Raw genomic sequence first — 142,271 nt, forward strand, 5'->3', positions numbered from 1 at the left:
TGCGCCCCCAGGGCCTCCTGGAGTCGTGGTACCAAATGATGGACAGCCACTTCCACAGGAAATGAAGAGTGGGGACTCCACAAGCCTACAAAGTTTGGGAGGCTGCGAACCAACTGATCCGTTTCGGCCGTCCTCAGGGCAGGAGGCTCACCAGACCAAGTAAAGACAGACAGACAGACACACAAGCCCAAGATACACGCAAGATGGACTTCTTCAAGAGCAAAAGATGAAGAGAACCCACTAATCACTACGCAAGCATAGTCTTGCTGACTCTTTGGAATGAAGGCATCTCAACTTGTAGTGGAGTTGGGGAGGCCTGGGTCACACTTGCAATACCAGAGCTCTCCCCTCCTCTGTTTAATTCAAGGCATAAGAAAGCATGCCTAGGAAAGGAGGTACAGCGCATCTTCTCTCCCTGCCTGAAGTTCAGCATACGAGTTGGGATTGCAATGGCTCCTGGCCCCACAGTGCTGCAGGGAGGCTGGAAGGAGAGACAGGCAGCTCACAAGTCCAAGGAAGCTCTGTTTCTTCAAGGAAGTTTGTCCAGTCCCACCAGTCAAGGGGTCTCCGAAACCGACCGCCGTATTTCAGTACAATAAAAAATGGCTTTGTCATGAGGCAGACAGTCTTCTCTGCAGTCCTGACACCTGTCCACAGCTGAAAGCTCCAGGTTTTGTGCCTTTGTCGAGCTGCTGAGCACCCGAGAGTTCACAGTGGTGGAGGGCACTGGTAAAGCAAAAGCAGTTAGATGCCTGCAAGAGTTTGGCTGTGGTGTAGAGTTTGCTGACACCACACAAACAGCCAGGATTTGGGGCCCTCTTTCAAATTCAGTAACCCTTAAGTTATTAAGGCCACAAGGGGGGGGGGAGGAAGGGAGAACATGTCAGCTGCAGGTCCATGGGCCTAACAAGCCTTTAAAATTTCTTTTACTTGGGGTTATGTCTACAAATGTCCGGATGATTCAGCTCCAGACTCAATACAGGCATATTCTTTGGCTGAGCAAGGACAGACAGTACTTCAGCAAGACTTTCAGGGGCTACTTCTTCAGCGGCACTGAAACTGCCCATGTCAGCTGGGGTCTTGACACACAAGGTACATCATTCGAGGTGCATCTTCGAGTTTGTGATGGGGGCATTTCTCCGCAAGGCAGCTCATCTTCCTCCTGCAAAGGCTGCCAACGATGGCTGGTAGGTTGTGACATGCTTGTCCTGCTGGGAAATCTCTCAGATTTAGCTTGGAGATAGAAGCCCCAAGGGCAGCGTTTTTAGAAAATGTGGCCTGCTCTGCACCTGGGGCTAGGGCAGAGGTGCGGGATTTCAATTGGGAAAGTCAACAGTGTTGCCAGGAAGGAAAGGGTTTTGGAGAAGCCAGGCCCCAGAATATTTCCCAAGCAAAAAGAGAGTCTGCGTGGAAATGAGCAGCACCCGTTCCCCCTAAGAAGACACTGGGGGTGAGGAGAAATGAGCCATGGGGGAGGTTTGTATCCTGCCTCTCAGCTTTAAGCAGAATGCCCTTAACCTAGAATTGCACACACACGCAATAAATATACCAGTCCATTCAACTCAATACATTTTCCCTGAACTTTCCAGTGTTCTGCAAGATTAAAAAAAAAAATTCCGCAGAAATATCTTACAAGTTTTACCATGTGTATGTGAGCGCACAAAACGTATACATATGTATGGATGTGTATGTCTGTCTACAGAGAGGGTTGGCGCTTGTTAGATGTGACCAAAATGGGTTCTCTTTTAAAATTTGGGTGGTTCCCCCTTTTGGGGGGGGGAAATGGCGCAAAAACTTCCAAGCCTATGGTGGCGAAGAGCCAGTCCCGCCCCCCACTGCATATGGGGGAGGGGAGACAGCACAACCTTATCCCCACCCCAAAGTCAGTGCATCTGAAACACAGACATGCGTGCAGACTTCTGCACTTTTAGCAAAATGAGAGGGGACACCGATGCAATTGTTTCCGGAGTAGAGGACATCTTCACAGTGGGTCAAATGGGGTGGTGCTTTGGGGTGAGGGCTGGGGACCCCTCCCAGCCATCGCAGAGCGCTGAGCTAGTCCCAAGGTCACGGGGCACCTCTTAGGTGTGGAGGAAGGCTGAGGGCACTCCCTCCTGCTGTGTTTCCCCCGGGCTACCCTCCAGTTCATCCCATTCCTTTTCTCTCTCCTCGGCTTTGGGGAACTTCACCAGACCTCGCACTTCCGCTGCGGGTTCATGGGGGAGCCCAGCGGGCACCCAAAGTGCTCCGAGAACTCTGGGGAATTGGAGATGGTTCCGATGACTCGGAAGCGGGAAGGGCTGTGAGAGTCGGTGACCAGTCCTTCGTGGGAGCTCTCTGGGGTGCGGACGGAGCACCAGACCTGGAAGGAGAGAGGAATCACAAGAGGAATTGCACATCCAGCTAAGTCTTATGCCCCCAGCTCAGTTGCAGAGATCACCCACAGAAGTGTCGTGGGTTGTTCCCCAAGTTGGTGAAGCTCGCTTAACAATGATGAGAAACTGAGCCTTTAAGTTTTGTTGGCACAGCCCAGTGGAACTCTCAGCCACTGGGATTTTAGCAGGCGCCTTCCGCGCCAATTTTTTTTAATGCCTGCTGAAAACCTTTCTATTCTGCCAGGCCTTTGCAGGCAATTAGGAAGACGTCCTTCCACAATGGTTAATTTATGGCCTGCTTTTTTAAACTTTTAAAATATGGTTTTGGTTATATGTTTTTATTATTGTCAACCATACAGCAGTAGACCTATTGAAATTAATGGGACTGAGTTTGCCATGAGCATTCATTTAAGTGGTTCTACTCTCGAGTAACATCAGCTACCACCCAAGGCATTGTAAGGAGAGAGAACAGCATCTTGGAAATCCTCGAGAATCCCATTATTATCATGGAGAGATGAGCTATTGAAAGGAGGGCAAATTTATGGGAAAGTGTTTATTTGTAAATCGCTGGGATGTGAAGTATCACCATAATATTCAACAGGATGTATTATTTCATGCAAATCAGAGTTACTTTTCTGCTCCTGTAAATCTTGAGTTTTAATCCACGCTAAGGGTTGTCTCCAACTACAGTGGTACCTCGGGTTAAGAACTTAATTCGTTCCGGAGGTCCGTTCTTAACCTGAAGCACCACTTTAGCTAATGGGGCCTCCCGCTGCCACTGCACCACCGCCGCACGATTTCTGTTCTCATCCTGAAGCAAAGTTCTTAACCTGAGGTACTATTTCTGGGTTAGTGGAGTCTGTAACCTGAAGCGTCTGCAACCTGAGGTACCACTGTATTAATTCAAAGCAGACCCACTGCAAAAAATGATCCTGGGTTATATCCAACTTTAGTCCTACTCAGACAAGACCCAGTGAAGCCAAAGGATATTACTAACGGTGGAGGCGGGGTATTATTTAGGCCAGACCCACTGAGATTAATAGGCCTAAATTGGTCGTGCTCCCCAACTTTGGATACAACCAAGGTCATGAAGCAGGGTACAACAGGTTTGCTAACTAGGTAATGATTTATTTGCATTTTTCTTCTAATGACCAAGAATGATCTTGAGGTCTTCGAGGGCACAGAAGACCGCTTCCAACTAATTACAGGCTTGGGTTACAACAATATAAAATACAGCATGAATAAACTGTTCAACATGCACAAAAATAGGATGGGTCCGAAAAATATACATGTTCTTTTTTTCTTGGAAATCAATAAAAAAATAAAAAATAAATATATATCTCTATACCCATACATCTCAGGTGTCAAAAGGCCTGCATATAGTTAGTCACAGCCTTCTCTGCCTGTAGCATCAAACCCAGAGACGAAACATAGCCCAGGCATGCCATCATCCACCCACCTCCAAAATGGGACACTCAGACCTACCTGGGCAAACCCCACAAAGAAGAGCTGGTAGTTGGTGAGGCCCAGCGTGGGCAAAGTCTCCTCTTCTCCATTTTTCCTCAACCAGTTCTGATAAGCCTGGAAGATGAGGAGGGAAAAGCGAATCAAAACAGGATGCCATAGAGCTGGAGAAGGCTCAGGTAAGCACAGCCAAAACGATCAAGGGGTTGGAGCAAGTTCCCTGGGAGGAAAGGGATAACACCTGCTTTATTGGGGGGGGGGCGTAGAAAAAAGGGAGAGCAACAGGGGGCATGATACAATTACTCATAGAGTGGAGAAAGTGGATCTCGTAGCGCTAGGACTCAGGGCCACCCAAGGAAACAGAATACCTGAAGGTTCAGGAAGAAATGACTTTTTCGCAAGTTTGAAACTATGGAACTCACTGCTGCAGGAGGCAGGGATGGCCACTGACTTGGAAGGTTAGATGATTAGATAAATTCATGGAATAGAGGGCTATCAAAGGTTACTAGCCGGGATGCCTACGTTCTGCCTCCATGGTCTGAGGCAGCAATGATTCTGGAAACTGCAGGAGGGGAGAGTTGCTCATGTGAGCCGGTCCTGTTTGTCGGCTTCACAGAAGGGGTATCTGGCTGGCCACTGTGAGAACAAGAATCAGGACTGGATGGGCCCCCCTTTGGCCCGACCCAGCAGGACTTATCATAAGTCCTTCCGACTCTTACAGCTAGATTACAGGAATAGTCACAGCAATTAACGCCTAGTCCACATTTAGCTCTTATACATATTTTCCCCATAGACCCATGGCTCCCAATGTGGGGCACATGCCCCACAGGGGGGCAATTTGATAATAAGTTATTAACAGTCAATGGCCTTTTAGGCTTCCTCCATGTGAATAGCTCACTTTTTGAATAGTAAGAATTATATGTTAATGGCGTGGGGCGGGATCAGGATTTTAGAGATGCTTAGGTGGGGCATAGGGACGTGGATGGCGCTGTGGGTTAAACTACAGAGCCTAGGACTTGCTGATCAGAAGGTCGGCGGTTCAAATCCCCGCGATGGGGTGAGCTCCCGTTGCTCGGTCCCTGCTCCTGCCAACCTAGCAGTTCGAAAGCACGTCAAAGTGCAAGTAGATAAATAGGTACCGCTCCAGCAGGAAGGTAAACGGTGTTTTCATACGCTGCTCTGGTTCGCCAGAAGCGGCTTAGTCATGCTGGCCACATGACCCGGAAGCTGTACGCCGGCTCCCTCGGCCAGTAAAGCGAGATGAGCGCCGCAACCCCAGAGTCGGTCACGACTGGACCTAATGGTCAGGGGTCCCTTTACCTTTACCTTTTAGGTGGGGCATGGCCAAAAAAAGGTTGGGAACCACTGCTATAGACTGGATTTACAGAACAAAGACCTGATAAACTTGCTTGTGCAAGCAGCGAGAATTATTATAGCTAGACCCTGAAAGAACCTGGAAGGAGTAAATGTTACAAATTAGTATTATGTACAAATTAGTATTATGGCAGATTGCAGTGTTAGAAAAACTGATGACTAAACAGAGATTTGCACAAGGACAATTTTACTGCAACTTGGGCTGGCTTTGCAGATTTTATGAAAATAGCCAAACATGGCAATCTTCTGGCACCAACTCTTTGTAATATGTGGCTCACAACTTTCCTAACCTCTCCTTTGATGACCTAGGCTCCCCTGTGGGGGGAAAAAATAACACCTCTTAATACCACTAGGTGGTGCTATAGTTATTCTGAATTAAGGTTTGATTATTTTTATTCACTCCATCTCAAAGCATTATTTATTTTAAGATTTTGCACTGCATTTGGGTTTTTTTTTTCATTCTTTACGTGCACTGTGATTTACATATTATTTGTGGTTTGATTAGTTTGCCATTTTTTAATGATTCTGTATTTAAGCCAATATAACACCAAATCAGTTATTGTGCATGGAAATTCCAATTTCGGCGTTTTACAGCTTGTATTTTGCAAATACGATGTTGTTCTTGTAGTTAAAAAAATAATAACAACCATTATTTTTTAAGAAAAGGAAGAGACACAAAGCTGCGGTGTTCAATTTAGAGACTATTTGTGAGAAATTGGGATGAGTGCTCTAAGCAAGTGGCCTTGGCCTTTTCTCTCTATGGCTTGAGACTCGCATATCAATTTTGGGGTTTTTTTGCGGGGGGACGGGGACGGTAAACAACAGCTTTACTTGGCAACCTCATCCCCGCTCCTCTTTTGCCAGGCAGCTTCTGCAGCTGCAGCAAAGAAGACCCCACAGCTCCCAAAGTCTGATTGAAAGGCCTGAGGGAGTCTCACCCGGTAGGCGGCTTTGAGCCCTCCGTTGTCGGCGATGTTCTCCCCCAGGGTGTGCTTGCCATTGATGGCCTCCCCGTGGACTGTGTAGTTGCCGTACTGTTCCACCATGCACTCGGTCTGTTGCTTAAAGGCCTCCACTGACGAATTCTTCCACCAGGGGCGGAGGTTGCCGTCCTTGTCGTACTCCCGGCCTGCAAGGACCAAGGAAGTTAGCAAAAAGAATCACAGAATCACAGAATTCTGGAGTTGGAAGGGACCCCCCCAAGGGCCATCTAGTCAAACACCCTGCAATGCGGAAATCGCAGCTAAACGCACAAAATGATATTGTGCCACCCCCCCCATCTCAATACTCCGCAGTGTGGAATGAACGAAATAATTTGAGAACATTTAAATATCCTTTTATGTGCTAATTGTATGTGTGTGGTGGGGTGTACTTGGATGTTACGACAATGAAATGTTTGTATGCTTATATACAACTGTAAACTTTTACTTATAGATCCTTATTGTTGCTTTTTAAAGCAACGCCCAGGAAAAGTTCTGCTCTGCCCCACGAGTTTACTTTGCAAGAAAAATCTAACCATTTGCAAGAAGTTTGCTAAGGGTTTAAAAATGAAACAGCCCGAAGTGGCAAACACCGCAGCAAAAAAAATGTGTGGGGTGGGGTGGAGAGGAGGAAGATAAATTCTAGAAGATGAATTAAAGAGATGGAGGGAAGGCGGTCCTGACCTTGGTCGTCAAAAGCATGAGTCAGTTCATGGCCCACGACCACACCAATCCCACCGAAATTCAGTGCCCTACAGGGAGAAAGAAAATGTGAGTACAGTCATGCCTCATGTTGCGTCCGCTTCAGGTTGCGTTCTTTTGGGTTGTGGACTGCCGAAACACGGAAGCACCGGAACAGGTTACTTCCAGGTTTCGGCAGCTGCGCATGCGCAGAAGCGCTAAATCGCATTTTGCACATAAGCGCCGAATCGCAACCCGCGTGTGCGCAGACGCGGGTTGCGAATGTGCATCCCACACAGATCACGTTCGCAACCCGAGCATCCACTGTAAGTCAGAAATACATTTGTTGGCTCCACGGAGGAGCCAGCCCCAATCTGCTGGCTCCAGGGGAACTGCTGCAAACAATAAGGACATAAGAAGAGCCTGCTGGATCACACTAACAGCTCACCTAGTCCAGCATCCTGTTCTCACAGGGCCAACTGCTTGCAGGGAAACCTGCAAGCAGAATTCTAGCCCAAGAGCAACTGTTCCTTCCTGCGGTTTCTGGCAACAGGCATGGCTGCCTCCGACCGTGGAGTCACAGCACAGCGATTGCTGCTAGTAGCCTTCTCCTCCTCCAGGATTTTGTCTAATCCTCTTTCCAAGCCACCCGGGTTGGTGGCCCTTACTGCCTCCTGTGGGAGGGAGTTCCACAGATTAACTCTGCGCTGTGTGAAGGAGGAGGTCTTCCTTTTACCCGTACCGAACATTCAGCGTCACTGGATTCCCAACCAGCTCTAGCGGTTTCGAGGGATAACTTTTCTCTCCCTCTCCACTTTTTTCACACCATGAATAACTTTGTAAACTTCTATCATGTCACCTTTCCTCTAAGCCAGTCTTTCTCAACCTGTGGGTCCCCAGATGTTGTTGAACTACAACTCCCATCACCCCTAGCTAGCAAGGCCAGAGGTCAGGGTTGATGGGAGCTGTAGTCCAACAACATCTGGGGACCCACAGGTTGAGAACCCCTGCAAGAAGTCCCAAATACTGCAACTTTTCTTCATAGGCGAGTCGCTCCACCCCGCTGAGCTTTTTGGGTTGCCCTTTTCTCAACAATGCTGATTCTCAGCAGAGCTGGGTTTAGGTTTGATGAGGCCCTAAGCTACTAAAGGTAATGGGGCCCTTTATATGTCCAGCTATCCTTTGTCAACAACAAATTGTCACTGTAGCGCTGTGGGTTAAACCACAGAGCCTAGGACTTGCCGATCAGAAGGTCGGCGGTTCGAATCCCTGCGACGGGGTGAGCTCCCGTTGCTCGGTCCCTGCTCCTGCCAACCTAGCAGTTCGAAACCACATCATAGTGCAAGTAGATAAATAGGTACCGCTCCGGCGGGAAGGTAAACGGTGTTTCCGTGCGCTGCTCTGGTTCGCCAGAAGCAGCTTAGTCATGCTGTCCACATGACCCGGAAGCTGTACTCCGGCTCCCTTGGCCAATAAAGCAAGATGAGCGCTGCAACCCCAGAGTCATCCGCGACTGGACCTAATGGTCAGGGGTCCCTTTACCTTTACCTTATATACTATATGGTCATTTATGGACCTAATAGGTATCTAAAGCCATCTGCACATAACAAAATCTGTATTTTATCGAAGTAATTGTTGAACTTATCTTATATTTTGGAAATGTACATCCAGTTTTTCCCCCTTAAAATTTTTTTGGGGCCCCCAAGAAAGTGGGGCCCTATACGTAAATCTGGCACTGATTCTCAGCCACCTTCTCTAGCGGTTGGCAACACTTTCTCTCCCTGGACCACACGCACACATACCCAGCGAGGTGCGAGGTACGGTTTGTACAACGAAAGCTTCAAAATTGACTGCAGTTGCCCCATTGCTCGAACCCATGGGCTGAGATGCTCTGATGTGACGGCACATTCACCAACATTCTACCTCTTGAGTTGGGGAGGCAGAGCTGTGGAATTTGACTGGACCAATGGAGGTGGCTGTGATGTGAGGGAACTGGTTTGGCAGGAAGACAGCCATCCAGAAAGGGCCGAGGAACAAGGACCAGGCTCATGTGGCGCACAGATGGGCCTACCGAAAATATGCTAGTGAAGGCTTTCCCCTGACATGTGACCCCAGTCATTTATGGAAGATTGATTTCATATCTGATGGAAAATGTTCTGGTGTTTTTGGAGTCCGCCAGGATATTTTATTGCTTTTGGAGTTCGTAGCATTGTTTTTATAATTTTTATCTTGCACTAATTTTGCTCTGACGGCATTATGCTGGGAAGCAGGGCGTATGAATCTGAGTAACAATAATGGGAGCTGGTAGGCTGATTCGCACAGAGGCCGGGCAGGAAGACACCTTAGAACCATGAAACTGTGCAGTTGGAACGGGACACCCCAGGGTCATCTAGCCCAACCCCCTGCGATGCAGGAATTGCAACTATAGCATCCCTGACAGATGGCCATCCAACCTCTGCTTAAAAACCTCCCGTGAAGGAGAGTCTTTCACCTTCTGAGGGACTCCATTCTCCTGCTGAATAGCTCCTAACGTCAGAATTTCATCCCTTAGTCATATGAATCCATTGGTTTGGGTCCTTCCCTCCGGAGCAGCAGAAAACAAGCTTGCTCCATCTTCCATGTGACAGCCCTTTAGCTGTTTGAAGATGTCTATCCTATCACCTCTCTTTTTCTCTTCTCCAGGCTGAACGTACTCAACTCCCTCAACCGTTCCTCATCAGGCTTGGTTTCTAGACCCCTTTTTCATCTCGGTTACAGCTTGTCAATATCCTCCTTACAACTGTGGTGCCCAGTTTAAGCTTTACAGACACAGGAGGCCTCTAATGGCATTTTAGTCTCCATCCATCACCTCTGAGACCATAGTGCTTTACTTCCAGCCGCACTTTAAAAAAACAACCAATCCCTGCTGGAGTTTTTCCTGAAGCTCACGGCAGTGAGGCTGAATTGGGAGGGGTGTTAATGCCCTCCCCCTCCCTTGCCAAACACTGAATATCTGATTGGGTGTGGGGTGACAGAAAGAGAGTGAAGCATTCGTACTTTGGGGAGCTTCGGGTGTAGAATGGAGGCTGCAGGATCCCAGCAGGAAAGACGATTTCATTCTTGGTCGGGGAGTAATAAGCATTCACTGTTGGGGGAGTCATGCTCCATCTGCAGAAGAAGAAGGAGGGGGAGAGAGAGGGGGAAGAGTATGCTCCATCAGCCCAATTTGGGTTTTTGGCATTTCCCATTCCTCAACCTCAAAGTCTTCATGGGTAAACCTAAAACATGTCTATAAATTGCACCCTTGGCCCTGGGGGCCTTTTACTGCTCACTGCAGATCTGTTAGTCAGGGCAGGGGGTAGGGAGTACTCTGCACATGCCTGCAAAGCTTGCACTTCGGCACTGAGCTGAGCTCTCTCCCTTGAATGCCAGCCTCCAGCTGGAATTATGCAAGACTGCACAAGCAAATGCAAAAATGCAGTGGGAGCAGGAAATAGGCAGGAATGATTGAGGACATAAAAGTTTGTCTTTTTCTTGGAATGCAGGATGCACGACTTGGATGACCAGCAACATGGCCCTCTCAGTTTATTTCTTCAATATATAGCGACTGGATTGCAGAATCTGTAAGAACCGGGGGACATTATCTTCTGCCAACTTGGATAAAAGATTCCCTCTCTGTCTCTCTCACACACACACACGAACACACACTAACAGCAACCTCCTCCTCAAAGTTTGAGAAGTGAGGTTACAGGGAACCAGGCAGAGGGCCTTCTCGGCAGTGCTGCCCGCCCTGTGGCAGGCCCTCCCACCAGATGTCAAGAAAATAAACAACTATCTGACTTTTAGAAGACATCTGAAGGCAGCCCTGTATAGGGACATTTTTAATGCTTGATCATAGAATCATAGAGTTGGAAGAGACCACAAGGGCCATCGAGTCCAACCCCCTGCCAAGCAGGAAACACCATCAGAGCACTCCTGACATATGGTTGTCAAGTCTCTGCTTAAAGACCTCCAAAGAAGGAGACTCCACCACATTCCTTGGCAGCAAATTCCACTGTCAAACAGCTCTTACTGTCAGGAAGTTCTTCCTAATGTTTAGGTGGAATCTTCTTTCTTGTAGTTTGGATCCATTGCTTCTCTGGAGCAGCAGAAAACAACCTTTCTCCCTCCTCTATGTGACATCCTTTTATATATTTGAACATGGCTATCATATCACCCCTTAACCTCCTCTTCTCCAGGCTAAACATGCCCAGCTCCCTTAGCCGTTCCTCATAAGGCACTTCGGCACTGAGCTGTGATGTCTGAGTGATGTCTCTGTGATGTCTCACTGTGTTTTAATTCGCTGGAAACCGCCCAGAGTGGCTGGGGCAACCCAGTCAGATGGGTGGCATATAAATTTATTGTTATTGTCCAACAAAGTTGGTTGCCATCATTGCCTCCTGCTGCAGCGAGTTCCATAGTTTAACTATGCACAGCATAAAGAAATGCTTTCTTCCACCCGTCCTGAACCTTCCGACATTCAGCTTCAGCCAAAGCTTGGTGTGCCTGAAAAAATGCACGGTCAGAGTGGGCCAGCCCCCCTCCCCGGGGTTTGACACCCCCCTGGCATCCCGAGGTCGACTCACTGGTCGCGGTTTGGAGGCTTCCGGAGCTGCTCAGCGGCCACTCGGGCGGAGAAGTTGAGGAACTGCATGACGTTCTCATAGTACAGATCCGGGACGGCATCGTACTGCCAGGAAGCAAGAGGAGAAGAAGGAGAAGAAGAAGGAGAAGAAGAAGAAGAAGAAGAAGAAGGAGAAGGAGAAGGAGAAGGAGAAGGAGAAGGAGAAGGAGAAGGAGAAGGAGAAGGAGGAGAAGAAGAAGAGTTTGGATTTGAAATCCCGCTTTATCACTACCCAAAGGAGTCTCAAAGCGGCTAACATTCTCCTTTCCCTTCCTCCCCCACAACAAACACTCTGTGAGGTGAGTGGGGCTGAGAGACTTCAGAGAAGTGTGACTGGCCCAAGGTCACCCAGCAACTGCATGTGGAGGAGCGGGGAAGCGAACCTGATTCACCAGATTACGAGTCCACTGCTCTTAGCCACTACACCACACTGGCCCATCAGAATAGGGAAGCAAGGAGAGGCCAGGGCAGCTGGCCGCAGTCACCGCCAACCCTCCATTCCAAATCCTGCTGCTTGGCCTTAGTGGGCCTGCCCCACCTCCAACTCACATCCTTGAACACTTTGTCCAGCTCTTTGGGGTCCATGATGAACTTAGGGTAACCGATCATGTCGTAGATGGCGTCGGCTTTCTCCTTGGCGGACCGCCTCGTCTCCTCATCCATCCACGGGAGGGTGGCCAAGCTCTCTTCGAAGGCCATCTTGATCTCCTTAATCATTTCCTCAGCCTGGTGGAGACAAAGCACGAGGTCACGAGGCGGGACCGCTTCTTTTAACAGGAATTGGGGGGCAGGGGAGGTCCTGGCAAATGGTCGGTGTGTGTGAGGCTTCAGGGAATCCCATCCCCCTCCCTCACGGCTGGCAGCCAGAAATGGAAAACAAGGGGTTCTTACAAAGGTAATTTATTCAATATTCACAGAGAGAGATGATATTTATTTATTTATTTATTTATTTATTTATTTATTTATTTATACATACATACATACATACATACATACATACATACATACCCCGCCCATCTGGCTGGGTTTCCCCAGCCTCTCTGGGCGGCTTCCAATAAAACACTAAAATACAATAACTTATTAAACATTAAAAGCTTTCCTAAACAGGGCTGCCTTCAGACGTCTTCTAAAAGTTTGGTAGTTATTTTGGTTGCCCTTCTCCCTTCTCGGGGAAAAGCCCCCAAGAGCAGCACACACGCTCCGCGTGGCTCTTGCGGGCTTTTCTGGGAGGTGGGGGAAGGGACAGAGCACGACTAAGCCAGAAGCTAGAACAGCGAGATGGAATGCAGCGATCCCTCTTGCTGTTCTGGCTTCTGGGATAGCTGCGCAGCCTCTTCAGGACAGCGGGATGAAGGCTCCCCGCTGCCCTGAAGAGGCTGCGCCTGGCTAAGCCAGAAGCTAGAACAGTGAGAGGGAGCGCTGCGCAGCGATCTCTCTCGCTGTTCTGGCTTCTGGGATAGCTGCACAGCCTGCATTCGCTCCATAAGACGCACACACATTTCCCCTTACTTTTTAGGAGGAAAAAAGTGTGTCTTATAGAGCTAAAAATACTGTATATGCATTGTATATGTGATATAATTTTGTGCCACCAGACGGCGATCTGGAGCTGCCTTTTTCTCTACCTGTTTTCCCTGTTTAAATTTACAATACTTTAAACTGAAACGCTTCTTTGATGTGTTTAGATCCAGCCTAAATTGGGACTTTCTGCTAAACACAAGTAAGCTAAATATGTTAGATTAGATTAGCAGAACGGACCTCTGGGAGAAACTTTGGAGGAAAGATTTAAAATTTACTCACTGAAAGAAAATTATATGAAAATGACACATAGATGGTATTTAACTCCGAGCAGATTAGCTAAAATGTAGAAATCTGAACCTGATGTATGTTGGAAATGCAAGTAAGTAGAAGGAGCATATGTGGTGGGTATGCAGAATAGCCAAAGAATACTGGGAAATGATATATAATGATATGAAAAAAGTTTTTTAAAAAACATTTCCCCCCCAAAACAGGCATTCCTTTTGGGAATGGTGCAGACAGAGGTACCCAGGAGTCAGAAAAAGTTATTTATGTATGCAACTACAGCTGTTTGGATTTTCAAAACAAAATTTTTTTCCCCTTCCAGTAGCACCTAAGTTAGTTCTTGGTATGAGCTTTCATGTGCATGCACACGTCTTCAGATAAGAAGGTATCTGATCAGATAACTTCAGATAAGAAGGTATCTTCAGATAAGATGGTATCTGAAGAAGTGTGCATGCACACGAAAGCTCATACCAAGAACTAACTTAGTTGGTCTTTAAGGTGCTACTGGAAGGAAAAAAAATTTTTGTTTTGACTATGGCAGACCAACACGGCTACCTATCTTTGTTTGGATTTTGTTAGCCCAAAAATTGAGGGTGAGAGAGGTCCCTAAGAAGGAGAGGTGCCAACTTAAAATGATAGGATATGCAGCGTTAACAGAATAAGAGAATGAGATTATCAAGTATCTAAAGAGGAGCGGAAAATCTTTGTGGAATATTTGGAAAATAACTGTAAACAAGTGAAAACGCTAGTGGGATTAATGTAAGTTCAACTGTATAATGTATAATAGAGAACTATGACTGGGGGGGGGGATGAAATTAAACGTTGTTCTCCCTCCCCACCCAAGAATATACAGAAATTATAGGAAAATTAAAAGAACCATGGAAGAGGCAGAAGGGAAGTTGATGAAGGTACTATTGCAATACAGTCATACCTCGGGTTATAGGCGCTTCAGGTTGCGTTTTTTTTGGGTTATGGACACGCCAAAACCCGGAAGTACTCCGGAACAGGCTACTTATGGGTTTTGGAGGTCGCACATGCGCAGAAGTGCTAAATCGTGCTTTGCGCATCCGCAGAAGCACCAAATCGCAACCCGCGCGTGCGCAGACGCGGTGCTGTGGGTTGCGAACGTGCCTCCTGCACGGATCACATTCGCTAGCTGAGCATCCACTGTAGTGGATATTTAATGGTGGAAATGTATATTGGGAAAACTCTAATAAAATAAGATTAGCGGAACTGGCCCTGTAACAGTCACCGCCTTACCACTGCCTTGCTGTCTTCCGCGAAGGAGGCCTTGACGAACATGGCACCCAGCGCAAAGCCCAGGTTGATGTCTGTGTCGCTGATGCAGTACTTCCATCGGGGCAGGCAGGTCTGTGGGGCAGAAGGAGACCCTTGGTGTCAGCGGCACTGGCGGAGGAAGGGGGTGCGGCTCACCCTGGGTGTCATCCCTGGGCAGGGTGACATCACCCCCTTGGGACGCTCGCCATGGGCGGCTAGCCCCACCCCTGGGTGCACAGCATGTACGCCGCTCCAGGTGCCAGAGCAGCTAGCTCCGCCTCTCATCAGCGGAGGAACTTGGGGCAACTCAGGGCCAGAGATGAACGCCACCAGCAAGCCCCATCTTTCTCCCCACCCAGGAAGCAGGAGGGTGATGGTCCCTGGAGAGCAACTCCTGGTGAGAAGCACCCAGGATGGACATAGATGGAACACCAGGTCTACCAGTCTTTGAATTGCAGACAGCCGCCCAGCTCTTTGCCTTAGGATGAGATTTCTGCTTTTCTTCTGTAGAGCTTTATTTATTTATTTATTTTTTAAAAATGCATATACAGTGGTAACTCAGGTTACAGACGCTTCAGGTTACAGACTCCGCTAACCCAGAAATAGTACCTCGGGTTTAAGAACTTTGCTTCAGGATGAGAACAGAAATTGCGTGGCTGCGGCAGCTGGAGGCCCCACCAGTGGTGCCTCAGGTTAAGAACAGTTTCAGGTTAAGAACAGACCTCCAGAATGACTCAAGTTATTAGCCCAAGGTACCACTGTATTTATTTACAATAGAACGTAACAAAATAAAGCAATGAGTGCCGCCCAAATTTCCTACTCGCCTTCTTTGAGCCGTACATGACCTCCATGAACTTCTCCTCTGCATCCTGGAAGCGCTGGTCCAGAAAGCCGGCTCCTTTCCTCACCAGGTGCCAGATCATGTAGTTGTGTAAGATACTGGAATAGAAAAAGGGGTGGGGTGGGGGGGGAAAGATGAGGACCTCTCCATCCTCTCCTGGAACTGGCTGCAAAAAGTGCCCTCCCCCCAATATCAGTTGCACACTGCAGGCATTGCAAGGGAGCCCCCTACTAGCCCTACCTGGTGTGCCTTTGGGGACTGCACCCGGGGACTCCTTCACGCAAAGCAGATGCCCCACCTCTGAGCTATGATCCTTAAAAATAAAGCAAGCTCCTAGTCCTCACTGTTCTGAAAAAAGGGCTAGTTTAAAGGAAGCTGATTTTTACCGAGTCCATCTAGCTCTGTATTGCCTACACTGACTGGCAGCAAGGGCTCTGCAGGGTTTCAGACAGGGAGCCTTTCCCCGGCCCCACCTGGAAGATGCTGCCGGCGGGGATTGAACCTGGGACCTTCTGCATGCAAAGCAGGTGCTCTGCTGCAGACGTTGTGTTCCTTCTGCTAAAGACGAACCAATATTCTAGTCCTCATGCTTCTGAATGAAGAGCTGATAGAACCAGGAAGTTACCTTACAGAGGATCAGAGCACCAGACTAAATCCGGGATCTTATGTATGCAAAGCAGGTGAGCTCCAGCCTTCTCCCTAAGCTTCCAATCCTTGTGGTTCTGAACAAAGGGCTGATCCAATCAATCAATCAATCAATCAATCAATCAATCAGTAAGGGCTGATTTAATAGCAGAGGAAACTGCCTTCCAACGAGCCCATCTAGACCCATATAGCCCACACTGGCTGGCAGTGGCTTCTCTGGGGTTTCAGGCAGGAGGTTTTTTTCCCAGCTGTACCTGCAGGGACTGAACCTGGAACCTTCTGCATGCAAAGCAGGTGCTCTGATCACTGAGCTAAGGCGAGATGGGAAGGAAACTTCCATCAGTTCAGCTCGCTCCCAGACCCAGCCGCACTCACCGCCTGTCTGTGTTGAGGATGAGATAGGAGACTTGCTCAAGGTACTCTTTGGCGTAGACCACCACTGGCTCCGTCTCGTTGATCTCCACCGGGGAGAAGACGGCGTTCAGCAGGGGCATCCAGTCCACGGCCGGAGAAAGGCTCTTTTTTTGCGGGAGCAGAAGAGGGGCAGGGCAGGGATGGGGAAGGTGCAAGAAGCAGAGACAAAGACAAGTTAGAGGTCTCTCTCTGGCTGGGGTGGCTGGCAGAATAGGACCAACAATTGAGCGGGCGGTAGAGAGAGGAACCCCTCCCTCCAAAACAAGCAAGCAAGCAAGCCTAGGGAAGCTGGAAGAATCCCAATAAGGATCGGGCTGTCTCCAGCTAAGTCCTAAACAGAGTAGAGCCACTGTTTTTATTTTTGTTGTATTACATTTACGATCCTGCTTTTTTCCCTGACAGAGATTCAAGGCGGCTTACAGCTAAAATAGAAACAGCTAAAAACGTTGGAGGTGGGGGACAACTAAACACTCCCCCCCATCACAGCATTAGCTCTTTCCCTAAATCATAGTTATTATTATTATTATTATTCGATATTTATATGCTGCCCATCTGACTGGGTTGCTCCAGCCACTCTGGGTGGCTTCCAACAAATTAAACACATTAAGCAGAGAAAGTTATCAAATGTTAATAACTTCCCAAAAGCCTGTTGGAACAAAAATGAATAATAATAATAATAATAATAATAATAATAATTAAAAATAATATACTGCTCTTCATCAAAAGAACTCAGGGAGGTTCACAAGATAAAAATACAAGATAAAAACACAAATAGTTAAAACAAAAACAACAAAACAATAGTAAGTCTCTCCTTTCCCCCTCTAAACACATTTAAAAGGATGTAGAATATTAATCAGCCAAAGGCCTGGTTGAAGGTTTTCATTTCACCTGCCGGCAGAAGGCCAAGAGGGAGGGAGCTGGTCTAACTTCTTTAGGAAAGGAGTTCCAAAGTTGTCTGGGAGAAGCCACCACCAAGAAGGTCCTGTTGTGCATTCCCGCCAAGTGCTCTTGTGAGGGTGGTGGGGCTGAGAGAAGCGCCCCCCCCGCCCGAAGATCTCAGAGCGCAGGCAGCTTTGCATAGGGAATATGGACCTCCAGATAGCCTGGGCCTAAGGCTTGATAGGTCAAAACCTGCTCATTAACGCATATACTATCTTTTTCCACCAGGCCTTTGGCTTTCAATTATCTGCGGCAGTTTTGAATGGGCAGGAAGCTTCAACCTAGTTGTGTTTTTTTTTTTACGAATCGCATACCTTGAGCTCCCTGGCAGGCATCTTGTGGTAGATGAGCTCCTCATCGCGCCGCTTCTCCTGGGGGATGGTGATGTTGGCTAGGGTGGTCTCAAAGTCCAGGATCTCCTCCATCTGCCGCCTGGTCTCAGCTTCGTCCTGCCCCCCAACCAGCATGCCTAGCTGGACCATGTAGGTCAGGTACCCTGCAAGCACCTGGGTAGGTAGGCGAGGTGGGGGGAGAATTATGTATCTGCAGGGGGTGGACTAGATGACCCCTGGGGGTACCCCATCCAACTCTACAATTCTATTATTCCAAGGCAGAGAAAGGAGGCTGCACGGAATTAAGGAGAGCAGGAACCACAACATCAAATACCAGCAACACCTTGCAGCCCTTGCAATGTCGGCCTTTGGGGACTCCCCACTGCAAATGTCCAGTCTCCGACACAGGCAAATCACAAGGCTAACTGTGGATGTTTGGGGCCTGGGAGTCACACTTTAAAGGTAATACCTAAAAACAGCTGCTCCCAGTCTTTTTCAAGGTCTATAAACTCATCCCCAGTGCCCCCTACCCTATAAAAAGCAATATTCAGAGTAGTGGTTTGCGTGACCCGATAAGGGAGATAATAAAATGATAAAATTCAAAACAGTAACAATTCATTGCATGTTTATTCAAAATCCGATTGAAGATATTTAGTTTAATTAACTAATTCAACAGAATGGATGAACTGGATCCTGTATGGCTGATAGTCATTTACACAACATCAACTTCATTGGACTGGTCATGTTGGGCGGATGCCTGATTGTCTTCCAAAGCAACTGCTCTATTCTGAACTTAAAAATGGAAAGCGTAATGCTGGTGGTCAACAAAAGAGGTTTAAAGACTCTCCCGTGGCACATCTAAAAAAATGTAGTATAAACACCGACAACTGGGAAACACTGGCCTGCGAGGGGTCCAATTGGAGAACAGCCTTTACCAAAGATGTCATGGGCTTTGAAGAGGCTCAAACTCAGGACGTAAGGGAGAAACGTGATAAGAGGAAAGTATGCTTGGCAAACCCTCACCGTAATCAACTCCGGTCCGAAACCTATGTCCCCACTGTGGAAGGACGTGTGGATCCAGAATTGGCCTCCACATTCACTTACGGACACACTGTTAAAACCGTGTTCATGGAAGACAATCTTTCTTGGCTACAAGGGATCACCAAAGAAGAAGAAGACCTCCTGCATCCCCTGGCATTTTGGCACCCCCCCAGGGAATCCTGCTGCCACCTTGGGGTGCTACTGCCCGCTTTCGGAACCATGGACCTAACAGACTGCCTCATCCGTTACACACTCCAGTCTGAAGCTAGGACCGTAAGCACCCCAATCCCCCCAGCCCCAGCCCGACACTCACCTTCTCGTTCTGCGTTTTGTTGAGATAGTAGTCCCTGGAAGGCAACATCAGCCCTGCCTGGTCCACCTGGAGGGGAGACAGAAACTGGAGTGAAGACACAGTGCGGATGTGGAGCCACAGTTCTGTCTAAAACTGAGTCAGACCACTGGGCTCCATCCAGCTCAGGGCTGCTGGCAAAGTTCCTGCAGACCTACCTTGAGATCTGGGACCTTCTGCATGCCAAGCAGGAACTCTACCCACCGAGCTCCAGCCCTTCCCCTCCTCCAATGCAGGACCCTGGGCTGCAATTCTGGACCACAAAGACAGGGCCTTGTTGGGTCAGAGCAAAGGCCCACCGAGCTCAGCATCCTGTATCCTGCAGCAACCAATCAGGTGCCGCCGGTGGGAAGGATGCTGATCCCAGAGCAGCTAAGACAGGTGTGGGGAACCTGGAGTATGGTTACCAGATTTTTTTCAATGAATCCGGGAACACTTTTTTTTTTTTTGAAGATGAGTAGCAACAGGGAGTCAGTTGTGGGGATGGTGAAGCAAAAGACCTTGGGTCCAAGCATACATGTATATTGTATAAAGGTGCAAAGCCCTTCTTTTGTATCCTGTGAAACATAAATGCACAGTTTTTAAAAAAACTGGGCAATGGCTGCCCACCCGCGACTCCCCCAATCAGTCAAAACAAAGGGGGAAACGGCCAGGAGATTGCACAAGACACATCATATGAGCACAATACACATCCTATAGGGACTTCCAGCGAGGAAAAATGGCGGGCGCCACGGCAGCGAGCAGCTCCTGAAGCCGGCCAGAGCCAACTGTGCTACCAGGCTGGCTCTGGGCTGCTGAGGCTGCCACTGCCACATTTCCCGGGGACAGATTTGCAAAACTGGGGACATTCCAGGGATGGAATTTGTCCGGGGACAGATTTGCAAATCCGGGGACTGTCCCTGGGAACGTCTGGTAACCCTAACCTGGAGGTCCGCCAGGATTCCCGAACCGGCCCTCAGGAACCCGGTCTAGGCCCGCAAAGTCTCCACCATGCCCCCATGGCTTCTACCTGGCTGCAATGACTTCTTGGGCATGGGTGACGCCTCTTCCTTGCCTGGAGGGAGGATGGCATCGTGCAGAGACTCCTAGCTTTTAACACAGCTGGAATGGAGCCTGCTGTGCCCACCATGGCTAGGCCATGCCAGCAATGACAAAGGTTAGGCATGGGCTAGGGCATGCCAACTCTCACCTCGGCCTGAGCAGGGAGAACCGACAGCTCCCGCTCCAAAAAATGCATCTCACCCCTTGCGTGGCCTTCCACCTCCTGCACCCACCTGGATGATGTTGACGCTGGAGTTTTTGGAGTCGGCGCTGACATAGATGGAGAAGAAGGGCCAGATGTGGTGCTGCGCAGCCAGCTGAAGCAGAGTCTGGTTGAAGTCGTCCTCCTGCCAGGGACCGCTGATGTTCCAGCCACCAAGCTGGAGGAGAGATTGTAATATAGCTTTCATATTCTGTATATATACACAGTGATACCTTAGTTTGCATACGTCTTGGTTTGCATACGTTTTGGATTACAAACATCACACCCGGAAGTGCATGTCCCGGTTTGCAACCTTTTTTTTAGATTACAACCCATTTTTTTTTTGGATTACGAACAAATTTTTTTGGGAGGCCCCATTGGCGAAAGCGTGCCTTGGGTTACAACCTGTTTTGGTTTACAAACAGACCTCTGGAACGGATTATGGTTGTAAACCAAGGTTTCTCTCCCTCTCTCTCTCTCTCTCTCTCTCTCTCTCTCTCTCCCTCCCTCCCTCCCTCCCTCTCTCTCTCTGTGTGTGTTTAATTAAATTTTCTGTTTTACAATTTATAACACTCATTTAAACATCCCTTCTTCTCTTTCCATGGTTCATTTTGCATATCATAAATCCCTGCATATTTTACATAAAATAACCATTCAGTATTCCATTATTACATCCATCAAAAATTCATTTTGTTGAATTTATCTTAATGCTGCCAATGTTTTCAAGTGTACACCATTTCCCCCCATATATTCAATAAACATTTTCTAATTTTCTCTAAACGTATGTTCTTCTTGTTCTCTTATTATACATGTTAAGTCCACAAGCTTTGCATATTCCATCAGCTTAAATTGCCGTTCTTCTTTAGTTGTGACCTCGATTGTTTTCCATTTTGGGGCTAAAGAAACATGGGCTGCAGCAGCGGCATACATAAATAACCTTTGTTGACACCTGGGAATTTCTGTCTGAATTATCCCCAACAAAAAGGTCTCTAGTATTTTTGGAAAAGTACTTAAAATTCCCCCCCCCCCAATTCATTATGGATTGCAATATTGCATGCAGGCATGCATTCACAGAGCAGTGCACCTGAACTATAAGAACAATTGGCAAAATCCTTTGAGATCAAAAAGCCGGTGATTGCTTTTTGGGTTTTTTTAAACAAATACTTGGTTTCGACTAATCAGTTTGATGTGCATGATCTGAGAAATGATTGGAATAAAGAATTAGGAGTTTCTATCTTACCTAAATAGTGGGACAATGTTTTAGCTTTAGTAATGTAATAATAATGATGATGATGATGATAATGGTTTTGGACAACACTCTCCAATCAGCGCACAAAACATTTCAGAGCAAAGCTAATAATTCTCAAAAAGCTGGACCTGGGAGACCTTCGGCCACAGACTCAAACCAGAAACAATGACCAACCTCTTCCCCAGGGGCCTTCTTACCATTTTTAAGAAAGTTTATACAAAATGTAGTAGGCTATTAATATTTACCTATTTATTGGGATAATAATATCAAACTTATAAAAAATGTATGGGTATTTTTTCGTATATATTCACATTTATCTACACATTTCGGTGTCTTCTTTTTTTCTTTGCATCATTTTATTTCTTCGTAACTGAAAACCTTTCGATAAAATATCAATATCAAAAAGAAAAAGGGAAAAGGAAGAAAGCCCAACGCTGCCTTCTCCTCTTCCGCCCAGCCTCTTTGCCTGCCTGCCTGCCTGCCTGGCTCCTGGCCCGCGTTCCCTGAGCTCCCTCACCTTCTTGATGCGGTCCACCAGGGGCGTGGCCTGCAGCTCCTCAATCTTGGTCTCGTTCATGCAGGACTGGTAGTAGCGCTGGACTTTGCGTTCTGCCTCGCTGGACACCTGGGCCGTGGTGTTCTCTGGAGGGAGAGAGAGAGAGAGAGAGAGAGAGAGAGAGAGAGAGAGAAGCTCCAGTCAGCCATGCCACCCAATCCCCTTTTGCTGCTAGGCACAAGATGAAGAATCACAGATCTGTACAGCTGAAAGGGACCCCAAGGGCCATCTAGTCCAACCCCCTCCTGAAATGTAGGAATCACAGCTTGGGGGCCGGGGTGAACTGAAGTTTCCCTGCCCTTCAACTTCCACCTCCAGAAAACTGCAAAGCCTGTTTTCTGTTCAGCTGGTGTGTGTTGCATGGAAAGGTGGAGAGTTTTTTCTGGGGAGTCATTGGCCTTGAGATAGACTTGTGGAACTCACTGCCACAAAATGAGACAAGAAGAGCGGCTGGCATTGACAGCTCATTCCCCCACCTCCCAGCATCACACCATTTCACAGAGATGTGGAAAATTGACACCTATGAAAACACAATGGTGTTATGGAGCCTCCAGTCCCGCAGGGAGTATACCTCTGAATGCTAGATGTTAAAGGGAGCTGGGGGCAGGGGGGGGCTGCTGTGATCTCCCCACTGCTGTTCACATAATGCTGGTCTCGGTGACCCCTTTGGTCTGCGCAGCAATACCGTTTGGGTCGCCTCTCAACTCTCCATCTCAATGAAGACTGAAGGAGTGCATGAGAGGAAGAGAGCGACCACATGCCACGCGGATGTTCTACCAGTGATCCACCTAACCTTTGCTTATGCAGCTCCCAACACACTGGCAAGACTTGCCGCCTGCCTTCGAGAATTGGGGGGCCTCAGTGGAGCACAGGCAAGAGGGAAACAAATGGCACTCAATCCCACCCTTGCCCTTCCAAGGCAGCCAGCCAGCCAGCCAGCCAGCCTGCCTGCTTCCTTCTTTCCATCCTCTCTCCCTCCCAGAGCCCCAAAAGGTCAAAACACCCCCAGAAAGCAGAAAGAAAATGGAAACTGCAAGGCCTCCTGCCAGCGCAAGGATTTCCATTTGGGCAACAGGACATCCTGCACCCCCTCCTGTGCCCCACAGTCGCCCCAGGTCTGCCCCAGAGAGTTGGAGGAACCTCTAGGATGAATTTATTACTTACTTACTCACTCAATTTATAACCTCGCCCTTCCTCCCAAAGAGAGCGCAGGGTGGCAAAAGCACAGGAGATAAAGACAGTAAAAGTGTCCTGGAAACCTATTTCAATGGAGCCAGAAGATGCAGGCAATTTCTTCAACTCTGTTAGGAGTTAGTTAATTAAACTGAACATGCTAGTTGGGTATTGAAAAATGTGCAATTAATTACTGCCTTGAATTTAATTGTGTGAATTTCTTCCTAAGCAAGACGTGCAGACTGCTGTTCTGACTCTTGCTTTCAACAGGGTAGGGGGCACTGGGGATGGGTTTATGGAACCAAGGGGGCGTTGGCTCCCAAAAACTTGGGAACCACTAATCTAGGATTAAAAGGGTTGCTAATTTATGGTGTGGGGAAGGAGGAAATTGGGTGGGTGGGGAGCCTCATTGCACAAGCAGAATTCCTTGCACTGACAATCTGCTGGAAAAGACCCTGTTTCACACTGCTGCCAGACTCAGGTGGCAGCCCTTGCAAATTTTCCCCGCTCTCCTTTGCAGATTCCACGGGAAGAGATGGGTCTCCCTTCCGCCGGCTCACCCAGAAGGTGCTTGAGGATGGCCTGGTTGTGCTCCCAGAGTTTGTTGAAGGTCCCCCAGCGGGAATGGCCATCAGGGATGGGGTTGGCCTTGATCCAGCCCCCGCAGGCATAGCTGAAGAAGTCCTCGCAGGGGTCCACTGTCCGGTCCAGCGAGCTCAGGATGGAGCTGGTCACGGAGATGCAAGACTCCGTCAGGCAGAGCCCTGGAGGAAAGGGGCAGCAAGGGCTGGTCAGGGCCACAGGAACTTACAGGGGAATCCCCGCTTACATGGGTCTTCCATTCCGAGAAGAGGAGGAGTTTGGATTTGATATCCCGCTTTATCACTACCCGAAAGAGTCTCAAAGCGGCTAACATTCTCCTTTTCCCTCCTCCCCCACAACAAACACTCTGTGAGTGGGGCTGAGAGACTTCAAAGAAGTGTGACTAGCCCAAGGTCAGCCAGCAGCTGCATGTGGAGGAGCGGGGAATCGAACCCGGTTCACCAGATTACGAGTCCACCGCTCTTAACCACTACACCACACTGGCTCTCTGCGGATTAATCCGTTATGAACCACTCCACCCCCATTCCGCCCCCGCAAGCGGTGTTTGTGTGTGCAGTCATGCACAACTCAAATGCATGTGAATTAGGAGCTATTTTCATTCATTTAGGCATCCCTGGGGAGGCAAATAGAAATGAAACACAGGGTAGACCCACTGAAATTAATAAAGCCAGTCAGTCATAAGAATATGGCCCAGCAAGCCAGCTTCCTCTTCTTAACAGTGGCCCAACCGGATGCCCATTATGGTAAACCCACAATCAGGATTTGAGCACAAGAGTAAATGCTCCCCTCCAGTGCTTTCCAGGAACTCGGATTCAGCACTGCTGACCCCAACTGTCGTGTCTAGCAGCCACTGACAGCCCTCTCCTCCGCCATGAATTCACCCAATCCTCTACTTTAAAGCTGGTATCCACCACTGCCTCCTGTGGCAGGGAGTTCCGCAGTTTAACTATGTGCTGCATGAAGAAGGACTTCCCTTTGCCTGTCCTGAATCTTCCAGCATTCGGCTTCACTGGGTGGCCACAAGTTCTAGAGTGGTGAGAGATGGAGAGAAAAGGCTTTTCTCTTGCCACTTTCTCCGGTCATGGCCTTAAATTTCAATAGGTCTACCCTGAGGAGTGAAACTTGGCTGGATACCATCTGTTAGACCAAAGTCCATTACACTGGCCTGAGAGTTGCAAGGGGCTGCTGGGAAGTGTAGTCCAAAACCACTTGGAGGGCGCCAGCAGGGGGCAGTGCAGTCTTAGTGTAAGCCAGGAGGGGGACTCACTGGTTCGGAACTGGAACAGCAGCACACAGATGCAGGCCAGGAAGCCAGCTGAGAGGGCCACTGTCAGCACCAGGAGGCGTTTCTCAACATGCGTCCGCTCGGCCCAGCAGCCTTTGCTGGTCCCCGACCCACGGAAGTTCACCTGGGGAGGAAGAAGGCAAGAAGTCAAGCTTCAGGGTGTGGGATGTGTATGGCTGTGCAGCCTTTGGATTCCCCCCCCCCCCGCCTTGCAAGCCAGATGAACAAATCCAACACCTGGCTGAGCTTTGTGGCTGAGTTGGGAATTCGAACCCAGGTCTCCTGGGTCAGGAGGACACCAACTATGAAAAATGGGGGGGGGGGGGAGGAGGAAAAGGGAGTTTTATGGAAGTTACGTCTAGCCCCCCAAAACCACATTCTCTAACTCGGGGGGGTTTCTAGTCGGTGGTCCGTGGGTTGTCAGTTTCTAATTTTCAAGTGGCCTGAGATGTGTCTGGGTGTCTGCAGTTGAAGACGGGAGACAACGTAACGCTAAATATTTATACTGATTCCTCATTGTATTTTCAACTGTGTCTCATATATTGCACTTTATTGTATCACCATCTCAATTCTTCAGTATTCAAACTGCGATTCAATTACTTATAACATATTGGGGGCGGTGCGGGGGGGGGGGAGATGCGATTGAAAATAGAATAAAAAAACCCGTACAGCATCTAGCATGTAAGAACCTAAGAACCACCTGCTGGGACAGGGTGAAAAGGGGCCGATCTAGACCAGCATCCTCACAGTCTCCAACCAGGTGCCTATTAGGGGAAACCCCAAAGTAGGACCCAGGCACAAGAGCCCAGGTTTCCAGCAACTGGGATTCAGAAGAATTGCTCCCTCTGACCACTTAGCCCCAGCATGGCCACTAGCAGCCCTGTCCTCCATAAATCCTCTTTTCACCGTCCAAGTTGGTGCCCAATACTGCCTCTTGTGGGAGGGAGTTCCACAGTCCCCCCATTGCCCAAGAAGCAGGATGCTGCAGTTTGGGCTGGTGCCCACCTGCCCACCAATGTCCAATCAGCACCAAGCTTTGGAATGGCTTTTCGCCAGCCTGTTGCCTCCCAGAGGTTAGGTGCGCAGGGCCCACTTCCCAGCAGCCCCCATGGCCCACGGTCAGGAGCACAATGGGAGTGGTAGTCCAGCAACGTCCTGGAGGGCACCTGAATGGCAAAAGACTTCCTTGGAGTATGGCAGATGAAGATGATGGACTATATGGAACTTGCTGAACTGACTACGAGACTCCGAGACCAGAGAGAAGAGACGGTGGAAGAAGACTGGAAGAAGTTTAAGGAATATTTGAAAAAAATATGTTAATATTTAAATCTTAGAATAGCTTTGGCAGGGGATATAGGCTGTAGGGTTAGAAGTAGAAGATAGTGTACAGTGGTACCTCAGGTTACATACGCTTCAGGTTACATACCCTTCAGGTTACAGACTCTGCTAACCCAGAAATAGTGCTTCAGGTTAAGAACTTTGCTTCAGGATGAGAACAGAAATTGTGCAGCAGCAGTGCAGCGGCAGCAGGAGGCTCCATTAGCTAAAGTGGTGCTTCACTTTAATACTATTTTAAAATACAGTGGTACCTCGGGTTAAGAACTTAATTCGTTCTGCAGGTCTGTTCATAACCTGAAACTGTTCTTAACCTGAAGCACCACTTTAGCTAATGGGGCCTCCTGCTGCCGCTGCAGCACGATGTATGTAACCTGAGGTACCACTGTATTTGTAAGTGATAAAATGTGAAGATTTTTATGGTAAAAGTGTGATAAAAAAAAATGGTTAGAAATTATGATATATGTAAACTGCTAAAGATGAGGTAAAATGAAAACCAGATAGGGGGGACTTGGGGAAGCCCACCTAACAATGTTTAGAAAAAATAAGGATAAGACAAAAAATTGTATTGTTTGTACTTCTGTTTGGGCTGTTTATTTGTGTTATAAAATGAATAATTTTTTTTGAAAGGAAAGAATTCCTTGGAGAGGATCTAGATTGTCACAGAATCCTAAGAGTTGGACGGGGTCCCCAAGTCCAACCCCCTTGCAAGGCAGGTGTCACAAGTAAAGCAATCCTAACAGGGGGTGCTTTGACCGCTGCTTTAAAACCCTCAAGGAAGGAGAGAATTGGGGGAGAAGGAGGGGTCCCCAGTTATAACTTCCTGAACCTGCCTTCAATTGAGTACAAAACAAATGGGAAGGCCCTCAGCCATCCAGGCAGGGAGGGACAATGAGAGGAAGCAGACACCAAGGGTTGAGCGGCCGCAGACCCAGAAGCACAAAGCAAGGAGGGGAGAGTTTGGGGTTGCTGGCTGTCGTCTCAGAGCTGGGGCTGAGCTGCCAAGCCAGGCGACCCAGCAAAGCAGATGTTGCCTGCCCCCACCCCATCTCTAGCCAATGGGAGGAGGGTCCTTGTAGGAGTTGCTGTGTGGAGTCATCGGATTGGTCAGCAACGCCTTGCTGGAGGAGTCATGTGGCAAGTCAGCCCAAGAGGGCATCCCCCCAAAAGAATGGTAAGCGGGTTGCACCACTTTGACTGTGAGGAGGGATTGTGTGAGTTGCTTCTCTCTCTCTCTCCCCCCCCCCCCCAGATCATAGGGTTGGATGGGACCCCCCAAAGTTCATCTAGCCCAACCCCCTGCAATGCACGGCTCAAAAATCCCTGCCATCCGACCTCTGCTTAAAATCTTCCCAAGGAAGAGAGAGTCCAGTTATGTCAGTTGGCCTGCAAGAGTCAAGAACTATCCCCTTCACATCTTTGGGGCAGCACAGAACTCCAAAAGGACAGTGAAAGGAAGGGCAGAGGAGAGATCTAGGGACAAGGCTTCTGGATCTAAGAGAGCCGTCTAATTGGGGGTCAATGCCCCTGCTCCCCAATGAGGAATGACTCCAAGGAGCATGTTCATGTGCTCTCAAGACAATGTGGCTTGGCTCACTCACTCGAGTCACCTAAAGCCTGCTATCCTGCAGCAGGCAGAGTTTCTGCAGCACAGCATGCAATGGCCTGGGTTCACACAGGACAGTGGTGGAGTGGGGCAGGCAGTGCTGATCCCAGTTTTTTGGGGGGAGGGGTCAGACTGCATGGCCTCTGGGGCGCCCCCCTCTTTTAGGATGAGGAGCAAAGCTGAGAAATATCAGCCCCTGGGTTATAGCACGAGACTCCACACTTGCACATCTTCACGAACCTGTGAAATGGGGGTATTAACAACTGCAGCAAAGGAACCCCAAGATCACCACCAAGATCAAAACCTCCAAGAACTGTTGCCAGGATGAAGGCAGGCAGACAAGCAGTATGAACCACGGCCACCACGGAGCTTTTCAGATCAGAGAAAAGGAGAGTAAGAGATGTCCTAAAAGATGTGTATATAATTATGCCTGGCATGGGGAAATTGGGGGGTGGGGAGAGTTTTTCCTTGCTCTCTCATAACACTAGAACTCGTCGACATCCAATGATGCTGGGAGATTTAGGGCAGATAAAAGAAATGACCTCTCAATGCAGTGCAGAGTTAAACTGTGGAACTCCCTTCCACTAGAGGCAGACCAACTTCTATGGCTTTAAAAGAGGATTGGGCAAATGCATGGAAAAGAGGGCTCTCGCTGGCTGCTAGCCATGGCAGGCATGCTCTGCATCTGCTATCAGAGGAAGTGATAACAACAATTATCAACAACAACAATTATTATTTATACCCTGCCCATCTGGCTGAATTTCCCCAGCCACTCTGGGCGGCTTCCAATCAAGTGTTAAAAACAGTACAGCATTAAATATTAAAAACTTCCCTAAACAGGGCTGCCTTCAGATGTCTTTTAAAGATAGGATAGCTGCTTATTTCCTTCACATCTGAAGTGAGGGCGTTCCACAGGGTGGGTGCCACTACCGAGAAGGCCCTCTGTCTGGTTCCCTGTAATCTCACTTCTCGCAATGAGGGAACCGCCAGAAGGCCCTCGGAGCTGGACCTCAGTGTCCAGGCTGAACGATGGGGGTGGAGACGCTCCTTCAGATATACTGGACCGAGGCCGTTTAGGGCTTTAAAGATCAGCACCAACACTTTGAATTGTGCTCGGAAACATACTGGGAGCCAATGCAGATCTCTCAGGACTGGTGTTATGTGGTCTCGGCGGCCACTCCCAGTCACCAGTCTAGCTGCCGCAGTCTGGATTAATTGCAATTTCCGGGTCACCTTCAAAGGTAGCCCCACGTAGAGTGAATTGCAGTAGTCCAAGCGGGAGATAACTAGAGCGTGCACCACTCTGGCGAGACAGTCTGCGGGCAGGTAGGATGCTTCTGAATCCTAGTTGCTGGAGACTCCAGGAGGGGAGAGTTGCTTGTGGGCTTCCTCACTGGGGCATCTTGGTTGGCCACTGGGAGAAGAGGATGCTGGGCTAGGTGTGCCCCCCTTTGGGGCTGATCCAGCTGAAGGCTCTTCTCAGGGACACCCAGGAGACCCTGACGGCAAGGAGCTCATCCCCACAAAATCCCACCTCAATGGAGCAGTAAGTCTGGAGAACATCTGGTCTTCCTCAGCTGCAGTCAGCAGGCTCTGGGCCACGGAGGCACGCCAGCCCCATGGCAGGTTCGTGCAGAGAGGGGTGCACCCAGCCAACAGGCACTGGGAGCGGAGCTTCTTCAGCTCAGCGAGGCGGGTGCAAGATCACTCCCTATTTGACAGCGAAGGTGCCCACCTGTCAGGGAGGGCGTGTTCTGCAGGCAGCCCTTTTCCCAGCTGAAGAGAGGGAAGCATTGAGGGCTGTGGCAGCCGGCAGCGACCCCTGTGCATTGCTGGGACGTGCACTGCTGTTCTCCTTTGCTGCAGAACTCACAATAGAGACGCATGTGGCAAGAGAACGTTCTGCTGTTTTTTTGGATTTTGAAAGATCTTTAATGAGAACAGAGACAGGAGCCAGGCAGTTTCGCCTTCGAAGCGTCCAGGAAGACAAGCCAAATGAACGAAAGGCCTCAGCGCCTCCAGGCAACCCGGCGTGACGGAAGGGGGGCCCAAGCTGCCTCAGTGGATCAGCCTCGTTCCTAAATCTCCCGTTTCTATCAGGAATGAGAGCATGCTTAAAAAAAACAACTGGTCGCTACCTAAGATGGGCCCCTGCCACTGGCTGGGGCTGCTGTGACATCACAGAAGCTCTGGCAACATTCTAGCTGCCAAGAATGATGCTTGGCGGATAGAGGAGAGTTATTTCTCCCTCTTTCATAACGCTAGAATTCACAGACGTCCGATTAAGTTGAATGTTGGAATATTAAGGACCGATAAATTAAAGCCCTCCTTCATGCAGCACAGTTAAGCTGTGGAACTCCCTCGCACAGAGGAGGAAGCAATGGCCGCCAACCTAGATGGCTTTAAAAGAGGGTTGGACAAATTCATGGAGGTTGAGGCTACTGATAGCTGCTGGCCTCTGCCGGCACTGCCAGAGGCATCTGAATCCCAGTTGCTGGTGACTCAGGTCCTGCTTGTGGGTTTCCCATTGGGGCACTGCAAGAACAGAAGGCTGCACGGCAGGGGGCTGGACTAGAGGACCTTTGGGGTTCCCTTCCAACTCTACAATGCTGTGACTAGCAGTCTCTTCTTATGTTCAGGTGGCTCCTCGTGCCTCTGTGTCAGTAGCTGTGAGGATTTCTGCTTGCCGATACATGGATCTTGGCTGGCTATTTCAGAAGCCCAAACCCGCCTTTATCCTTCTGGTTTTTGGGCTCATGCCTGGATCCTTCACTTTTAATCCATGCTTCTTCTCGTCACTTTTGAGTTTCTCCTTCCTTCTGTGTTTAGTGCTCTTATTTTTCCAGGTCATTTAAAAAAATTGTTTAGTGACTGTTGTGATTTTAAGTGCCCCTGGATTGCGTCATTTCCAAGATACCGAGACAAGGGTTATAAATATAGTAATAAAAAAGAGGGTTTTGAAACCATCCCAGCGTTAGAAGTAGCGCAGAGGTCAGCCTTAGTCATGCAAACACACCTGAGCAGGTTTCTGGCCCTACCACTCCCCACCTGGCTTCCAAAAGCTGGGGAGGGTTTGGGGTGGTTGCTGTTTTTTCTTGAAGATTTGCTTGATGGAGAACAAAGAGGGGAGTTGAGTATTTGCTTCTTTCTTCCCCAAGGGATAAAGATTTGGTTTCAAAGAGGGGGCTGGGACAGGCCAAACAAACAATCTCTCAGCCCAGAACAAGTTTTTCAGGCAAAGGGGAGGGGAGAGGAAGAAAGTGGGGGCCCAGAGGGAGAGGAAAAACAAAAGGAATATACAGTGATGGTGGGCAGATCAGCAGGAAGACTCAGGAAGGACCATCCCTCTTTGGCAAAGTCCCTGCTTGGGATGTAGAAGGCCCCAGATTCAATCCCCACTGGCAGCATCTCCTGGTAGCGCTGGGAAAAGCCGCCTGCTGCCGGTCAGTGCTGACCACACTGAGCTCCAGTGGGTCTGATTCAGTCTAAATCATCTTCCTGCATTGCAAACCATCTGATTCTCCTCCCTCCCCTCTTCAGGGGTCTCTGTCACTGGTGATGCCTTGATACTAAAAGATCAGTTTTGTTTGCCCTACGTTATTTCAGCCCATGAAATTCTCTTCTGTTCTTTCAGCTGCATGGATAAAATTCAATAAAAAGTACTTTCAAAGTAACAGAAAAACAGTGCATATCCCTACCCTATGATCCCCAACTCGCTTCTACTTCCTGCCTGGCAAAAATCCATGCAGGCTCACGCTCCAACAATTCAAGGTGTCCCAGGAATGCTTGCATAGGAAGGAACTGTGACTTGTGCCAGAGACAGTGGCAGACTTATCCAAAGGACACACGGCACCCTTCTCTGCCCTCAAGGAACTGGGGTGGGCAGGAAATATTGGGAGAAAGGCTTGATGGCTGAGTAACTCCCTTGCATGCAGAAAGCCCCACGATCCAGATCCGGGCAACCCTGGCCTGGAACTCTTGAGAGCCGCTGCCAGCCAGTGCAAACAACAATGAGCTAGATGCACCAGTGGCCTAACTCTGCATAAAAGCAGTTTCCCATATGGGGAAGGGCCAAATCTTGGTAGGCAGAGCACCTGCTCTGCATGCAGAAGGTCTCGGGTACAGTATCCCAGTATGCAAGACTTCAATCTGAAATCCTGGAGAACTGCTGTTGCCAGTCAGTGCAGACAATACTGAGCTAGATGGGCCACTCAGTGTAAGGCAGCTTCCAGTGTTCCGGGGATTTCAGAGTGGTTTAGACAGAACCCAGGAAACCCAGCACCAAACTGAGATTAGAAACATAAAACCTGCCCCCTTAGGTTGAAATCTTGAGAATTAAGGATGTCCCAATGGCGGGGAGACAGAGAGGCTGTGCGCTTGGGACTTGCTGCTGCAACGTCGTATAGGTGCTCAGGAGCAGGAGCACAACCTTCCATCATGAGCCGCCACCAGGGAGAAGCAAGGGATGGGATCCAGATCCGGGCAACCCTGGCCTGGAACTCTTGAGAGCCGCTGCCAGCCAGTGCAAACAACAATGCAAAACAAACAGTGCAAACAACAGTGCAAACCCCCACCTCAGGTCCTCCTGGACCTTCCTTGCCCTATCCGAGGCCCCTCACCTCATTTAATAGGGAAAGGTCCCTTGTCTTAGTCTTCGTCCTCCGCCTCCCTCCTTCAGAAGCAGCTGTGAATAATTATTCACAGGCGCTACAACCAGGCTGCGTCTCCTCCAGGTCAGGAAGACATTCATCACCAAGCACCTGCTTAATGGGATTGTTTTGGGGAATAGAGGGGGACTGGCTCAGTGCACACCCCAACGTGGGAGCCTGTCCCCAAAAGGTGGCCACTGGTGTGGGGTTCAGTGGCCGATAGGCAAGTCCTTAGCCACCAGCAGCTGTGCAAGAGGTTGAGGTTGAGCAGTGCCTCCAATGCTATGATTCTGTTTGGAGGCACTGCTCCCCGTGTTATATACTGAGCCAGCTAGTGCCGCAAGGACAGTCTGTGTTTTAATTTCGAATTGAGAACCTGCCTCTAGCCCAGTGTTTCCCAAACTTGGGTCTCCAGCTGTTTTTGGACTACAGTTCCCATCATTCCTGGCCACTGGTCCTGCTAGCGAGGGATGATGGGAGTTGTAGTTCAAAAAAACAGCTGGAGACCCAGGTTTGGGAAACAACTGCTCTAGAAGACCAGACAGTGTCACAATAAAGGTTGCAGAGCCACAGTATATCCTGCAAATAGAAAGTCCTGGATTTATCGCACTGGGCTCAGGGCAGGGGTGCTAATGGACTCCAACTGCCACCAGTCACAGCAGTCATCATGGCCAGAAGTCAGGAATGATGGGAGCACCACATTGGCTATCCTCGATTTGGGGTGCACCTATAAAGCTCTGATTAGGGTCCATAATTTGAGTCTCACAGAATCTCTCATAAAAGGCGGCAGAGACGCCGCATAATCAACAGGTTGCCTGTTGCTCTTTCCTGAGCCACAAAGCTGATGGGAGGAAGCAGCTGCCTTTTGCCTACAGCCCAAGCAGCTAGTCCTCATGCGGTCAGCGACAGATTGGAGTATGAACTGGACAGGATGGCGCCGGATTAGAAGGGAAGTACCAAACATGTGTGTTTTAGGACAGAAAGCCCACCAGGGTCCTGTTAGGTTAAGTCAGGTACCCCCTTTCCTGTCCTCTTCTTGAAAAGAGACGTTTGCACACCCACCCACCCAGGACTAGGTTCTTGCCTCTAAGAGCAGAGGCCCCCCCTGCCCCCCCCCGGAAAGCCTCCAAGGAGGGCAGAGGGGTCTCCCAGAGGGAGATCAGATGAACTGCAGTCGGCTCGGAAGGGAGCCCACTCCCCAATGCAGACCATGCTCCCTTTTGCGGGGCAGCGGAGAGATCCCACTTGCCCGCAAGAGCAGGGAGAAAGCTCCTGGCCCCAGGCAGGCAACCAACAGGTGAAGCCACCGAGGAGTCTCCAGCATGCAAATGCACCTTGTGCCCCACTTCCACGTACAACCAAGCAGATCTTACCTGTATGCCGTTGGGGTAGACCTCTCCTTCCATGGAGTCCACCAGCTCCTCCTCATCCAGGGTGGCTCTCTTGTAGGTCGACATCTGCAAGGCCAAATGCAAAACAGAATCCCTGAGTGACTCCATGCCACCCGCGAGAGTGTGCCCACAGGGGACACTGAAGTGGTCAGCTCAACTCCGAGGTGGGGGGGAGGCTCTGTCCCGCGCGGCGTGCGGCCATGCTGAATGCACGAAGGCCACCTGTCCAAGCCCTATCCGATTATCCTGCAGGATTGGACCCGTGTCAGGGCTGCTGCCGTCAAATCCCCTGCAGCTTCCTCCTTCCCCTCCCATGGGAAGCCAGGGAGGGGAGGCACCCAGGCAGCAGAGACGAGGCCTGCCAGCACCGCCGTGCAGGGCATCTGCTGCACCAGGATGCGAGCCTCTCACGCCGCCTGGAAATCTAACGTTACTGAGCAATTATAACACAAGGAAGCGCAGAAGCCAGCCAGGCAGACCGCCCACTGCACCCCCCCCTCCACCCAGTCCGGGGGGGGGGGCAGCAAGCTTATGCAACCCTCTCCTTAGCCTGAAGTAAACCCTCCTTTTCAAACCACCGAAGGTCTTTCCCTCTGTCACCCCCCCCCCCAGGCCACCACTGATCGGGACGTTTCCAAACAGAAGGACTGGCACAGGCGGCGGAAAACAGGAAGCCAAGCCGCATTCCTCAGCAGGGACGTCCCGTCTTGCTCACGGCCAGCGGCAGCGGCCGGACTCTGCGCCACTCGTCACCTGGCCGCCTCGCTCAGCACCTCTCCAGCACCTGGAATTCAGAAGCATTTCTGCCTCCAGTCATGGAGACCCTTACGGAGCCTTTGGCTGAGCGAGATTGTCTACACTGACCGGCAGCAGCTTTCTGGGGTGTGTGTGTGTGTGTGTTTTTCAGGCAGGGGACCCCGTGCCAACCCTCTTCCACTAAAACTTAAAAGAGAGAATCTAGTCCTCATGATTCTGAATAAAGTAATGATCTAAATAGGGATAGAAGGAACTGATTTGCACAGAGGCAGGAGAATTGCTCCGTAAAGTTCCGTATTGCCTACACTGACTGGCAGCAGCTCTCTGGATTTCTCTCTACCTGGGATTCTTGAGCTGTGATTCCTCCATTGCAGCGGGTTGGACTAGATGACCCTTGTGACCCCTTTCAACTCTACAGTTCTGGTTTTTTCTATCATTTCTCTATTCCTTGGCAAAGGCTTTTTACTTCTCCAGAGTTAAACTCTGGAACTCCCTGCCACCGGAGGAAGTGACCGGCCACCTACTTGGATGGCTTTAACAGGGGATTAGGCAAATTGCTATGCTCTGCCTCCACGGAGGAAGCAATGTTTCTGAATCCCAGTTGCTGGAAAGCGCAGGGGAAGAGGGGGCTGCTCTTGTGTTCGAATCCTGCTTGGTTTCCCACAGGCCCCTGTGAGAACAGGATGCTGGACTCTGTGGACCACTGGCCAAAAATAAGGAGACATTTCTCATGTTTTTTAACCTCTCTGTAAAACACAGCAAGAGGGACTCTGCACCCCCTCGTCGCCTTTCTCGGGCAAGTCTCTCTCTCGGCTCGCATCCAAGAGGGCTTATCTGCCTCTTTCCTGTTCCGATACTCCTTGCGGCGCCTGGGGCTGGCATGGGCTGCCGCTCTCTGGGGGGCCTGTTGCTCCAGAGGTGCCAAGGAAACAGATCCCAGGGACCCTGCATTCCCCCGCCCAGTTCCCACAGATCTCCGTTTTCCTTCTGAGCTACAGAAGCCACAAACACATCTCCCTGGACTATGAGACTGTGGGTTATCTGAAAGGCCATCTCCCCACAGTGCCTGCCGAAGGAGGTGTGTCCGTTTAAAGGGATTTTAAAGGGGGATTAGGGGCAGGCAGGGCGAGGGGTCATAGAACCATGGAAGGGTCCCCCCCAGGTCATCTAGTCCAACCCTCTGCAATGCGGGAATCTCAGCTAAAACAGCCATGACAGGTGGCCACCCAACCTCTGCTTAAAAACCTCCAAGGAAGGAAGAGTCCACCACCTATTTCGGCTAAGAGGAGTACCCCACTAGTCTTGTCCCCATCTGACTACACCCCCCCGCCCTGACACCTCTCCAAGATGACAAAGGGCTATTGGTCAAAGGAAATTGGCAGCCAGCTTCTGCAGAGGCAGTGCCACATTAGGAACCCAGAAGCACAAGACTGAGAGCCTCCTCTCTCCCGTACGAGTGCACACGTACACAAATCCAAGAAAATAATAATAATGATAATAAATTTTATTTATACCCTGCCCTCCCCAGCCAAGACCGGGCTCAGGGCGGTTAACACGCAATATAAAAACAAATTGATTGAAATAAAACTTAAAAACAAGATTAAAATACAACATTGGACCATTAAAATACAGCCTCATTTCAATGGAAACTCAAATCAAAAACTTTTTTGGGGATGAAAACGTCAAGTCTTCACCAAGGCTAGCTTTCCAGACTGGTCCTACATGGGCCAGCAAAAAGCCAGCGAAGTCCCCAAATAGGAGTTCCATCACAGGAGGAGAAAGGGGAAAAAGAAGAGGGGAAGGGAATCAAACTGAAATAAAAATAGCCTGCAGCTGGATCAGGCTAAGGACCGAACTAGTCCAGAGTCCTGTTCTCACAGTGGCCGGCTGGATGCCCCAATAGAGAAACCCTCAAGTGGAATTTGAACACAAGAGCCGGCTCCCCTCCTGCCGTTTCCTGCAAGAGCCATTGAGAAGCCCAGCCATTGCGGGTAGCAGCCATAGGAAGCCTTCTCCTCTCTCCATGAATGTCTCTTTTTCAAGCCACCCAGGTTGGCAGCCACCCCAGCCTCCTGCAGGAGCGCGTTCCGCGGTGCATGCACAGAGTTTTGCAGTGCACGCACAGGCTCCCGCACCTCCTCCGTTCCCACCCAACTGGGGGTGTTGTCTTTGGCAACCCTCCCCCCTGCTGATGAACTTAGGGGACTCTGCTGGATTCCTCGCGCGGCGCCGGAGGCATAAGATATCCCAAACAAAGCCACTCTCCAACTGGGAGGCCTGGAAGCCTGCCGGCTGCTGACTCAGCGCTCTGGCAGCAGCAGAGTTCAGAGCATAGGTCTCATCTCTGGGCTAGGAGAGGGAAGCTACCTGGACCAAGGGCTCTCTCAGGGTGGGTGGGTGGGTGTGAAAGCAGGGTCCATCGGTGTATATGGGACTGTGCCATGGCCCCCTGTGCGGTCAAGCACCAGGGATGCTCTGGTGGGGAAGGCAAACCTTGAAGGACCCAGGGCTGGAATAATAATAATAATAATAATAATAATAATAATAATAATAATTTATTATTTATACCCCGCCCATCTGGCTGGGATTCCCCAGCCACTCTGGGCGGCTTCCAACAAAATATTAAAATATAGTAATGCATCAAACATTAAAAGCTTCCCCAAACAGGGCTGCTTTCAGATGTCTGGTAGTTGTTTATCTCTTTGACATCTGATGGGAGGGCGTTCCACAGGGCGGGTGCCACTACCGAGAAGGCCCTCTGCCTGGTTCCCTGTAACTTCTCGCAGTGAGGGAACTGCCAGCAGGCCCTTGGCACTGGACTTCAGTGTCCAGGCAGAACGATAGGAGTGGAGACACTCCTTCAGGTATACTGGACCGAGGCCGTTTAGGGCTTTAAAGGTCAGCACCAACACTTTGAATTGTGCTCGGAAATGTACTGGGAGCCAATGTTGGTCTTTCAGGACCGGTGCTATATTGTCTCGGCGGCCACTCCCAGTTACCAGTCTAGCTGCCACATTCCGGATTAGTTGTAGTTTCTGGGTCACCTTCAAAGGTAGCCCCACGCAGAACACACTGCAGTAGTCCAAGTGAGAGATAACCAGAGCATGCACCACTCTGGCGAGGCAGTCTGCGGGCAGATAGGTTCTCAGCCTGCATACCAGATGGAGCTGGTCGACGGCTGCCCTGGACACAGAATTGACGTGCGCCTCCATGGAACACCTGCTTGGTATGCAGAAGGATCCAAGTTCATTCCCCAATGACTACTGTAGCTTGTTAAGGGTGTGGATTGATCTAGTTCAGTACTGTCTACACTGACAGGCAGAGGCTCACCTTCAGGCAGGGATTCTTCTCCCAGCCCTACCTGGTAATGCAGTTGTGGGGGGTTGAACTGGGGATCTTCTGCATGCAAAACAGGGGGCACCACCCCTGAGGTATGGCCCTTCCTTTAAAAAGGAAGATTCTAATCCTCATGGCTTGCAATAAAGTTCTGAGTTGAACAGAAAGCTTCCTAAGCCTGACCCAGACCTCAGTATGAATGAAGCTTAATGTTGGGGGGGTCAAACTTTGGAACTCACTCCCACAGGAGGCAGTAAAGGCCACCAGTTTGGATGTCTTTCAAAGAGGATTAGACAAATTATTCGGGAGGTGGGTGGGAAGAGAGTGACCAATGGCTACTGGAATCAATGGCTTTCATCTGCCTCCACAGCCAGAGGCAGCAATGCTTCTGAATACCAGCTGCTGGAAACTGCAGGAGGGGAGAGTTGCTCTTGTGTTCGAATCCTGCTTGCAGGCTTCCCTTTGGACAGGTTGCTGGAACAGATGGGCCACAGGACTGATCCAGCAGGCTCTTCCTAAGGTAGCATTCTCTCTGCGCTGGCAGTGGTTTCTCCAGGGTTTCAGCAAACCTGGGACCTAAGCTATGGTCCTTTGCCAAAGTACCTTCAAGGTTTGTTTCCCTCTTGCTGTCGGCCAACAAGACCATGAGCCACACCTCTAGGAATGTTGACACCACCGCACTGCCTGTCCAGAGAAGGCCCAGCTTCCACACCAGCCTTGCAGGGCAGGATCCGCACTTCTGCTCAATGTCAAAACACTGGATGCCTCTGAGGCTGATCAAAACGCCAAGGCAGAACAGAGCCATCCAGATCTCCACCCCCACCCAGAGTTGATGGAGCGCATCCTGACCCCAGCTGCCTGCCAACATGCATTTAGCCCCCCATGGAGAGAAAGAACATAGGACCACGGAATTGGAAGGAACCCTGAGGGTGATCCAGTCCAACCCCTTGCAATGCAGGAATCTCAACTACAGTATCCATGGCTGATGGCCATCCAACCTCTGCTTAAAAACCTCTAATGAAGAAGAGACCACAACTTCCCGAGGGAGACCGTTTCACTGCCCCAACAGCTCGGTCAGAAAGTTCATCCTTTGGAATCTCCTTTCTTGTAACTTGAAGCCACTGGTTTCAGCTCTACCCTCTGGAGCAGGAGAAAACAAGCTTGCTCCATCTTCCACGTGACAGCCCTTAAGACATGCGAAGATGGCTATCATATCTCCTCTCAGCCTCCTCTTTACCAGGCTAAATAGACCCAGCTCCTTCAACCAGGGTTAGTTTCCAGACCCCTGATCATCTTCATTGCCCTCCTCTGCACACGTTCCAAGTGGTCAACATCCTTCTTAAATCATGGCGACCAGAACCGGACACATTATTCCAGCTGTGGTCTGACCAAAGCAGAATTGAGAAGTACCCTTACATATGCCTTCATTTTGTCCTGTCTCTTCATTCATGACAGCCTCCAGGACTTCTGCAAAGGAGGAGCATGCATAAGCCCACCCCACTCCTTTCTGGGGCTGAAAATGTCACGCGTGTCACTAATCTTGCGTGTCTTGAATGCACACAAAATGGGAGTTGCCTGCCTTCATCAAGCATTTCTCAGCCAAAACGCCACAAAGAGAGGAGAACATGCTTAGAATAGCTGCAGAACTGGGCACATTTCATGATTAAAAGGTAAAGGTACCCCTGACCGTTAGGTCCAGTCGCGGACGACTCTGGGGTTGCGGCGCTCATCTCGCTTTAGTGGCCGAGGGAGCTGGCGTTTGTCTGCAGACAGCTTCTGGGTCATGTGGCCAGCATGACTAAACTGCTTCTGGCTAACCAGAGCAGTGCCCGGAAACACCGTTTACCTTCCCGCTGGAGCGGTACCTATTTATCTACGTGCACTTTGACATGCTTTTGAACTGCTAGGTGGGCAGGAGTTGGGACCGAGAAACGGGAGCTCACTCCGTCGTGGGGATTCAAACCGCTGACCTTCTGATTGGCAAACCCTAGGCCCTGTGGTTTAACCCACAGTGCCACCCACGTCCCTTACATTTCATGATTACTATTTCCCAATTAATAAGCAAATAAAACCTTCCTTTTTTTGCAGTGGCTCCCCCGATTTTGCTGAACGCCATAGCTGTGGGATCACTGAACCACATGGCCCTATTTCCCGACGCAAAGGCTCACGCAGGCTTCAAAGCCATGCTCGCTGACCCAGAAGGCTCTGGCCCTGGGCATCATTTGGATGACTCGGAGGTGGGGGCATTCTGCACCTCTTCAGAGGCACTCTTGTTCTTGGCTTTACAGAAGTTCATAAAACTAATGCACGGCGTGAAGAGAGCAGGTAGAGAAAGTTTTTTCTCCTGCCCTCGTAACGCTAGAACTTGTGGACATTCAACAAAGCTGAATGTGGGAAGATTCAGCATGGCTAAAAGCCCTTTGTCATATACCGCATAGTTAAAACTGTGAAACTTATTAAAGTGTGCTTATGAAAACGTGCTGACTTGCCAACGCACCATACCAGAATCCTGGGCACCGTAGTTTGTTAAAGGTGCTGGAAATTGCAGCTCTGCAAGTGGCAAGCTACAGTTCCCTCTTCCGGGGGAGGGAGAGAAAATGTGTTTGAAATGTATGAAGCACAGAGGCATCCTTCCAACCTGGTACCCTCCAGTTCCTTTCTGCAAAGCACCCCCCCCCCTTTCTTAAAGTCCAGGTAAGGTGAATTTTTCTATTGATGTTTTTCAAAACCTTTCAGCCACTCTGAAGCCAGTTCCTTCACAGTTAAGAACATAAGAAGGACCAGCTTGGATCAGGCCAAATGGGGCCCATCTAATCCAGGCTCCTGTCCTCACAATGGCTAACCAGATGCCCTGGATGGGGGAAGCCCAAACAAGCAGCAGTCTCCCGTCCTACCCAGAGAGCTTTAAAAAAGATGCTACATGCTTCTCCATGGGGTGAATCCCACAGAGACTCCAGTTTGCTATTCGATGCTTCCTGCGAAGGAAATGCTTTGCTCCAGATTGCAGCACGATTTTTATTTTATTTTATTTGAAGGAGGAAATCACCGCTCCCTGTCTCAAATTATTTTCCCCTTTCCTACTTCTCTGCCACTCCCAGAGCAATCGAAAACATCTTCCTTGCGTGCGCACACACACACAGCATGACAATAAGACGAGCACATTTCGGATATTGGATCTGAAAATGCCAATTACAGAACGAGTCAACACAGCCTCCCGTCCAGGGAATCTGACAGTGTCACGCGGAAGAACAGGCCTAAGTGGAAGCAGATGTTGAGTTCCCAAACCTCAACACCACAAGCCAGAAGCACACACATTCTCCAGCATCTGGACCTGGAAACACTGTGGTGTTGTTTTTTGCAAAATAAAAAATAGTAGGTGCCAGTAGCAACATCTGAGGATTCTGGGACTCCACCACAACTGGTTAGAGTGTGGAAGTGATAATGCCAAGGTGGCAGGTTCGATCCCCATATGGGGCAGCTGCATACAGTGGTACCTCAGGTTAAGTACTTAATTCGTTCCGGAGGTCCATTCTTAACCTGAAACTGTTCTTAACCTGAAGCACCACTTTAGCTAATGGGGCCTCTCACTGCCACCGCGCCACCGCACGATTTCTGTTCTCACCCTGAAGCAAAGTTCTTAACCCGAGGTACTATTTCTGGGTTAGCAGAGTCTGTAACCTGAAGCGTCTGTAACCTGAAGCATCTGTAACCCGAGGTACCACTGTATTCTTACAATGCAAGGGACTGGACGATCCGCAGGGGCCCATCCAACTCTACAACCTGCAATCTTGGCTTTGCTCTCAGGTGGGTAGCCACAATTTCCTTCTTGGCCCAAAGGAGGGATAAAGGGGCTTGCAGATGGACGCCCAGAAGAACAGAAGACAAGCCCTGAAGGTGGATCAGGCCTGGCATCCTGTCCAGGGATTTGGGGGGCATTTACTGCCTCCCAACGGTGAGAGGAAGGAGACGGTAGAGAGAGAAACTGAAGAACAAACATCAGGAAGAAAGTTTGAGGGTAAGAACTATTTGGCAGTGGATGGGACTCCCTTGGAAGGTGGTGGCATCTCCTTTGTTGAATGTCCATATCTCTTGGACTAAATGACCCTTGGCGTCCCAACTCTACATCTCTTATAGGGACGTGGGTGGGGTTGTGGTCTAAACCACTGAGCCTCTTGGGCTTCCCAATCGGAAGGTCAGGTTTGAATCCACACAACAGGGTGAGCACCTCTTGCTCTGTCCCAGCTTCTGCCAACCTAGCAGTTTGAAAGCACACAAGTGCAAGTAGATAAATAGGTAGAGGGAAGGTAAACGGCGTTTCTGTGCACTCTGGTTTCTGTCAGTGTTCAGTTGCGCCACAAGTGGTTTAGTCATGCTGGCCACATGACCCAGAAAGCTGCCTGTAGACAAACGCCAGCTCCCATGGCCTGAAAGCAAGACGAGCCCATAGTCGCCTTTGACTGGTCTTAACTGTCCAGGTTCCTTAAATCTTTTTCTTACCTTACGGCTCTTATTCATTCTCTCTCTCTCTCTCTCTCTCTCTCTCTCTCTCTCTCTCACACACACACACACACACACACACACACACACAGGATAAGGCCAGGGTGGCCCCACATGCAGCAACAGCACCAACCCCTTGCAGTTATACTGCTCCTGAACAATGAGGTTCTATTTAACGCATGTGGTGGCCTTAAAAAACTAAGTGTTGCAAGTCAGCTAAGTTGTATTCGGAGCAGACGCACTAAAATTAATGGGCCTGACCGAGTTAGTTGTGGCCATTCATTTCAACAGGTCTACCCATAAAGAAGGCTAATCGCCGAAGAATTGATGCTTTTGAATTACGGTGCTGGAGGAAACTCTTGAGAGTCCCATGGACTACAAGAAGATCAAACCTATTCATTCTGAAGGAAATCAGCCCTGAGGATGGAAAGATGGAGGGCACAAGGAGAAGGGGACAACAGAGGACGAGATGGTTGGACAGTGTTCTCAAAGCTACCAGCATGAGTTTGACCAAACTGCGGGAGGCAGTGGAAGACAGGAGTGCCTGGCGTGCTCTGGTCCAGGGGGTCACAAAGAGTCGGACACAACTAAACAACTAAACAACAACAACAACAATTCTGAGTTAGGGCCAGCACTGGATGCAACCTCGATGAAAGAAAGAAAAAAACCAGAGACAAAACAACAACTCCCATCCCCAAGTTCCCAGCCCCAATCCCTCGCAGGACTCACCTCTCCAACCACCCCTCCTCAATCCAGGGGCCCAGAAGCTCTGTCCAGGAAAAAATAAATAAAAATAAAACCATCCACTTTGGGTGCGAGTGAAACCCTGGCGCAAGGGAAGGGCATTTTGCGCCACTCCTTGCACACCAAGAGGTGATCGCTTCTTGCCTGGAAGAGCCTGGGGTTGCATCCTGACATTCGGAGGGGTAAGAGGAGCCGTGTCTCTCTGTGTGTGTGTGTCTGTTTGCATGCATCTTTAAAGCCCATCTGCTTGAGTGACATGAGCCAAAAGCAGGAACTGGTGTCTTGGGGAAGCCTTACAGGGAGCAGAAATCGGCTGTGGAGCCCAACGGCACAACCCCCACAAAACACACAGAGAGAGTACAGTACTCCAAACATGGGGTAGGCAACTTAAGGCCCATGGACCACAAGCGGCCCACAGGGGTTGTTTAACTGGCCCACGAGCCGCCACTGAACCGAGCCACCTGCTCTGTGAGTCCCCGCGCTAAACCGGCGCAGTACGGCGCAGGGACTCGCTTCTGTGGCGCCGGAAATTGTGCCTGCGCAGACGAAGATGCTGGAAATCACGTGCGTGCACAATGCGGCCCACGGAGGGATCTACGCTGGGGTGAACCAGCCCAGGTGAGGTAAACCTGACCGACCCCTGGCCTACACCATAGATCTGTGTAATGGCATTATAATACTGGCACTTTTATTTTCAATTTGTTTCCTAATGGCCCCTAGCACGTAATTTGTTTCTTCACGGCTGCCGCACACCCCGTGAGCTTATACAGGAAATCAGCGGCTTTTTGCGCCGCATCAAGGGACAAATGTCTTTCACATCAAGTTCTTTCCCTGCGGCCTCGGGTCAGGCAGAAAGGGAGAGTTATTTTGCACGGCAGTGGAACAAACGCGGTCACATGCGTGGAAGCTGGCGGAGGAGGGAAACCAGCCCCAGATGTCTGAAACCGTGCAGTTGACACAGTTGACAAGAGGAACCTCCACTTTCCCAGAAAAGGGAGGTAGAAGGTGAAGTAGAAGAATCCGCGCTGCTTCTTCAGAAAGGAGGGTTTCACAGAGGGCACTGGCACTTGGGATTTTCTCCACAAAGTCCCCAGAATTAGGGGAAGCCTTTTCACACCTAACGGGGCGCCCCTGCAAATCCACCACTCAAGGAACAAACATCAGAAAGAACTTCTGGAAGGTGGTAAGCTCTCATCTGTTGCAAGTTTCCAAACAGAGGCTGGATGGCTGTCTGTCATGAATTCTTCAGCTGAGATTCCTGCACTGCGGGGGGTGGACCAGGGGTCCCTTCCAATTCTACGATCCAAAGGATAAACCCAGCTTTGTCTCCTGCGCGCCAGCAGCCAAATGGATACAGCAGGCCGTGCCTTTTCAACGTTTTCTGTTTTGTTTTGAGCCAGTTCCAGTACAGTGGTACCTCGGATTAAGTACTTAATTCGTTCCGGAGGTCCGTTCTTAACCTGAAACTGTTCTTAACCTGAAGCACCACTTTAACTAATGGGACCTCCTGCTGCCGCCGCGCCGCCGGAGCCTGATTTCTGTTCTTATCCCGAAGCAAAGTTCTTAACCTGAAGCACTATTTCTGGGTTAGCGGAGTGTGTAAGCTGAAGCGTATGTAACCTGAAGCGTCTGTAACCCGAGGCACCACTGTATCTCCAAAAGACCCCTGGAGACTAGTATAGTAGTACTCTTTGTTTTTTTTCAAAGCCCCTGTTTTGGTGAAGGTGCAAAGTTCTGTGTGCAATTCAAACAATTTTTGGCGACACAGTCCTGACAATGGAAAGCGAAGGCAAGCTCAGTCTTGCTGCATTCCATCCTTCCCAAACTGCAACTTCCATCAGCCCCAGGCAGCACAACAAGAGCAGCTACAGCCCCAAATATTGGTAGGGCATCAGACTGCAGGAGGTTCTATTGTATTCAAGCAGCTTCCCTGTGGCTTTTGCCGATTTCTCCTACCACACTCCCCATTTAACACAAGAGTCAGCATGCTTAGCATGTTGGACTAGGACCTGGGGGGGCAAGGGTTCAAATCCCCACTTGGTCACATGAAGCTCAAGGGGTGATGACCTGGGGGGCTAGTCGCTGCCTCTCAGCCTAACCTACCTCCCAAGGTTGTTGTGAGAATTAAACGAGTGGGGAGAACTGTGTTTTCTCGGAATCTCCTTTCTGGTCATTTGAATCCAATGTCCTCTTGCAGCCCTCATGGAGAAGCCTTGAGGATTCCCCAAATCTAGTTCCAAAGTATTGCTGGGGAAGGGTAAAGTCTGGGGGGGGTGAGGGGGGGCACAGTGCAAATGTGTTTGGATCAAGGAGAGAGAAGGGGGTCACCAGCGTTAGAAATTAGCTAGGCGCCAGGCGCATTTTGCAACTAGCGCAGGTCCAATTGCGAACAGGTGGAGATTTCTGGCTGCCTACGTTGGTGACTGACATCCCCATCTGGCTGATCCCTCCAGCTTTCCTAAGCAGGTAGGAACTTATTCACTGCATTTATATCCCACCTTTTTCTCCAATGAGTACATGGTTCTCCCCCCACCTCCTCAGTTAAACCCTACAACGACCCTGTGAGGTAGGTTAAGAGGCTGTGACTGGCCTGAGGTCACCCAGTGATCTTCATGACTGAGTGGGGATTTGAACCCTGATCTCCCAGGTCCTAGTCCGTCACTCTAACCACTGCACCACACAAGCTTCCTAGAGTAATTCTGCTATGGGGCAGGTAGGTAGGTAAATAAATACAGTGGTACCTCAGGTTAAGTACTTAATTCGTTCTGGAGGTCTGTTCTTAACCTGAAACTGTTCTTAACCTGAAGCACCACTTTAGCTAATGGGGCCTCCTGCTGCTGCTGCGCCACTGGAGCACGATTTCTGTTCTCATCCTGAAGCAAAGTTCTTAACCCAAGGTACTATTTCTGGGTTAGCGGAGTCTGTAACCTGAAGCGCCTATAACCCGAGGTACCACTGTACAAGGAAAGCAAAATGTCCACTTAAGAGTAGGATCTGAAATATTTTCCTTGAATCTTTAATTTGTTTTATTCTGGATTGTTTGATTTGATATTTTCAAGTGCTTTGAAGGTTGCTTTTTTAATAGAAAGCAGTATAGAAATAAAATGAAATGAATAACAATAAACGTCACTGCAGAAGGAAAAATGACGTCCAGACATTCTGTTGTGGTGACCTTAACCAAGGTTTAAGGTGCCATTTGGTGATTAGCTTATATATCTGAGTTTCTAACACTGAACATCCATTGACATTTCCCCACCACTTGTTCCCTTCTTATATTTGGAGGTCTCTGAGGTGTTCCTACAAGCCCCCCAACAGCGCACTGTGTTAACAGCACAAACACAGTGAGTTCAGCTTTGCCTCCCCTGGCTGGCAGAAGCTCTCAAGGGTTCCCACTGGGGAGCGAACCTGTAATTTTATCCATGCAGAGCACCTGAGCTCCAGGTCAACTCCCAAACAGAAGAGCCTCACGATGCAAAAACACCGCAGTTGCAATGCATGGGTGACAACTATCAAGAGGGTGGCACCAAGGTGACAAAGTCCACCTTGCTTGTTTCAGAACAAAGAAGAAATAAAAAACGACCTATGTATCACCGTTTCTGAGACGCAAGCCAACCAACAGGAAGCAACAGACTGGCTATTAATATACAGGTTGTGGATAGGAAAAGTGAGGTGGAGGCTGCCTGGACAGGAGTTAAGTAGGCGTTAAAATGTTCTTTTATCCAGAAGCGATTAACAGGCAGGCTGGGCCTGGTTATGCTCAGGTGCTCAACCTGGGAGGAGGTTGCCACAGGCAGGGCCAAGCCCCAGAGTCTCTGGGGCAGCCCTCCTCCAGCTACGAATAAGCCCCAATACAAACATGATGGCTCAATCCAAACAATCCAAGTGGCATTGGGGGGGGGGCACCCCGCCTTTTTAGAAATCTGGCATAAGGAGAACAAGTTTGTACAAGCGTATCTGTCTCTAACAACTTCCTTTGCACAGGGGAGGGAAAAAACAGTTCTAAACACACTTTCTCCTATTATTATTATTTTTCAAAAAACACACACAAATGCATTCCAAGTCTTTTCTCTGCCGCCTCGGAAAAAAGGAAAATGGGGAAACCCTGCTCACCTCGTTCGTTAGCCCGGCCCGTGAGAAAGACCAGCAGATCTGGGGGGATCTGTGGGACCCTCTCTCTCCTTCTCGCACCCCAGAATCACAGACGTCAAGAGAGCCTGGGATAGTTCAGAGTCCCCGGCAGCGACTGCAGGGCTGCCTCTTCCTCGTCCAGAGCTCACAGCCAGAGGGAAACTGTGCGAAAGGGAGATAAAGGCAGGCTTTGCCATTCCCAGGCCAGTGAATCACTTCCCCTGCCGGGATTTCGCAGTCTTTGCTGGAACCGGAGACACTGCCCACCCACAGCACTGCCCTTATTAATCTCTTCCTCTCTGAGCTGGCTGGCTCCACACTTGTGGCTCTGGTGAAGGAGGGGGGGGGGGAGAAAGCACCCTTTGCAACCTGCGGGAAAGAGGGAAATTGGCTAATGGCATTCCCACTCTCAGGCTCCGTCCCACAGAAGGCAGGCGTTGCAAGGGCACATAGGGCTGCCTGCTTGGGGAAGCGCTGTAAGCTGAGCAGCTGCTTGGCGTGCAGAAGGCCCCTTGCTTCAATCCCCAATGGCTGCATCTCCAGGCAGGGCCGGGAAAAGATTCCCTGCCTGAAATCCTGGAGAGTCTTCACTGCCGGTTAGCGTAGGCGTTGAGCAGCTTCCAGGAACATCCATGGAAACTTGTACAGGACAGAAGCTGGCAGTGCAGCAGCCTAGGAAAGCTGCCAGCCAGCCTCTAGGCCTCGCCTACCTCGCAGAGTTGCTGGAAAGACGTTATACAGTGGTATCTTGGGATAATAATAATAATAATAATAATAATAATAATAATAATAATAATAATTATTATTATTATTATTATTATTATTTACTTGTACCCCGCCCATCTGGCTGGATTTCCCCAGCCACTCTGGGTGGCTTCCATAGAAACTAAAAATACACTAAAATATCACAGATTAAAAACTCCCCTGAACAGGGCTGCCTTAAGATGTCTTCTGAATGTCAGGTAGTTATTTATCGCTTTGACATCTGATGGGAGGGCGTTCCACAGGGCGGGTGCCACTACCGAGAAGGCCCTCTGCCTGGTTCCCTGTAGCTTTGCTTCTCGCAATGAGGGAACCGCCAGAAGGCCCTCAGCACTGGACCTCAGTGTCCGGGCAGAATGATGGGGGTGGAGACGCTCCTTCAGGTATACAGGACCGAGGCCGTTTAGGGCTTTAAAGGTCAGCACCAACACTTTGAATTGTGCTCGGAAACGTACTGGGAGCCAATGTAGGTCTTTCAGGACCGGTGTTATATGGTTTCGGCGGCCGCTCCCAGTCACCAGTCTAGCTGCCGCATTCTGGATTAGTTGTAGTTTCCGAGTCACCTTCAAAGGTAGCCCCACGTAGAGCGCATTGCAGTAGTCCAAGCGGGAGATAACTAGAGCGTGCACCACTCTGGCGAGACAGTCCGCAGGCAGGTAGGGTCTCAGCCTGCGTACCAGGTGGAGTTGGTAGACAGCTGCCCTGGATACAGAATTGTCCTGCGCCTCCATGGACAGCTGTGAGTCCAAAATGACTCCCAGGGTGCGCACCTGGTCCTTCAGGGGCACAGTTACCCTATTCAGGACCAGGGAGTCCTCCACACCAGCCCGCCCGCTGTCCCCCAAAAACAGTACTTCTGTCTTGTCGGGATTCAACTTCAACTTGCAAACAGGATCCATTCCGGAGCCCTGTTCGCATCCTGAATAGAACGTAAGACGCGTCTGCGCATGTCACCGCTTCTGTGCATGCGTGTGATGTCATTTTGACCGTCTGCGCATGCACGAGTCGCCGCAGAGCGCAACCCGAAAATACTGATCCTGAAGCATATTTATCCCTAGGTATGACTGTATATGGTTGTAGCTTTATTTGTGTGGCCCCTGATACTCCAAAATCTGAAACTGACACACACAGTATTTTTTTATTTTTTCAAAATAAAACAAACCTAGGAGGGATCACATGCTTTGACTCCTGCCCCTTCCCACATCAAGCAGTGTATAATTTTACATGAAATAAATAAGTGAAATTATAAAGCAGCGAGGGTGTAAAAACCATACACTGCCATTGAGCAAGCGGGAGACAGATATAGCCAATTTTAAAATGCTTGGTTGTCTTAGCCTGGCACTTAAAAGATGTGATGCTCGGGGCAGAAGGAGGGGTGGGGGAAGTCACAGACATTGGAGAAAAGGTGGAATATAAATGTAGGAATAATTCTAAAAAAAACAAAAAAGCTGCCCCACTGGTCTTTCTAGCCACTGGCGCACTCTCAAAATATTAGAATTTACAAAGTGGTATAATGGGAACCTGGTGGAATGAAGAGAACTGGTGGGATGTGGTTCTCTTTGGATACAGGGATAGGGAAGGATGTAGATCAGGCCAGTGGATCAAACCAGTGGCCCATTTGATCCAGAATCCTGCTCTCACAGTGGCCAACCAGACTCCTGCGGGAAACCTGCAATTGGAGCACAACAGCCCTCTCCCCTCCTGCGGCTTCCAGCAGCTGGGATTCAGAAGCACCACACAAGCTAGACCCCAAATTGCTCCATAATCCTAGATTGCAGGCGCCAAAATGGGATGTCTAGTTGCCATTTTGGGACAAGATGGCTGTAAAAGTCTTATTTTTCAAGCGATGGACTGGCTGTGATTGATTCCCAGTTTAAACAACTTGCTAAATCAGACAGCAAACTTGAGCTAGGTTAAAAGCTTTCAGAACTGAAAGAAGAAAAATCACTCGATCCAAGGGCAGGCCCACATATATACTGTCCTATTCCGACCTCTTTCTCTTAATGGTGACACGGACCATTAAAAATGTAAGAATATTATTCACAACTGTGAGTAGGGCAGTCGGGTGGGTTAGGGGAAGTGAAGACATGCTACAACCTGTGCTTTCCCCCCCAAGGGGTACTCAAGTGTACGCAGCACCGACACCTATTTTTCGGGGGGGGGGGGAGTGCTGGCTGCGACAATTAACTATAACGTTGTTCACTGCTCCTGCTCAGGCTGCACAGAAAAGGCATTCAGGTTCCTGAAATTCATTCTGATAGATTTCTACAGGATGTGGTGTTAAGTGTGTGAAGGCAGTCCAGATCCAAGGATCCACAGGCAGGCACCTCCAGATGGAGATATCAGGCTCCATGCTGGTGCCCAGGTATCTTCACTTGGCTGCAAGTGGCCAATAGGTAAAGGGGTAAAGGGACCCCTGACCATTTATTAGGTCCAGTTGTGGACGACTCTGAGGTTGTGGCGCTCATCTCGCTTTACTGGCCGAGGGAGCCAGCGTACAGCTTCCGGCTCATGTGGCCAGCATGACTAAGCCGCTTCTGGCGAACCAGAGCAGCGCATGGAAACACCGTTTACCTTCCTGCCGGAGTGGTACCTATTTATCTACTTGCACTTTCGACGTGCTTTCAAACTGCTAGGTTGGCAGGAGCAAGGACTGAGCAAGGGGAGCTCACCGATGACCTTCTGATCAGCAAGCCCTAGGGCTCTGTGGTTTAACCCACAGCACCACCTGCAGCCAGGTGCAAAATGCGCCTGGCAAATTTCGAACACGGGACTGGAGGCAGAGCATAGCCACTGTGGCTACTAGGCCTCAATTGTCCTCTCTTCAATGAATGTCCTTGTCCTCCATGATGTAACAGCCAAAGGCCCATCTAGTCCAGACTCCTGTTCTCTTAGTGGCCAACCAAATGCCCATCATGGGAAACCTGCAACTGGATTCAGAAGGATGACTGCCTCCATCCAGCTGCTGTTTCTAGGAGTCTCATCTTCTATGCATCCTCTTGGCTTGGAGAGGGAGAGGAGGTGCATAGTGCCATTTGCAACGAAGCAACAACTTTGCTGCAGGGAAGCTGCCCCCATCACCAAAACTTCTTCCTAAGCACACCCAACAAGGCTCTAGCTCAGTGGTGCCCTGCGTGCAGAAGGCTGCAGCTTCAATCCCCCAGCAGCATTTCGAGGTAAGGCTGAGAAAGGCCCTCCCACAATCTGAAACTCTGGAGAGCTGCTGCCAGTCAGTGTAGACCACACTGAGCTAGAGGGACCAAGGATCTGGTGGCAGCTGAGAAGGGAGCTTTCTGTGTCCCGGCACAACTTGTCTCTTTGTTGTTGTTCCCATGAAAACAACCGAAAAATAGCCTGCCTGAGGGGTTTGGTATCTAAAGCAGCTGCCTCGCTGCCTCAAGCAAAACTTCCGCCTCTCCTGAGCCTTACCTGATGGACCAAGGGAAAAAGAGAGCGCGCGCATGCAAGGCGTCCTCCCTCCTCTCCCCACCTCTTGGATCGGTGCCCCAGAAGCTTGGCTCTGAGCGCCAGCCGCCTTGGCTCAGGCAAAGAGCTTTTGCCACCTGCCAGGCTCATTACACAGACTTACGGACTTACGGCTGTGCGTGGAGATGCCCAGCCAAAACATCTTCCCCCCCCCCGCCCTTGCTGCCAAACACACACACACTTAATCAGGTCGCAGCCAGCCAGAAGGAAGTCAGCTTCTGGAACAGCCAAGGCAAGCCAGGGCTGGTTGGGTAGTGAGGAGGGACTCCGGCGAATGGAACAAAGAGATCCTGGCAATCCCCAGATTCCTAGAAGATAAAGTGTCCTCTCTGAGCTTTGGCGTGGGGGAGAGGAGTCTAAGGAAGTTTACGCAGCAGTTCCTCCACTGGCAACCTGCAAAGCCACATTGGGGGCTCCACTGACCCACACTGAAAACACATCCCCCTGCCTCAGGCACATCTTCTAAAGGGAAAATGGGATATAAGGGAGCAGAAATTTCCACCCTGTTCTGTGCTCATTCCAACCCACAGTGTCTCCCTTCTGCTACGGTTCGGCAAAACCTACACTGTTGTTCGCAACGAATGTGATGAACGACTTAGCCGAATTCAGTGCATCTCAGCGGAAAGGGAAAAATGACACAGAAAAGTTTACGTAAAGTTCGTGGGCTAGGAAACAACAACAGCAAATGCTGCTCCAGAACTTCCATCGAAAATGCCAATCACAGCAATCTCCACTCCTGTTTCCGTTCCTGGCAGAATTCTCCAACGTTGCTAGAAGCCAGGCGTGGGACATTGTCGGGAGGGCAAGCCTAGATCAGAAGGAAGAGGAAATAGTCCTCCCCCAAGGCACTGAACAGGGCTTGTGGATTTCGTAAGAAACCTCAAAACCCTCAGACATGGGAAAAGCCAATGTCAGACAAAAGGGCAATGTGGTTCCTGTGCAAACCCTAAAGCTGTGCACTTTTGCAACACAAACTTCTCTCCCCACCTCCCATCCTGCCCGTGTAAACTTAGACCCAAACAATGCAAGAGATCCCATCTCAGCTCATTCTTGCCATTTTCTATTCTACTAATGTTTGTTTATTCTCCTTTTCTGCACGCTTCTCTGGGTACCTATTGTTGAAGAGCAGGATATAAACACTGGGGAGGGGGGGAACAACACTTTCCCAAGCGCCACCTAACATTTGTTCAGCATCTGCAAGGAGTTCCTCTTTCAGGACGGCAAGCTTTGGAACTCCCTGCCTCTTGACATCAAGTAATACTCGTTTAAAGTGCCTGCTTTAAAACTCTGGGCTGTATCAATTACCGTATTTTTTGCTCTATAAGACTCATTTTTTTCCGTCCTAAAAAGTAAGGGGAAATGTGTGTGCGTCTTATGGAGCGAATGCAGGCTGTGCAGCTATCCCAGAAGCCAGAACAGCAAGAGAGATCGCTGCTTTTGCTGCACAGCGATCCCTCTTGTTCTGGCTTCTGAAATTCAGAATTTTTTTTCCCTTGTTTTCCTCCTCCAAAAACTAGGTGCGTCTTATGGTCTGGTGCGTCTTATAGAGCGAAAAATACGGTAATTTCAACGAGTCTACTTCAAGTAGGACTGATTCTGGGTACAAGGCTTCAGGGCGTATTCAATGCTAGTCCTAATCAGAGCAGGCCTTTGTTGGATTCAGCCCTTTGCTTCAGCAAGCCAACCCAAGCAAATCAACTCTTACTGATATTATCTGTATTTTTGATAAACATTTTACCCTGCTTCATGCAAAGTGCTTACTTATTGTTATTACTGTGCAGTCTACAAATTTTGTTAAACAATTGATTCCAGGGAAACTCAGAAGCTTTCAGTTCTAAGCTTGACCTGCTAGATGGCCGGGTGAAAGCCAGCAAGTCCGAGTCTTGCTGAACACTCTGGGCTCATGGCAGGGCCTGGTTCCCCAAAAACCGTACAGCTTCTGGGGTGGCCTCCCCTGTCATTGGAGGTTTTTTAACAGAGTTTGGGAGGCCACCTGTCATGAGATCATTTCAGCTGTGATTCTTGCATTGTAGAGAGTTGGATTAGATGATCCTTGGGGATCCCTTCCAACTCTACAATTCAGAGTCTATGATTCTTGGAAACTCATTCCCAACACCCTGTTTCCTGGGGAAAGGCACTCCCTCCTGCTGAAAAATTCTGGACAGGAAGGAGGGGTTTTTTTGGGGGGGAGAGGCAGGGACTGAGGAGAGAGGGAAGCAGCATGCACACTATGGCACATATAAAACTCCCTTCTCCTCCCTCCAAAATCCTGGCAACTGTAGCATATCCCCTCATGGAGCTATAATTCCCAGCACCCTCAAACTACAGTTCCCAGTATTCCTTAGGGGGAAATAACGTGCCGAGTCCCTTCTGACTGCTCCCATAGCTGCACCAGTGGGGAGGCTGCCATCCACAACTTACAGAGCATGTTTTAAGCTTGCCCTGAAGAGAGGGTGGTGTTACACACCCAGAGCGCACCGAAGGATTTCCCTAAGCTGGCAAAGAGATGCGGCTTGGCTCCAGGGCTTTTGTTTCTGGATCCCTGAATCCTGAATCCTTACTGCACCTTCTGCTTTTGCCAAACATGAAAGAATTGGGTGGGGAAGGAAATGCCTAACCATTGCCTCTCTCTCCTCCCCCCGCCCAACAAGGCTTTAGAGACGGTTCTTTATCCCGGTTTTGCAAATTGTTTTTGAACTTCTTGACCCAAATTATGGAAGGAGGCAGGCGTGAGTGGAAACCCACAATTTGACCAATGAGCAGGGAAGGATTTCAGACTACAGTGGTTCCGCGATTCTCTTTGTCTAGCGGTTTTTTCGTCTTGCGAAGCAAGCCCATTGACAGCTTAGCGGATTAGTGCTACAGCTGTCAAGCGGCTTTCAGCGATCAGCTGACAAGCGGCTTATCAGCGGAACAGCTGATAAGCGGCTTAGGAAAAGGGCGAAAAAAACAAAAAAATCCCGCGGGGGGACGCAAGAAGCAACCCCATAGGGAAATTCATTTTGCGAAGCGCCATCCAAACGGAAAACCCTTTCGTCTAGCGGGTTTTCCGTCTTGCGAGGCATTCGTCTTGCGGGGCACCACTGTACTTTCTCAAGGGCCTGTTAGCGCTCCTCCCCCCCCCCAATTTGGAAGACGCTAACCACCCACTCCCTAAAGCCAGCTGGACTCGGCTCACGTTTGCCCTAATCAGCTTAGGGCAGCCTTCAAAAAGTGCAGGGCTACCAGAGGCCCCCAAATTGCCTTTCTCCGCGGAACGTCCCCCGCCAAAATCCATGGCTCTCTTAAAAGCAACTCGTGTTCCTCACCCACCTCAAAGGAACGATCCAACTGACTGCAAGAAAGAGGAATGCATCAAAAGTTAAGGCTTCATGAGAGCTTTTGCATGTGTTATTTTTGCTAGCAGTCGCTTGCATTTTGGGGAAAAAACCCCACATGAAATGCAGGGCTAGAGTATCCAAGGAGACCCTCTTTCTCCAGGAAAAGATTCCCCGCCCCAAAAAAGAACAGCCAGGCTTGGCCTTCCTGTTCATCCTTCTTTCACGGAGTCTCTGCCTTAAGGTTCTTTCAAGCCTGGCTGAAGTCCAAGAGGCTGGAGGGTTGCCCTGCTCAGTTCCTCTACGCCTGAAAAGGTGTTTCAAGCGTCACACGTAGGAAGGGTGCCACGCCGCCTCTCTTGCCCCCTCCTGCCCCTGACACCCCCCAAAGCAAGGGGACAGAGAGATTGTTGTTGTTGTTGTTAACATTTCTATACCACTTTATATTTTAGAGAACAAATCTCAAAGCCGTTTACAAAACATTAAAACATCCAATAAAACAATCCAGCATAAAACTAATTCAAGCACCAATGGAAATATTTCAGATCCACCTCTTAAGTGACATTTTGCTTTCCATTTAATTTCTGACTAATTTCAAACACTGGGAAAAATTTGGGGGCATATGGAATAAAAAAATAAAATAAAATGAATGGGCACGGCTAAGTTAGGGCTTTATTTATTGCATTGGCACCCTGGGTTTGTCCTCCAGGGGGCTTAAGGCAGGGTGTGTGGTTCTTCCCCTGCTCAGTTAATGCTTGCAAGGTAGGTTAGGCCAAGAGAACGCAGTGAGTGGGCCCAGTATTACGCAGCGAGCTTTGTAGCTGAGTGGAGGGTGGGTGGATCTGAGCCCTGGTCTCTCCCAGGCTGACACTCTAAACCAGGGATCAGCAACCTTTTTCAGCTGTGGGCCAGTCCACTGTCCCTCAGACCATGTGGTGGTGGGGAAATGAACAAATTCCTATGCCCCACAAATAACCCAGAGATGCATTTTGAAAAAAAGAACACATTCTACTCATGTAAAAACACGCTGATTCCCAGACCGTCCGCGGGCCGGATTTAGAAGGCAACTGGGCCGCATCCGGCCCCCGGGCCTCAGGTTGTCCACCCCTGCTCTAAACACTAGGCTACAATGGTGTTGTTCTGATGTTGGATTCAGCACGTGCTCTTGGGCTGGGGAGAAAGACCGCAGGGGACGGCGACTCATGACGCTCGGGAGACAGGTGCCGCCTTTTCAAAGGGCCAGGCAAGCCCTGGCACACAGGGCACTCACTGATGCCTCTTGGCCCAGGCACAGGAGCACCAGAGCCCAGCTCTGCAAACAGTAGCCCATTATCGCCCATGCAAATGCGCCCATCTCCTGTCAATAGCTCCTTATCAGGGAGAGTTAGATAATTGTCATCCACCCACTTGCTTGCTGTTTGTTCTCAACCTGGCTTGGCTCCCTTCTCCATCATGGACTCAAAGATTTGTAGAGTTGGAAGGGACCCCAGAGCTCATCTAGTCCAATGCAGGAAGCTTGAACCCACAACCCATGCTCTACTAACCTTTTTTTTTTAAAAAAGTAAAAAATTATTAAAACGTTTTCATAATACAGTAAGATAAAAAGAAACTAAACAAAAAGCACACAGAGAAAGAGAAAAACAGCAAAAGGAAACCATCCTTTCTCATGGAAGCCTCTGCAAACCTCCCAGAGCCACTGGGGCTGAGCCAGCATCACAACTGGGGCCGGATCCCTTCTCCTCCTCCGAAAATAAAACTGCCGAAATCATAATGCCACTACAGTGGTACCTCGGGTTACAGATGCTTCAGGTTACAGGCTTCACTAACCCAGAAATAGTACCTCGGGTTAAGAATTTTGCTTCATGATGAGAACAGAAATCATGTGGTGGCAGTGCGGCAGCAGCGGGAGGCCCATTAGATAAAGTGGTACCTCAGGTTAAGAACAGTTTCAAGTACGGACCTCCAGAACGCATTAAGTTCTTAACCCGAGGTACCACTGTATACAAATCTGTGCTGCAACCACATTTGGAGTTCTGGTAGGCTCGCCGAAAAAAGCATACTGCAGAGTTGGAAAAGGTTCAGAAAAGGAGACTGAGAAGAGATATGATAGCCGTCTTCAAATACCTTAAGGCAGGGGTCAGCAACCTTTTTCAGCCGTGGGCCAGTCCACCATCCCTCAGACCATGTGGTGGGCCGGACTATTTTTTTTTTTGGGGGGGTGGGAAATGAACGAATTCCTATGCCCCACAAATAACCCAGAGATGCATTTTAAATAAAAGCAGACATTCTACTCACGTAAAAACACCAGGCAGGCCCCACAAATAACCCAGAGGTGCGTTTTAAATAAAAGGATATATTCTACTCATGTAAAAACACGCTGATTCCTGGACCATCCGCGGGCCGGATTGAGGTGATTGGGCCGGATGCGGCCCATGGGCCTTAGGTTGCCTAGCCCTGCCTTAAGGGCTGTCACATGGAAGTTGGAGCAAACCTTATTTTCTCCTGCTCCCAGAAGGGAGGACCCGAACCAATGGATTCAAGTTACAAGAAAGGGGATTCTGTCTCAACACCAGGAAGAACTTTCTGACAGTCTGAGAACCCTCAGAAGGTGGTGGGCTCTCCTTCACTGGAGGTTTTTGAGCAGGGACTAGTTGGCCATCTGTCCTGGATGCTTTAGTTGTGATTCCTGCATTGTAGGGGGTTGGACTAGATGACACATGGGGTCCCTTCCAACTGCAGAATTCTAAGCCTGTCCAGAAAGTTGAGTTTTGATCTGTTTCTCATCTACTGTCATTTCAACTTTTCAGATGCTTTAGATTATTGTTAGTTTTTATCGGCAACTATTCTATTTTTATTTTGTGTTGTTTTTTTTTTGCAGAACAGCTTTGAGGGCTTTTTAAAGCCGCCAAGCGGTGTACAAATTTTAAGACGTAAAGATACTAAAGAAATGCAGCGAGTCTGCTCTGAGCAGGACAAACCCCTTTATCTTAGGGAGCCCCTGGAAAGACAAGCCTAAAGAGAAGCCCTGGGAGGCCCCCTTTTTTTTTTTTTGCAGTTCGGGAGGAAAGCTCTGCACAGACTGAGCTACGAAATTTGCAGGCAACTACCGAGCAGCAGCCCCAGATGTCAGGCTCTGAGTCTGCCCCCCCCCCACTGCATGCAAACCCCACCACTGTTTGGTTTCTCCTTGGCACAATACAAACCCACGTCAACGAACTGCGTCAGAGCTCAAGGGTTGGGGGTTTGCTGATCTTTCCCTCCTGCTTCTCCACCCACCCTTTCCTCGCAAAACTAACTCATCCAACTTCAATCCGGGGGCCGCGATAGGCAGGCGACTTTTTCTTGGAAAAGCAGGCAGCAAAAGTGGCCTCCCCGGGGGCTGGACAACAAAAGGGCCTCTGCCCTCCATCTGCAAAACAGCCTCCCTTGCGAGGAGCAAAGGTCACCAGGCAGACAGGCAAGCAGGCAGGCAGGCAGGCCGGCTCCCCACCACCACCACAGAGAGGGGGCAGCCTGAGCAACAGCCCCCATTCCTGGGGGTCTCAGCTTGCAAGCAGGGTCAGCAGCCAGCCGAGCCGAGAAATGTTCCTGGGACACACAAATGCACACACCGCAGGACTCCACTCTGACGCATGGGTGGGAAGGCAGATTTACAGCTGCCTGCTTGTTTTTATAAACAGTTGCTCTGACTTTTTTTCATTCGTTTCTCTTTTAAAATAAATTCATTTTTAAAATGTCACGGTTACAGAGAGGCTGCTCCTGCTGTTTCAGGAGATATACAAGAAAAGAATCTCAAGAGCGATTTTTTAAAATTCTTACTCCAGTATTTTAAACTCTTCCTTCCTTGCAATCCCTTTGCAAACTCTCCTCTACCCTGTCTCAAAATAGCTTCCTGAGTTGCCTCCGAAGGAGGAAAGCTATAATATAAAGCTGGGAGCCTTCAAGCCTTCCTTCCTCTGTTCCTGTCACTTGGAGGGCCTTCCACGGCGAAGATCAATGAGAATAAAAGGTCCAGGGAATCACATACCCATTTATAGAAAGGTATCCCTGAAGATTCTTCATCATATTCATATCCCAACTTTTCTCCATGCTCAAAGCAGTATATCTATATCCACAGCAAACCGGAAAGGCCATAGTCCAATACTAACACTCCAGCACAGCACTCCTGAACCTGGTATCCTCCAGCCGTTTCAAACTACAGCTCCCATCAACCTAAGCCATCTTGGGCTATGGCTGTGCTCTCTGGGAACTGTAGTTCAAATTTACCTGGAGGGCACCGAGTTGAGGAAGGCTACTCTAAAACCTCAACAACTGCAAAACCTCTACATTTGTCAGAAAGCTATAACAACACGTCACTTTAAAAAGACAAAAAATGCCATTGTTTCTCAGCGAGAATTAACCTAATTGGTTTCTGTCATCAGGCTAAGCCTCAAAACGCTTTATGATTGCAAGTGTCCTTTGTTGGCATCCTAAGCAAAAAGCGGAACGCTTTAAAAATCCCCGATCCGTCAAAACACCTGAGTCTACTCTCTGCAAGGCTATTCAAAACCTTTCATGCAGACTCACAAGTGCTATTTTCCTCCCAATCTTACAAATGTGACATTTTTGCACAGGGCATGCGGCTGGTCCCAAGGCTAGACTCCGAGACTGCGGCAGGCGGGCCTGAGCGGAACTGTCCTTCCGACATCCTGGCTGCTTCTGTCTCAACAGATGTTAGGACATGGTCTTGAGGGTGTAAGAGCAGCCTTGCTGGATCAGGCCAAACAAAGGCATGTCAGTTTCACCCAGAAGTCAATATGGACAGCTGCATATCCCTGAAATTGCAGGGGGTTGGACTAGATGATGCTCAGAGCCCCTTCCAACTCTTATGATTCTATGGTGCCCATGACCATCACAGCACCCGTAACCCCGATGTTCCCGATGACTAGGGCTGGGCAATATCTGGCTTTCAACATTGTGATATATCACCAGCTAAACATCACAATATACCGATATATCACGATGCCTGAAATAAGGATGGAGATCTGTAGAGGCATTGGCTGGCTTCACGGTTTTCCCCACATTGTGATTTTTACATAGCACACACATCATGTTCCGTGATATATCACCAGGTCAAAAATTATGAAACTGGTATCCCGATACGGACTTCAAACCGGTACGGGATGATATATAGCCCAGCCTTACTGACTACCCCAAACTATCTTGTCTTCTGGGGAGACAAGAAAGGTCTGCACTTTTGCTCATTTGGGGGGGGGCAGTATCTCAGTACTAGCAGCTTTTCCTTCTGCAAAAATGGGTATTTTGGGGCATGCATGGCATTTGGAAATCCCTGGGTTCCCCTGTCCCATGGCAGCAGTGTCAGGTGGGAGCAGGGCCATCTTATCCATAGGCGCTAGGGGTGCGAGGCACCCAGGTGCTGGGCTCTCAGGGGCACCAGGCCATGACTCCGTTGGTCGGAGCACCGCAGTGGGCTCTTCTGCTGCAGGTGGCTCTGTGCCATGAGTTCGGCGGTGACTGAGCCAGCAAGACACTGAGGTGGACGGCTTCCTCCGCCCTTCTGTGTGCCTGGGACTGGGCAACTGAGGGGGGCACATCTTTGCACCCCAGCACTGCGTATGCTTAAGACAGCCCTGGCTGGGAGACACGGCAAGAGGGGAGTCGGGGCACTGGGTATAGAACCTTCTAAAGAGCATATATTTAAAATAGATGAACAAACGAGCAAATTAAGTTAATAAGGATATGCAAATGATATTAAAAATAACCTCAAGGAACCACAGAAAGAGGGGGAAGGAAGTCAAGTTTCGAAATCTCAAAATGATTGTGAAATTAGTGAAATGTACAAACCTGAAAAGCATAATTTGTTTGAGTCAGGAGGGACCCAAGGGTCATCCAGTCCAACCCCCTGCCATGCAGGAACCGCCCAGTCCTACAACCAACCTGGGGGCCGCAGAGACCTGCATGCGGCCCCTCTCAGCGGTTCTCAAGCTGTGGCTCCCCAGATGTTGTTGGACTACAACTCCCATCATCCCTGAGCTGTGGCCTTGCTAGCTAGGGGTGATGGGAGTTGTAGTTCAAGAGCATCTGGGGACCCACAGCTTGAGAAAGGCTGCAAAGCGGCACCGGGGAACCGGCAAGTGGGATGCGGAAGCGGGAGACACCCTCCGCTTGCCGCCTCCCGCTCCTCAGGCATTCAGAGATAGACTGCTCCTGCACCTGGAGGCTCTCTTTCCGCGCGGGCTCTGCTAGGCCGCCTCCCTTCTCGCCACCCGGAGGCTCCTTCTCCGCCTGGGCGCGCTGAGGACTAGCCGTGTGCCTGGCGCTCTCTCGGGCTGCCTGCCCGAGCTCGGGCGTCCGGCCCGACCGAGGCCTCGCGGCGGCCTGGCCCGACGCCCTCTCTCCACCCCGCGCCCGGACTCACCATGGCGGCTGCGCGGCGCTCGCCTCCCGTCCCCTCGTCGGCCTGGCCGGGCAGCAGCTGCGCGCCAACTGAGCGCCGCCGCCGCCGCTGCTGCGGCGCCTCAGCCCGGCCGGAGGAGCGGCGTGCAGCCGGTCCAATGGCGGCCGGACGGGAGGGCGCACCTGGCCCCGCGCAGCCAATCCGCGCCCGGGGTTGGGGGCGGCGTGGGCGGGATTTCCTCGCCCGGGAATTAACCCTTTCCTCGTGCCCAGGTGCGCCTCTGGAGGGAGGGAGGATGCCACTGGGCTCCCGACTCCCATCTTCGCCGTTTTGGTACACAGTATATCAGCTCCTGGATATCTGGTAGAATCGTAGGGTTGGAAGGGACCCCCGCAACGCAAGAATATGCAGCTGTCCCTTGCGGGGAATCGAACCTGCAACCTTGGCGTTGCTAGCTCGACGCTCTAACCGACTGAGCTAAAGCAGTTTAAGCTACTCCAATGCCCTTTTAAAATGCTCGGGGGGGGATTATTGGGTTCTTGTTTTTGTTTTTATTATGTGTTTTGTGTTTTTATAGTGTGATTTTATGTTGTGAAGCATCCTGAGACCTGTGTGTATGGAGTGGCATACTATATTATTATTATTATTATTATTATTATTATTATTATTATTATTATTATTGCCAACATCATCATCATTATCATTAATACATGAGCTAAAAGGTTTTAAAGTACAGTACAGTATTGTAATTATTTCTTGATTTTTTTTTGTAAGCCATTTTCAGGTTTGCTGCTGCTGTTTTATGGCAGTTAAGCTGTATATAAATGTTATGAGATAAATAAATCAATCATCCCTGACCCCTGGCTGCGCTGACAGGAGTTGGAGAGATAGGAACTACATCTCCCATCATTATCCCTGCTGGCCACGGCTCCCCCATCTCTGAACTTGACCCTCAGTTGCCTGTACCACTTGGTCTACCTCCATTGCAGCTCTTGGCTTCTTCCAACACACGGATGGGGAACATCTGGCCCACCAGATGTTAGGACTACAACTCCCGTCCTTATCCCTAACCCATTGGCCATGCTGGTTGAGCCAGACGAGTGTCAGAGTCCAAAAATGCATCTGGAGGAACGCAGATGTTCCCCATCCCTGTTTTAATCCCAGAGTGGAGAACACCTGCGGCTTTGCAGATGCCCCTGGATGCCATTTCACATCATTATCCCTGCCTATTAGTCATGCGCTGTGGGTTAAACCACAGAGCCTAGGACTTGCTGATCAGAAGGTCGGCGGTTTGAATCCCCACGACAGGGTGAGCTCCCGTTGCTCAGTCCAGCTCCTGCCAACCCAGCAGTTTGAAAGCACGTCAAAAGTGCTTTAGTAGATAAATAGGTATCGCTCTGGCGGGAAGGTAAACAGCGTTCCCGTGCGCTGCTCTGGTTCGCCAGAAAGCGGCTTAGTCATGCTGGCCACTTGCTATATGCTGGCTCCCTCAGCCAGTAAAGCGAGATGAGCGCCGCAACCCCAGAGTCGGCCACGAGTGGACCTAATGGTCAGGGGTCCCTTTACCTCTATTATTGGGTTATTGTTTTTATTTTGAATTTATATGTTGTGATCTTTTTTGTGAACCGCCCTGAGACCTCTGGGTATAGGGCAGTATATAAATTCTAATAATAATAATAATAATAATAATAATAATAATAATAATAATAATAATATTGGAAGGGGTTGGGCTAGATTACCCTTGGATCCCTTCCAACTCTCTATGATTCTATGATTCTATTCTTGTTGCAAAATAACCGCACACAAACAAAAAACCTTGTGTGTGATTTTAACCATAATTATAAAACTGGAATAAAGTGAAACAAAGAGGGGGAGATCCTAGCAACACGATGGCCAATTGCTTTTGGTGTTGACGCAATGCAGCTTATTTACAGAGAAGAGACAGATGCAACTCTGCTCTTTCCCCTTTTGCTTCCTCCTGGAACACCCCCCCACACACACACTTGGTGGTTTCTGGTTTCTCTGGTAATCAAATCAGTCTAAGCCCGTTCTGTTTGCAGAATGGAAACTGTTCTCTTTCCGTTACAGATAGCAACAGGCATTGTGGTACCAAACCTCTTTGAATGCAGAGCAGCCCTGCCAGGACCTTTGCCCACAGTTACTCTGATAGTCTCTCTCTCTCTCCCCCCCCCCCCAAATTTATGATAATTTGTGAAATTTATGATTTTATTTCTTATACAAATACTGAGACACACCGTTGCTCCCTGCCACCAGTATCTGCAAATGTCTGGCTCATTTAAGACTACAGTGGGTTACATAAGCTTCAGGTTACAGACTCCACTAATCCAGAAATATTACCTCGGGTTAAGAACTTTACCTCAGGATGAGAACACAAATTGCACGGCGGCAGTGGGAGGCCCCATTAGCTAAAGTGGTGCTTCAGGTTAAGAACAGTTTCAGGTTAAGAACGGACCTCCAGAACGAATTAAGTACTTAACCTGAGGTACCACTGTATATGGAACCTTCGTTCTCAATCATGACAGAACTCGCAGGTGGAAAATACTTTTATTTTTACAAATCTTCATTATTTGCCAAGGGAGCCTTTGTATGAGTGAATACTTTTAATATCCCTTTGGAGCTGCCCTGGATCTTGGCATTTTTGTCCTTCTGAGCTGTGACATTTTGTGCTTTAATTTTTTGACGCTTCGTTTTCCTTTTTGCTATTTTTGCACCTTTTGTCGATGTTAATATACCAGTTTTTTAAATAATAAAAACCCCCCGAAATGAAACCTGCAACCCCCGAAATGAAACCTGCTGTTCGATCCGCCACGAGTAACAACGTCTGTGCAAATCTGACACCGAAGCAAAAGAGTGGGTCAGGAAATCTACACTGGCACAACGCCCCCTTTCTTTTGGTGGGGCAAGCCTGCCTAGGAGATGTTCTTGGGGGGGACTGTACCATTGCTTCCCCACCCCACCGCAATTCGTAAGCATATCCAGCTCATCCTAAAAATAACCTTTGGGTTTTAAAACTGGTTGACACAAGACGTGCAAACAGTTTAATGACTTGGTTGGCTTGCAAATGTCAATATTAATACTGACTGTGGAGTCAAGGTGGGCTTGTGATGGTTCGGTCGAAGCCGGGACTTCCCTCATGGCCTGTGCCCAGCAGGGGAGCCTGTCTGAGATTTTGGGAAGAGGTTGGGCTGGGGGAACGAGAGATAGACTAGAGAGAGGAGGAGAGACGGCAGGCAGCCAGCCCAAAGATGCCCTCCAGATGTTTTAAACTCCTAAGAGGAGGAGGCAGCGATACTTCTGAATCCCAGTGGCTGGAAACTTTAGGAGGGGAGAGTTGGTCTTTTGCTCAGGTCCTGTTTTCAGGTTTCTGGTTGGCCCCTGTGAGAATAGGATGCTGGACCCAATGGGCCCCCTTTGGCCTGATCCTCGGTCCAGTATACCTGAAGGAGCGTCTCCACCCCCATCGTTCTGCCCAGACTGAGGTCCACCTCCGAGAGCCTTCTGGTGGTTCCCTCGCTGCGAGAAGCCAAGTTACAAGAAACCAGGCTGAGGGCCTTCTCAGTAGTGGCACCCGCCCTGTGGAACGCCCTCCCACCAGATGTCAAAGAGAAAAATAACTACCAAACTTTTAGAAGACATCTGAAGCCAGCCCTGTTTAGGGAAGCTTTTAATGTTTAATAGGTTATTGTATTTTAGTGTTTTGTTGGAAGCCGCCCAGAGTGGCTGGGGAAACCCAGCCAGATGGGCGGGGTATAAATAAATGATGATGATGATGATGATGATGATGATGATGATGCAATGCTTTTCTTATGGACTGGTGGGAGATGTAGACCAAAACATCTGGAGGGCATCACATCAGAGAAGTCTGCTCTGGGGAGGAAAATGACCCGGTTGCACTTATCAGCTCGAAGTGTCCCAGAATCTGCAAGGATTTGCAGGGGAGCAGAGAAGCTTTGAGCAAATCCCAGCCCTTCCTCCACCCAGTTTCCTTCTCTCTTTCTCTTTCCATCTCTCTCCTGCTGTAATCAAAACCAGACCACCATCATTATGAGCGACATTACCCCTCTCTGGTTTAAAGGAAGGACCAATCTGAACAACAATTGAGGAACAGCAGGGAAGCCACAGTATTTTTGTTGCAGAAAATTGAGCTTTGACACAAGTTCAAGATGAGTTGGTGGACGTCCAAGCAGAACGGTCTTGCGTCTGCAGAAGTCCCAGGTTCACAAATATTTAGCCACCCACCCAACCGTCCTGCCCCCACAGGACCATTGTCAAACCTCCTTCTGCAAGCCCCTTCAAGGTTAACAAGATCCAGATTTAGAGCAGCGAGGGAGGGGGAGAGAGAAAGGAGTTTATTTGTGCCAAGGTTCAATTCCACACCACTTTTTTTTTTAAGTGTCAGAACACAATCGTGGAACTTGTGAAAAAAGAAGGAAAGAGGGCCTCTAGTCATGTGCAGAGTGCACCTCAACTGATTAGCCACAGCCCAGCCCAGTCTGGTGCTGTGCATAAGAATGTTGGAGTAGGACCTGGGAGAGCCGGGTTCGAATTCCTATTCAGCCAGAGAGTTCACTGGGTGGCCTTGGGCCAGTTACTGTCTTTCAGCCTAGCCTACCTCCCAGGTTGTTCTGTGGATAAAAGGGCAACTGTTTTTAGAAGTATCTGGGGCATTTTCAAGGGTCTTTTGCAGCAGCAGCGTCCAACTCCAGCTGTTTTCTCCCCAAATCTCTCTCGGCAACCCCTATGGAATGCTCCCCGCACCCCAAATCCGCACCCAAATAGGTAGAAAACAAGGTACAGCAGGGCTGCCTCTGGTGGTCCTTTGCACCGTACTGGCTGAGGCTGATGGGAATTGTAGTCCAAAACCTTTGAGGGGCAGATCTGGAGCAGGAAAATGTCGCTCATTGGAGATTTCTAGGCACAGGGCAGATCAGGAGATGGGCTTTCCAAGCACAAGCGGCTTGCCCTGTCTTTTCAAGGGTGGTTCTGGAAGCAGCCCAGGGAGTTTTAAAATGACACCCCTGTATATTTTCACACCCACTAGACATGGGTGTGCGTTTCAGGCCTTGCATGCAGCTTGGCTCACTGGCATGAATGATCCAGAGCTGTTTGCAAGTACCACTTTGGTTCTGCTCTGGGACGGGGCCAGCTCAATATACCGTATTTTTTGCTCTATAAGACTCACTTTTTCCCTCCTAAAAAGTAAGGGGAAATGTGTGTGCGTCTTATGGAGCGAATGCAGGCTGCGCAGCTATCCCAGAAGCCAGAACAGCAAGAGGGATTGCTGCTTTCGCTGCGCAGCGATCCCTCTTGCTGTTCTGGCTTCTGAGATTCTGAATATTTTTTTTCTTGTTTTCCTCCTCCAAAAACTAGGTGCGTCTTGTGGTCTGGTGCGTCTTATAGAGCGAAAAATACGGTATTTTGCTGCCTGAGGGAAATGGAGAAAGGCACCGTTCAACACTGGTGATGAACGCACCCAAAAGAGCACTTTAGGGGACCCAGGAGAGGCCATGGGGCAGTAGAAGGACTTGGTTGGAGGGCTCAGGATGAACAGCTAGGGGTTGCTGTTGTAGTCCCCTCCACCACACCCCTGGATCTGTGAAGATGCTGGACTGGATAGGCAACTGGCCTGATCCAGAAGGGCTGTTCTTATATTATCATAGCACCTCAGCCAACTCCCCCCCCCCCATTTTAAAAAATATTTCTTTTGCAGCCCCAGCGCTGCCGTCTGAGAGAAGAGACTGACAGCGCTAGGAGGTGGGGGAACGTTTATTTGCCAACACTGCAGCCTGCTGGCCAATGCTTGGAACTGCAAGAGAGAGAGAGAGAGAGAGCCTAGCAGAAGCTGTGTGTGTGTTGTGTTGTGTTGTGTTGTGTTGTGCTGTGCTGTGCTGTGTGTTGGCCCTTGACACCTGCAGTTTTTAGAATTCCTCACATAAAAAAATATATTTTTAAACTGCTGCCCGGTGGAAATCTTTTAAAGTCAAACAACGGACGAATCGGCTAATGTCTCAGCAGCCCTGCTAATTATTGTATTTTTCGCACCACAAGAAGCTGCTGCTGTTTTCTTCAGAACTAAAATTCCTTCTGCCTTCTTGCCAGCAGGGAGCAAGCTGTGAAGGTTCTCTGTTAATTAGTTACTCAGTTGCTGTTTTGCTTAAGGTTTATCTACCTTAATGTTTGATCCCAGCTTTTTGATTCATTAGTTATGCCTTGAACTTTAAAAAAAAAAATATGGAAAGGGCTGGGGTATAATTGTTTCAGATAAAGAGGACATGGAATTCTCTGTCTGGCCCTCTTTGTAGATATAAAATGCATTCTGCTGGACTGGTTACAATCTGTTTTATGCCATGAATGCACCTGTCAGGTTTTTGATGCCCACAAAGAGTTTTCTCAGGTTACCTGTGATTGGGGGCACACCCACCAATCCTGTAGAGCAGCCCCCCCATTAAACTAGTATGTGAATGAAATAGGCAAAATCAGAAGTGGTACAGTGATTGAGACATCGCTCTGTATACCATCTTTTAAAAAGAGTATTGTTATATTTAACTTATCAAAGGTGGGGAACTAAAATTGAATCAAATAGTCATTGCTTTTTTTGTATTCATGCTAAACAAATGTACATTTGGAATATGGTTCGGTATTTGTCAGTTTAATGACAAAACCAAATTATTGCTGTTGGTTTTTCGTATTGAGAATTTTGTCATTTTATCTTTTATTTGTAAACCACTTTGAGGTTGGTTTGTTTGTTACAGTCAAGTAGTGCACATAAATGTTTATGAGGTGAATAAAGAATAAATATATATCCTATGTATATCAGCACATCAGTTCTCAGCCTCTCTCTTTTGAAATAATGTGACACACACACACTGTTTTATATGTATGCTGCACTGCCACAGTTCAAACCATGCTCAAGGCAGCTTGTAACATGAAAAAAAAAATACGCAACTTCAATATAACAAAGATAATCAGAAACAATAAATAAACATTATCTAATTATTGGGAGCTGGTGGAGTCTCCTTCCATGGAGGTTAATTTATTTATACCTCGCCTTCCCCGGCCAGAGCAGGGCTCAGGGCGTCTAACACCAGTAAAATTACAATTAAAAATAAAATTAAAAAAGAAACCAATTTAAAATACAGGTTAAAATATAATTTAAAATGCAGCCTCATTTTAATAGTAGCCCATAGATCAAAACCATAAGGGTCAGACTGAGTCCAAACCAAAGGCCAGGCGGAACAGCTCTGTCTTGCAGGCCCTGCGGAAAGATGTCAACTCCCACAGTGCCCTAGTCTCTTGTGACAGAGCGTACCACCAAGTCGGGGCCAGTACTGAAAAGGCCCTGGCCCTAGCTGAAACCAATCTAACCACCTTGCGACTTGGGACCTCCAAGGTGTTGTCATTTGTGGACCTTAAGGTCCTCCGTGGGGCATACCAGGAGAATCCTGCATGGAAGAGGTCTTGGACTAGAGGACAATTCCCACACGAATCATAACGAGATCTAAACCGAAGACGGGGAGGAAAAACACCAACAGCTGAAATTGATGGACTATGCAGAATTAGATAAACTAACAGGAAGAATTCGAAACCAGCGGGAACAGAGATTCACAGAAGACTGGTGTAAATTTACGGACTATTTGAAAAGTAATTGTGATGACCAGATTACATTTGTAGGTTTGCAAAAGGTTTTGTGAGGTGAATTATTGCAAAAATTGGTAAAGAGGAGAATTGTTAGTTAAGATAATTAAAGGCAATATGAATTTAAGAAGTGCAGAAGAAGTGATAAGAATGGGGGATCATCAGAGGTGCTGATGGAAGTCCAAAAAGATTGTATAAGAAGTGAAGTTTTGTTGCATGTATGATAAGTAATATGTTAAAATTAATTAAAAAATATTTTTTTAAAACAACAACAACACCCACAGCAACAACACTCTGTCGGGGCCTGGGGACGCTGCCTTTGGGGACTGAGCTGCCGCCTTCTACATGCCAAGCAACTGCTCCGACACTCAGCCCCGCTGGAGACAGAGGAAGGGAGCTGCCTTTCCGTTCCCGCCCGGCAGAGGGCAGCAGAATCCCGCCTGGCTCTTGCGATGGGGCAGCAGCCAGTCCCTTTTTCTTCCCAGCCGAGAGGGAGGGGGGGGTCCAGTGACTGACACTCCCTGTCCCCCTCCCTCCCTCTCCCCCTTTAAAAAGGCCCGCGGGGCCCTCCGGCGATGCCCGCGCTGCAGGCAGATGGTGCCGGCGCAGTGAACGAGGGCAGCGGCTGGCGGAGGAGGCGACGCGCATCAGAGCTGGAGGTAAGGCTATGGGGACAGGCGCCCCCCAGGGAATCCCCCCCCCTCCGGCCCCCTTATTCATCCTCCGGACAAGGGGACGCTTTTCTCTCCCCCTTCCTCTTCTCTCTCTCTCTCTCCCTCCCTCTCTCCCTCCCTCCCTCTTCTTTCTTTCTTTCTTTCTTTCTTTCTTTCTTTCTTTCTTTCTTTCTCTCTCTCTCTCTCTCTTTCTCTCTCTCTTTCTCTCTTTCTCTCCCGGGAAGCAGCAGAGCTGCTCCTCTCCCGAGATCCTTTCCCGGACCACAGCCCCCCTGCCCATGTGCAGAGTGCCTTAGCTGCGGACTCCCTGGTTTCAGCGCGCCGGGAGATGAGGGGAAGGGGAGGCGAGAGAGATGCTCTTTCGCTCCCCCGCGAGGGGTGGTCCTCGGGGGAGACAGGTGGGCAACGGGGGTGGCCAAGCCCCCCTTCAGCTTCCTCTTGCTGCCAGCCGGGATGGGAGTTTCTGAAACGGATCCGAAAGAAAGGGCTGTGGGCAACACTTTGGGGGGGGGGCTGCAGCGCGGAGGGGGCGGGTTGGCAAAAAGGAATAAATTACAAGGAGGCAGCTTTAAGGGAGATCAGAAGACAGCCGGAGCTCTTACTGTGGATTGAAGGGAGCTCCGGGTGAGCCCAGCCAGCTCCGCTCCCCGGGGGTCTTTGCTCTGCTGGGCTGCAGGGGGTCCGGTGGAGAATATTCCTTCCGCACGGTCTGCTTCAGATGGAGATGCCTTTTTTGCGCCTGAAACCTCCTTCCTGCGACGCTGGTGCTCTCCCACTGGGCTATGCTCCTTCTAAAAGATTCTAGTCCTCATGGTTCCAGAGGAATTTGAAGAGGAGCACAGGGAGCTGCCTGGTGCGGGTTCAGTGTCGTCTGCACTGGCTGGCAGCGGCTCTCGGGCAACGGTCCCTCTCAGCCCTAACTGGAGGTGCCTTTTAGGATTGAACCGGGGGTGTGCAAAGCTGGGGGTCTGCCGCTGGGGCACAGCCTCCTTGCCTCACCCCCTTTCTCCCCAAGCGCCTCTGTGGGGCAGAGAGATTTCTGGCATGGTGGCTGCTCCTTCAGTTCCTCCAACAGGTCATTTGCGTCCAGCTAGGAAAAGCAGAGGCTGCTTTCTCCCTCCACCATTCCCCCAAAGTCAGCAAGCGCTCCGCCACCCCCTCCCCATCTGCGATGCATTAGGAAATTTATTTATGCCTTCCACAATATTCCTGTACTGCATTTTTAGCTTTCGATAGCACTTACACCCAGCAATGTGGTTTCCAAGAAGGACGGAAAAGTTTTTGCAAAGGTACCGTCTCCTTCGTGGTGGCAATTTCATTGCCTCAGCTGTTTGGGGTTGGGGGTTTTTTTGGGGGGGACGCCCCATTCTTTGCAGGAGTTTCCTTGCATGGGGCTCTGTCAGATGACCTTATAATCCAGGCCAGGCAGCAAGACTTGAACCCAGGTCTCGCTGCGAGAGGAAAGAGAGGTGAGAGATTCAAAAAACAGAAGAAATGCGAAACGAAAGAGTAAAGCGTGCTGTGAACATGAAACAAGGTGAAAAATCGCCCCCAAACTGAAAACAAATAAATGAGGGACTCACAACAGGGAAGAACATCCTCAAACATTTCAGTTTAGCCGTCTGTCATGGATGCTTGAACTGAAGTTTCTGCATTGCATGGGGTTGGACTAGATGACCGTTGGGGAGCCCTTACAACTCTAAGATGCTATGAAAAGGCAAGCAAGAGGGGGCACAACAGAAGTGTATAAAATTCAGGACGGCATGGAGGAAGTGAAGGGAGCAAAGTTCCCCTCTCTGTCTCCTTGACACTGAAGAACTCCAATGGAATGTTTGAAGATTCAGGACAGATGCAAAAGAGTCCTTCACTCAGCACATAGTTGAACTATGGAACTCACTGCTGCAGGAGGCAGTGATGACGGCCAAGGTGGGTGGCTTTAAAAGAAGATTGGGCAAATGTCCAGGGAGGAGAGGGCTATAGCTGCCTACTAGCCAGATGGCTTTGCTCTGTCTCCATAGCTGGATTCAGGAATGCCTCTGAACCCCAGTTGCTGGAAAGCACAGAATAATTATAACCACAGCCCCCACAGCCTGTCCTTAGATGTGGTGTGTGGGCAAGACTGAAGAATTGGTGGCGGCGGGATGGGGGGGGAGGAGAGGCAGGGGGAGAAGCCCATTTACAAATCAAATGGGGGAGGGGGAACCCAGCAATTTAGCAAACCCATAATAAATTCAAAGTCACAAAAGAAAGCAGGCAGAATGAGGCAGCCGCCTCTGTTGGCCCATCAGGTTATTGATTGCTAATTCTCCCTTTCCCCAAATCTTATAAGACCTTTGGAACTGGAGGGCTACTGGCAGTTGCCACTAGCCTTATAAACCCAGGAGATGTCAGGCACCGGATGCACTTCCCAAGTGCTTAAATTCGCTCTCTCCTTTGTCGCTGCAACCCGCCTGTAGGAACATAGGAAGCTGCTCTTATTCCGAGTCAGAGCAGAGGGTCCATCTAGCTCAGGGTTGCCTACACTGACTGGCAGCAGCACTCTGGGGGTTCAGATTCAGGGGTCTCTCCCAGCCTGGAGATGGCATTGGGGAACTGAACGTAAGATATTCCTGCCTGCAGGGCAGGGTCCTCTGCAACACAGCTCTGATCCTTCCCTGATATGTTAAAATTATTTCAGTGCACACATGTGTCCCCTTCTAATATCGTCTAGCACTCAAAGCAAGTAAGAGATCTTAGAATTGTAGAGTTGGAAGGGACCCTGAAGACCATCTAGTCCAGGGGTCAGCAAACTTTTTCATCAGGGGACTGGTCCACTGCCCCCCAGACCTTGTGGGGGGCCGGACTATATTATGGAAAATATAAATACCCTGCAAGCTGGTCCCACAGCTGCCTCTGGAGGAATGTACTCTGCACACAATCAGGAGTGCATCTCGCTGCTGCCGCTCACCGGCATTGTTGACGAGCAGCAGCTGCTCCATTGGCCCATCCCCGCAGAGCTCCCGGGCGCCCTGCACCATGCGCTGCGGCCCGTCGTCCAAGGCCAGGTTGGTGGGCAGGCTGTGCACGCAGAGCGCCAGGCAGGTGGCGCGCAGCTCACCCTCCAGCTGCTCCAGTGCAGCTGCCGAGCGCGCCTCCAGCAGCGCTGAGCCGGGCACCAGGTATGGGGCCAGCAGGCACACCAGGCTCTGGCTGAAGCCCCACTATGTGCCCGTCATGATGCCCAGACCCGCTGCCTGTCCGCCGGCCTCTCCATCTATGGCCGCGCTGGGTATACCTGCCCAGTTGCATCTGGAGCTTCCTGCAGCCAATCCGAAGCCGTGCCAGCGTTGCAGAAGTCAGTCCCCGCGCAGCAAGGCGTCCGGGGCCTCTTCTCAAGGAAATGCTGCGCTGCGCCGGTTTAGCTCAGTGCGGGGACTGACTGAGTGGGCGGCAGGGTCTGTGGGCCGGATTTACAAGCCTGGTGGGCCGCATCTGGCCCCTGGACCGTAGTTTGCCGACCCCTGATCTGGTCTAACCCCCTGCAATGCAGGAACTCGTAGCTGACCCATACGGGGATCGAACCCACAACCTTCGCATTATCAGCACCATGCTCTAACCACCTGAGCTAAGCTGTGCTATATGATTCCAAGGCAGCATAGGCTTTACTTGGTAAATCAGGCCAGGGGGCAGGGAAGGTTCTTAGCAAGCCAGGAGTTGCCTGATGGTGTCGTGTGATTACAGGGTTTTAAAAACAGGCTTTTACTGTAGACTCCTTGCCAATATGTTCAGGCTTATCTGTACCTTGCAGTTTTGCGAACATCCCTTGCCTTCCTGATCTCATCACACCGCAGCCACAAGACCCCTTGATATTATATCTCAGCTCGCAAATGTATAACTAGCTGCCTGGACTTGATATAACATTTCTGCTCTGTCATCCACCTGTGCCCTGTCTTATAGCCTTAAAGCGCATAGGTAAAGGTAAAGGGACCCCTGACCATTAGGTCCAGTCGTGGACGACTCTGGGGTTGCGGCGCTCATCTCGCTTTATTGGCTGAGGGAGCCGGTGTACAGCTTCCAAGTCATGTGGCCAGCATGACTAAGCCGTTTCTGGCAAACCAGAACAGCGCACGGAAACACCGTTTACCTTCCTGCCAGAGTGGTACCTATTTATCTACTTGCACTTTGATGTGCTTTTGAACTGCTAGGTTGGCAGGAGCTGGGACCAAGCAACGGGAGTTCACCCCATCGTGGGGATTGAAACCACCAACCTTCTGATTGGCAAGCCCTAGGCTCTGTGGTTTAACCCACAGCGCCACCCGCGTCCCTTAAAGTGCATAGCTTCCCACAAAGAATCCTGGGCACTGCATTTAGGAATTGTAAGCCCGTGAGGGGTGAGCTACAGTTCTGGGAATTGTTTGGGGCAAGCCGTGTTCTTAGTTGTTGGATGGTGTGTGCATGCAGCCAATTGATACTATAACTCACTTAATACCTTCATATCCCTCATACTGTGGGTTGCAGTGGCTCTGGTGAGAAACCAGCAGCAGTTTCCTCACAGTGTATACCCTTCACGGAGCTAAACCTCCCTTCTTTTGCATGTCAAGGAGCAGGATGAGGTTATTTCAAGGCTTTAGATACGCCAGATTTCTCTCTCCCCAGGCCCAACACCTGTGCTGATTTTCAGATGGTCTCGACTTTTATACTTGATGCTGGAATTATCTTTGTAATCCCATCCCCTTGACGGGCAATCACACAGCTATGCTATTGCATGTTTCGTTGAACTTGGTAATAGGAAGGGCTGTCCCGTGGAAGAGCTTGTTTTCTGCTGCTCGACAGGATAGGACTCAAACCAATAGATTAAAAGGACAATACAGTGGTACCTCGGGTTACATACGCTTCAGGTTACAGACTCCGCTAACCCAGAAATAGTGCTTCAGGTTAAGAACTTTGCTTCAGGATAAGAACAGAAATCGGGCTCTGGTAGCGCGGCGGCAGCAAGAGGCCCCATTAGCTAAAGTGGTGCTTCAAGTTAAGAACAGTTTCAGGTTAAGAACGGACCTCCGGAACGAATTAAATACTTAACCCGAGGTACCACTGTAAAAGAGATTCCAACTAAACTAAATATTGTGCTGAGAGTTCTATATCCCATTATAATTCTCTTCTCAGTGGAATAGGGATGCTGGTGGCGCTGTGGTCTAAACCACTGAGTCTCTTGGGCTTGCCGACCAGAAGGTCAGCGGTTCGAATCCCCGCGATGGGATGAGCTCCCGTTGCTCGGTCCCTGCTTCTGCCCACCTAGCAATTCAAAAGTACACCAGTGCAAGTAGATAAATAGGTACCGCTGCGGCGGGAAGGTAAACGGCATTTCCATGTGCTCAGGTTTCCATCATGGTGTTCTGTTGCGCCAGAAGCAGTCTAGTCCTGCTGGCCACGTGACCCGGAAAGCTGTCTGTGGACAAACGCCGGCTCCCTCGGTCTGAAAGCCAACTGAGCGCTGCAAGCCCATAGTCGCATTTGATTGGACTTAACTGTCCAGGGGTCCTTTACCTTATCATTTAAGATATGAGAGGAGCCAGAGGCCCTTTCTCACAGAGCACAATGTTGGGGGGAGTCCTCTTTCGAAGCTCTGTCTCGCACCCAGTTCCTCCTAAGCTGGCCTCATGCTGCCTTCAGGGATGGTGGAGAATCTCGCCCCCATTCCCAGGGCTGCCCTAAGATTCAACTGTCCATCCGGTTGGATTCTGCCTGTGGAATTGGGAGTGGGGAGGATGGTGAAATGCTGCCCTTTTTGTCTCAGTCAGCAAAATGTCTTGGGCAGGCCCTGATTCTCCCGTGCTCAAAGTTAAGGCTGCAGCCCCTATGCATACGGCTGTATAGCACGAGGCTTACTTCTAAGTCAACCTGGATTGGGTTGGGCTGTGACTCAGCTGCAGCGATCACAGCTGAAACATGTCGGGATTCCTTCTGTGTCCTTTTGGAGCCAGATCAGTGATGAACGAGAGCGAGCGAGAGACCCGGGAAGGGCACGTGGATGGCTCGCAGTGCACTCTCCCGATCAATGCAATGTAATTAAAATGTTAAAGCGTGTGTGTGTGCTCTTGCATGCAAGAATTATCCAGGCTGCCCTCTGTCACTCCTTCACCCCTTTGGCACTGAGTGACGTCCTGCTGGCCACGCGTAGGAAGGTCTGCCATTGCCTCCAGGAGCCTCTTCCAGTGATTATGGATTTAAAAATAAAAATAAAAAGAGAGAGGGGCTGGGCTGGGCTGGGCAACACTTGCCAATTTCAGCTTCTCATTTTTTCCAGTCAAGTCCAGTTCTCCACACTTCCACATCGGTTAGAAAAAAAAGTCCAAATTAAAATCCACCCTAATACACATTCCCCCCTAATATACACTAATATATGTGGCCTAGGACCCACATAACTACGGGACTGCCTCTCCTGGGATGCCCCGCGGAGGACTTTAAGGTCCACAAATGACAACACCTTGGAGGTCCCAAGTCACAAGGTGGTTAGATTGGTCTCAACTAGGGCCAGGGCCTTTTCAGTACTGGCCCCGACTTGGTGGAACGCTCTGTCACAAGAGACTAGGGCCCTGCAGGACTTGACATCTTTCCGCAGGGCCTACAAGACAGAGCTGTTCTGCCTGGCCTTTGGTTTGGACTCAGTCTGACCCTTATGTCCGCACCCCCTTTATGGTTTTGATGAGGCTGCATTTTAAATTGCATTTTAACCTGTATTTTAAATTGATTCCCCCCCCCTTATGTTTTTACTGTAATTTTACTGTTGTTAGCTGCCCTGAGTCCGGCTCTGGCCAGGGAGGGCGGGGTATAAATAAAATTTATTATTATTATTAATATACACCTAATATACATGCCATTTTCTCCAATACAGTATACAGTCAAACCTCGGCTCCTGAATGTCTCCGTTTTGGAACGTTTCGGCTCCCAGACGCCGAAAACCCAGAAGTAAATGCTCCGGTTTTCGAACATTTTTGGAAGCCGGATGTCCGATGCGGCTCCCGCTTGAGTGCAGGAAGCTCCTGAAACCAATCAGAAGCTGTGCCTCAGTTGCTGAACATTTCGGAAGCCGAAAGGGCTTTCAGAACGGATTACGTTTGACAACCGACGTTTGACTGTACACATTTTTTCCAAAGCGACTCCTCTACAAATAATCACTAAGATGTGCATCTTTATGCACACTTCACATCAGTGCATGCTGGGGTTTTTTTGGGGGGGGGAGTACACACCAGCTGGAGAAGCACATTGCAAAATTCAGAGATACGGAAATTTCATGCATTCTTTTGGACAGTGCAATTTAGGGAGGTCTGCCTTTAAACGAGAACTGAATCAAATGTCTTCCTGCCCTTCTAGTCATGGGAATCTTTCTTCTTAAGCCTAGATATGGTGTGTGCATCCTTTAACCTGGTTATGGGTGTGTGAAGTAGGGTTGCATGTTTGAGCTTTTTGGGGCTAAAACTGTAGAGCTTTTTTTTAAAGTTTTGCCCAAAATTGTGGAGCTTCTTTTTTTTCTTTTGCAAGATCTCCAATAAAAAAGAGAGAAGTTTTTGAGCTATTTTTAAAGGAAATTTGGCAAAATCTAACATTTCCAACTTGAGTTGCCATACGTCCGGGTTTTCCTGGACATTTACGCTAATTCTACCCATAGCTGTCAACTTTTCCCTTTTCTTGCAAGGAATCCTATTTGGAATAAGAGAATTTCCCTTAAAAAACAGGAAACATTGACAGCTATGATTCCACCTGTAATCCCAGCAATGTCTGCAAAGTTCCAGACGTATCGCAACCCTAGATCCTGCATTGGGGGGGAATTAAGTTGGCTGTATTCCTCATAATTTCCACCCCCCCAAGCAAATCAGAGGGTGGATCTATCTGCTATTAGCTCCCATGTTTAGTTCTCTGGTTTCTCATTTCCCCCAAGCTTACAGCCTGTTCTCCATATTTCCACAACAGTTTGTGAATGCCTTAAAAAAACAACAACACGAAACTTCCAGAACAATTATTCAGCATTTTAATGTGAATTTCTCCTCATCAACACAATTTTGTTTGTATGCAGTCTTGAGTAACAAACACCTTTTGGGCAAGCAGATTTGGTCCACCCAAAATGACACGCACACACCACTGGGGGTGCCTTGAGACCCCACCGGGTCACGTTGTGTGATACAGGGGAGTCTGAAGTTTATTTTTCCATGCTCCCCTTCTCGGGCAAGGTTATAATAATAATAATAATAATAATAATAATAATAATAATAATAATAATAATTTCATTTATACCCCGCCCTCCCCAGCCAAGACTGGGCTCAGGGCGGCTAACACCAGTATAAAAACAATTGATTGAAATACAACTTAAAAACAAGATTAAAATACAACATTAAAACATTAAAATGCAGCCTCATTTCAGTAGGAACTCAAATAAAAAACTTTTTTGGGGATGAAAATGTTAAGTCTTCACCAAGGCCAACTATCCCGACTGGTCCTGCATGGGCCAGCAAAAAGCCAGGGAAGTCCCCAAATAAGAGTTCCATCACAGAAGGAGCCTGGTTTGGCCAGGATCTGGGTGCTGTTGGAAAAAATGGATTTTCTAGCTGCATTTCAATCAGGGTTTTAGGCCCGGTTTGGGCACAGAAGCTGCTTTGGTCGCCCTGTATGATGACCTCCATCGGGAGAAAGACAGGGGAAATGTGTCCCTGTTAATTCTCCTCAACCTCTGAGCGGCTTTCGATATAATCAACCATGGTATCCTGGAGCAACTATCTCAGCTGGGGTGGTTGGCACTGCTTTGCCGCGGTTCTTTTCCTATTAAGTTGGTCATTCGCAGAGGGTGATGCTTGGGGAGCAGGGGCAAACGAAGGTGTTGTGATACCCGGGGCAGGGCGTTGCTACGCAGCGATGCCGCACATGCGCTGTAGATAGCAGTTTGCCGCTGGCACCGCTCCAGTGCCGTACAGACAGTGCTGGGATTCTTCTGTCGCCGCTACGGCCGCGAACGGAGGATCCTCTACATGCGGCTGTAGTGGCGACAGAAGGATCCCACCGCTGTCCGTGTGTGGCGTCATTATGTACAGCGCATGCGTGCGACGACACGCACGCACTATACATAGTGGTTTGCCGCTGGCGCTAGGATCCTCTGCTCACGGCTTCTGCAGCGCAATGGGTGCTCATGCCGCCATGAGCTCCCACGGGGTGCCTTCTTGTCCCCCCCCCCAGAAATGGCACCCAGGGTGCACCCCCCTTGCGACGCCACTGTTGGGGAGTGCTTTACAGCCCCATAGAGCCTTCAATGAGGGGCTTCTCAGGGTCTCATTTTTATCTCCCCTGCTGTTTAGCATCCGCATGAAACTGCTGAGTGGAGTGATCCAGAAGTTTGGAGTACATTGTCAGTAGTCTGCTGACGGCACTCAGCTCTGCTCCTCCTTTACATCTGCAGGTGAGGCAGTGGAAGTGCTGAACCGTTGTCTTGCCTCGGAAGTGCTGAACCGTTGTCTTGCCTCATCCAGTAGACTGGATGAGAGCCAACAAACTGAAGCTGAATCCAGATAAGACAGAGGCACTGTTAGTGGACGGTTCTCTTGACCGGATGGCTGGGAGGTTGCCTGCTCTTGAGGAGGTTACACTTCCTCTGAAGGAGCAGCTACGTAGCTTGGAGGTCCTTCTGGAGTCATTGCTGTCACTTGAGGCTCAGGTGGATTCAGTGGCATAGAGTGCGAAGGCTAGTGGCCCAGCTGTGCCCGTATCTAGACGGGGACAGCCTATTGTCTATGCTCTGGTAACCAGAGCCATCTTTCCCATTGGTGTTAGTGGTTCGTTGCACCAGGGCGCTGGCCTCCCAGGGGTGCCCTAGCGAGTGGGGGAGTTGCGCGGCTTTGCTGGCATCCTTCCCTTTCCCAGCACATTTTCCTGCTTGATCGCTGCCACCACGCTGGGGATCAGGGCGATGGGGGAGGCAGAGAACATTTTCCACCGCCTCCTCCCTTGTTTTGGAGTTGCTGGGGTGGGGCGCACCGGAGGGATCTTTGCACTACGGCGCCGGATATGCTTAAGACGGCCCTGCTGGTAAACTTCTAGGTTAGATTACTGCAATGCGTTATAACATGGGGTTGCCTCTGAAGATGCACTAGAAACTTCAGCTGGTGCAGAATTTGGCAGCCAGGTTGCAAACCATGGCAAGATGGTTTGAGAATATGACATCAACCCTGGCCCAACTGTTCAGGGCTGCCAATTAGTTTCTGTGCCCAATTCAAAGTGCTAGGTTTTGACCTATAAAGCCTTAAATGGCTCAGGACCGCAATACCTCAAGGGCTTCCTCTCCCCGTATGAACTGACCCAGACCTTGCAATCATCATTTGATGTTGGGATACTGCCGGGGAGACGGGGGCATCAGGCAGGCCCCCAGCTGGCTCCAGCCACCGGCCGGCAACCGGACAATCACCAGTCTCCCTTGGAACAGCATCAAACAGCGACACGAGCCTCAGATACACTTAGAGGCCATGCACGCTCTATCAGCAGAGTGAATAAATCTTCTCACAACAGAAGTGGTGGACAGAGAAATGTGTAAGCATATTTAACAACATTTATTCAGCATAGTTCAGGAACAAAAGAAAACATGTCTGCTTCCCTTCGTCTCCAGCAAAACAGCTAAGAGCAAAAACAATATACAAACGGAAGATCCCAGCAAGTGCTGGAAGTAAACAGGCATGTGACACACAACAGTCATGCCTGCTCCCTTTTAAGGTGGAACAGAACTATAGCCTAACATTTGAGGCCCTTCTTTGTGTGCATCTGTGAGGTTTGGACAGTAGCAACATGAGAATGGGTCTTTTCTGTGGTGGCCCCCATTTGTGGAATGCTCACCCCAGGGAGGCTCTCCTGGTGCCTTCATTGAATATCTTTAGGCACCAGGCAAAAGCATTCCTTTGGCTGATTCAACAATCTAAAAGGTAAAGGTAAAGGTACCCCTGCCCATACGGGCCAGTCTTGACAGACTCTGGGGTTGTGCGCCCATCTCGCTTAAGAGGCCAGGGGCCAGCGCTGTCCGGAGACACTTCCGGGTCACGTGGCCAGCGTGACAAAGCTGCATCTGGCGAGCCGGCACCAGCGCAGCACACAAAAACGCCGTTTACCTTCCCGCCAGTAAGCGGTCCCTATTTATCTACTTGCACCTGGGGGTGCTTTCGAACTGCTAGGTTGGCAGGCGCTGGGACCGAGCAGCGGGAGCGCACCCCGCCACGGGGATTCGAACCGCCGACCTTTCGATCGGCAAGCCCTAGGCGCTGAGGCTTTTACCCACAGCGCCACCCGCGTCCTGATTCAACAATCTACATCCTTTTAAACCGTGTGTGTCTGTGTTTAGGGGGGATGCTATTGTTTTCCTTTGTGATTACAGTATGCATTTTTGTGTTTTCATATTGTAAACCACCTTCTGGTCTTCAGATGAAGGTTGGTATAGAGATTTAATCAACAATAATTATTAATAATTATTTGGGGATGGGAAGGCATGTGCACCTTACCTCCTTATTCAGGCTACTCACCCACCTCTGTATCAAATCATGAACTTTCAGAAACAACTTCAGCCTTATGAGCAAACCAGGGAAAGTCCGTTCTTGCATATTCCCCGGAACATGTGAGTTTAGCCCAGTTCCTCTCTCAGCCCAACCCTTCTCACAGGGCTGTCCTGTGAGACAAAAGGATCAGAACTATGAGGAACTATCTGACTGCGAGAGGTACTTATGGTTGCACAAATTGCATGGAGATGTGCCAGTGGAAAAATGCGAAAGAGGCACCAGATGTCCTTCAAAAGAGAGAGAATGATATCATTTCTCTCCAACCTGCCCAAGTTCACGAGCAACTTGCCAAATCGTAATGAGGTTTTGCCGTCCATCCACGCCCTCCTCAAGGGGCACAGCCAGTGCCAAGTGAGTTTGGCACAGTTCTCGGCAGTAGAGGGTGGACGACCTGCTCAGAGCTTGCGGGAAACCTCTCTGGGCTTTCCTGGTTCTTTCATAGGCCGTCACCAGGGTTGTCCACAGAGGCGGGGGAAGAGTGTGCATCACGGGGGAAAATCTTGGGCAAGAGAGGAAGGCCATGGCTTCCTTGGGCTTCTGCATTTATTATTATTATTATTATTATTATTATTATTATTATTATTATTATTATTATTACCCCACCCATCTGGCTGGGCTTCCCCAGCCACTCTGGGTGGCTTCCAACAAAATATTAAAATACAGTAATGCATCAAATATTAAAATCTTCCCTAAACAGGGCTGCTAGGACTTGCTGATCAGAAGGTCGGTGGTTCAAATCCCCGCGACGGGTTGAGCTCCCGTTGCTCGGTCCCTGCTCCTGCCAACCTAGCAGTTCAAAAGCATGTCAAAGTGCAAATAGATAAATAGGTACCGCTCCGGCGGGAAGGTAAACAGCGTTTCCGTGCGCTTCTCTGGTTCGCCAGAAGCGGCTTAGTCATGCTGGCCACATGACCCGGAAGCTGTACGCCGGCTCCCTCGGCCAATAAAGCGAGATGAGCGCCGCAACCCCAGAGTCGGTCACGACTGGACCTAATGGTCAGGGGTCCCTTTACCTTTACCTTTAATGCACCAAACATTAAAAGCTTCCCTAAACAGGGCTCCCTTCAGATGTCTCATTCAAGGTCAGAAGCAGCCATTTGTGGAACGGGGAAGTTCTGCTTAATTGAAGGTTACCAGATTTTTTCCCAATGAATCTGGGGACACTTTTCAACTTCAGTTGATTTTGTATGGGGACTGATTTGTAAATCTGGGGACTGTCCCCAGGAAACGAGGACGTCTGGTAACCTTAGCTTAATCCTCCTCTCCAGGATCACCTCCCCCCCCCCCCGGACGTCTTTGTTGTGAACTTCTCAAGGAAGTGCCAAAGTTTTGTGGTGGTTGGCAGCAGGTGCTGGGTGTGGTGAGGGCAAAGCCTCTGCTTTGCATGCCTTCACATTTCCACTTGAAATGTGGGTCTCTGGTCTGATGAGCTCTGGCTGATGGTCAGCGTAGACTCGGGTGGCTTTAAAGGGTGACTGGGAGGAAGAGGCTACTAGCCCCAATGGCTGGGATCTGCAGCATAGTGCTGGTGGTCAGCAAAAGAGGTTTAAAGACTCAGGGAAAATCTTTAAAAATGTCGGATAAACACTGACAATTGGGGAACACTGGCCTACGAGCACTCCAATTGGAGAACAGCCTTTACCAAAGGTGTTATGGCTTTGAAGACACTCAAACTCATAGGAGAGCCAGTGTGGTATAGCGGTTAGAGAACTGGACTAAGACCTGTTAGACCAGGCTTCCTCAACCTCGGCCCTCCAGATGTTTTTGGCCTACAACTCCCATGATCCCTAGCTAGCAGGACCAGTGGTCAGGGATGATGGGAATTGTAGTCTCAAAAACATCTAGTCTCAAAAACATGGAAGATGATCTTACTTGGCTAGGAGGGATCGCAGAAGAAGAAGAAGAAGAAGAAGAAGAAGAAGAAGAAGAAGAAGAAGAAGAAGCAGCTCTGAAGTCTCTGCAGTCAGAGTCAGCGATGCATCCGACCGCCAGTTGCTGGAAGCCGCTGGAGGGTAGAGTTCCTCTCATGGCTAGGTCCTTACTTGTGGGCTCCCCACTGGGGCATCTGGTTGGTCAGGGTGAGAACAGAAGGCTGGATCCAGCAGCCAGGCTCTTCTTAGGATCTTATGACTGGCCTTTCCCTGACCTGATGCCTTCCAGGTGTTTTTTGGACGACAACTTCCATCAGCCTCAATGGAATTTTGCATTTCTTCAAACAAAATGCATGCCACTTAATTTTAAGCAACGGGCTGTGCGCAACTGAGTCCTACTCAGAGTAGGCCCATCGAAATTAACAGGCCCAAGTTAGCCATGCCCATTAACTTCAATGGGTCTACTCATTGCGTAGCAAACCCATTTCCTCTAAGCCAGGCTTCCTCAAACTCTGCCCTCCAGATGTTTTTGGCCTACAACTCCCATGATCCTTAACTAGCAGGACCAGTAGTCAGGGATGATGGGAACTCTAGTCTCAAAACATCTGGAGGGGTGAGTTTGAGGAAGCCTGCTCTAAGCCAGCCTTTCTCAAGCTGTGGATCCCCAGATGTTGTTGAACTACAACTCCCACCACCCCTAGCTAGCAAGGCCAGAGCTCAGGGATGATGGGAGTTGTAGTCCAACAACATCTGGGGACCCACAAGTTGAGAACCGCTGCGTTGCAAAGAATATAAAACATACCCTGAAGCTGTCAATAAGAATCAAAGTTAAAGGAGCTTGAAAAAAAAGCTAAGCACATAAATTATTCGCTGGGGAAAGGACCGATTAAAAGACGTCAACTCCTATGCATCTGCCTAGGCAGAAAAGATTTTAGCAAAAAGAATATGGTGAAGATCAATGGGCAGGGAGTTCCGAAGTGCAGGAGCTGTTACACTAAAAAAATAAGGAGAGAGAGCTACGATTCATACAGTTGTGGTGTCCTAGGAGTTGTAATCCAAAACTTCTGAAGGGCACCAGTTTGGGGAAGGCTGGGGTAGGGCGTAATTGGTATTGAGGGTTTTTTTTTGGGGGGGGAGATCTGTTGTGGGGATGCCAAGGAACCTGAGAACCAGTGCGAAGCGATAGCAAGAATGTAAGAGGGACTTGGCTTCAGACCCCTGCTCACTCAGGTGTAAGTTTGGCTCAGTCGCCGTGGCACCACAGGCTCATTGTGAAGAAGATAATATTAGCCCAGGCACGCCAAGCTCTGAGCTGCTCAGAGGAAGAAAAGTTGGGAGTTAACTTTTCCAGCCAAAAGGAGAGAACAAAAAGCAGCCTTAGGAATCTCCAAGGCAAGGGAGAAGGAGCTGTATTGAGAAGGTGGGGCCCTTCTGCCCATTTTACAGCTATTACTGAGGCAGCCCATTAAAGCAATTTCAAAATGCCTGTGAAGCCAGGAATAATGGGCCGCCGCTCAATGACAGAGGTCCTGCCTTGCATGCCAAAGGTCCCTGGTCTGTTTGAGGGCCCTCCCTGCCTGAAACTCCGCAGGGATGCTGCCAGCCAGTGTAAACAATGTTGAGCTAGAGAGACCAATGGTCTGGTTCAGTACAAGTCAGCTTCCTAGGATCCAGACAGACCAGGAGAAGAGGCCAGAGGTAAAATATAGTCACAAACAAAGGAGAGTTTGCTGTCCACCCCGAACACAAGTGTTTCTTGCCAGAAGCGTTTCTGGCAAGAGATTTTGAGGAAAAGCCACAAAGGAACTTGATTCACAATTGCTAGTTCCTTGTTGCCTCCCCCCCCACTCTAAATTGTGAGGTGAAAGCCCAAATATCACCGCCCCCTGCTCAGGCAGCTGCTTCTCTAAAGAAGTTAGACAGGATGCAACAGAAGGAAATAAATGGGTGGGAAATGGGCACTGTGGTAAACAGGGAGTTGCACCCCGGGGTGAGGGCACCCTGGATCTGCTAATGCTCTGTGAGCGCTAACAAAACTTTGCAGGACTTTGCAGTACCCAGTATCGCTGCAGAAAGCCACAGAGCTCTAAGGCTGACTATACACAGATGTAAAAAAAACCCCCAAAACCGCTGTCAAAATGCCTAAAAAAAAAAAAGTTGTAAAATATATGTGGAATTTGCCATTGGCTCATCAGCGCCATCTAGTGTCACATTTGTAAAAAGGTAAAGGTAAAGGGACCCCTGACCATTAGGTCCAGTCGTGACCGACTCTGGGGTTCTGGCGCTCATCTTGCTTTACTGGCCGAGGGAGCCGGCGTACAGCTTCCAGGTCATGTGGCCAGCATGACTAAGCCGCTTCTGGCGAACCAGAGAAGCGCACGGAAACGCCGTTTACCTTCCCGCCGGAGCGGTACCTATTTATCTACTTGCACTGGTGTGCCTTTGAACTGCTAGGTTGGCAGGAGCTGGGACCGAGCAATGGGAGCTCACCCCGTCGCGGGGATTCGAACCGCCGACCTTCTGATCGGCAAGTCCTAGGCTCTGTGGTTTAACCCACAGCGCCACCCGCGTCCCTGTCACATTTGTACAATGCACTTAAAACGCACTTGTATTTGCAGCTGAGTCCTAAAAGAGGATTGGACAAATTGATGGAGGGAGGACTATAAATGACTGCTAGCTATAACTGCTATGCCCTGCTGCCACAGCTGGAGGCAGCTATGCTTCTGAATGGAAGATGCAGGAGAAGAGTGGGTTTTGGTTCTCAAATCCTCCTTGTACTTTGGGTTACACTTTGGGGCTAATGTGCGAACAGGGTGCTGGACTAAGGGGGCCACTGGCTTGACCCAGCTGAAGGCTCTGCTCATGTTCTTATGTAAAGGTGTCTTCTTCTTTGGCGATCACTTGTAGCCGAGTAAAATTGTCTTCCATAAACACAGTTTTAAAAATGAGTCCATAAGTGACTGTGGATCCACATGTCCTTCCACAGTGGGGACAGAGGTTTCCGGGCAGGAGTTGATCACGGTGAGGGTTTGCCAAGCGTGCCTTCTTCTTAGCATGTTTCTCCCTTGGGTTCTGAGTTCGAGTGTCTTCAAAACCCATAACACCATTGGTAAAGGCTGTTCTCCAACTGGAGTACTCGCAGGCCAGTGTTTCCCAGTTGTCGGTGTTTATACTACATTTTTTAATATTTGCCTTGAGGCAGTCTTTAAACCTCTTTTGTTGACTACCAGCCTTACGCTTTCCATTTTAAAGTTCAGAATAGAGTTGTTGCTTTGGAAGAAGGTAACAGGCATGGACTGCTTAGTTACCATGAGGCACATTAAAACATCAGTCGCCTCCTCTATCCTGCTCCCTTCCACCTTCTGCACCAAAAAAACTTTAAGGCACTATTTTTTGTTGGGTTTGGCTTTCATCGTGCTCTATCCCACCCAAAGCAGGTCAGCTTTAAGTTCTGCAAAAGTGGAAGTTAAAATGCACAAGTTATTTTTTTTAAAGTATGCATGAATTATTCCCTTAGGTCCAGGCAAGAACAATGGTTCCTCTAAGTCCAAAGGACTAACCTGGTTCCTGGAACTGGAAGTTTGACCTGTCCTCTTAGGTCAGCAAAGCAACGTATGTTAGAGCAGGCCATTTAAAAACAACGGGATGTTTCAAAAAGGTTAAGAGGCTCTTATGACGCGAAAGGTTGCACTCTGCATTTTAGTTGGTCCAAATACAGGTTCAGTATTTTCATGTTCTGTGGCTCCTGAGACTTTCTTCCTTTCTTTCGAAAACCGTATCGCCGGTGCCAGAAGTCATTAGTCTGTTTTTCTCTTAAATTGTTTCAACACAAGACAGTTGAGCGTTTTCCTGTCGCAAGAACAATGTTGGGCCTTGAGCCTTCACAAACAAGTTCTTGGCACTGAACCTTCAACCTGTTCCTCACCTCGGGTCTCCTCAGTCTTTGGAGGAGCTATCACTGTTGCTCTTTTGCATTCCTCAGTCGGCTGAAGTTTCTTCCTTAAAGGCAGGGACGCAGGTGGCGCTGTGGTCTAAAGAACTGAGCCTCCTGGGTTTGCCGATCAGAAGGTCAGCCAACCTAGCAATTCGAAAGCACACCAGTGCAAATAGATAAATAGGTACCGCTGTGGCAGGAAGGTAAACAGCATTTCCGTGTGCTCTGGCTTTCATCACAGTGTCCCGTTGTGCCAGAAGTGGTTTAGTCCTGCTGGCCACATGACCCAGAAAGCTGTCTGTGGACAAATGCCGGCTCCCTCAGCCTGAAGGTCAGCGGTTTGAATCCCTGTGACAGGGTGAGCTCCTGTTGCTCTGTCCCAGCTCCTGCCAACCTAGCAGTTTGAAAGCACACCAGTGCAAGTAGATAAATAGGTACAGCTGCAGCGGGAAGGTAAATGGCATTTCCATGTGCTCTGGTTTCTGTCACGGTGTTTTGTTGTGCCATAAGCAGTTTAGTCCTGCTGGCCACATGATCCGGAAAACTGTGGACAAATCCCTCCATCGGCCTAAAAGCAACCCCATAGTCGCCTTTGACAGGAGTTCTTTACCTTTTTTTACCTTCGTCCTTAAAGAGCCTCTGCATTTGATGCTGGTGAGATTTCGTCGCTTGTGTTCTTTGCGAGGGAAAGAAGGATGCATTTTTTTAAAAATGAGAAGAGCCAAGAGGGGCCCATTGATTCCATCCTCACCTGGGCCAACCAGATGCCCCCAAGGGAAGCCCACAAGCAGAACTCTGCCCACTTGGGAGTCCCAGTAACTGGGATTTACAGGTAGACTTCCCCTGGATAGGGAGGCTCCATCTGTTCCCCATAGCAGTAGATCAGGGGTCAGCAACCTTTTTTCAGCCGTGGGCCGGTCCACCATCCCTCGGACCATGTGGTGGGCTGGACTATATTTTTTGGGGGGGAGGGGGAAATGAACAAATTCCTATACCCCACAAATAACCCAGAGATGCATTTTAAATAAAAGCACACATTCTACTCATGTAACAACACGCTGATTCCTGGACGGTCCGTGGGCTGGATTGAGAAGGCGATTGGGCCGCATCTGGCCCTCGGGCCTTAGGTTGCCTACCCCTGCAGTAGATCACAGAATTGTAGAGTTGGCAGGGACCCTGAGGACCATCTAGTCCAACCCCCTGCAAGGTAGGAATATGCCGCTGTCCCAAGCAGGGATTGAACCTGCCACCTTGGCTCTAACCAGCTGAGCTTTCCAGTGCTGTAGATATGTTTAAGAATTTCAGAAGAGCCAGGCTGTGGGTAGATCAGGCCAAATGTCCACCTCAGCATCTTGTCCTCTCTTTGGCTAACCTGATGCCTCTTCTGCAAGCAGGAACCTGAGCACGGGAGCAGACTCTGCCCTCCTGTGGCTTCCAGCAACCGGGATTCAGGAGCCTTGCTGCCTCCAACTGCAACTATCATAGCAGCCGGTTGCCAGAAACAGCAGGAAGGAAGAGCCCTCTTGTGCCCAGGTCCTGCTAGCCAGTTTCCCAGAGACACCCAGTGCACCCCTGTGGGAATAGGATTCTGGACCGAGATCATACCTTCCAACATTTCTCCGATGAAAATAGGGATGTCCTAAGGAAACGGCGTTTCCGTGCACTGCTCTGGTTCGCCAGAAGCGGCTTAGTCATGCTGGCCACATGACCCGGAAGCCGTCTGCGGACAAACGCCGGCTCCCTCGACCTATAGAGTGAGATGAGCGTGCAACTCCAGAGTCGTCTGTGACTGGAGCTAACGGTCAGGGATCTCTTTACCTTTAGGAAAGGCAGGACATTCTGGGATCAAATCAGAAACCGGGATGGCTTATGTCAATCCAGGATTGACCCTGGACACTTGGAGAGTCTGCTAGATGGACCATGGGCCTGATCCAGCAAGCTACTTACTGTTCTTAAGCCCCTGTTCTTGGCCCACATCCACAGCAGAGGCAGCCGGCAGGGTTGGCCCACCCATGAGGTTGTTGGGATACTGCCAGGGAGACAAAGGCCACCATGCCTCCACGTCGATTCCGGACGATCCATCGATCTCCCGTAGATACAGTATCAGTCAATTAGCGACACAAGGCTCAGAAACATCTGTCCACAGATGGACAGAGGTGACCTGCTTCAGGTGGCGAGATCCCCAGGGGCAGCAGACCCGGCCGACAAGGAATGTATCACCCGCTGCTGCAGTGGCAGGACAGCAGCAACTGTGGTGAGCTCCCTGGAGGCCAGATCTAGCGCCTCCTCAGCACACACACCCATGCCACTTCTACAGCGGCCTCTTGGCACCACTGGTCTCCTCCCACCCTTGTTCCTGATGGAGATCTTTGCGCCTCAGGTGCCCAAATGTCTTGGGCCAGCCCTGGCAGCCGAGGCTTCTTCATGCTCCTTGTGCACTACCTGTGCAACGGGGTCCCAGGGCAAGGCCAGGGTGCTGCGGTTGCTGCTGCCAGTTGAGCATGCTAGGCTTTCTTGGGAAACCCCTCTGCCTGGTGCTTTCCTTCTCTCCTACCCCCTCTGACCGGCATCTACCTGGTGGCTTTTGGCTGAGCTGCTGGCTGGCTGGGCCCCTGCCAAGGCTCCATGCGTCTCTCGTAAGAACATTTGCTGGTATCGCTTGCGCTCAGCGGGAGTAATCCCAGAGAATTAGCTACAGCCCAGAGGCTTATCCTTAAAGCTTGCTGCTGCTGTTACAGGCTGCAGCGGTGTTTGGAGTCAGTTGTGGCGATGAAGTTGTGGACTGGGCAGGTTGCAGTGGGCTGCCGTAAGATCCTGCCTGTCCAAGCCCTGTTTGAACAGTAGCCCGATGAAAAGCCAGGTTCGCCATCCAGCCCACGTGCGACGGAGGCAACGGGCGGAGAAAATAGGTTGTGAGCCGTAGGTCACCCAGCCATGCATTAAAAGGACAACAAACAATACCAGCAACACGAAGACCAGTCTACTAGATAGCGCTGCAATTCTTATTCATGGTGCCGGAGTAGTAAGTGAAGAACAACGTAGGACAGTGATCCTGGATAATCTGACTGTTTCGACTTCTTAGGGGAAGATGGCGCCGGCAGTAAATCTCCTGTGAGCCTCAACAGAGTGAGTAGGAGCTTTTTACAGAATAATAACAATAATACAGAAAGACACTCAGAAAAAATCAAAGCTTAGCCTGATAAAGAATCCGGGAGCTACCAGGATTTCGCTGGAATCTTCTTCAGCACAACTACAAACGAATTCAAATATAAAACAATGACCTGTGTACATTATATAAACTTCACACATTACAACTTACTACTTCAGCACCATGAACGCCTAAAAAAGTTTTACCGCTTAGCCCGCAGGACAGCATCTATTACTTTGTTTCAACCATAGACTTATTATACTTCTACGGACTTTCAAAGATTGACAGACGTGTGTTCATTTGCTTTCAAATATATTAGAGAATTCACAAGTGTACACATTTTGATTTTTGTTGTACTAAATCATGTATATTATGCAATAAGAATTGCAGTGCTATCTAGTAAACTGGTCTTTTTGTTGCTTGTATTGTTTTGCTAAGTTTGCAACACGGGTTTGTTGTTCTGTATTGGTGACGCATTAAAAGGAGGCAGAGTTGCTATGAAGGTTGTTAAGGGACAGTAAAGGCAGTAAACTGCACTCCTAGCTACTGCCAATGAAACTGTGCCTCCTTTTAATGGATGGATAAGGAACCTGTGTGGTCCTCCAGAGTTGCTGTACTACAACTCCCATCCTCCCTGACCACTGGCCATGCTGAGTGCGATTGATGGGAGCTGGAAGTTTAGCAATATCTGGAGGGCCAGCGGTTCCCCATCTCTGAAGTAGACCATCGCTTGCTTTTACTGCCCCTGGTTTCCTGCGTCACAATTCTGTGTTGTCACAGTTGGAAAACCCAGCTCTTGGTTGAGTTTTCATACTTGCTCTTCTTCTCTCTCTTTTTTTTTAAAAAAAAATTATTACTTTTCCAACAATTTAAACACTGCAAAAAAAGAACGATACAAAAAGAAAAAAGAACTATACAATACAATACAAAAACACTACATAACACTGATACAATAAACTAACAAAACAAAACAAAAACAGTTTAAAACACATCAAACAATTTCAATATCTTATCTTTCATTCACTTATTTCCACGACCTCCTCACACCTCCCTTTTTGTATTCCACTTCTGTTAATTGTTTCAGCAATTCCTTTCCATCTTCCCTGTTTTCTATCCTATAATTATCTTAACATATTCTAACCTTATTTTTTCCTTTAATACTCTATTAATCTATTTATACTTAATTCCTTATAACATTTCTACTAAAGCCATACAACTTCATTCCCACATTTTTCTAACATACTTGCTCTTCTTCTCTACCCCCCCCAATTTACGCAGTAACCCAAACTACCTCTGGTGCATAGCCCACGGACACTGCCTGCTGGTCTTCAACGTGCCCCTGCCTTCTGCCACCGAGGACAACGTCACTATGAGAGTGCTGCTTTTTGCCTTCCTGATTGAAGCGTCCCTCTCCTCTTTGGTTCCAGGTAAGTGAGTTTGGAGCGAAGCCAATTGGCCCATCCCCGCGTGCAAGAACTGCACCGCTCTGAGCACTTTGGGGGTCTTCCTAAGGAACTTCGGAAGGTCGCAGGTTCAGTCCCTGCATGGGACAGCTGCATATTCCTGCCTTGCCGGGGGTTGGACTAGATGATCCTTGAGGTCCCTTCCAACGCTACAATTCTACGATAAATGCTTGCTCACTTCCAGCCTGGCAGCCGTTCCCCCACCCAGCTCTTTGGCTGAGCAGCGAGTGAAGTCAAGCAGCCATTTGTAAACACTCAGGTGAGGAGGAAAGATGTCAACACCAGGCAGAGCTTTGGAAGAGGACATTTTTAAAGTGCCGGCGACTGAGTGCTGCTGTTATAAGAATATTGTTTTTAATACTAGGCCACACATAGGCATGTCTGTTATTGGCGCATAGTAATTTCGTTATGAGTGGTTAGCTCTCTGCCTTCATCCGGACAGATTAAGCTAAGGGATTAGTCCTTCTCTCACAAATTGTATGGGGGGAGGGGAAATTATTTGGAACACCCAGGGGGTTAAAATGCACCTGGGAAGAACTGGAGAGGCCCATCTTACTGGCACAGCAGCCCAGCAATCAGCTGGTTCCTGCAATCAAGACCATGTGCAAAGCAGACAGACAGCAGCCGCTGACTGAGAAAACAGTTGTGAGCAATTCTTGTGAGCATGCCAGGCTACACACGCCGCACATTTAAAGCGCATGACTTTTCTCACCGCAAAGAATTCCGGGAACTGTAGTTTACTCACGACAGGGCTACGGCACTCAGTCACCTTAAAAAACTACAGTTCCCAGGATTCTATGAGGAACTAGGTTGTGCGCTTTAAATGTGTGGTGTGCACACAGCCCCTCTTGATCTGTGGTGCAGAGCTCCTGAGGACGAATGTGGACTCCGCCTGCAGTCTTTACGCAAGCCCTGGAGGTGACAGGGTGCCTTATGGTCTCCAGTCACCCTCGTCTTCTTTCCTCCCAATTGCAGAGAAGGAGAAGAACCCCCGGTTCTGGCGAGAGCAGGCCCAGGAGACACTGCGGAGGGCTCTGAGCTTGCAGGAGCTCAACACGAATGTGGCCAAGAATGTCATCCTCTTCCTCGGGGACGGTGAGATCTGGGGCACGGAGCGGTGGAAGTCTGTGGGATGGGAAAGGGGGCAATAGAGGGGTTCAGACACAAAGGAGGAGGGCAGGACTTGAAGTCTCGCCAGACTGCTGCTCCCTGTTAGACCCAGATATATTTCCTCTATTGTAGGGAATACACCCCTCCACATACTTGTTGCTGGAGTCTGTATACGTGAAGGAGCGTCTCCACCCCCATCGTTCAACCCAGACACTGAGGTCCAGCTCCGAGGGCCTTCTGGTGTTTCCCTCACTGCAAGAAGTGAAGCTACAGGGAACCAGGCAGAGGGCCTTCTCGGTGGTGGCTCCTGCCCTAGATACCAAACTGATAAACAACAAATTGACTTTTAGAAGACATCTGAAGGCTTCAGCGAGGTTTTTAACAGGGGGTGTTTTAAATATTTTGTTGGCAACCCAGTCAGATGGGCAGCATATCAATAATAAAATTATTATTATTATTATTATTATTATTATTATTATTATTATTATTATTGCTATAATCAAATATCATCCATTCCCCCCCCCAAGGTTACTTTCATAAATGTGTTCCCCTTTATGCAAGCTTTCCCCTCAAATAGGCTTCTTTGGGTTTTGGCGCACACAGTGTTTGCTTGGAGAAGCGCATTTCAAAATTCTGAAAAGTTCAAATGTGGAAGGATAAATCTCCTTCGGTTCACATTTTGTTCAGGAAAGTGTGAGCTGGGTTGTGCCTCCTCGCCCTGATCCCTAGTTCTTCCCTTTTATTCTTACATGAATCATGGGAATGGAAAGCTTGAGTCAGCTTTTTTTGCTCTCCCTGTCCCTGTTTGGGGCCAGATTGCCTGTTATTATCTGGCACTGGGTGGAACAGGGACTTTCCCCACAGGTCACAGTTGGCACAGGGGTGAATCCATCCAGCCTGGTTTTCCTGAATTTCTCATTTTTTCATTCTGCCTGGTTCTGAGTTCAGCCCTCCACATTTCCACATCAGTTTTACATCTACAGTCTCCCTTCCTCCCTGATACGCACTTTTTTTGCAAAGCAGTTTCTGTTGGGATACTGCCGGGGATACGGGGGCATCAGGCAGGCCCCCAGCTGGCTCCGGACGGTCTCCAGTGGAACAGCATCAGTCAGCGACATGAGCCTCAGATACGTTTAGAGACCCGTGCACGCTCTGTCAGCAGAGTGTGTAAATCTCCACAACGGAAGAGGCGAACAGAGAGATGGGCAAGCATAACGTACAGCATTTTATTCAGCATAGCTCAGGAACAAAGGAAAACATGTCTGCTTGCCTTCGTGTCCAGCAAAAACAAAACAAAGCAGCAATATAGCAAAAGCAAAATACAACGGAAGTTCCCAGCAGACTGTGCTGGGAGTAAACAGGCATGTGATACACAAACGTCATGCCTGTACCCTTTTAAGTTGGAATGGAACTACATCCTAACATCCTCCCCCCTTCCATGTAACCTGTAGTACATCTGGTTCAACCCAATTGCAACCTCTGTACCTAAATCTTAAGTTGTTCTCTGTTAACAACCTTAGGCAACAGATCTGCAGGAATTTCGTTTCCTGGCATGTAGGACACCTGAATGAGTCCCTTCTGAATACACTCTCCTGCACGATGTAACTATATAGCCTAACAGTTTCCACTAATGTAATGCCCTTTCGATATGTTGCTTTTCACCTATTATATGTGTTTATATGCACGCTTAACATTCCGGTGTATTAATTTCCACACACATTTCAGGGAACTGGGGAACTGCATTGCAAAATTCAGAAAGGTGCGAATTCCCAAGGTCAGCTGGGTTTTGGTTGAGTGCAGTTCCACCAAGTGCGGGTATTAGGCAGGTTCACCTTTACATGCCAACTAGATGTAAAGGCCTTTCCCAGATTTTCTCACGTGTGGTTCTTTTGACTGTAGGCATGGGAGTCCCCACAGTGACAGCAGCTCGCATCCTGAAGGGGCAGCTGAGCAACAACAATGGGGAAGAGACAGTCCTGGAAATGGACCGGTTTCCCTTTGTGGCTTTGTCCAAGGTAAGGAGACCTCTTCAGCCCTGCCTCTACTCCCATTCTCTTCTTTAATGGGCATCACAAAGGCTGTGGTCCTTCTTTACTTGGGGTGAAGATAAGACAGAAGGTCTGCTACCCTGTGATTATTTTTTAATAAAATAAAACCCCCTTTCTTTAAAACATGTGGAGCCTCGCCCTTCGATTCCAGCAAACGTATGTGGAAACTCGTAGTTAACAGATTCATGCACGCATAATCTCTGCGCGTTTACTCAGAGGTACATCCCGTCATCGACTTCTGATGTTCAAGTTGTTTTAAGTACTGTTCTTTCAAGCTGCCAAAATGGCAACGCCCACTGCTTGAGAGTGAACAAACCTCGAGGTTTATGAAACAGCACCAAAATATCTTCTTCTTCTTTGGCGATCCCTTGTAGCCGAGTAAGATTGTCTTCCATGAACACGGTCTTAACAGTGAGTCTGTAAGTGACTGTGGAGGCCAATTCTGGATCCACACATCCTTCCACAGAGGAGACACTGGTTTTCGGGCAGGAGTTGATCATGGTGAGGGTTTGCCAAGCGTGCTTTCCTCTTGGCACGTTTCTCCTTTTCATCCTGAGTTCAGGTGTCTTCAAAGCCCATGACACCTTTGGTAAAGGCTGTTCTCCAACTGGAGCGCTCGCAGGCCAGTGTTTCCCCATTGTCGGTGTTTATACTACATTTTAAAGATTTGCCTTGAGAGTCTTTAAACCTCTTTTGTTGACCACCAGCATTACGCTTTCCATTTTTAAGTTTGGACTAGAGCAGTTGCTTTGGAAGGTGATAATCAGGCATCCACACAACATGACCAGTCCAACAAAGTTGATGCTGAAGAACCATTGCTTCAACACTGGTGATTTTTGCATTAGTTCGCCTGTCTTCCCAAGTGATGTGTACAATTTTTTGGAGCCACCATTGACGGACTATTTCAAGGAGTCAGAGATGGCGTTTGTAAGTGGTCCATGTTTCACAAGCATACAGTAAGGTTGGTAGTACAATAGCTTTGCAAACAAGCATTTTGGTTTCCCTGCGAATGTCGCAGTCCTCAAACACTCTGCACTGCAACTGGGAGAAAGCTGCACTCGCCGAGCTCAGGCGATGCTGGATTTCGGCACCAAAATATATTAAATGGTGGAAGGAAACACCCGAAGCATCCCAGTGAAGAATGGTAGTGCTCTGTGGTCATGGAACGCTGACCAACTTCTGCAGGAAATCTAGGAACAAAAACAAGACCCTTGGTCCATCTAGCCCAGCCATGCCTACACTGACTGGCAGAAGCTCTCTCCAAGGTTTCAAGCAGAGAGCCTTTGCCCAGTCCTGCCTGTTGGGGACTGAACCTGGGAAATGCAAAGCAGTTGCTCCATCACTGAGGAGGGTGCCAGGTGGTCTGAGGCTGATTTAAATGATCAAGCCGGTCCTTTAAGAGGGGCTGTGATGCCAAGAGACATACTGATGGGGATATTGTAAAACAAAATTCACAGTGCTTGCTGAGCCTGGGTGTAGCCTAAATCCAGTGCCCAGGCTGGCAAACTTGTACGCAGAGCAGATTCACGTGGCAAGAGCAGTGTGGGGCATTCTCCCCTTGCCCCATTTCTAGGGATGTAGGGACGCAGGTGGCGCTGTGGGTTAAACCACAGAGCCTAGGACTTGCCGATCAGAAGGTCGGCGGTTCGAATCCCCGCGACGGGGTGAACTCCCGTTGCTCAGCCCCTGCTCCTGCCAACCTAGCAGTTCAAAAGCACATCAAAGTGCAAGTAGATAAATAGGTACCACTCTGGCGGGAAGGTAAACGGTGTTTCCGTGCGCTGCTCTGGTTCGCCAGAAGCGGCTTAGTCATGCTGGCCACATGACCCGGAAGCTGTACGCCGGCTCCCTCGGCCAACAAAGCGAGATGAGCGCCGCAACCCCAGAGTCGGTCACGACTGGACCTAACGGTCAGGGGTCCCTTTACCTTTACCTTTGAAGGAGGCAGCAATTTCCTTTTTTTCTGAAGTTGTTTTTATTAAGTTCTCCAAAATTTCACACATAATAAAAACTCCCTCCCCTGACTTCCCAGCTCCTTTTCCATGGTGTTTCTATTTTTCTCCCTCTGAACCTTAACAAAACTACTATAACATTTAACCCCTCCTGTTGCTCATAGTTCAAATCCTGCTCACGGGTCCAGCCCCTGGACAGCTCCCCCCCCCAACGACGTCTGGAAGCTGACCCTTTACAGAGCAAGGGCAACTCCTTGATTGCCTCCCTGTGACAAAAACAAACATAGCACATTCCTCCCAGCCCCAGCTTGGAATTTGGCAACGCAAGGCACCTTCTGTTTTGGCCCGTCTTGTGGCGGATGCATTCACATGTTTGGTAGACCACCCCTTGTGCCCTGGCGGGGTGACTCTGGGTCAACCGGCCACGAGTTCTTCTTCCCTGCGCCGATGCTATTCCAGCCTCTTCTTATGGTCTTAATGGGATTCTCAAGTAATTTGTGAGCATTAAAGAAGAAAACAAGGTAGGCATATAACCCCTGCCAGTCAGTGCAGGCAATACTGAGCTAGATTGGGCAGAGGTGCTGATCCATCAGCTTCCTAGAGTAAGCTACAGCACCAGTGCCAGCAGCTAGAAGCAGGCAAGCTGTTTGTGTGCTCCCCTAAAACACGCTTCTTAGGGAGAGAGCCCTGTGGATCACAACAGGACCTACAGTGGTACCTCGGGTTAAGTACTTAATTCGTTCTGGAGGTCCGTTCTTAACCTGCAACTGTTCTTAACCTGAAGCACCACTTTAGCTAATGGGGCCTCCTGCTGCCGCCGCACCGCCGGAGCACGATTTCTGTTCTTATCCTGAAGCAAAGTTCTTAACCTGAAGCACTATTTCTGGGTTAGCGGAGTGTGTAACCTGAAGCATCTGTAAGCTGAAGTGTATGTAACCCGAGGTACCACTGTACTTCTGAGCGAGTGTGCCCAGGATCTCACAACTGGGCCCTTTTCACAGCCCCCCGCTAAGGGACCGTCCCAACCGCCTGCAGCAAGGAGCCCCTTCAGCGAATTTGTGGGCTGCATCAAGAAAACATTCTGTTTGCACAGACCCAGAGTCAATATGTTTTCCTGGACGAACGCTGCGTTCCAGTGTTCTGAGAGGCCGAACAGCATTCTTCCTCCCAGACTCAAGAAACTCTGTTTATTCCCCCCCGATCATCACCAGTTATCTTCATGTTCTTATTCAGGAAGCTGAATAAGAAAGATGCTCCGTCCGGTCAACTTGTTTTTGTCATCCCCTGCCTGCTCTGGGCCAAGTGGGGGAAAGTCCAAACTTCATATGGGCAGGCCTCCAAGGGATACCGTATTTTTTGCTCTGTAAGACTCACTTTTTCCCTCCTAAAAAGTAAGGGGAAATGTGTGTGCGTCTTATGGAGCGAATGCAGGCTGCGCAGCTATCCCAGAAGCCAGAACAGCAAGAGGGATTGCTGCTTTCACTGTGCAGCGATCCCTCTTGCTGTTCTGGCTTCTGAGATTCAGAATATTTCCTCCCACCCACTTTCCTTTCCCTTTCTGTCACCAACTTTCCCTCCTCCATCTCTCCCCTCTCACCCTTCTCTCCATCTCCCCAGGCTGTCAGGGGAACGATGTGCATTGCTGCTGCCACAAAGGACTATACTGATTGCTTGCAGAGGGATTTTGAAATTAGGCCGGGGCCACATAAAACTAGGTCAATGTGCCACAGGTCTCCTGCACTGCGCTGCTCACCCCACTTCACTCCGGAGCCCCAAAAAGGGGTTTCCTCATGAGTAGGGGAGGCGCTCTTGGTGCCCAGGCTTCTCCACCTGGGATTTCTAGCGGACCCCCACCTTCGCCGCAGCGGGAAGACCCAATTTCCACGGAGCCCGTTCCTCCGATCGGAGGAACTCCGCCATTCATCGTTGGCGCTAACCCGGAAGTCTCTGCGCTACGACATTTTTAACTGGGCTGCCGCCAGTGTGAGGACTAAGGCAACAAACATCCGACCTGCATTCTATTCAATTGTTTTTTTTGGTCTTTTCTCCTAACAAATTGGTCCTTTCCCCTCTATTTGACAGTAGCATAGCTTTCAACTTTTCCCTTTTCTTGTGAGGAATCCTATTTGGAATAAGGGAATTTCCCTTTAAAAAAGGGAAACGTTGACAGCTATGGACAGTAGTCACGCTGGGTATTTTTCAAAAAATGTTTTAGTGAGTTATAATGTATGTTTAACTCATGTGTAATGTTTTATTATGCTTTTATATATGTTGGAAGCCGCCCAGAGTGGCTGGGGCAACCCAGTCAGATGGGCAGGGTACAAACAAACAAACATAATTATTAAATCTATATGTTTAATTCTATTTATGTTTAATTGTTTTTTTAATGAGTGCTTTCTCCCCACCTCGATGTTTTAGCTGTCTCTACTTTTTAGCTGTCAGCCAACTTGAGTTCCTGTCAGGGAAAAAGCCAGGATATAAATGATAATAATAATAATAATAATAATAATAATAATAATAATAATAATAATTGTGACAGAAGCGCCAGGGGGCAACTGCTGCTGCCAGCGATGGGGCTGATCCTGCCTCAGAGCCTTATTTCAGGCTTTCTCTCAGGGATCAGCTCACAGCTTGGGCAGCGGTGGCAGGAGAAATATATGGGGGGAGGAGAGAAACTCATCCTTTCCACAATCTGCTCTACCATGTTCAAACTCTTTATTATTATTATTATTTCATTAGGTAACAATTACACGCTGCTTGATTTTAGGCCCTCCTCAAAGCAGTTGGAAGGATAAACTCATCCATAAGAAAAACCAACAACGATCATTTAAAGCTTTTGAAAAGTTAAAATAACGATCGACTGAAAAAACAGATTAAAACTTGCGTCAACTTTCTAAACGTCTGGGTGGGCTCATCCAAACAAAAATGTTTTTAGCAAGCGCCAAAAAGAGCACAGGAAAGGCACCCGCTTGATATCAAGGGGCAGGGAGTTCCAAAGTGCAATTTTTTTACTTTACATTTTTACAAATGTGGAACGGGTATTATGTGCCCCCTGTAAAGGTAAAGGGACCCCTGACCATTAGGTCCAGTCGTGGCCGACTCTGGGGTTGCGGTGCTCATCTCGCTCTATAGGCCGAGGGAGCTGGTGTACAGCTTCCGGGTCATGTGTCCAGCATGACTAAGCCGCTTCTGGCGAACCAGAGCAGCGCACGGAAACACCGTTTACCTTCCTGCCAGAGTGGTACCTATTTATCTACTTGCACTTCGTGCTTTCAAACTGCCCTTCTGCCATTGCTCCCCGCAGACATACAACACCAACGCCCAGGTCCCAGATAGCGCTGGCACAGCCACGGCTTACCTGTGTGGGGTGAAGGCCAATGAGGGGACGCTGGGGGTCAGCGCGGCTGTGACGAGGTCCCAGTGCAACACCACGGCGGGGAACGAGGTGACCTCTATCCTCAAATGGGCGAAGGCGGCAGGTGAGTGGGACAATGTGTCCAAAATCAGGGGTGTCCAGTGGCTCCTTCCAACAGATAACTTTTACTGCCAGAGTTGGGTGAAAAGGTATTTATTTATTTTAAAGCCACTTGCTGTTTGGAAGCAACCTTGTTTGTGTGCCCTCTGAATGCAAAAGTAAAAAGTTACTGGTGCTTTCCTGGGGGCAGGGATATAGCTCAGGGACAGAGCCTCTGTTTTGCATGCAGAAGGTTGTAGGTTCAATCTCGGGGGGCTAGATTCCCAGAGAGCAGCAGCTTGTCAATGTCAGAGAAACTGATCCAGATGACTCAGTGGCCTGACTTGATCCAAGGCAGATTCCTATGTTCCCAGACTCTCCAAGTCTGGGATTTTCCAGGGATTTTCCAGGGACAGTCCAGGATTTACAGAAGCCGCCCCAGTTTCTAATTTGATCCTGGAATGTCCCACTTTTCCTTAGGACGTCCCTATTTTCATCAGAGAAATGTTGGTGGGTATGGAGTTACACGACCCCCAAGCCAAGGAGATAAGTAACTATACAGTGGTACCTTGGAAGTCGAATGGAATGCGTTCCGGAAGTCCGTTTGACTTCCAAAATGTTCGGAAACAAAGGCATGGCTTCTGATTGGCTGCAGGAAGCTCCTGCAGCCAATTGGAAGCCGCGTCAGATGTTCGGGTTCCAAAGAACGTTCACAAACTGGAACACTCACGTGTTTGGGAGCTAAAACGTTTGAGTTGCAAGGCGTTCGTCAACCAAGGTACGATTGTACAACCTTCAGAAGACAGCCCTTTATAGGCAAGTTTTTTTAATGTTTAAAGTTTTATCATGTTTTTATATATGTTGGAAGCCTCTCAGAGTGGCTGGGGCAACCCATTTAGACGGATGACGTATAAATATTATTGTTATTACGGCATAAAGGTAAAGGGACCCCTGACCATTAGGTCCAGTCGTGGCCGACTCTGGGGTTGCGGTGCTCATCTCGCTTTACTGGCCGAGGGAGCCGGCATACAGCTTCTGGGTCATGTGGCCAGCATGACTAAGCTGCTTCTGGCAAACCAGAGCAGTGCATGGAAGCGCCATTTACTTTCTCGCTGGAGTGGTACCTATTTATCTACTTGCACTTTGACGTGCTTTTGAACTGCTAGGTTGGCAGGAGCAGGGACCGAGCAACGGGAGCTGACCCCTTCACGGGGATTCGAATTGCCGACCTTCTGATCGGCAAGTCCTAGGCTCTGTGGTTTAACCCACAGCGCCGCCCGTATCCCTATTACGGCACAGGATGTCCCTATTTCGATCGGAGAAATGTTGGAGGTTATGTGTTCCTGTTTAAGCAAGCCCTTCCTTCTGAACCATGAGGAGTAAAATTTTGATTTTTTTTTTAAAGCAAGGACCATTGCCCAGTAGGAGGAGGGGCACAGTCCACAGTCTACATAAAGAGGCCTGGAAGATCACATCTGGTGATCTAAGGCTTCCCCACCCCTGTTGACATCCTAATAATAAATTTGGTTTATTACTCACCCTTCACCCTAAGGCCCCAGGGCAGGTCATAACAATTCAAAATGCAGCAGCTTTGAAACACATTGCAAGAGTAAAGCTCGCTGGTTGATAAGGCATTTTGAAAATCGTGGGCTTTGAGAGATAAATGCTTGCTTATTATTCCGTTAACAGCACAATCAAGAGCAAGTACCTCCAAATTAAATGTGGCTTATTCCCAAGGGTACAGAAGATGGCAGCTTAGGCTTCGCTGTTATCTGCGCTTTTAAGACAAGGCCTGGCTTTTATCAATACTTTTTAAAAAATCCATTTGTTCAATATGGGGCTTCAGTGAAAAGGTGCTGGAATTTTCCACTTTTCTCCCCAAATGGGGGAATCATTTTTATTTGTGGGTCTTTCCAGATCCAGAGCTGAACGTTGGGTTTTGGTCTCATTCTTGTGTGAAAATAGGTGGGCTTTTTTTTAACCGCCAAGCAAAAGTTTCCTTTTAAAACTTCACTGACTAACAGATCGCAGATAGCTTTCTGGAAGGGTGTCAGAATACTTTAACCACAATAACTGCATTGTCCGGGACAAGAGCTGGACTTGAGACTGGTTTGATATGCAAGCAAAACAGAATCTTCGTGTCCAAGTTTTCGCAGCATTGGAGAGAAGGGCTGTATTAAAAGCCCAGTGGCAAAGCACATCAATTTGCACATGGAAGGTACCTGGTTTAATCCCTAAAATTGCTTGATAGGCCTGGAAACGGCTATCTGGTTGCTACTAGCAGGTGACGCTGTGGGTTAAACCACAGAGCCTAGGGCTTGCCGATCAGAAGGTCGGCAGTTCGAATCCCCGCGACGGGGTGAGCTCCCGTTGCTCGGTCCCTGCTCCTGCCAACCTAGCAGTTTGAAAGCACGTCAAAGTGCAAGTAGATAAATAGGTATCACTCCAGCGGGAAGGTAAACTGCGTTTCCGTGTGCTGCTCTGGTTCTCCAGAAGCGGCTTAGTCCTGCTGGCCACATGACCCGGAAGCTGTATGCCAGCTCCCTCGGCCAATAAAGCGAGATGAGCACCGCAACCCCAGAGTCGGCCACGACTGGACCTAATGGTCAGGGGTCCTTTACTTTAACCAGGATGGCTAAGCTTTGCCTTTGTGGTTGGAGGCAGCCGTGCTTCCAAATACCAGTTTCTGCTGGAAGCCACAGGAGGGGAGAGGGCTTTTGTGCTCAGTTGGGTCCTGTTTGTTGGTTTCTCCTTGGGGCATCTGGGTGACCCCTCTGGGATCAGCACACTGGACTACATGAGCCATTGGCCAGATCCAGCAGCCAGGCTCCCCATTCATTCTTAACAGGAAGAAGCATCTCCACCCCCATTGTTCTGCCCGGACACTGAGGTCCAGTGCCGAGGGCCTTCTGGCAGTTCCCCCAACAGGGAACCAGGCAGAGGGCCTTCTCGGTAGTGGCACCCACCCTGTGGAACGCCCTCCCACCAGATGTCAAAGAGAAAAACAACTACCAGACTTTCAGAAGACATCTGAAGGCAGCCCTCTTTAGGGAAGCTTTTAATGTTTAATAGGTTATTGTATTTTAATATTCTGTTGGGAGCCACCCAGAGTGGCTGGGGAAACCCAGCCAGATGGGCGGGATATAAATAATAAATTATTATTGTTGTTGTTTAATCGTTTAGTCGTGTCCGACTCTTCGTGACCCCATGGCCCAGAGCACGCCAGGCCCTCCTGTCTTCCACTGCCTCCCGCAGTTTGGTCAAACTCATGCTGGTAGCTTCGAGAACACTGTCCAACCATCTCGTCCTCTGCCGTCCCCTTCTCCTTGTGTCCTCCATCTTTCCCAACATCAGGGTCTTTTCCAGGGAGTCTTCTCTTCTCATGAGGTGGCCAAAGTATTGGAGCCTCAGCTTCATGATCTGTCCTTCCAGTGAGCACTCAGGGCTGATTTCCTTCAGAATGGATAGGTTTGATCTTCTTACAGTCCATGGGACTCTCAAGAGCCTCCTCCAGCACCATAATTCAAAAGCACCAATTCTTCGGCGATCAGCCTTCTTTATGGTCCAGCTTTATGGTCCAGCTTATTATATTATTATTATATTATTGTTATAACAGTCTAAGGCAGCTTCCAGCACCCCTGGACTGCATCCCCTGGTAAGTACCAGGAGCATCTGAGCAGATACAGGAGGGCCCTGGATTGACCCTCTCCAGGTGAGGCCTGGAACATCTCCCGCCTGAAATGAGCGTAGCACAAGGTCTGAACATAGAATCATAGAGTTGGAAGGGACCCTGACGATCATCTATCAGTGTTTCCCAAACTTGGGTCTCCAGCTGTTTTCGGACTACAATTCCCATCATCCCTGACCAGTGGTCTTGCTAGCTAGGAATGATGGGAGTTGTAGTCCAAAAAAACAGCTGGCGACCCAAGTTTGGGAAACGCTGAATTCCAGTCCACCCCTTGCAATGCAGGAATAGATAGCTGGCCCTTATGGGGATTGAACCTGCAACCTCTGCGTTACATCTGTTCATGATAGAAAATTTGTGTGATTATACATATATGAGAAAAATTCCACCAGGATATTTATAAAACGGGAAGCGCTAAGTCACGCTGCTCAAAGAAGCGGCCCTCTTTATCGTCGCCGCTGAAATGTTTTGGAGGAGCCAAAGGCTCTGATCCTTCCTGTTGTTGTTGTTTTTTTAAATGAATAAACAGATGGAAAATGCCAAGAAAACATTGCTTTTGAAAAATGCATTCTGTTGATGCTAAAAACAACAACAACCAATCCAACGTTTTGGACCTGAGTCCATAGTTAAATGTCTGAAGAGGAACCTGTTTGATCGCTGTCCTTTCATGGCCCAGCTGGTTTGAGTGGCCTCGGTGGTCACACTGTGATTTTGGGGGTGTGGGCTGGAACGAAATCAGATCAAAGCCTGACATTTGCAGGTGCCCACACTCGGAACCTCTCTGCCCACTTTCTCTCTCTTTCTGCCAAACAGAGCGCCTCTTTCCATGGATCAGCTGGAAACCACGATTAAAAATAAACCCTCGGGTTCCCCCTCGACGGGGGTGTGTGCCCCCAGCTCCAATTACAAAGGAGTCTTGTGCCTGGCCTTGCCTTTATCCATGCTGCCCCATAGGGCTGGTGGGGGAGAAGGAAGGAAGTGCGAAAAGCGAAGGGATGATCTGGAGGAGAAACAGAGCGCAGTTGTTCTGCTTGTTCTCCGTGGGCTCCGAGGGACAGGCGAGGAGAGCCAAAAATCACTCTCAGCGAGATGATTAACTCCGCAGAGCGGAACAATGTTTAACCGGCTGTGTCGATAGACAGAATAATGTGTTTTCAGCAGCACGGTTTGACCCCGTTGCATGCCCAAGATGTGAGAGGGGTCATTTAGCTTGGGAGAAGAGGGGAGGGAGTTTGGTGGCGTCTTGCCCAGAAGGGTTTTTTTTTGAGCTTGGCTTCTGTGCCCGCTGAGTTTTGCCAAAGTTCATGCCGTCGGCCCTGGAAAGCCTCAACCTCCAGGCCTCCAGGATGAAGAACCTTGACGGTGCGCCTCTTTCGCTTCTCTGGTCCCAGGCAAATCCGTGGGCATCGTCACGACAACGCGGGTCAACCATGCCACGCCGAGCGCGGCCTATGCGCACTCTGCCGACCGGGACTGGTACTCCGACAACGAGATGCCCCCTGAGGCCATCCAGCAGGGCTGCAAAGACATCGCACACCAGCTTTTCGAAAACATCCCAGACATTGAGGTGAGCGCGGGTCAGCCGAGAACAGCTGCAGGACGGTTTTAATATAAGAGGGGAAGAAGGGCAATGAAGAGTGGACAGGGCGGAGGGGACCTGGATAGCTCCGTTGCTTAGAGCATGGTTCTGATAACTCCAAGGTTGCAGATTTGATTCCCATATGGGAGAGCTGCATATTTCTGTATTGCAGGGGACTGGATCCTTAGCAGTGTTTTTTTTGGGGGGGGGGACATGGGGGTATGCATACCCCTAAACAATTTGTGAATCTACGTTTGGCCTTATTGAGGGGCAGTATTTCAATATGAGTAGGAAAATGAGTAGGAAAATAGAGACGCGGGTGGCGCTGTGGGTTAAACCACTGAGCCTAGGGCTTGCCAATCAGAAGGCTGGTGGTTCGAATCCCCGTGACAGGGTGAGCTCCCGTCGCTCGGTCCCTGCTCCTGCCAACCTAGCAGTTCGAAAGCACATCAAAGTGCAAGTAGATAAATAGGTACCGCTCTGGCAGGAAGGTAAATGGCGTTTCCGTGTCCTGCTCTGGTTCACCATAAGTGGCTTAGTCATGCTGGGCACATGACCCGGAAGCTGTATGCTGGCTCCCTCGGCCAATAAAGCGAGATGAGCGCCGCAACCCCAGAGTCGGCCACGACTGGACCTAACGGTCAGGGGTCCCTTTACCTTTACCTTTTTAGGAAAATGAGAGTACCCCTAAACATTTTTATTTTACTTTTTAAGAAAAAAGCACTGATCCTCAGAGTCCCTCTAGAATTCTATGATTCTATGGATACCAAAAGCGGGGAATATAAATGAAATCACAGCGTATTTGGGGTGATTCTATCTCTCTTTGGTGAGCCAATGTAGTGGTTAAAGCAGGGGTCAGCAAACTTTTTCAGCAGGGGGCCGGTCCACTGTCCCTCAGACCTTGTGAGGGGCCGGACTATATTTTTTTGAGGGTGGGGATGAACAAATTCCTATGCCCCACAAATAACCCAGAGATGCATTTGAAATAAGAGGACACATTCTACTCATGTAAAAACATGCTGATTCCCCGACTATCCACGAGCCGCATTTAGAAGGCGATCGGGCTGCATCCAGCCCCTGGACCTTGGTTTGGGTTAGAGTAATAGAATCCTAGAATTGTCGAATTCGATGGGACCCCCTAGGGGTCATCTAGTCCAACCCCCTTCAACGCAGGAATCTCAGCTAAAGCATCCATATCAGATGGTTGTCCAACCTCTGCTTTAAAAACCTCCGAGGAAAAAGAGTCCATCACCTTCCGAGGGAGGCCATGCCACTGTCAAACGGCTCTTAATGCCAGGAAGTTGACCCTTTCTTGTAACTTGAAGCCATTGGTTTGAGTCCTACCCTCCAGAGCAGGAGACAACAAACTTGCTCCATGTGGCAACCTGTCAGATATTGGAAGACGGCTCTCCTATCTCCTCTCAGTCTCCTCTTCTCCAGGCTAAACATCCCCAGCTCCCTCAAACGTTCCTCATAAGGCTTGGTTTCCGAACCCTCCACTATCCTGATCTTTTCCCCCTCAGACGTGGAGCTCCCTGGGTGCATAGCTGTCAAGTGTCCCTTATTTGAAGGGACAGTCCCTTATTCCAGTGCCATGTCCCGCTGCTGTCCCTTATTGATAGATGTCCCTTAAATGATGTCCCTTAAATTTCAAAGGAAGCAGCTCCTCTCCCTCCCTCCCTGCCGGCCAGGGAGGAGGGAGGCTCCAACTGTGTTGCTTGGCTGTGTTGCTCACCCAATAAGAAGTCTAAGAACGACTGGGGGGTGGAGCTTGCATGCCTTGTGTGTGGCTAGTTAATGCAAGCTGAGGGGGTTTTTGAATGCTGGACGCCATTTTGTTACACGTGCTGCTGCAAACTTTGCAGTGCAAAGCCAGGCCGGGGAGCCATCTTAAGTTGAGGCTGCATAGGCCTTGTGATTCAGATTCTATTCAGCTGAACCTCTGGTTACAAAGTTGGTTGGACAGTGTTCTCGAAGCTACCAGCATGAGTTTGACCAGACTGCAGGAGGACAGGAAGACTGGAGTGCCTGGAAGAGGTGAGGCTGCAGGTCCCTTATTTTGGCTGCCGGTCCCTTATTTTCAAGGCTGCTGGCCCCTTATTTTCAAATCTGTAAGTTGACAGCTATGCCTGGATGTGACCTTGAGCCAGTTCCTGCCTCTCAGCCTAACCTACCTCGCAGGATGGCTGTTGCGGGGATTAAACAAGGAGAGGCAGAACGATATGCAGTCATACCTCATGTTACGTTTGCTTCATGTTACGTTTTTTCAGGTTGCGTCCCGCGGTGACCTGGGTTACTTCCGGGTTTCACTGCTTGCGCATGCACAGTAGCACTAAATCACGCTTCACGCATGCGCACAAGCACCAAATCACGCCGCTCACGTGTGCAGATACGGTGCTTCAGGTTGAGGGCTTTTCATGTTGCGAACGGGCCTCCGGAACGGATTCCGTTCGCAACCAGAGGTACCACTGTACACCACTTGGAGCTGCTTGGGGGGGAAAGACAGGATGGAAATGCAGCAAATGAAGGAATTTAGGCCCTTGGAAGAAGAAGAAGAAGAAGAAGAAGAAGAAGAAGAAGAAGAAGAAGAAGAAGAAGAAGAAGAAGAAGAATTTTATTATTTATACCCCACCCATCTGGCTGGGTTTCCCCAGCCCTGTCCCTAGGGCTCACCCCTCAATGGTCTTCCCCCTGAATGTTTTTGCCTGACTGGTACCTGTCCCTGGACTCAGATAATGCCTCTTGCCTGCATGAAATGGAGGCCAGAGAGGGATGCGTGGAAACTAGCCTACTGCGCGAAGGGAAAAATTCACATCAATTGCTCCACCTGCTTTTGCCCCACCCCTGGCATGTGCCACCCCCCCCAGAAGGCAATGCGTCCCCTGGGGTTTCTAAAGGCTCCCCACCCCTGAGATGAGCGGTCCATTTAGCTCCCAGCACTGTCTCCTGGGACTGCAGAACGGCTCAGGCTCTGCCGCAAGCCTAATAATTATTCTACTTTGTGCAGAATGTACTATGCCGTACGTGGAAAACCACGGCCCTTCCTTGGGCGTTACTCTCGCTCTCTGGTTTCGGTAGCAAGCAGTTATTTCGAAGAGCAAGGTGGGTGGGTGCGAGAGGGACACAAAAGGGAGGATCCTGCTCTGGGTGGATTTATTGCATTTTCAGTCCTGCTCCAAGGAGATCAGGGCGACTGAAAACGGCCTCCCTAACCCCATGTTATCCTCAGGCTGAGTTCAGGGGTCACATGACCTCGTGGGAAACCTTTCCAGGGTCACATGACAGTGGTGCATAAGTGGGCGGAGCAATAGATGTGAATCTTACATTTGCACCCTTGGATGAGAAGCTCCCTAGTGCGTACTTCTCGAAGCAATATTTGAAGCACAGCAGTCCTTCAAAATTCACACTTCTCCAGATTTTGCAAGGCACTTCTACAAGCAAACAATAAGCACAAGGATGCCTGTATTTGGGGAGAAAAAACAAAGAAAATGCACCCTATTCTGGGGAAATTGCTTGCAGAACCGTGTTTATTTTTATGATGATGATTATACTGATGAATTTTCACAAAGATCGAAACAACAACAGCTCAAATTGCTGTGGAGATGTGGAGATCTGAATTGAAGACTGGAAAATTTAGAAAGCCAGGGAAGCGGAAAATTGACAGAATATTTAATCCCTGCCCCCAGCTCCCCTCAGATCTTTCATTTGGGGGGGGGGAAAGCTGCTCCCTGCCTTCTTTCTCTCAACGCTTCATGGTGCATAGAACATATACAAATTGAAATTGGTTAAAGCATGAGGAGTCTTACAGCAACAACAAAAATCTTTCTTTTTTAAAAGGAAACACCTTAAATTAGAGATTGTGGGCTGAATTACCATCTAATGACTTGGCTGGGTCTTGGGAGAAAAACCTCTCTGTCTGTTTGTCTTGCAATGAACTAAAAAACAGAATCACCCATCCCACCACATTCACAGAAAAACCTCCTGTTTCTTTCAGGCAAATGTGGGCCTTTCCTCCTCCTCCTCCTCCTCCTCCTCCTCCTCCTCCTCCTCCTCCTCCTCTTCTTCTTCTTCTTCCTCTTCCTCTTCCTCTTCCGTTCTTCCCTTCTTGCCTTGCATTGCAACTTTCTTTGCAAATCTTGGAAGTTAAACCAAGAAGCGGTTTGTCTCCCTGTGAGTCACAATGTTTCCTCGGTTGTGCATAAAGGATCATCTTTCTGCCCTTGAACCCTGCTCTTGTGGAAGATACACCACTGCTGTCCTGATTTGGTTCCCTTTTATTGAAAGCTAAAATCTCTAGCCCAGATGGCTGAACAGAGGGGTGGGCTGTACAAAAGTTGAGGAATCAGGTGACAGCCCTATGTTTTATCCGTTGCACAGATATTTCATCTGGAAGGGGGGTGGGAAAGGAATTTGGTTCGGGATCTGTACTTCCCGAAAGAATAAACACACCTAATCGCAGCTACTCTTCAAAAGCCCCCCTTCTCTGAATTTTGTAATGCCAAATGATCCTGCTGGATAAACATTTATATTGAAGGGAAATGCATTAGTGGAAAGGACATACCAAAATCTGCTGGCAAACATTAGGGGTAATTGCATGGGGGAAAAGTGTAGCCTAAGAGAAATTTGCATTCGGATACTGGCAAAATTTCCCGGGGACGTTGACGAAAAACTGCAAAGCAGTGTGAGAATGTGGAGAAGTGGAGATTGGAAAAACGAGGAAAACCCCAAATGGGTGACTTCATCTATTCCTTGCCTGGAACAACAGCCAGGCTCTTGGCTGGCTGAGAAGGATAGGCCGAGGTTAGAAGCTTTTGGCGTTTTCCAAGCAGCTGATTTAACTATGCAGATCAGCTCAAAGAAAGCTTTCAGAGTGGCGAGTGGAAAAGTTGTGCGAATCGGCGGCTCTGAGGGGGGCGAGAGGGGAGGCCCTTGAGAAAGCAACCCAAGAAAGTCTCCAGCAGCATAGACCCTTCCTCCTTCTTCTTCATGTCGGACCAGAGAGCCTGAATTGTGTCTCTGTTTCCCACAACAGCTGTTCTCGTCTTCTGCCTTGCAACCCAAAGAGGCGAGAGAACGCAAGTGAGCAGGGTGGCCTCTTCCCAGTCCCTGCCTGCACCTGGCACTCGGGCAATGGGCCCCTGTTGCTATTCAGGCCCACTCTCTCGAGGACCCAGCCAGCAGCCCCCACCTCCCCGGCCCATTTCCCCCAAACACAGGAAGCTGGCAAGGGCGAGAGAGTGCCAGGAGGCCAGAGGGCACCTCTCTGCAGATGCATTCCACGCTCAGGGTGAAGAGAAGCTTGAAAGATGCGCCGTGGTGTCGTGCGTTAATCTTTTATCTGGGCCATTGTAGCAGAGCGCATTGGTTGCATCGTCACAGCAGGGCACCCAATGCCAGCTGGCACAGATTGCCCAAAAGCACAATCAATGCCTATTGTCTCAGGCAGTGGGTACAGCAGGAGGGGACACAGCTCCCCCTGGTGGTAGAATGATGCCAGCAGCGCCTAGAGGCAATGCTGATGTCTCTGTGGGCCGATGTTCACACTGGAGGTTCTGCGGGCAGCAATGGAGGCGTTGGATGACGGGCTGTAGCTGGGCACCCATTTGGTGCCTTGTGTGGCTAGTCTGGTCTCAATGCAGGAATTTTAACTGTGATAGACGGCTATCTTAAAAACCTCCCGAGGAAGACCGTTCCCACTGCCAAACAGCTCTAACTGTCAGAAAGTTTAGCCATATGCTTAGTCAGAATCTCTTTTCTTGTAGTAGTAGTAGTAGTAGTAATAATAATAATAATAATAATAATAATAATAATATATTATTTATACCCCGCGCATCTGGCTGGGTTTCCTCAGCCACTCTGGGCGGCTTCCAACAAAGTATTAAAATACAGTAGTCTGTTAAACATTAAAAGCTTCCCTAAACAGGGCTGCCTTCAGATGTCTTCTAAAAGTCTGGTAGTTGTTTTTTTCTTTGACATCTGGTGGAGGGCATTCCGCAGGGTGGGTGCCACTACCGAGAAGGCCCTCTGCCTGGTTCCCTGTAACTTGGCTTCTCGCAATGAGGGAACCGCCAGAAGGCCCTCGGCGCTGGACCTCAGTGTCCGGGCAGAACGATGGAGGTGGAGACGCTCCTTCAGGTATACTGGACCGAGGCCGTTTAGGGCTTTTAAGGTCAGCACCGACACTTTGAATTGTGCTCAGAAATGTACTGGGAGCCAATGTAGGACTTTGGAGCCATTAGTTCGAGTCCTACCCTCCAGAGCAGGAGAAAACAAGTTTGTTCCCTCTTCCACGTGACAGCCATTGAAAGGCAGAGCATAGTCGCCAAGAGGTGGATTTAGGGGGACGCAACCAGTTTGGTTGCACAGGGTATGGAGCCTTTGGCGCACTGCAGCTATGATGTAGAATGGAAGGCTTGAGGCAGGGTGGGGGCGCCAAATTTTGACATTGCCCAGGGCGCCGCTGAAATTTGAGACCCCAAGATCTGCCATTGTCAAAGGCCTTCTCTTCCTTCATGAATTTGTCTAATCCTCTTTTAAAGTCATCCTAGTTTGTGGTCGGGACGCAGGTGGTGCTGTGGGTAAAACCTCAGCGCCTAGGACTTGCCGATCGCAAGGTCGGCGGTTCAAATCCCCGCGGCGAGGTGAGCTCCCGTCGTTTGGTCCCAGCTCCTGCCCACCTAGCAGTTCAAAAGCACCCCTAAGTGCAAGTAGATAAATAGGTACCACTTTATAGCGGGAAGGTAAACGGCGTTTCCGTGTGCGGCACTGGTGCTGGCTCGCCAGTTGCAGCTTCGTCACGCTGGCCACGTGACCCGGAAGTGTCTTCGGACGGCGCCGGCTCCCGGCCTCTTGAGCGAGATGAGCGCGCAACCCTAGAGTCGGACATGACTGGCCCGTACGGGCAGGGGTACCTTTACCTTTAGTGTGTGGTCATCGCTGCTTCCTGCCCCTGGGAGTTCCATAGTATTAACCACGCACTACATGAAGAAGTCCTTTCTTTTATAGGTCTTCAGTCTTCCAGCATCCAGCTTCTTTGGATAGCCACGAGTTCTAGTGCTGCTCTCTGTGCCGCTCATAATTGTATAAACTTTCCTGTTGCCTCTGACTTATCTTTTCTCTAAACTTTTGCTCCCCAACAGCTTGTAATTCAGAGGTTTCAGGGACACGAGTGACGCTAAACCACTGAGCCTCTTGGGCTTGCTGATCGGAAGGTGCAGGCGTAGGCAAACCCGGCCCTCCAGATGTTTTGGGACTACAACTCCCATCATCCCTGACCGCTGATCCTGTTAGCTAGGGATGATGGGCGTTGTAGTCCCAAAACATCTGGAGGGCCGAGTTTGCCTATGCCTGATTCAGGGGTACCCTTTCCCTCTGCCATACCTGATGAAGCAACCGCCAGACATCTTTTAAAGACACAAACTTTCCTCTTAACTTCCCTGCCTGAAACCCTGGGGATCCACTACTGCCGGTCAGTGTAGACAACATTGAGCTAGACAGATCAAGGGTCTGACTCAGTATAACGCAGAGTCTTTTGGGTTTTTTAAACTCTTCAGCCTTTAAAAGTAATCAATATACAATCAGGATCTTCCTAGTGCCCATGAACTTGGTGGCATGGCATTTTCCGGATGAAGAAACAGGGCTGTTTCCATGCTCCTCGGAGGAGTTTAATCTAACAAACGCAGAATGAAATATATACCCTCAGGGCGAAAAATTTCCAGCTGAAGCAGGAGGGAAAAAGAGAGAGAGAAAGGGAGAGAGTTAAGGGGAGGAGAGGCCTGTTTCAATGCGGTGCTGGCCGCTCGCTGTGGCATTCATTCCTCTGGGTGAAGAGGCGTTTTGCAGTGCGCAGGCAAAGGAAGCCAGTTATTAGAAGCCACTAATGTTATGCAAGCACATTGGGGCTCCTGGGTTGCCCAGAGGAGGCTGAGCCAGGCAGCTCAGAAACTCAGCTGGCTTCCCACTCCCAGTTTTCTGAGGCCTTGCCATGGAATTAGATTTCTCACCGGGCTAAACCATGCGCTCTCCTGGCAGGTTGCGGAAGGCGCTGGGTCCCCGTGCGGCTGGTGGAGGAGGAACAGCAGCAGCGAGGCATGAGTGCGAACCGTAGATTCGTGCAAGAGAGGTGCTGGGGCCCAGAAGATTGGTGCCAGCCACACCCTGCCACAAACCCCACAGAATGCTCTCCCCCCACCACAAAGGTCTGGCTAAGCCAGGCATGACCTCGCATTCCTGCTGCCTGTGGGCGCCTGGAGCACTGCTGGGCGCCCTCCAAACAGCCCTGGCCCAGGAACAGCCGGCAATGCCAGGGGAGATGTTAGCTTGGTTGCAGCAGCCGTGGCAGTGCAAACAGGCGGCCACAACGGCCCCAGCCACCCCGTGGTTTGTGCAACAGAGGTCAGTCTCCGGGCTCCTTTCACTGCTCGCATCGTCCGATGGAACCCGGCACCGCATTTCCCCCCGGGGTAAATAAATAGGGGTGGGTGTGTCTCTCTACTTCAAATAAACCCACGGCAAAAATAAAGCAAAAAGCTGAACCTGTTATTTAAGCAGCTTAATATGTCCATTAAAAAAAAAAAGAAGATAATAATTTTAACTTTCTTCTGCAATAATTACATGTTGGGCGAGCCAATTCTGTTGGGTGTGTAATTAAATATTCCCCTTCAAATCTCTTTCCCCCCACCCCACAACCTGGCCCAGTTCTGCTGCACTGGATGATTCACCTTCTAAGACCCTAAATCAGAGGAGGAGGTTGGAGTGCCAGCAAAGAAGCGTAATTGTGGTCAAATAAACAGGCTCTCCGTCGCAGGCCTTCACAGATGCAGCCCAGCTGAATTGTAAGCGCCTATTGGGCTGGGCAGAGAGCCTGCAAAGGACAGATTGCAGGAAGACAGACAGTCAGGAAGCATCTCTTTTAAACCTGCAGAGGTTTATGAACCAAATGTAGGACTCTCCTTAGACTTTTCCTTCCCTTTCAAAATGTCTCTAGTGCATAGCTGTCAACCGTCCCTTATTTGGCGGGAAACTCCCTTATCCCAGCGCCCTGTCCCGCTGCTGTCCCTTATTGATGATGTCCCTTAAATTTCCCGGGTTTCAAAGGAAGCAGTTCCTCTCCCTCCCTCCCTGCTGGCCAGGAAGGAGGGAGGCTCCAACTGTGTTGCTTGGCTGTCCGGCCCGCCCCCCTCCGGCCTCCTCTCACCAGCCTCGGCCCCCGGGAGCCCCTCCCCGCCGGGACTGAGGAGCCTTGAGAGGAGAGTGAGGGCAACCATAGAGAAAGCAGTTCAGAGAGAGGAGGAGGAGGCGCGGGCTGGTGTTCCAAGGGCTAAGCATAGAGGGGGGAAAGCGGAGGAAGGACCGCAAGCACTTCTCCCATAGATTTGTAGTGGTAGACCATAGATGGTCTGATCTGCGGGTTTACTTCGGGCGCTATTTCCCCCCCTCCTCCCGCCCCTCCTGATGGAACTGAGAGCTGCAGATGGAGCACGAGAGAAAAGATACAGAACTGCAGCAGCATCTTCATAGCTTGGACTTCATTTTGCGTGAAAAGTGGTTGCTGCTTGTAGTTATTTAATTGCAGTGTTTCATCAGCTGGTGTCTTGAGCAGCAACCTCTGGAAACGAAGGGCTAAAAACCAGCGCTGCTCTCCCAAATTATCTGGTCCCTTTTAACTTCGTATTTCAGCTGGTTGACTAAAATCCCTTATTTTGGCTGCTGATCCCTTATTTTCGAGGCTGCTGGTCCCTTATTTTCAAATCTGCAACTTGACAGCTATGCTCTAGTGCCTGCTCAGCAATTCCCTTCTTGGGCCAAGTTTTCTATTAACATTCTAACACTCCACCTGAGGCCCCTTTTTTATTCTGTCTGAATGGAAACTGAGTGGAAACTGAGCAGAATGAGAGAGGAGGTTCTTTGAAACCTCATTTTGGGAGGTTTGTTTATCCAGGTCTTACAACCACAATTCCTGCAGTTGTCCCACAAAACTGGAGCCAAGGTGTTCTCGTTCGCCCCAGAGCCAAAGTGGCATGATAAAATGTCCAGAACATGGAAAGGTCCTTAGATACACCCTGCTGAGTCAGACGGTGTTCTGTTTACACTGGAACAAACTGTCCACCTTGACTCGCATTCCCGGTTGCTTGCCTGCCTTATCGCGGGAGCCCGTCGGGTGCTGCAGTAGACACAGTGACAGAACTGGGCAGGACGCAGATGCCCTAAGCTGCTTTGTTGCCCATCAGGCTCAGGACCTGCTGCTCTGGCCGGCAGCAGCTTTGCAGGGTCTTGGGCAGAGAAGCAGCACTCCAGCCAGCCTGCTCTGTAACTAGGGAGGCAGGTGGCGCTGTGGTCTAAACCACTGAGCCTCTTGGGCTTGCCAATCGGAAGGTGGGCGGTTCAAATCCCCACGATGGGGTGAGCTCCTGTTGCTCTCTCCCAGCTCCTGCCAACCTAGCAGTTCAAAAGCACACCAGTGCAAGTAGATAAATAGGTACCGCTGCAGCGGGAAAGTAAATGGCGTTTCCGTGCACTCTGTTTTCCGTCACGGTGTCACATTGCGCCAGAAGCAATTTAGTCATGCTGGCTGCATGACCTGGAAAGCTGTCTGTGGACAAACACCGGCTCCCTTGGCCTGAAAGCGAGGGAACCCCATAGTTGCTTTGACTGGACTTAGCCGTCCAGGGGTCATTTACCTCTTTTTTTTTTACCTGCTCTGTAACTCTCTGCCAGGGATTGAACCTGATGCAACACGTTGGCGACTGATACACTCACAATAATTACCAAAATAATTATACATTCTCTATCCATCTTCTGAGAAAAATACAAAACCTTGTGCAAAGCCTAAAAAGATAAAGAAAACAAAAGCATTTGAAAAATCCATTGAAACCAGACATTATAAGCTCATCTTAGGTTGGGTAGTTCGTAAGTCTCTGTGGCTTTGCACAAGGTTTTGTATTTTTCTCAGAAGGTTGATAAAGAATGTATAATTATTTTGGTAATTCTTGTGTGTATATTAGTCGCCAACGTGTTGCATGAGTCGTACTACTTCTATCAACAGCTCAGGTTGCATTTTTCTAGGGATTGAACCTTTCCTCACATGTCTCACCACTGGCCTGTGGCCCTGCACCAAAGCCTTGTCCAATCAGGAGGCAGGATGGCCTTGGCTCAGCCACTGGTGTCTTTTTTCTCAGCTGAGCACATCGTCCTCTTCCAACTGCAGCCTCAAGCTTTGCAAGCCGCTCTGAAAGTCTTTTCGACCCAAGCGGTACTGTGATGTTCATGTTCACCTTGCATGCCAGGTAGAAACAGACTCCTTTCCTTGCCTCCTGCTCAGGTGATTATGGGAGGGGGTCGGAAGTACATGTTCCCCAAGAACACCAGCGATGTGGAATATCCGAACGAGGAGAAGTTCAGGGGGACTCGGCTGGATGGCAGGAACCTCATTGAGGCATGGAGGAAGACAAAACCAAAGGATAAGGTAAATGGGACATTTTTGGAACCCTCCCGGTGAAGTCTGGAGTAGTGATTATGATTGCAATGATGTTCCACCCCACCCCAATCTCAAGCAGCCCGGGGCTTTCCCAGAGTTTGATTTCCTTGGGGTGAAGGTTGGCAGAGGCTGCGGTGTCTGTAGAATATACGGTTTGATTCACACAAATATCCAACCTGAGCATGAGATGCTCACGGCATTGACGCCCCAACAGATCTTGCGTCTCATCAGTCGCTCCTTGGGGTCCAGCACAGAGCAAGCAGGTCTTTGGTCTTCCAGCTTCCAACCTGTTTCCGGCTCAGCTCTCTGACTCTTGTTCTCCTACCTAGCAGCAAGGAGAGTGGGGTCCATGAGCCTGGAGGGAACCATCCTTCAGTTGTAGCTCTTGTGGCTCATTCGTCTGGGATGCTGATCAGGACACTTATATGGCCAGCTAAGGTCAATGACGTACAAAGAAACCTGTCTAACCAGTTCAGCAACAGAATCTTCTCTTAGATCCTAACCCTCACTGGATATAAGACCTCATGGCACTGTAGTCTAAACCACTGAGCCTCTTGGGCTTGCTGATCAGAAGGTTGGTGGTTCAAATCCCCATGGCGGGGTGAGCTCTCGTTGCTCTGTCCCAGCTCCTGCCAACCTAGCAATTCGAAAGCACACCAGCACAAGTAGATAAATAGGTACCGCTGCGGCGGGAAGGTAAATGGTGTTTTCGTGTGCTCTGGTCACGGTGTTCTGTTGTGCCAGAAGCGGTTTGGTCATGCTGGCCGCATGACCTGGAAAGCTGTCTGTGGACAAACGACAGCTCCCTCAGCCTGAAAAGCAAGATTTGAGTGCCGCAAAGCCACTCCCGACATAAGGGGGGGGGTGTTGCGGGCTCACGCCCCGCCTACAGCCTCGCGGGACTGGCGTCAGTCCCGTGGGACTCAGGGATTTCCCGGTCATCAATATTCATTTAGTCACGTCGCCAGCCAATCGGATGGCGGTGGGGGCGGGCTCACTAGGGGCAATTTAAGGTCGGGGCAGCCCTAGCTTGCCCCTTTCCTTCCTCCTAGTGGCTGCAGTTTCCCACCCACCCGCCCTCTAGGTTGCATTCGGACTTTGCTATGGGCTTCGGCTGGTCGCCGCAAGGGGCCTGGTAGGAATTTTTCCATTTGGCTAATTGGCATTATTTTGGAAGCCACTTGGTTTTCTCGCCTACCTCGTAGCAAAACGTCACAACACCTTTGGTTTTGGCGGTTAGGCATTGGCAGGGGAATTTATTATCATGCAAATGAGTTGGGTGGAGGAACGCCATCACCTCCCCCAAATGCTGAAGGGTAGTTCGTTAAAGGACTCCGGGGGGGCGTCGCCTCGTCCGAAACCTATGGAGACTAGGGCCTAAAGCGCGCTCCCGAGCGGTAACCCCTCGGGGAGCGCCTAGGGATGTGCATAGGGATGTGATAGGGCCAATGCCTAAGGCCAATACCGCTCTTTCCTGTAATCAATAAAGTTGTGGCCATTTTTCGCCCATTAACCTTAATTCTGGTGTCCGTTGTCGTTATTTACTCTAACTGTGGATAGGGGCGAGTATTGCCACGCAACCCATAGTCGCCTTTGACTGGACTTAACCGTCCAGGGGTCCTTTATCTTTTTTACCTTTTATAGGACCCCAAGAACTGGAAAGGACTGGGGGCATCACCCAGACTGATCCCCCCAAACCCACAACAATAATGACAATCCCAGTTGGGGATCTGTTTGGTCCTGGTGATCCTCACACTCTACTATAGTCATGAAAACAAACCCAGTGGCCTTGATGAGAGGGGCCCAATCCATACAACCCCTTGGAAGTACTGCTATTTCACCTCATCACTGCACCAGTTTAGTAGACGACCACCAAAGGTGCTCCTCAGTGGCAAATTGATTCTTCTCTCTCTCTCTCTCTCTCTCTCTCTCTCTCTCTCTCTCTCTCTCTCCCAGAACGCCTTTTATGTGTGGAATCGGACAGAACTGATGAAGCTTGACCTGAACAAGGTGGACTATTTAATGGGTGAGTTTCTAGTTCATGAGGGGTGATCCAGAATTTTGGATTAAGTTGTCAGCAATAGGCTGATGGCACTCAGCTCTATTTCTCCTTTACATCTGCAGGTGAGGCAGTGGAAGTGCTGGACCATTGCCTTGCCTCAGTAATGGACTGGATGAGAGCCAACAAACTGAAGCTCAATCCAGATAAGACAGAGGCAATCTTAGTGGGTGGTTTCCTAGACCAAATAGATGGGAGGTTGACCGCTCTTGAGGGAGTTACACTTCCTCTGAAGGAGTGGGTATGTAGCTTGGGGGTCTTCCTGGATCCTTTGCTGGTTCTCGAGGCTCAGGTGGCCTCAGTGGCCCCGAGTGCCTTCCATCAGCTTCGGCTGGTGGCCCAGGTGCACCCCTGTCTGGACAGAGACAACCTAACTACTGTTGTCTATGCGTTGCTAACTGTTAGAATTCCTGCTCTGTGATTGCAGTCATGGGATTGTTGTCTATCACATGACGATATACATTTTGACTCCACAGAGTGGAAAGTGATGGAGACAGGATGTTCTTTCATTTTGCTGTCTGATGCTAGAGAGAGAGGGAGCCATGTTGCAGTGCTCCGTGTGTGCTTATATGTAAATAAAGTAGATTAGCCAAAATGCTGAGTTGCTGAGGTCTCTTATGCAAGCTGCACAAACTTTGCGGATCCCTAAATGTGGCCGATGTCTCTTGGCATCGGTCGCTGTGATTTTTGGGCTGAAGAAAGCTTCTGAAGCTCCCGAACAATCGACCAGGAGGGTTAGATTACTGCAATACATGGGGCTGCCTCTGAAGATGGCTCAGAAACATCAGCTGGTGCAGAATTTGGCGGCTGGGTTGCCACGGCGAGGCAGTTTGAGCATAATGCACTGGCTGCCAATTAGTTTCTGGGCCCAATTCAAAGTGCTGGCTTTTACCTATAAGCCCTTAAACGGCTCAGGACTGCAATACCTCAAAGACCTCCTCGACCCATATAAACCAACTCTGTGTCCATCATTTGAGGCCCTTCTTCATGTGCCTCCTCCATGCGAGGTCCTGAGGGTGACAGCACAAGAAAGGGCCTTATCTGCAGTGGCTTCCTGTTTGTGGAATTCTCTCCCCAAGGAAACTCACCTGTCACCTTCATTATGCACCTTTAGGCGCCAGTCAAAAATTTTCCTCTTCAACCAGGCCTTTGCCTGATTAACAGCCAATGCCCTTTTACATGTGTTGTGGGAGGGGGAGATTATTGGTTTGTTTTCGTTCTTATTTTATTACAGTGGTACCTCGGGTTAAGTACTTAATTCGTTCCGGAGGTCTGTTCTTAACCTGAAACTGTTCTTAACCTGAAGCACCACTTTAGCTAATGGGGCCTCCTGCTGCTGCCGCGCTGCCGGAGCACGATTTCTGTTCTCACCCTGAAGCAAAGTTCTTAACCCGAGGTACTATTTCTGGGTTAGCGGAGTCTGTAACCTGAAGCGTATGTAACCCGAGGTACCACTGTATGTCTTTTGTGTTTTTTTATGTTGTAAACCACCCTGTGATCCACGGATGAAGGGTGGTATACAAATTTAATAATAAATAATAATAAATATTATTAGGCAACATGTGTGCCTCAAACACCCTTAGCATCTGCTGCCTGAAGCAGCCAGCTGACTCTGCCCAATGTTAGAGCCGGCCCTGACTAGGACGGCTGCATGCTATGCCAACGTTGTGGAGAAATGCAAGTATGTAATACACAGACAAAAACATTATTTAAGTGAGATCAGGGACTCAAATGGAGCATGAGCGTTAATGAGGCTGAAACTCACACCTCTGGCTTTCGTCCGCAGGCCTCTTTGAGCCGATTGACCTGGTGTACGAGCTGAACAGGAACAACGAGACAGACCCTTCCCTGACGGAAATGGTGGAGGTGGCCCTCAAAATCCTCCAGAAGAACCCTCTTGGGTTCTTCCTTCTGGTAGAAGGTGAGAGGAGGAAGAAGGTGTGGAGAAGGCAAGGGACCATCGTAGCAGGGACCACTGTTCCTGCATGCTGATTCAAAGGCCAGTTATGCAGCAATTGTGGAGGGTGACAGCAGAACTAGATGGGCCATTGGCCTGATCCAGCAGGACCTTCTTATATTCTTAAAGCACCAAAGGAATGAAGAAACCCTTGGTTCATATACAACACAACACCGTGGTTTCTTTTAAGCCATTGTTGGTTTAGCAAGTCATGAGTTGCCCCACAGACAAACAAACCATGGTTTGCTTCTTCAAAGTATGGTTTGCTTTCCAGCTGCGCTTGCCCTCGTGCCTTTGTAGCTCAGTGAGCATCTGGGGTGGGGTTGCCAAGCAAACCGTGGCCAAGTTCACACATAACACCAAACCATGGTTGAAACAAACTGGATTCTGACTGTGGTCTGTTGGCGGTAAAACAACAACATATGAAACAGGTTAAGGACTGATTGTCTCTGATTTTGGTTTCTGGTGGCTGGTTTTCTTATATAAATTGCTGGTTTTATGGAAGATGTTTGTATAAATTTGTGTATCCTAACATATTGTTATGTACTGCCCTGGGAATTTCAGAAGCCGAATTCTGAAGGGCAGAGTAGAAATTCAATTTTAGTAATGATGATAATATTTGAGTGTTGGTGGGCTCTCCTTTGCTGGAGATATTTAAGCAGAGATTGGATGGCCATCTGCCAGGGATTCTTCAGCAGCAATTCCTGCATTGTAAGGGTTGGGACTAGAGGACAATTGGGGCGCTTCTTACAGTTTTCTGATTCTAATAATTCCTTCCGCAGGAGGCAGGATTGACCATGGACACCACGAAGGAAAAGCAAAGCAGGCTTTGCATGAAGCTGTGGAGATGGATCGGGCAATTGGCCGGGCTGATATCATGACCTCTTCTGAGGACACCCTGACTGTGGTTACTGCAGATCATTCCCACGTCTTCACTTTTGGAGGGTATACGCCCCGCGGCAATCCCATTTTTGGTATGTTGACATGCACACAAGCTGACATCCACGGTGTAGATGAGAGGTTAAACATGCCCTATGGTCGCAGTTTGCAACCACCTGGAGGGGCCATTCTTGACATTTAAGAGTCGCAGTAGTGTTTTCATATCCCCCCTGTTCAGCTACCAAGCTGGTCAGTTTCTGTCATTGGAATGGAGGGGCAGGCAACTGCTCTGCCTCAGGTTGCCAAAGTTGTTGAGCGCGCGCTTTTTTTTTTTTTTTTCAAAATCTAAAAAGAAGAAGTTTTTGAGCTATTTTTAAGGGACATCGCCCAAAACGACACTACCGACGCGGGTTGCTGTATGCCTGTATTTGTCCAGACATTTCAACAATTTCCACCTGGTGTCAGGCTTCAGAGAATCCTGCCCCTCCCATGGCGGTAGCCAAGAACCAGATAAACAAGAAGAAGTCTTACCAAGTAATTTATTCAATGTTCACAGAGAGAGAAGGAATGTAGTTTCCCTTAAATAATGGCGTCACTCCGAGTAAAGTCCCACCCCCTCCGTCTCTCCTATTATAAGTCATCCCTACATTGGCTGATCTGAGCTTTCTGCCTCTGCACTTTCTGTTCTACTACTCTCAATGGCTGCCTGGTCCTGCTTTCCAAAGACACTGAGTCTGTCAGCTGTCTCTCTCCTGCTGTTCCCCTCCCAATATTTCCCCTCTGCAGCCTCTGAGCTATGCCCTTCTGCAAACCACTGTTCTAAATCTATACTGTCCTCCTGTTCTCAGGAAGGTTCAGGAGAAGGGGGGGCAGCGGTCCCCACCATTCCTCCTCGGTCCAGCCCCTGACACCCGGCCCCTGCTTCCGACAGCCGATTCCCAGCTATGTCTGGGAAATTCCTGACACAGGACAACCCTATCTTGGGCGGGTGGCCTTACAAGCAAAGAGTTTCAGGTGCTCTCCAGACATCTTTCTGCTTTCACATCAACCAGCCTTGTTCTTGGAGATGACCGACTGAAGTGGATGTCCCGTGTGGGTGTTGGGCATGTGTTTGTGGGTCTGTCCACATACTTATTCTCTGTAAAGATAATTGCAGATCCACCCCCTGAGGGTTTGCTGGAGCATTCTCCACGCTAATTTTCAAAGAAACATTTGTGGCTAACGTTTACAGTGTTTTGGAATATTTCCCAGAGCAGAGTTACAAACTTCTAGCAGGCAGGCATGGTTTTAGTTTTTTTAAAAACACATGCACACTTCAGATTCATTCCGCTTTCCTGCAACAAAACAGGACCCCTGCTGACGATCAGGGATGTTAGAAAATTCACATGAAAACAGAAACAGGAGTGGAAATTACCGAGGTTCACTAACTTGTCCCGTGTTTGGAACATAAATCAATGTAGCAGAAATCAATTAGGCGTTCACTGCTGCCGCGGTTGCTTTCAGTCTACAAACAGTACGAAATGGATTACATTGTTTTGCCCCATTTACATTGAAATGAATGGTGTGGAATAACGTAATAACAACACAATTTATCTAATTAATTACATAAATTGTGTAAGTTACATACTCTTGCCACAGAAGACAGGGAAACTAATAACTTTTTGGCAGAAGCCGAACTGCAGAGGAATGCAAACACTGCTGCGTGCCATTAAATTCAGCGCAGAATGGTTAATCATTTCTCGCGGACTGTCTGGCCAGAGTGGTGCATGCTCTGGCTGTCTCCCGCTTGGACTACTGCAATGTGCTCTGCGTGGGGCTACCTTTGAAGGTGACCGGGAAACTACAACTAATCCAGAATGTGGCAGCTAGACTGGTGACTGGGAGCGGCCACTGGGATCATATAACCCCGGTCCTAAAGGATCTTCACTGGCTCCCAGTACATTTCTGAGCACAATTCAAAGTGTTGGTGCTGACCTTTAAAGCCCTAAACGGCCTTGGCCCAGTAGACCTGAAGGAGTGTCTCCACCCGCATTGTTCAGCCCAGACATTGAGGTCCAGCTCTGAGGGCCTTCTGGCTGTTTCCTCCCTGTGAGAAGCGAGATTACAGGAAACCAGGAAGAGGGCCTTCTCGGTAGTGGCGCCTGCCCTGTGGAACGGCCTCCCATCAGATGTCAAGGAGATAAAAAAAACTACACAACTTTTAGAAGACATCTGAAGGCACCCCTGTATATAAAAAAAATTAATATTTGGTTTTTTAGTGTGGTTTTATTACACTGGAACTTGGAAACCTCCCAGAGTGGCTGGGGCAACCCAGTCAGCTGAGCAGGTATAAGTAAAGTTGTTGTTGTTGTAAAAATTGTTAAAACTGGCAGGGCATCTGTTTCTCAGGAATTGCCACCTAGCCCTGCCTTGCTGAAATGCAAGGTAGGATTGCTACATAGTTCTAATCACTTATCACCTTAAAAAAAAAAGATATCAGGAAGATGTTCCTGCCCAGAGCTTCTTGGATGCTCCACATAATTCCACCCCCCCACTGCAATTGATTTATATCAAGTATTTATATGCTGCCCTATCACCTGTCTGGCAATTCACAAGTTGAACACGAGCCAGCAGTGTGACACAGCAGCCAAAAAGGCTAATGCGATTTTTAGGCTGGTTTAACAGAACTCTTGTTTCCAAGTCGCAAGAAGCATCAGTTCTGCTTTATTCTGCATTACTCTGAGCTTGTATGGAGTGCTGTGTTCAGTTCAGGCGCTGCACTTAAAGAAGAACATGGGCAAACTAGAAAAGTTTCAAACAAAGATTGGAAAGGCTAAGAGGAACCAGGTGTGTTTAGCTCAGGGAAGCGAAGATTGTCGGGGAACATGGCTGCATTCTCCGAAGGTGATTTGTGCTCATGATGCTATAAGGGCATTCACACCCAAGCCCGTTTCCCAGACTGTTTATGCCTGCAAAAACATTGGGGTGGTAACATTGGGCCACTTCCAGTCAGTGCAAATCCTATAACTCCATAGTGTTGTCATGCCTTTAACATCCTGGTTAATTTGGGTCCTGCTTCTGGACACGGGTGGCGCTGTGGGTTAAACCACAGAGCCTAGGACTTGCTGATCAGAAGGTCAGCGGTTCGAATCCCCACAACGGGGTGAGCTCCCGTTGCTCGGTACCTGCTCCTGCCAACCTAGCAGTTTGAAAGCACGTCAAAGTGCAAGTAGATAAATAGGTACCACTCCAGCGGGAAGGTAAACGGCATTTCCATGTGCTGCTCTGGTTCGCCAGAAGCAGCTTAGTCATGCAGGCCACATGACCCGGAAGCTGTACGCCGGCTCCCTCGGCCAATAAAGCGAGATGAGCGCCGCAAACCCAGAGTCGGCCACGACTGGACCTAATGGTCAGGGGTCCCTTTACCTTTATCTGTCGCACCAATGCACTGTCATCCTGTCAAGGACCCGTTGCTCAATAAAACACCAGTAAAATGCCATTGAACTGTGGGTGTCCCACTGTGTTACCTGGAGAAAGTGAACAGAGGAAAGCTTTTCTCCCTCTCAACTTAACACTGGAACTCATGGGTATTCAATGAAGCTGAATCTTAGGACGGAGGAAAGAAAGTCCTTCTTCATGTAGCAAGCACATAGTTAAACTGTGGAACTCCTTCCCACAGGAGGTAGAATCATAGAATCGTAAAGTTGGAAGGAAACCCAGGGGCCATTTAGTCCAGCCCCCTGCAATGCAGGAATCTCAACTAAAGCATCCATGGCAGGTCACAGGTAGTGACGGCCACCAACCTGTCAGGCTTCGGGGAATCAGCTTCCTCCTCCCGTGGCAGTAGATAAGAAGATCAAACGAAAGGAAGGTCTTACCAGTTAGGATCTTTAATAATCACAGCGAGAGAACAAAGAACACATCTCCTAGAAATGGCGGTGCTCCCAATTAAGGATTACCCCCATCCGTCCCTGTTAATCTACATCATTCCTACATCTTGAGCTTGCACCCTCTGCACTTTCTGTTCCGAGACTTTCTGAGCTCTTCGTGACCTTGGGCAGCGGAATGATGTCCAATGACTGTGAATCTGTTAACCCTCTCTTTTCCAGTGTTCTTCTCCTAGCTGTTCCCCATTCAGTATTTCCCAGCTTCTGCCTTCTGAACTGTGCCCCTCGGCAAACCACTGTTCCAAATCTATACTGTCCTACTCCTGGGAAGATTCAGGAGCAGGAGCAGGGGGAGGGGGTGGCTCCCACCATACTTCCTCAGTGCAGCCCTCCTCAGCACCGTCCCTGACACAGCTTGGGTGTGCTGGGCTCGGGGTAACCCGAGCAACGTGGTCCAGGTCCGGTCCTGAATCCAAGGGTTCTGCGAGGAGTCAGTCCAACAGGGCCAAGGCAGGACACGAGGCAGTAAACCAGGCAAGGTCAGGCACAGGGTCTCAGGCAGGTTCTAGCAAACAGCAACGTTGCTCCCGCAACCCGGGTTGGGGTCCGACAGCCTTTTGTCTTTGTCGGGGTAATGACTGGTCCTGATCCCCTGGTGACTCACCTCCCTGTCTTGCCCGAAGGCGAGCACTCCTCCTGCGAGTACTCAGGTCTCTCCTTCTCTCAGACCTCAGTCTCTGCAGCTCGGGAGAAGTCGTTGGGTTACTAGACCCAGAGGGCACCTCAGCCTCTCCTAACCCAGCTGGTAGTGGAGCAGCTGTAAGTGATGGCCCAGCTGAAGGCAACGAGGTAATCCCCACATCTGGAGCCAGGGCAGGCTCAGGCCCCTGACTTGGCCCAGCTGGTGTTTGTTGCAGGGGAACCTGTGCAGACTGGGGCTCTTCAGAATCAGGCCCCAGACTTGGTTCAGGTGCCGCCTGAGGCAAAGGATCCGGTGCCGACTGAGACTCCTCTGTTTCCGAGTCTGAGCCCGAGTCCCAGGCCACCACACTGGGTGACTTTAAAAAAGAGGATTCAACAAATTCACAGTTGTTAAACTATGATGACAACGATAACAACAACAGCAATAATGATGATGATAATAAATATTTTAGTGGCTGCGTAAGGTCTGCCTAGTGCTTCCTTTCTTCTTTTCCCCTTAACTTAGGTCTGGCCCCGATGCAGAGTGACGTGGACAAGAAACCTTTCACCTCCATCCTCTACGGGAATGGACCCGGGTACAGAGTCATCGATGGAGAGAGAGAGAACGTGTCCACAGTGAACTTCAGTGAGTCCCAGGCCTATAGGGGACACCCCTACCCCACCCCCAGTCACCCCTGCCTACACCCCCCTCCCTCCACTTCCACTCTGCCATAATGGTGGTGGTAATTCTAACCGGGGGCGGGGGGGGCAATGCTCTAAGTTTTAAGATGGGTTCTAACTCTGCACTGGTTCTATCAGGTTGCATTTCGTACCGCTAAGTTGCTTTGAGACTTTTTCCTTGTGCAAAGCGGCTAAGAAGTCTAATAACTTTAATAGAGAGAAATGTGTGGGAATGTTCAGGGTGGCAGGAAAGGATATATTGTTTATTGATATCCTTCCTACCTTGCGCTAGCAAGCTCCTTTATGCAGCAGAGTTACATTCCCCTTTTTATATGCACAGCAGATAGCTGGTTGCAGGCTCGTGTGAGCCTCTCACTATTACACAATTCAGTCTGTCTCAGATTGAATTGTACGTTCCTGGTACATTCCTGGTGAATTGTAAGTTCCCTTGAATCCATCTTAAAAGAATAAAGACATGGCAATCTTATTCAAATTCAATAAAAGAAGTTTACTCACATCAGTTCACAGTTGGATTCCTGAAGGCAGACTTAGTTACAAATATGTACATGTGGATCTACCCCATTGCTGAGAGCTAGCAGAGCAGTCCTAGCTAGAAGCTGGTCAAAAGTGAAGGAAGTCAAAAAGAGGAAGGTTGCTGCATGACTCTTCCTTTTGTTACCTGGACAGGTAAGGTCATGCCTACCTTCTATCACATGCAAAAGGAAGGATGCTCTAGCCAGGAGGAACAGGAAGTTTTGACTGGCTGGACCAAACATTCCCTCGCATGTCCACTCTAGGAAAACAAGGAATGTTGTACTTGACTGCCTCTCATGGATTGCATCCCACAAAACGCACCCTGATAAGTGTTTCCTCCATTTTCCCGCTCCCTCTCTAGCGGATGCCAACTACCAGGCCCAGTCCGCCGTCCCAATGCGCATGGAGACACATGGAGGGGAAGACGTGGCCATCTTCGCCAAGGGGCCCATGGCGCACCTCCTCCACGGAGTCCATGAGCAGAACTACATCCCCCACGTCATGGCCTACGCCGCCTGCATTGGCGAGAACACGGGCCACTGCCGCTCCGGAGCGCCCACAAGGAGCCCGTCGGGACTCCTCGCCGCGACCCCCATGTTCTTCTCCCTCGCTCTGCTCAGGCTGCTGTTCTAAAGGCTTGCCTTCGGAGCGCTCCTCTACCGGTTGAGCCTGACCGCGCAGCGTCCGGGGCTCCACGACCTGCCTCTGGAAATGAGGTTCAGGTTTCAGCGACAGAGTGCACCTCTTTGCTGCGACTGACCAACCGCTAGGAATTTCCATTCCAGGCTCGAAGGCACCGGGGGCACCGGGTCAAACATCACTTGTTTGTTTTGGATGTTCCAGGAGCAACGCCAGCCTGACATTCTGAGATATTTTCTCCGGCAACTTCCTCAACGAAGATAAGAACGCCATAGGGCTCTGTTGCATGGGAAGGGCATGCTCCGCGTATTTGTTTTCCTTCTCTTTGCTGAAGTGTCTCTTACTTCACCAGAACGTTTTAACCGCCTGCTGTCTTAAAGGCTTGTCACCTTCCTTCCTTCTGCAAAGGCAGGCACCCCTAAAAGATAAAAAAACAAAAACCACCCACTCTTCCTTCTCAATCCATTATTCCTGATTTATATTGTGAGCAGTGGGAGTTCTTCCACCAATCAACCAGCTCAAAACCAGCCGTGAAATTTAAGTTCAAAGAAGCAGAGGGTTATCGTTCCCCTGCCCCACAGGCCTCTGAACTTTGTTGTTCCTCTTTCCCAACGAAGGGGGCAGCTGATTCCATCTGGCTACATACCAGAAAGAGAGACCGTGGGCTGCACCAGGACTCTCCTTTGGGAGACTTTGGGGCTCCGCTCTCCTTGAACCTCTTTCCATTCCTTCATTCGAAGGACTTCTGCGCCTAGTTTGCTCCCCCCTCCTCCTTCCCAGTCCCCTTTTCTTCTTTTCACATGTATTTTATTAGTGCTTTTTGTAAATGGCTCCGGGAGCACTTTTTGGGTGTGGGTGTGCGTGTGTATGAAGTAAAACAGTTAAACAAAACAAAAACACACACACACAAAAACAAACAAATAATCAAAGGAATGCTCAGCTTGATTTGTTCACATGCAGCATGTTTTTTTTATGGGGGGACACGGGGGGGTATACATACCCCTAAACATTTCGTGAATCTAAGTTTGGCCTCATGGAGAGGCAGTATTTCAATATCAGTAGGAAAATGAGAGTACCCCTAAACATTTTTTTTAAAGAAAAAAAGCACTGGTCACATGTATGCACTTAACCCTTAGCAAAATCATGCCTGAATGATAAACCAGGTGGGGTGGGTGTGTTTTAAGCGGTCATTGGTTGTAACACCACAAGTTCTGCAGCATTTGAAATCCTATGCTTTTGTTTAAAGCAATGAGCAAACCTTTGATTGTATGTTTAAAGAAATGAACTCTGAAGTTTTTGTTTTTTTAAGTGGCAGAGAACTTGTGCTGAGAGGATGAGAGGAGGATGAGGGGCTCTGTTTGATGTGGTGTGAGCCATGCTCATGTGGTGTGCTGTGGCGTTGGGGCTGGGAAAAGGGCTGGCTTTCCTCTCTGATGCTATCTCTGCACGCAGCTTGCAACATTAGCCAGCCATGCGATCCCTTCCGACCTGTTTCAGTTCTGGGGAGCGTCTTTAGCCCTCCAGATGTTGTCAGCCTCCAGCCAGCTTTTAGGGCTGATAGGGCAACGGCAAACCCTGCAACATCTGCATGGCACCCAAGGGACAGCCTTGATCTATCCGAAATGGTTTCGCTTTGTGTGAACAACACAGAAAGTTCCGCCGCCTTTGCTTCTCCAACTCTGTCCTTGGAGGGAATTAGATAGTTGCTGGATCTGCAACGCTGGGAGGCAGCTGGAGGGTGTCTTAAGCCAGCAACTTGCATCACAAACCCTGCAGCCTTCAAAACCCTTTTTCAAATGGCTTTGTATCATCCACACGCAGAGGTGCTGCCCCATGGTGGATTGAGGAGCTGCAAAGCAAGTCCCCGGAGGAGGCTCTGATTCGAACTCTGAGCTTGCTCCATAGCACTGGAGCAATCACAGAGTCAACCATTAGTTCAAGACTCCTCTGACGGCTCAAGGAGGTTAAAGGCAGCACCGTGTATCCAGGGCCGGCCCTGCCATTGTGCAAAAAGAGGAGACAGTGCCTCAGGTGGCAGGTGCTGGAGGGAGCAGGCCCTGGCTTCCTAAGCTCCTGCACGCACGCACGTATGCACTCACGCACACACAGCCATCCCCTTCCACATCTGCTGTATATTTAACACCTGCTGTAGACTAAACACCCTCTCCTGGCCACCCCAAATAGCCTGCCCCCTCAGTGGACAGCGGGTAAAATCCAGTGCAAGGGATGTGCACTATCAGAATCTCCATCTCTCCTTAAAATCAGCTCCAGGAGAGGATTGGGCAAAGGCCATAGTTCAGCGGTAGGGCATCTGGGTCCCAGTTCTAGTGTCCAGTGGCACCGCTAGGTAGGGCTGGGAGAAAACCCTGGCGACCTACTGTTGCCAGTCACCCGGTTGGGCCAATGCCCGGACTCTGTAAAAGGCAGCTCCCTGATTTCCTCAGTCCAGCTATCAGCCTAGTTCAGTAATCTCCAACCTCTTGCGACCCAAGACCCGCCTTCAACCTAAGCACTCCTTTGAGGGCACAGTTATTCATAGTTCCCCACATATTTGCATGGTGGCTATGCTATTGTGACACCCGCCTTTGACCAGCTAGCGACCCAGCAGTGGGTCCCAACCGGTCAGCTGAAAGCCAGTGGCCTAAGTCAGCTTCTCTCCGTTCAAAGTGGCGCCATTTTGTCCCTTCTCTCAGGCAGCAGAATGCCTTGAGCTGGGCCCACAGCCCAATTCTAATTAACCAGAACGAATTATTCCCTGTTCCTCATAATGCTTGAACTTCGGGGCGGCTCAATGAAAGACGTTTGGTTGGAAGCAAGTTCAGGCCAAAACAAAAAAGCCCTTCTTCGTATAATGCGAAATTTGCAGGCTTAATCGCCACCAAGTTCTAGGGAGTGCCAATGGCTTTGAGTGGGGGTGGATGGGGTGGCAGGTGATGACACGGCTGGCCTGCGACATTTTGGTGCTGCAGGCAATTAGTCCCATCCCCACGGCTGCCCCCTTACCCATACTGATGCACTTCAGGTACCAGTGAGTGGCACAGGCACGACTGCAGGGGCACAGTGGGGAGGGACCCAGATAATAATAATAATAATAATAAAATAATAAACCTTTATTGTCACTACACCACCTGTGTGCAGTGAAATTAAACGAGCCCCCCCCCCCTCCGCCACATACACTCAGTCTTGTTCACACTTTGTGTGCTTGTTGGAAGTCAAATGCACCACTATTCCCCCCCCCCCATTCAGCAGCTCATGGATAAAAACTTTTCTTTAACCTGTTGGTTTAGCTGACTATACTTCTGTATCTCCTGCCTGAAGGTAGGAGATTAAAGATGTGCTGGCTGGGGTGCGCGTCGTCCCTGACAATCTTCCTCGCTCTCCTGAGGCAGCGGTCTCCTGCGATGTCATCTAGCGAACTCAGGGGACAGCGCATGATATCATGTGCTGTATTCACCACCCTCTGTAGGGACTTCCTGTCCGTGGCTGTCAAACCAGCATACCACACTGTAATACAGTATGAAAGGACACTTTCTATTGTGGACCGGTAGAAAGAGATCATCAGTTTTTGGGTGACATTGTTCTTACGCAAGACCCTAAGGAAATGGAGTCCCTTTTGGGCCTTCCTAACCACCTGGCCGCCCAAGGTGGGCTTAGACCCTCCAAGTGCCCCTCTTTTCCAGGGACAGTCCCAGACTTACAGAAGCCATCCTGGTTCCTGATTAGATCCCAGAATGTCCCACATTTCATTGGAGAAATGTTGGAGGGTATGGAGTTCTGCGACCTCCGAGCCAAGGAGATAAGTAAAGACTCTCCTCTCTGCAAGAGAAGGGAGTGGTTGTGGCCGGGAGCCGGACTCCGCCTCAAGCAGGGGGCGTTTGCCCCCTGCCTCCCACTCACCTGGCTGGCACCCACGCCCTCGGTCAAGCACCCAACCAGGTGCCTTCAAGGGGACGTGTACAGCAGCCTGAATCGCTGCGGCGCCAGCCTCCAGCCCTCACTTTTGTCGTCCTGTCGCGAGTCAGGAGCAGGGACCGAGCAACGGGAGCTCACCCCATCGCGGGGATTCGAACTGCCGACCTTCTGATCGGCAAGTCCTAGGCTCTGTGGTTTAACCCACAGCACCACTCGCGTCCCTCTATTATGGATTAGGACGTCCCTATTTTCATCGGGGAAATGTTGGAGGGTATGTGTCTAAATAGAATCTGCCACTGAATGCTACCAGTTTCTGCCAGGACTGAGGCTGTTGGGATTCAAGAGTCCAACACAATTTGGACGTCCTCAGGCTCCTCAGGTCTGTCTGTCAGTTCAGTCTAGTTTTGCCTATTAGGACACCAGCTGGGGTGGGGGAGGCCGCTGGGGATGGAAGGACACAGGAGAATAGTTTAAAGCCCTATACGGCCTAGGACCCTCGTACCTACGGGACCGCCTCTCCTGGTATGCCCCACAGAGAAACGGTCTTCAAATAAAAACATCTTGAAGGTCCCAGGCCACAGAGAAGTTAGGCTGGCCTCAACTAGAGCCAGGGCTTTTTCGGCCGTGGCTCCGATCTGGTGGAACACTCTGTCACAAGAGACCAGGGCCCTGCGGGACTTGACATCTTTCCGCAGGGCCTGCAAGACAGAGCTGTTCCGCCATGCCTTTGGCCAGGGCACAGCCTGACTCCCTCCCTCGGCAATCTTCGCGGAGCTCTGGCCCAATGGTGGCCAGTGGCTTGAATTTAATTAATTTTATAATGAATGATTTTAGAGTGTTGTTTGTGCTGTACTTTTGTACTGTTTTATTGTTGTTAGCCGCCTTGAGCCCGGCTTCGGCTGGGGAGGGCGGGATATAAATAAAAATTATTATTATTATTATTATTATTATTATTATTATTATTATTAGCACTTAAAGACAAACCTATCTAATTTTCTCTTTCCAAAACCAGGTGCCAGCAAAGGCATCCTTGCAATTCGCCCGCCTCTGAATTTTGCAATGCCACTCCAGCCAAGTCATGGGGTGCGAAAATGCACATGTTAGGGCAAATCATGGATTAAATTGCATATAATAAAGTATGCTAATGTGTGGCATTGGGAAAACTGCTTTGCAAAAGGGTGGGTTTTAGAGAAAATTGCACGCGAAAATGTGCATACTGGTAGCCCACATCTTTTGTGGGGGTTACATTCCAGGGATAGCATGTAAATAATAATAATAATATTTTTTTATTGTTTGTACCTTGCCCATCTGACTGGGTTGCCCCAGACACTCTGGGCGGCTTCCAGCGTATTCAAAAACACAATGAAACATTAAACGTTAAAAATTTCCTGATACCGGGCTGCCTTCAGAGGTCTTCTAAAGGTTGTCTAGTTACTTATCTCCTTGACATCTGATTGTGGGGGCGCGTTCCACAGGGAGGACATCACTACCAAGAAGGCCCTCAGCCAAAATAGTGTATAGCCAAAACAACCATTTAAAAACAGGGGAAATAGCTCACAAGAAACACAGTTCAGCAATTAACCAGTCCAGTGAGCAAGGCGGAGGGCTTAAAAGCTCTTTTCGTGTTGCGAAAACATACCTCAAAACGAGCTTTTAAGCTACTCTCCTTTAGCACGTTTAATAACCACGTAAAGTTGAAACCACACATGTTCAATACACGAAAGCGGAGGTCTACCTACATTGGGGGAAGCTGGCACTAAAAGGCGGAAGAGATTTTAAAAACAAACAAACCACAAACTGATGTGGAAATGGGAAGGACTGGGCTTAAGATTGGAGATGTTTAGAAGATCGGAGAGGAGTGGAAGTTGATTCAGATTTGCCCATCTCACGCGTTGCCTGAGCATGTTTGTCACTGAAGAGGGAGAAACCTCCTTTCAGTCGCCCCTGCAGGGGCCAGGTAGACTGAGCAAAGATTTGTCCCCCTTTCACCTGCAGACAGAAGGAAGATCCAAGCTTGGCTGCTGCTCACTTGTGGAATTAAACGCTTGCTGCCAAAGCAAAGGATTTGCAGAGATGCTGGCATCAAACTTTGCTGAAAGAGAGAGTTGTTGTTGTTGATGATGATGCTGCTGTTGTGTGTGTTTTATAAACCAGAGTCCCTGTTGATTGATTTTCTTGTTGTCCTTTGGCATAACTTTTTTAAAAATTTGAAATAAAATTATTTTTGAACAGCTGGAGAACTGAGTGTTTTGAAGGAAACAGGGACGACATCACACAGGTGTTCCAGAACCACAGACCTGACTTTGGGAACATAGTTGCTCAGAAAGTGACTGAGAGCTGTTGTGTCCTTTTCTTGTGATAATCCAGGGCCCCCGCTTCATCAAGCCAGCACAACGGCTGACCAGATTATTACTATAATTACAGTATTATATTATATATTTCTGATATCCTTCCTGCTACCTTGATAGGGACTCAGAGACGTACAGATAAAATGGGAACGGCTAAAAATGGGGGGGGGGGTTCCCATTTAAAACAATTTAACATTAATGAATTAAAACTATCACCTAACTAGCTACCTATAAGATTTATTAAAAACGTACCAGATAATTACAATAAAAGCAGCACAGTGCCAGCCCTTTTATTAAAAACAGTCAGTTCCCAAAAGCCTATTGGAAGAAGAAAACCTTCACCTTTTAAAAAAAATAATGCTTTTTTATTGGTTTTTACACATATTTCCCAGCATATCATCCTTTTAAACATCATTTCAAAATCTTTGGCTATCACAGCCTAAGACTTCCTTCAACCTCAACTGATGGTTTTCTAAAATCCTTTCTAATTATGCATTTTGTTACTACAGTTATTGCTATAAATTCAAATCTTAATACCTATTCTTAATTCTTTTCACAATAATTTATATATTACTCCTTACAAAACTTATTTTAACCCTACAAGCGATGTCAATTGGTTACAGTTGCTTTCCAAATACGTCGAAAGCTTCTTCCATTCCTTTAGCAAAGTCTGGTGCTGCTGGTTCCGAATTTTCCCAGTTAATCTCCCCATCTCAGCATAGTTCATCAGTTTCTCTTGCCACTCTCTGGCTTTTCATCTTGCTTCCATCTTTGGGCTAACAATATCCTTGCTGCAGTTATCGCATATAAAAACAATTTTTTATCATTCCTATAAATTTCTGTACCCACAATACCCAACAGAAGGGCTTCTGTTTTTTTAACAAATGTGTATATTTCAACATTTTTTTCAATTCATTATAAATCATTTCCCAGAAGTCCTTCACTTTCTTACATTCCCACCACATATGGTAAAAAGTACCCTCCTTTTCTTTACATTTCCAACATTTGTTATCTGTTTTGTACATTTTAGCTAACTTCACTGGTGTTATATACTATCCTGCACATCATTTCATCATTTCTTTCAATGCACTGCAAGCAGTAAAATTTATTCCTTCTTTCCATAATTCTTCCCAGTCTTCTCTTTGTATATTATTACCAATATTGGTGGAAAGGACAGCAAGGAAGGAGCCAGTTATAGAATTGCAGATTTGTAGAGTTGGAAAGGGACCCCAAGACTCATCTAGTCCAACCCTCTACAATGTGCAAATCTCAGCTGAAGCATCCATGACAGATGGCCATCCAACCTCTGCTTAAAAACCTCCAAGGAAGGAGAGGCCGCCACCTCCCGAGGGAGAGTCTGGCTCCTCTAGGCAGGGAGTTCCAAAGATGTCTTCTTCTTCTTTGGCAATCACTTGTAGCCGAGTAAGATTGTCTTCCATAAACACGGTTTTAACAGCGAGTCCTTAAGTGACTGTGGAGGCCAATTCTGGATCCACACGTCCTTCCACAGTGGGGACATAGGTTTCCGGGCGGGAGTTGATCACGGCGAGAGTTTGCCAAGCGCACCTTCCTCTTCGCACATTTCTCCCTTTTGTCCTGAGTTTGAGCGTCTTCAAAGCCCACAACACCTTTGGTAAAGGCTGTTCTCCAATTGGAGCGCTTGCAGGCCAGTGTTCCCCAGTTGTCGGTGTCTATCCTACATTTTTAAAGATTTGCCTTGAGGGAGTCTTTAAACCTCTTTTGTTGACCACCAGCATTACACTTTCCATTTTTAAGTTTGGAATAGAGCAGGTGCTTTGGAAGACGATAATCAGGCATCTGCACAACATGGCCAGTCCAACAAAGTTGAAGAATCATTGCAATGATTCCAAAGCAATGATTCCAAAGATGTATGGGAGAAGCCACTGAGAAGGCTCTCTCCCATGTCCCCACCAAGTGCTCCTGTGGAGCAGGGAGACCAAAGATCTCAGAGCTCATGGAGCCCTCGGCCCTTGGGCCATTTCCAGCAATTGGCATTCAGAAGCATTTCTGTCTCTGACCCTAGAGGCAGAGCACAGCCACAATGGCTGGTAGCCCCTTGAAAGCCACTTCCACAAAATTGCCTAATCCTCTTTTAAAGGTAAAGGTAAAGGAACCCCTGACCATTAGGTCCAGTTGTGACCGACTCTGGGGTTGCGGCGCTCATCTCGCTTTATTGGCTGAGGGAGCCGGCGTACAGCTTCTGGGTCATGTGGCCAGCATGACTAAGCCGCTTCTGGTGAACCAGAGCAGCACACGGAAACGCTGTTTACCTTCCCGCCGGAGTGGTACCTATTTATCTACTTGCACTTTGACGTGCTTTCGAACTGCTAGGTTGGCAGGAGCAGGGACCGAGCAACGGGAGCTCACCCCGTCACAGGGATTTGAACTGCCAACCTTCTGATCGGCAAGTCCTAGGCTCAGTGGTTTAACCCACAGCACCACCCGCGTCCCTATAATCCTCTTTTAAAGCCACCCAATTTGGTGGCCGTCACTGTCTCCTGTGGGAGGGAGTTCCATAGATTAACGACATGCCAATTAAATAAGCCCTTCCTTTTGAGCCTTCTGAATCTTCCAGCATTCAGAAGAGGGACTCTTGCAACGAAAAGCTGTAAGAGAAACGCACAAAGTCCGGTTCCCTCGAAAGAGCACGCAGCTGTTCTAGGTCATTTCATCCAGAGTTCATCCTTCAGGCTTAAGTGCTTTGATTTTTAATTAGGAGACTGGGAAATAAATGTACCAGCAAATTGCTGAAGGGTTTTCAGATGTTCTTGCCTGTCTCTTCAACTGCTGATCCCCCCCCCCCGGCCCACATTTCCCCAGGAGTAGCAGCTTCAGACATTTTGCCTGCTTGCCATGTGAGTCTATTAATTTTGTGCCAGTCAATACAATCAATCTGGCCCATCAGCCGGGCGCCTTAGGGAGAGGGGGGTGGGACAGGAAGCAAACGTGTCTGGTGGCACATCGCAGCGCCAGCTGCTCAAATCAATCTCCTCCTTTGGCTAGAGGAAGCCTGATTGATTGAGACGAAGCCTCTGCGGTACGCCAGCGGCAGAGACGGCGTCCGTATCCGTCCATGAATGAGCTGCAGCAAAGCATACAAAAATGTTTGCCAGGTATTCTGTGGCATGCAGGCTGAATCGGTGGCAGCAGAATGCTTATGCCTCGGGTCTACTGGGAGGGCAAGAGCAGAGATCATTCAAGTTTGTAACTCAAGGGTTAAGTCAGCTGGACAAGATGTCGGAGGGCAGGGGGAGGAGTTGCTTAGCAACCAGCCAGAGTGGCATGAGAGGGTAACACTGTGCCCTGGATGGCTGTTCAGTTCTGAGGGAGTTTTCTTCTGCATATTTGGCTGGGGGCCTCCCTGCTATGTACAAGGCCTGAATTTTTTTATTTATGTTTTAAAGCTGAAACCTCTCTGTTCCTGTCATCCCAGTTTAAGGAGGGGCTTTTCTCTCTGGGCTGGATTTGCTAACAAGGTCATGACTTCAAGATCTGTGGTGGGCTCAACTCTGGGAGCAGTGGATTTGTGTATTGGGGGGTGGGGGGGGTTATGTTGTAAATAAAATTCCAATAAAAATAATTTTAAAAAAAACCAACACAAATGGCAAGAGAGGAGATTCTGACTAAACGTCAGGAAGAACATGCTGGCAGTAAGAGCTGTTTGACAGCAGAACAGTCTCCCTTGTGAGGCAGTGGGCTATCCTTCGTTGCAGGTTTGTCAACAGAGGTTGAGGACCGTATGCCAGGGATTTTTTAGCTGTGATTCCTGCATATAACTCCATAATATCTATCCAGACCTTCCAAGTGTCCCTATTTTCCCGGGACAGCCCTGGATTTACAGAATGCCCCGCTTTTCCTTAGGACGTCCTTATTTTCATCTGAGAAATGTTGGAGGGTATGGTAGGACCGGATGTCCCTGTTTTCATCGGAGAAATGTTGATGTTATTATTGCCAGTTTCTTATCCAGCCTTCACCCTAAGATCGCAGGGCAGGTTGGCACCAAACTGATATGCAACACTACACAGTATTTAAAAACCATTTAAAGTGACTTTAAAAACTACAAAAATAAGGTGGGTCCTATTCAGTGCTTTTTTTCTGGGGGGATGCAGAGTTATGCATACCCCTAAACATTTTAGAAATAATACTTTTTTAAAAAAAAATTGTCCAGTAGCACCTTAGAGACCAAATAAGTTTGTTCTGGGTACAGTGGTACCTCGGGTTACATACGCTTCAGGTTACATACACTTCAGGTTACAGACTCCGCTAACCCAGAAATAGTACCTCGGGTTAAGAACTTTGTTTCAGGATGAGAAAAGAAATTGTGCTCCGGCGGTGCGGCGGCAGCGGGAGGCCCCATTAGCTAAAGTGGAGCTTCAGGTTAAGAAGAGTTTCAGGTTAAGATATTCGAATTAAGTTCTTAACCTGAGGTACCACTGTATAAGCACAAATCTTCAGAACATGCACATGAAAGCTTATACCCAGAACAAACTTTGTTGGTCTCTAAGGTGCTACTGGACATTTTTTATTTTTCAGACCAACACAGCTACCTACCTGACCCTAAACATTTTGTGGATCTAAGTTTGGCCTCATTGGAGAGGGCAGTATTTCAGTATGAGTAGGAAAATGAGAGTACCCTTAAACGTTTTTTAAGAGGGAAAAAAGGACTGGTTCTATTAATGTTGGAGCGTATGTGGCTCCTTTCATGTTCCCTTTAACACATCTGGAGGTACAAAGGGAGTTACCGTAATTTAAAACAGCAACCGCAACAGCAGAACTGCACGAGGTCCAGTTGTTAATGTCTGCCCCTTCCTTTCCTGCTTCCTCGGTTTCAGAAATGACTTCCACAGATCTCTCCGGTGAGCCAGCCCTGTGCAGCTAGGAAGCAAGTCTCTGGGGACACCTTCTCCTCCTCCTGGCCAGCTTGCTGTCGACTCCAGCGGCCCATTACCCAGAGGCCCCCCCTTCTCTCCGCCATGCCACAGGCCACCCTGAACGACGGGTCTTCCCGGCGGCTGAGCTATCTTTGAAACAGCCCGGCCTACTGGAATGTCTTGTGGCTCTTGCGGTTTCCCAGCGAGGGTTCCAGCCCGGCCGGGCAGGCAGCAGGACATGAAGCGGCTTTCTGTTTGGGGGGAGTGGCAGAGAGAGTGGAGGGGGGGACACGATACTAGGAATACATTGAGAATAAACATGGGAAGCCACAGAGGAGAACGCCAAGCACCAAGGGAGCCAGAGGCAGCCGGCAGCCAGCAGGAGCCTTCAGCCCTCGCTTTATTTATGCAGCCCGGCTTTTAAAAATACCGAACTCTACTGACATGAACTCACTTGAAGTATCTTCTCAGCAAACATCCTGCCATATTTAGCCCAAAGCTCGGAGTCACAGTCTCTCTCTCTTCTCTCACTCTATTCACCAGGGCATAAGATTTCAGCTTGGGGTCCCCGTTACTGGGGTTAAGCTTCTGTATGGTATTGAGAGATGCAATGGAGCAGTCAATTGCTTGGGGATGTCAGCCAGGGCCGTCTTGCCCATAGAGGCAAGTGGCGCCAGGGCGCCAAGTTCTGGAGGGCGCCAGGGAAGAGGCGGAGGCCGGGTGCGGCACCTCACGGCATCAGCTCACTGCCCTCGCCCGCCTCGCTGAAGCAGCGCTGTGCCCGGAGTCTCTGTCTTTTCCCCGCTGGAGGAGCCGCCCTCCAGCCGCTGCCCGCCTCCTCCAGCCCCGCAAAGTAAAAAGTTTGGCAACTCTGGTGGTGGTGCAGGTGGAGGGATCTTTGCACCACAGCGCCGGATATACTTAAGATGGCCCTGATGTCAGCTGCCCTCTCAGGTGACCAGCATTCATCACTGAGGCGAAAGGGACCCTTTCCACAAACACCCTCCTCTCTTTAAGAACCTAGGAAGAGCCTGGTGGATCAGGCCGATGGGATTTCTAGTCCAGCATCCTTGTCTCGCAGTGGCTGAACAACTTCACACCGTGTCTCTTTATGTCCTGTGCGTAGTGGTTGCTTTTACAATATGTGGCGGGGTGTGGAATAAAGGAAGAATTGGAATAAAGAATTAGAGATCTCAATTCTGACCACACAGTGGAAAACTGTTATAACTGCTATAACAAGGGTGTCTCTGGACCTTAAATTGAGGCTCATACATCAAAAAATCATACAGTGGTACCTTGAGTTACAGACGCTTCAGGTTACAGACTCTGCTAATCCAGAAATAGTACCTCGGGTTAAGAACTTTGCTTCAGGATGAGAACAGAAATCATGCGGCGGCAGCAGCAGGAGGCCCCATTAGCTAAAGTGGTGCTTCAGGTTAAGAACAGTTTCAGGTTAAGAACGGACCTCCAGAACAAATTAAGTTCTTAACCCGAGGTACCACTGTATTTAGAATATACTGGACCCCATTATGTTTGTTTAAAAAAGGGCTATCTAAGGCAGGGGTCAGCAACGTTTATCTTGCCTGGGCCAGATTGGTTCCGTGGAGATTACACGCCTGTGATTTTCAGTGTCTGCGTCTGCGCAGATGTGATTTTCAGCACTGCAGAAGTGAGTCCCCGCACTGCGCCGGTTTAGCGCAGCGGGCGAGTGGGCGGCTCAGTTTGGGAGCAGCTCATGGGCCAGTCAAACAACCTTCGTGGGCCGCTTCCGTCCTATGGGCCTTAGGTTGTGGACCCCTGATCTAAGGTATCTAAGTGTTGGAGATGCAGCAGGGATAATGCTTCTCTAAAACATAGTTTTTCATTGTCCTATACCGAAAGATTTTTGGCAGAAGGTAACTGAAACTATCAACGGAACTGTATGGAACAACCTTACATTTACAGAGCAAAATATCCTCTTGAATTATATGCCCAGCACATGGAACCTTGCAAATGGACAATATGAATGGATTCTCTGTGCCCTTACCCCAGCCAAAAGACTGATCCTGATGAATTGGAAAAATAAAAATGCGGCTCCCTTTTGCGATTGGATTGAAGATTTATATAAACTCGCAACATATGAACAACTTGCATATAAACGCAGACTTGCCATGGACAAATTCAATGGTATTTAGAATCCACTCTTACAAATACTGTAATAGGTTAAGATCTGGTGAAGTATAATAACAACCTTGTAAAGTATACAGTTTGGGGTCCCCCCCCTTAATTTTTCTTTCTGCATGGGTTCTGTTTCTCTTTTTCTTTTCTCTCTCTTTTATTTACATCTCACCATGTTTAGTGCACATATAATTATCAAAATCAAATTTTATTAAACGGTCACAGACCAGATTAACTCGTACAGCTAGTCAGCAAAGCAAAACACCGGAAAAAACAAAGGACAATTTCAATACAGATTAGGCCATAACAGCAATTTAAAATTAGACAGCATAAATAAAATTAAGTATACATATAATTATGTTAATTTGAACTTTCAATAAATATGTTCATAAA

General features: G+C 49.2%; 2 protein-coding genes across 5 annotated transcripts; one reads left to right on the top strand and one right to left on the bottom strand.

Moving 5' to 3' along the window:
* Nucleotides 1-1,625: 1,625 nt before the first annotated feature.
* Nucleotides 1,626-61,799, bottom strand: ECE1 (endothelin converting enzyme 1). 4 transcript variants are annotated; one of them, XM_053401178.1, is made up of 18 exons: nucleotides 61,690-61,799; nucleotides 34,228-34,311; nucleotides 25,247-25,388; nucleotides 23,937-24,140; nucleotides 22,165-22,289; nucleotides 20,430-20,576; nucleotides 19,120-19,185; nucleotides 17,748-17,939; nucleotides 16,456-16,598; nucleotides 15,419-15,533; nucleotides 14,577-14,687; nucleotides 12,066-12,242; nucleotides 11,479-11,582; nucleotides 9,911-10,021; nucleotides 6,878-6,945; nucleotides 6,152-6,342; nucleotides 3,861-3,956; nucleotides 1,626-2,362 (listed from the first exon to the last, which is right to left on the bottom strand). In XM_053401178.1, exons 1-18 carry the CDS (start codon nucleotides 61,690-61,692, stop codon nucleotides 2,186-2,188), a joined length of 2,256 nt encoding a protein of 751 aa, XP_053257153.1. In that variant the 5' UTR covers nucleotides 61,693-61,799; the 3' UTR covers nucleotides 1,626-2,185. The 4 variants fall into 4 exon arrangements, with proteins under 4 accessions (XP_053257153.1, XP_053257155.1, XP_053257152.1 ...); XM_053401180.1 differs by lacking the exon at nucleotides 61,690-61,799 and adding an exon at nucleotides 61,485-61,535; XM_053401177.1 differs by lacking the exon at nucleotides 61,690-61,799 and adding an exon at nucleotides 61,116-61,187.
* Nucleotides 61,800-69,818: 8,019 nt separating this feature from the next.
* Nucleotides 69,819-129,472, top strand: ALPL (alkaline phosphatase, biomineralization associated). Its single transcript, XM_053401182.1, has 12 exons — nucleotides 69,819-69,983; nucleotides 91,785-91,933; nucleotides 92,945-93,064; nucleotides 94,979-95,094; nucleotides 100,384-100,558; nucleotides 105,610-105,785; nucleotides 117,118-117,261; nucleotides 119,230-119,299; nucleotides 121,119-121,253; nucleotides 122,072-122,263; nucleotides 127,242-127,361; nucleotides 128,292-129,472. Exons 2-12 carry the CDS (start codon nucleotides 91,876-91,878, stop codon nucleotides 128,561-128,563), a joined length of 1,578 nt encoding a protein of 525 aa, XP_053257157.1. The 5' UTR covers nucleotides 69,819-69,983; nucleotides 91,785-91,875; the 3' UTR covers nucleotides 128,564-129,472.
* Nucleotides 129,473-142,271: the final 12,799 nt, after the last annotated feature.

Source organism: Podarcis raffonei, chromosome 8, assembly GCF_027172205.1.
Source record: "Podarcis raffonei isolate rPodRaf1 chromosome 8, rPodRaf1.pri, whole genome shotgun sequence".
Lineage (NCBI taxonomy): Eukaryota > Metazoa > Chordata > Lepidosauria > Squamata > Lacertidae > Podarcis > Podarcis raffonei.

What these genes read in the sequence shown, in the direction of transcription:
- ECE1 (XM_053401177.1), bottom strand. Translation starts at nt 61,160, where the DNA reads ATGACCCTTGGGTCCCTCCTGACTCAAACAAATTATGCTTTTCAG. An exon ending in AAACAAATTATGCTTTTCAG is followed by an intron (nt 34,312 to 61,115) that starts GTTTGTACATTT and finishes TTGGCCTTGCAG; the next exon opens with ATGTCGACCTACAAGAGAGC. An exon ending in CATCCTCAAGCACCTTCTGG is followed by an intron (nt 22,290 to 23,936) that starts GTGAGCCGGCGG and finishes CTCTCCCTCCAG; the next exon opens with AGAACACCACGGCCCAGGTG.
- ALPL (XM_053401182.1), top strand. Translation starts at nt 91,876, where the DNA reads ATGAGAGTGCTGCTTTTTGCCTTCCTGATTGAAGCGTCCCTCTCCTCT. An exon ending in CCTTTGTGGCTTTGTCCAAG is followed by an intron (nt 95,095 to 100,383) that starts GTAAGGAGACCT and finishes TGCTCCCCGCAG; the next exon opens with ACATACAACACCAACGCCCA. An exon ending in CAAGGTGGACTATTTAATGG is followed by an intron (nt 119,300 to 121,118) that starts GTGAGTTTCTAG and finishes TTTCGTCCGCAG; the next exon opens with GCCTCTTTGAGCCGATTGAC.